General features: G+C 43.0%; 2 protein-coding genes across 2 annotated transcripts; one reads left to right on the top strand and one right to left on the bottom strand.

Annotated features, from left to right (window-relative positions):
- The first annotated feature begins 27,103 nt into the window (after positions 1-27,103).
- LOC134548710 (inositol 1,4,5-trisphosphate receptor-interacting protein-like 1) lies at positions 27,104-29,171 on the top strand. The gene is made up of 2 exons (XM_063393600.1): positions 27,104-27,293; positions 27,487-29,171. The coding sequence occupies exons 1-2, from the start codon at positions 27,104-27,106 to the stop codon at positions 29,169-29,171; spliced, it is 1,875 nt and encodes a 624-aa protein (XP_063249670.1).
- Positions 29,172-46,891: 17,720 nt separating this feature from the next.
- TBX15 (T-box transcription factor 15) lies at positions 46,892-136,268 on the bottom strand. Its single transcript, XM_063394271.1, has 8 exons — positions 135,962-136,268; positions 82,080-82,293; positions 74,269-74,370; positions 72,332-72,503; positions 71,814-71,981; positions 68,281-68,345; positions 61,364-61,461; positions 46,892-47,676 (listed from the first exon to the last, which is right to left on the bottom strand). The coding sequence occupies exons 1-8, from the start codon at positions 136,161-136,163 to the stop codon at positions 46,892-46,894; spliced, it is 1,806 nt and encodes a 601-aa protein (XP_063250341.1). The 5' UTR covers positions 136,164-136,268.
- Between the last annotated feature and the right edge of the window lie 7,911 nt (positions 136,269-144,179).

The raw sequence follows: 144,179 nt of genomic DNA, 5'->3' as shown, positions 1-144,179 counted from the left end.
TGCAAAGGAAGAGGTTTGCTGATCTTGGCAGAAGGCTTTGGATGGTATAAATTTTGAATGTGGACAAGTACGATGCACTCTCTCCCTTTAGTCACAGCGGGTGGGATGCAGTTGACCAGATGTGGACATCTTCCTCTGAGTTGGATGTCTGGATGTGCAGCTTCCCTTTACACAGTGCTAGTTACCTCATGGTTATGTAAATGTCTAAAACAATGAAATGGAGCAGATCCTAAAAGAATTTATTTCCCTTTGTGACTTTCAAGAAGACCCAGAGCAACCTACTGAGTCATAAAACGCTTCCTTGCAGACACCCGAAATTAGACATGTTGAATAATACTCCAACAATTTGATCCAACTGCCTTTGAGGTTATTCTCCGGCAATGTCACTGGGTGTTTTATAGGTCTTTAAAGGGATTTGATGTGGAGGGCAGGGCAGAGGCTGTCAGTCAGATAAGTGCAGGTAAAGGAATATTGTTGAGTTTGACTGATGCCATGAAACATAGTTGCAGCAGGTTAGCAGTGCAGTGCTGTGCACATCTGTGACAGCTGACACAATGAAATGATCTCCCCTAAGCAGGCAGATGGAGGCTGAGACCTAAGTCATGACCATGCTGGGAATAACATGGGTGCTGCTGGAGATGGAGCAAAAACACAAACTGTTTTTATCACCCTGACAGATTGATCCAGTGAGCTTCCTTAAAACCACAGTCTCCTTTCAACAACTCAGCTTTCCAGCTGGGAGTTACAAATGCCTGAGCTTTTGCATCTCTCAGGGATTCTCTTGTGCTGTATTTGGCCTTTCCTTCGCTCTCTTCCCCAAAAGCCATCGCAATGACAGTAGTGGCTATGCATATGACATGTTTTAATTCCATTTGCAACCACTTCATGGTACGGTTAGCACTAATCATGGCTTTGCTGGCCACAACAGAGAGGGTGCTTACAAGTCCTAGCAGCAGCTGGACACCCCTCTGCTATTATGAGCTTGGGCTGTGTCTCCAAAGACAGTTAATAGTTGTCTGATAGCAGAAGTCTGCAGCAGTTTGCTTCTGTTTCCCATAAGTGAATCTCTCCACTGTCCCTCTGTTGGGTCCAATTAAGCAGATGGATTAACCTCCTCTAGCCTGTTGTCCTCCCATCTCTACGTTGCAGGAAACCCCGAAATGCAGTGTGCCTGGCAAAGGTGTTCTGAGGGACCAGCTATGCAAACAGAAATGCCACCTTAGCCACTGATCTCAAATGATCTGCTGCACCCCTCTGTTCCTCCTCACAAGACACCCTGGCCCTTCTGTTTGGCAGGCTCGTTAGCAGGAGGAGAAATGGAGTCTCTGAGGTATGGCATTCTTGCATCTCTTTAAAAGTTTTTATGGCTGTGATGACCAACGCTGCTATTCCCTGCTGTTCACCCCACCACTGAGCCTGAACTGGAGGTGAAAATGAAGAAGCTGCAGCAGCAGTTCAGTTTTACAGAGATAGCCATGAAACTTGGGAGAGGCTGAGAGTCTCTAGGAGGCAGCATTTGCACAGGACTATAAGGAGAGGAAGAGGAGAGGTGCACATATTTTCTTAGGCCTGTTTCAATAGGCCCGGATCTCTGATGACTTCCTTCTACTATCAGTGTGTAGAGCATGAAAGCACACGGAATAAAATTCCTACAGTTGAAAATCTCCAGGAGGAATGACTTTAGAGGCTGTAAAATATTACTCTGATAAAAATTTCTAATAAAGTTGAATATTTTTGACAGCTAAAGTCAAATTTGTCTCCAGAATCCTCCCCTCCCATCTTAGAAATAGACTTGAATAAATGATTCTCATCACACAAGGAAAGTGTCTTGCCCATTGGAATTGTTGACTTCTTCATTATCCTTCCTTCAACAGTGAGTGCCTGACAACGAATGGCAGGTCTTGAAATACAACATGGTCTAGGGGGCCTGGGCGATGGGGGCTTAAAACACAGAAAAGGGACAGATGTACATGGCTTAGAGCAGTGCTTTCTGGGACAGTACAGGACACTGGCATTTATATTTCACTTATGTTCAAAACTTCCCTTTCTTTGGGTATAGCTCGTGTTTCCTTCATTTATCTTTGAAGTTGTAGTGGAAATATGGGAGCTGTTATGATGGAAAGTGTTTGGAGCTACTGAAGTTCCATAAACAGGACCCCCAATGGAGATGTTGGATGCAGGACAGCTTTTCATCGGATTTGCTGAAGTGGTTTTACTGTACAGTTAGGATCCTAGCCCAGATCTCTGGATCTGTGCAGGGTGGACATGAGATGGAGCCTTCTGAAGGTAACAAGAAATCTCTTGCTTGTCTTGTCTATACAGCAGGGACACTGGCTGGCTGCACCTGGGACATTTGCTCAACTCTTCCTAGGGCTGACAATCATCCAGATCACACCAACACCAGCGGCTCTGAAGTCTGACCCTGGGTAGAGAAAAGGACAGATCCTCAAATGCTGGGATGTCACAGGCTGTTTTTCCATGGAGTTATAACACTGCACCCCCTTGTGCAGGGAGGCAGAGCTAAAGCATCACTGAGGGAAGCCTGGACACATCCTTGGTATCTGTCAGGGCTGCAAACAATGCTGGAGAAGCCTTATGTCAGAAGCAATCACAAGCCTTGACTTGATGCATCTAAAGCTCTCTGAATCCTTCACACCTCTTCAAAGCCTTTTCTCTTTCTCAACTGACATTTTTATAAAATTCCCTGCTACTTAATCTCAGATAACGACGTTGCAGTTTAAATCAGTCATCACCAATCTGTTGTGGCCCTCCAGATCAATTACTTCCCTCCCAGCTTAGACCATTCTTGAAAATTATTGCCACCTCCTATAAATATGGCTGTGAGGTTGCAAAGTGTCAGTTCTCCCTAGAAAGATGATTTATTTAAACAAGTAGAGAAAGAAGATTTGGGCTATTTTTAGGTGTCTTTCTTTGATGCTATACAAAGATTTTCTCACCATGTTTCTCTGTTCAGCTGTGCTGTCTCTGACTTTTCACCCAGTGAAAGAGGAATCCACAACAGTGGTCCCATATGGTTCTCAGCAAGTGTCTTTCACTGTTCAGTTTTGTTATTATTGATTTATTCTTGTTTTCTGCGTTAGAAACAAGGGGCATCCCACAAGACTTAGGCTGCCTGAGATAAGTGCAGCACTCAAATGACAGTGACAACAAAAAAATGGTTTACAGTATGTTTCCCATGCACTTCAACTGAAGCAATCATTGAAAAGAAAGCTCAGAGACCAGATGAGAATGGATGAAAGTGAAAGCTGCAAAATGTTGTATGGAATAGGGAAGACTACTTGAATAGAAAACTACTATTTTTGCAGGGCTAGAGTTACTTTTAGTGAAAAATTCTTCATCTGAAAGAAGGGTTTTTCCCCACTAGAATGAGGCTGGACTGACCAAGAATAGGCAAGAGCCTGGCAGCTAAGGTATTAATGTTTACAGGAGGAGAGTTGGGCTCACGTGTCTGAGTTAGAATTTTGATTTAGTTTTCAGCCCCTCCCATGCTGGGGTGAATGACTCTAGCATGTTGTTACCAGGAATTTCATCTACAATCTCTGTCTTTTTGTGGGCAGTTTTAATGGGTTTTAGGCATACCTTAGTGCAAAACCCACAAAATTTGTTAAAAGCAAAAAATATGGACAAGGTGGAAAAGCCATCTGCATCCCAAATGCTCCGACTATTGGCATTTTCCAGGACAGAGGTGAAGTACAAAAAGGTTCAATGATTTTCTCTATATTACTCAAGAAGTCAGCAGCAAACTGATCTGGGACACCTCATTGTTGGGGTTCTTTTCCAGATGTCAGAACTATTTACTTCTTCATTTTAGTTCAGATCCCAGAAATTACAAGCCTGAGTTTTGTCCTTCCTAGAAGTTAGCAAGCATTGTGTACGGACTGAACAACGCTGAGTCACAGGAACCTCTGGGTTGCCTTATTCCCTGTCAAGCCTCTCACCTTCCCATGGAGTCAAGGCATCGTGCTTCTGCACAGGAGGTTATGGACAAGAAGTTCCTGCAGGCTCCTTTCAGAACTCTAAAAATAAGGCTTCTCATAATATATAACAGGACTAATTAAGTTTTTGCTATTCCTCCCACAGAGAGTTATCAACATAGTTTACAAAGTGTCATCTTTTAGCAACTGCTCAAGAGTTGGCTGTTTCCCATCTCATCCCCTCTGACACATTTACATGTTCTCTTTATAAAAACACACAGATAAAAAACCCCTCCCTGTTGTGTCTTGAATATTTTCAACCAAAGAAAAAAAATCTCTTGCCAAGTTGTTCAGTAGCTGGAAATGACTTGTCACGTCCACAGACCAGAAATTCTTTTTATTTTTATATGACTAACCATGCTATGATTAATGGCTCACATAAATAGGCTCAAAATAAGTCTGGCACAAATATAGGGAAGGAGAAGGGTAAATGGGATGAGGACTGGATGGGTCTGTTGCAGGACATCGGTGGCGTGAATGGCATAGCGGGCACAGAGGAAGGAAAAAATGTCTCATGCTATTTGTAGCTCCAAATTACAGCTACAGATGGTGAGGCTGTCATGTAGCAAGGGCTCGAGACAGGGGGAAAAGGCAACCTGCATTGCAAAGGCTTCTCTCTCCCTGAAAGCTGCTCTCTCTCTGAGAGGTACACAGGGCCTCATTGCCCCAGTAGTAGGGCAATACATAAAAGCTTGACTGAGGCTTTATCCATACCTCCTGGAGTGTTTTTGCCCAGTATTTACCATACAACATATTCCGCTATCCCTCTTCCACAGGCAATATTTTCCAGCTTCTTTTGTCAGCTGTTACTCTGTTTACATTCAGTTCACATTGTACAGTGGTAATTTTGAGTGGAAATGCCAGACACACCATCTTAGCAAACGGGGGCAAACGTGTCCCTTCAGTGGGCTCGGAGAAGAACAAACGCACAGCTGGTGAATTTGTAGGGAAGACAAAGCTGGAGGTGTGGTGGAGGATGTGGACGAGGGGACACTCCTTCAGACTCCTTCAGGCTTGATCACCTGAACAGAACACTTTGAGCAAAACTCAGCCTGAATAAATAGAAATGCCAGGACATGCATCTAGCAAGACAGAATGGAAAGCTCTCTCCAGTGTGGAGAGGTGAGCACATGCCCTGGAAAGCAGAGACTCTGGAAAAGTCACGAGGATGGATAACTCCGGGCAGATGGCTGAGGCAGGGAAGCAAATCAGACACCACAGCTCAATGAGGAAGGTGAGGAATGGAAAATGAGCAGTCCAGTTTCCTATCAAGAGGCAGGTCACAGTCACAAGCTGTTACAGCACAGTCATGTGGCCTCCCAAACAGGTGGGATCAGAAAGCAGAGGGGAGCATTGGACAAGGCTCTCCCCGTGTGAGTCTGCAAAGCCTTGAAGCACCTCTGCTGCTGCAGTCCCCGTGGCTCAGCTGCATCACAGAAATATCCCCTCCTACAGGATTCCTGGATGCTGCTGGGAGCAGGATGCAGCTGGCAGAGCTGACGTGGCTGTGGGCTGTCCAGAGTCATGGGCCAGGTTAGCACTGTGTTTCTTACAGAAACCCCACTGCAGCTGTGAGTGACAGACTGTGTCACTGTGGGAATACTTACCAGCAATTTCTAAAGTTGCTTTGCCATTATTTTGTGTCTGGAACAGTCTAGAATGACTCATGTTTCTGAAATAAGAATAACAAGAGTGTAATTTCATACTTTTTGCCATGGTGAAACCTCATTAAAAACGATGAGGTGTTTGGATTTGATGCTGTTTGCACCTTTCCACCTCTGATGGCACAGGTTCCTGGGGATAGGACTCTTCTACTGGGACTAAACAGAACTTTGGTTTCTGGGAAACAAAAAGTCTTTTGACAAAAAATGTGAAATGTTTTTTCTGGGGGCCCAAAATAAGTGAGATCTTTCCCTGTGAGCAGTGGTAATACAGAAGGTGTACATAGGCCTGGAACAGCAATAAATGAACATTAGAGTTCTGTCACAATGCAATAGCAGAGTTCTGTCTCAGGGAAGCAGATTCCCTCTTTTAAAATGGGAAGCCAGAAAACTGTGTGGATGTAATGAGATGTTTCCCAGTTGCTAAACTATTACAGGATTGTCATGAAGCAATAGGAGGCCTGCCAATTCCATGAATTCATCAAGGCTGAGATGAAATGTGTCACCTTTTCCTCTCAGCTCTCTCTCCCCCAAGAAACTAAAAAAAAAGGGCTTCTAGTGAGCTGAGCTTGCAACTTACAAAGTTATCCATAAATGAATGCTCTGTGACTTGCTCTGTCCAATTTGTATTAGATATTATACAACTTACTGTAATTTAAATATCACCAACCATATATTAAGCATATTAAGCTATATTTAACCATCCTGCCTTGTATATCCTTGTTTGTGCTAAGATATTTGTCTATATATTTTTATGAAGATATAAATGTTATATATTTGTATATATATATATATACATATACATTAATATAAATGTTATATATTTTTATGAACATGGATATGGAGTATCATAGAGGGTCAGATTATTATAGAGGGTCAAATATTTCCCATGAATATCTTTTTCTGAATGGAAATTTAGTTTTCAAGAGCTCTGAATTTCCCTATGGCACTTTTGCTGGAGATTTTTACTCCCCACTGGGAAAAATAAAATGCTTTGTTTTGAATTAGCTCAACCTAAATTGAAATACTTTGGTTTGTCAAACTGAATTAAAACATTTCATGAAGGGGCAGTTCAGCTTTAATTTATGTGCACAAGAGTTACTATGTGCCTTGTGGACATTTTAATTTATAGCCATCATACTCCCATAATGCATCATAATCGCCTCTCTCATTAAATTTTTGCAATGTACTCTGAGAGTCAGATGGCCACAAAACATCACAGGAGGCTGGCTGGGAACTTCATTGACTGAGCAAAATGATGTATCACCCTCATGAGGCACCACAGCAGTTCCAAGGGACCCACAGCTATATCAAACCAGGCTGAAGCTAAACTTTTTCTGAGAAAGGACACATTTGCTTTTAGTAAAAACATTACTGTTTCAACATTTCTTCCAGATGTGCATCCAAAATAAATGTTGATATCAGAACTTTCTGTAGAACAAAACATATAAATTTTGACAACTCCTCTGTCTAATAAATAAGTTCTACCTTCAAGGCTTTAAGCGCTTTTCCCTCTCTCTTACACAGGAGCATGCACTGTAGTTTTTGTAGTAGCAAAGCATCAGTGACCTGCCATCTAGGTAGAATTATTTCACTTGGGTCAGGAGTATGAGGGGAATCTGTTGAATTAAAAAAAAAAAAAGCTTGATACTGCTGCATCTCCCCATGAGCATGAGAAATGGTAGATTAGAGGTACCCAGAGCACAGAAAGAGATAAATTGTAAATTGTAAATGTTTCTAACACTAACAAATAGTTATAAACCATGAAAGTTAAGATGTAATTTCAAAATATTGGGAAATTCGGAGTCACAATTGCCTTGGTGAGTCTATGCCTGCTACTTGTATTCTGGTAAGGTCTTTAATTGCATCAGCACACAAGACAGGACATAAAGCTTGGGAAATATTTACATTACAGCTCTGGATTGGATGTATTCAGGCATAGAAATGTGACATATCTTGGGGTGATGCTGAAAGAAGGCAGAGACTGCTGTGGGATGGGTGCTCAGGTGATGATGGATCATACAGTTTGTTATGAGCTGAGTGTCAGGAGTGTGTGGCATAAAACCTGGACACAGCACAAAGGATTTTGACTCTAGTTGACTTTGCATGACATTACAGGAATCCAGTATGCAATTACATAGGTTGACCTTTGGACAGGACACCATATCTAAGACCTTTTCTTTTATCAGAAACGATAAGGCAGATTTCAGGTAAGATTTCCAGGATGGCTTCTGCCAAGGCTGGCACTCCAAGAGGGAAAAGGAAAGAGCAGTCATCCCTGCCAGTATCACTTAGGATAAGAGGTATAGACAGTGTTTGCAGAGGCTGTATTGAATCACAGTGAAAAACCAGAATAGTGTTTTTGTCTGGGTTGAGGATTAAGGGACTTTCCACTTACATGGCTTTTGTTTTTCATTAGGCTGTCAAGGGACAGGATGGTTGTGTCACTGAAAGATGGAGATCCAGGCTTCAGACCACACCAGGTGTAGGATTATACACAACACCTGACTGCCCTTTCCAGAGCAAAGTGTTGACATCCCAGTCTGAGAATACCTTGGTCCAGTGTCTGGTTCTCTCTGTCCTTGAGGGAACTATCCTAGCTGGATAAGTTAATTACATGTAACTGAGAATTGTGTCAGATCTAATGCCCCTTTAAGGTCTCCCTGGGGACTGCTGTGAGGGAGCAGGCCTATGTTTAGAAGACCTCATAGGAGACTTATTTTGCCAGCAAAAGTGATGAGGTTTGCTGTATCAAAATTAGTGTGAGCTCTGGGTGCTGCCTTCCGCTGGCCCAGAGACAGAGTCCAATATACTTGCTGCTTGTGACCTTCACATAAAACACCAGCTGTCTTCCCCATCTCTTTGACTCTTCAAGGTCATGAGAACATGAGATTCAAATCAGTTGAAGCCAATTTGGTGCCATTCCCACTTTCTCTGGTGATGTATCAAGGGCACCCCAGACGAGCATGCCACACAGACCCTCTCACCCAATCCTTTGTCTTCCATCTCAAGGCCTTTGCTGATCTATGTTTGTGTTTACTTAAAATACTGTTCTGGTATTGGCATTGATGCCCAAAGCATGTCAATGAGGAATGTTGGAAAACTACCCTGTACATATACCCAAAACTGTCACTGAAGAAGAGGATCATGGAGCATGCTAGCATGGAGACCTAGTAAGTCAGGTATGTATTCCTAGACTAAGGAGACACCAGTTCTTTCCATTTTGTACCACGTAATTCCAAAACAAACAGGGAAGATCAGCAGTTCTGGAATCAGAAATAAGTAACTCGCTTCTCTTTCTCAGCTTGCTACCAGCCTGTAGTGGTCATGGAATGAAATAGGTCTGGATTTTGCATTTTTAATAGTCATTTTGTGTTTTACAGATTTGGATATGTCAAAAGAAGGGCATCTTCTAGACAGATCCTTTTTTATGTGCCACAGTCTGTTCCTGAACTTGCACCAACTGGCTCCATGTGTTGCTCTGTTTGGCATCTCCCCGGAGGAGGAGGAGGAATCCCTCTGCAGTCCTCTCCCAGGAGGTGACCTCCATTCTTGAGAAAGGCAGGGATTAGCTGAGCCAGCAGAGCATGTCCATAACGCAGCTGGGGAGCACGGGAAGCACAGCATGGCTTCAGCAGAGTCCTGTTACACAGCACTGACCACTGCGGGAAGGAAGGGAGAGGCCTGGAGAGCACAAGAGGGGCTGGAGCACACGAGGCAGTGCCGTGCCTGGTGACCACCACCTTCCTGGTTAAAATAGGTGGTTTAAATTAAAGGAAGACAGTTATCATTATTTTTAGATTTATTGGTGTGAAGAATTGGTATCCTAGGCTTATGAAGAGTGTCTGGAAATAAGACAGGAAGAGGTGAAGGAAAATGAGAAAATTGAGTTGGTCATGATGATAATGCAGGCATAATTTATTGATTTGATATATAGGCACACACACATGCAGCAGCACATACAGAAGATACACATACAGATCCTGGATTTTATGCAAAAATAAGAAATATTTCAGTATGCCAAGTTGTTCTGATGGATCTAAGATAACCAGTGCAGATTGACTTACTCAGTATTTTTGCTCGCTAATGCCAAAAACCCATATGCTGTCACCTGGCTGTAAGCAAAACATTAGCAAAAATAAAGCACAGAAATTAAAATAACCTTTTGTTAGCAAAAGACGAGACATAGGTCACACCCTGATGTTGCTGCTAAAGTTGTGCATCTCAGGATGTGGGATTTTCTTGGAGAATGCTTGAGCTTGTAACTGTGACTTGTGCACAAAACCGGCCATCATGAGAAGAATCTTGACCAAAGTGGTCATAACAATCCTACCAGGCACCATAATGTGAAGACATCCAAAAACTAAAAACAATATCTTCCTCTAAAAGGAAGGCAAGAGCTCGTGCAGTTCCTAGAGAACAAAACTTGGAAAGTAGCCCAAAAAAAGATCTATTGTGTTGGTGTAGTATACTGGTACATGGGGCACAGTCTGATGGTAGCTTAGTCAAAGAGTAACTATGAAAGTCTAAATATCCCAAAATTAAATTACCTGGCCACTTTGCAGTCGAAGTTTTCTTGAAGCGAATCAGGGAGCTTCCTGAATACTGGATTTAATTTCTCAAGTTTTGAAGAATTGGAAGGATTCCAATGAAATATTGAGAAGCTAGTCTGCTGACATTTTAAAGAGATAAATGGCATAACAGGGGAAGTTATAGGTCAATTAGGGTGATATTGATGCTGGGAAAAAATAGCAATGGGACACAATCAAAAAACAGTTAAAGTACAGGAATTCAGTGAGTGTTAGTCAGTGAGGCTGCATGAAAAAGGGATTCTACTAAAATAAATTCACTTTGTTCATTGAAAATATTGTGTTTCTGGCTGACAAAGCTAATTCTGTTAAGGTAGGGTTCAATTCCTTCCAAATGTGACCTTGAAATATTTTGAATTCTGATTAAGAACTAGTAACCTGTCAAAGCACTATTCCACATATTAAGGAAATCAGAAATTAGTGAAGTGACTGAAAACTGTATTTACTAGTGGGGAATCTTCAGTTAAGGTGTGTGTGTTTCTAAAATGGTCCCACAGAGGTCTGGGTTTGGTCTATCACTGTTGAATATTTTCACTGATAGTCTCAAAGTAAGTATAAAAACCATTTCTATTTAAGGTAGCTAATTGCACAAGATTTATGGCATAGTAAATAAGGATGAAAGCTTCTGATGGATGCAAAGAAAACTGGGTAACTTGCTGGGATGAAAACAATTGAGCATACATGAGTATATCCAAATATATATACAGCAACAAAAGAAAAGTGTATATGATGACACAGTTTGGGGTAGTACCACTGTGAATCCCAAGAAGAATATCCATGTGGGGGCTGGGAAGTGCTGTCAGAGCAGCTGTAGTGGGACTATTTCAGGGAGTGCTTTGGAATTACACCTCTGGGGAAACTGCTAAGCTGGGAAAGTTCCTGTGTTGTACAAGGTCACACAGAAATCTCATGTCCCCGAAATCAGCTGTTCAGTTTGCCTACTGAGAGCATCCCGGCAGGCAGGCAAAGGCTCTGCTCAGGTTGGTTGGAGAGAAGCCTGTAAGAAGGAAGATTTGAGAGAGCACATGCAGTGTGATAATGTTGCGAGACAATTTCTACCTTCTTTAGCAGAAAAGGGGCCTTTGGATGTAGCTCATATTTTTAGGGGGAAGGACTGGAAATTCTGGAAGAGGGAAAAGCCAGCATGAGTTGAGCAGGGATAATGGTCAACTTGAAAGACTGAAAAGACTTAATTTGTGCCTCCTAGAGCAGCAGCATGAAAAAGATCTTTGTTGGACCTATACTAAATATATATATATCTATATGTATGTATTATGCTCTCTGGAAAGCTGTGGAGTAGGGAGGTGAAAAGTCATTGTGTCAGCCATCAGCCACCTTTCTCATCCTAGTGATAGCCACTCAAAGACCACAAAGAAACGGGCAGGTAGACTATGGGGAAAGACGTGAGAAATTGTTTTCTTGTGTGTGAAGTTGAGGAATTCTCCTGATCTAGAGGAAATTTGTTGAAGGCCCTTGGACCTGGTGTTAGACTTGTGTCCCACTAGGCACCAGATTCTTGAAAGAGAAAGGTTCTGTGTTGGCAAAGGCAAGGTGATTCCATTTCTGATGGGAGTCTGTGTTTTCACGAGCTCTTTGGAAGAAAAATATTATCTTTGGCTGATAGCCTTACATGAAGGGACACATTTTAAAAGTGATCTTGACCTGCCCTTGAAACTTGCACCTGCTGTTCTGCAAGCACAGAGTTGCTGGGCAGAGATTTACTCTCTTCCATTTCTATAATTTGATTTTGCAGGCAGAGATACAGCCAGGCCCTTAATACAAGCCATTAAAAAGTTCACAAACACACAGACTAATCTGCTTGTCTGAACACGAGCTTACTGTGTTTGAGTTTTAGGGCACTTTGGCTTTTGATTTCAAAATAATGTATACCCCATACTTGCACATGGCTCAGGTTGGCATGTGAAAATTCACAAGCTATTTTTGAAATGTTTTCCAATGTTTGCATTTCAGTCTGTCAAATGAACCATATGAGAATTTGCTGGTAAATCAAAATCTGGTGGGATGCTTTGATTTGCCTACCGTACTGTTAGACTGCTCTGTGACCACATGGGCGGAACTATTCAGGTAAAACAACAACTCTGGTTAACTTCTGGTGAAGGGTTTGTGTCAGATGATAAAAATGGTTGTAAACAAGACAGGCTTCCAGATGAGTGAAGAAACCAAATCTGTTCAGTTTAGAAAGGAGAGATGGAGTAGGTGAAATTATAACAAGAGTAAAAGGCATCCCTGAATTTGAACATCAGCTTCAGATTTGAAGATTAGCCTAAGGAGGTTTTTTTGTCATGTAGTTCTTAATGAATCTGTAGTGGTCACAAAAACCACCTGAGACTGTGTGAATAGTTAAATGAAATCCAAAAGTGGGCGTGCTGAAGGACAATACTCCCAGGCACATATTGTGATTCTTGGGGATGGTTTGATGCAGGGCCAGGAGATGGACTAGAGGGTCCTTGTGGGTCCCTTCCAAATGAGCATATTCTGTGATTCTGTGAAGTTATGGCAGAAAATAATGTTTTTAAATGCAATAGGATGAACTCCTTTTCTACTGGTAGAAACTGGAAAGGAGCTTTTCCCATTATTGAATTTCATAGGCTTATCTACAGAAAGGACACCAGAGAACATGTCATTCCCATTTGGTCAGGAGTGAAAATTGTCATGTGCCTCCAGAAGCAACTAGAAAAGCAAGAATTTTAATACTCAACAGCCAAGCATCATTTTGTGGGTCCTCAAGGCACTTCTATCTGAAATACCCATTTGCAAACAAGCAGAATTCTTGCTGCTTCTCCTCTAGTTGTATTGTCGTATGGCAGTCTTATCCAAAATTTTCAAAACCAAATGTGACCAAAATAACAATTTTTTTGTCTTTCCATATTAAACCCTATAACCTTCTTCCCTTTCAGAGCATTTTTGTGGCATAGCGGCAGATGTTAATATAGTTGCCTAAATTCTTCAGGCCTTCTCTTGGGATGGAGTTCTTGTTTTTCCAAAACAGACACAGTGCACACAACACCTCATTAAATAGTCATCTATCCCTTTGATTTTATAGCAAATAACAAAGCTTTTACTGGAAAACAATCTCATCATATAAACAGTAGCTAAAAACATATGTAACTATCCAAATACTTTAGAATTGTCTATTAAAGTAGACTTCTAGTTGCTGAAAGAGCAATACATAGAAATTCTGAGACCTCTAAACCTCTGGTGTGATTTAAATCCATTGCATGATACATACCAGTGCAATGTCTGCTTAATGCTGTGGCCTTATCAAGTCTGTTGACCATTCACATTCTCTGGAAGCCTGGGATGATAGCAAAACACATGTGGGCATCTTTTCTGAGTAGCCTGCCAGATTAAAATGTTACCAGTACTGATACACACATGTGCTATATGGAAGTTCAGAAAATATCTTTGAGCAAACCATCAGACATGTCACATCAAGCCTGCAATGATGGGTGTCTCTAAAGTAGAAGATCTGAGAGGTTATGGCACAACTTACTGTGGACTCACAGACCCTGCAGAGTGACATGTTTGAAAACGGAGGAACCAACCTCATCAGGACTGCTAACAGAGTGGTGTAACAAAAATTACAAAAACAGCCCAATCATTCATGGGGGGACAAATCAGACTGTTGCACAGCAGGTTTTAGGAAGCAAAGTTATTGTCACAGAGTTGAGCATTTTCCTATTTGGAAAGTTAAAATAAATTGTAACAAATTTATATCTATTATTATAAACAAATGAATAATGTAAATGCAAACATGTAGCAGTAACATTTAGCACAAGGTACTTTATGCAGTACAGTGTATTACTAGATTTACACTACCTTGATATAAAATGGGGTTTAGAGATTTTCTTGTATGTAATGCTATTAGATATCAAAAAGGGGAAGAAAACATGGTAAAGAGTCTTTTACCGTGAGATGGAGTAAGTCAGAAAGCCACCTGAAAATGCTCTTACTTAAAGCAACAGACTGTGGAACAGAGAGGAAAACTAGTGTAAAGCTAGGAAGAAAATGGTTCACTGCAAGGTAGAAAGGAAACAATTTATTGTACGTAATAGCCTAATGTGGAAACAATTTTGAGAGAGTTTCAGAAGAAGAGTGAAAGACATTTATGACAATTGTTTATCTAGAGTGCCTGTTGCTTGTCTTAAGTCTATTTAGGTATCATAGATTGGATGTGACATTCTGTGGATGTTAAAAACTGGAGTAGAAAATACACAGGAAGAACTAGTACCTTCTGATGACCAAGGAAATAGCCATGTAGAATACGTCCACATGAACCGAAAGGCCGGCACGGGCATCTGTTTCTGAGAGGATCTGTACTCTCTGACTGCACAGTTTGTCACAACACACACCATGAGGGACAGAGGAGCTCCTCATGTTCAGTTTCACTCCCGTAAACTTTTGCTCGTGATTGTGTGTGTTGCCACTTGTGTTTGTGTGCATGCCAACCTCTCTAGATGTCTTGTGGAATTGGGTAGCTTTTGCTGTTGTTATTGTTCCTAGTATGGCATCTTGGTGTCACTTGTAGTGTTTGGCCACTTGTACCTGTGGGGTTACTGAAACACATTGTAGCCCTGTTTTTGAAGACTTTTCTAAGCCTTCTGAATTGTCCTTCATATTGGAATCACAATTTTTACTGTATCACACTTTCTACTATAAACGATAGCCATGTTTTGCTAACTGTCCTTCATTGTTTACATATTTTTAGGCAGGAGGAGAAAGTTGATTGACAGTTGGCTTGACCAATGTGGTTTGAGAGGTGGGATCCATCCTCCAATCCACAGGCACTTTAGGAGATGTATAAATTTGAGTTTTGGAAAGAAACTTGGCCCTTTTCCTGCTTTGTTCATTGGTGTGTCTTTGTGCAGTTCTTTCATGTTGACTGTGACAACACATGACTTCTGGAAGAGAGGGGAAGAGGGGTATTCCTTGGTAATTAACCTAGAGCAGGAAAGATATTTCTCCCAAGAAGTGAGAAGGGGTTACATAGCACAGCCACAGAAAACCCTGAGCAATCTGATTTGTTCTCACAGACATCTCTGTTTAAGCACAAGCTTGGGCTGAAACTTTCGAGTTGTCAGGATTCTGTGATTATAGGTCCTGGTCACATATTTGTGGACAAATCAAGGACACTGATTTACAACTTTCCAGGTTCCAGCTCCTGGGCACACTCTGATTATGGCCTAATTGCATGTCTAGGTGATAACTGATATTCACCAACCCCTATCCAAGCCTGATTTCTTTAGAACAAGGGAGATCTGATGTGCCTCAAGAGTTCTCCTGGCCTGCATAATGCAGGGGTTTTAAGGACATAGGAGCCTTTTGCAGGGAGAAGCACCCAGAAGTGCTCAGCACCTCGAAAGCTGTTCAGAAAGGCCTCCTGAACACTGGTACTTCAACACTGACTGAAGTAAGGGTCATTAACATTCACTGAGGCTGAATTTGTCACTCTCTCACTCACCAGGTCTGGTGGCAGTTCTGCCTGCAAAGGCCCCAGAAATAAACCTCTACTGGTTCACCAGAGGCATTGTTACCTCTGAGTGCTGGTGAAGATTAGGAAGCCAAGTGGGAACAGACAATACTCTGTCTTTGGCTCCAAAGGACCCTCTCAAGCATCTGAATCTTATATCTAGCCCATTTTCTTCCATCCCTGAGCTCCCCACCCTGACTACCTCCCATCCTCTGGCTGCTGAGATCCACTGCTCCTGTGCAAAGCTGCAGCCCATTTAAATCAATTCTGACACCTAACACCTCTCTGTTTTCTCAGCCTGCCTGCCCCAAATATTTCCCTCCAGCCTTGACAGAACGGGTATTCACAGGGCAGCTCCAGAATAACAAGTTTCCATTTTTTGAGACGGTTGTATGGGGAGCTTTGTGGTGTGGCACCTGGCCAACGGGTGATCATTTAGCTGGGGTAGCTCACTATTGGGTAGTTAATTTGACATGCTGAACAGAGTGGCTGGGCTCTCTCTGAAGCCTAGTCAGACACTTCTGGTTCCCAGTATTAAATTATGCCTGATGTGCAACGTCAAAATATCTTGCACTTACGTGCAAACCTTGACTTCAGGTATGTTCATCATCCCAGCAGTGGCTCATTTGCTCTGACACAATCAATTTTCTCCAGCAGTTGCTGGGACCATTACCTGCTTTTCAGAGAGATGTGAGTTGCATTAGGCTGTCCACAACCTCTGCATCACTAAGCTGGGAAAAATAAAAAGGTGAAGACATAGTAGCAACAAATAGTGGTGATGAACCCATAAATATAAGGCTGGGAAGAGCAGGTCCTTTCTCAGTGGTAACAGCTCAGGACTCTGGATTGACTCCTTTCCCAGGAAATCTGTCAAGTGTAGAAATGAGAGCATGGTTGCAGAGATGGATTCCCACTTTACGCATGCTTTTTCTCCATCTCGTTTAGGGCTTGGACTGAATAATCGTTATCACCACATGGTAGCTATCAGGGACTAGCTGACACATTATAAAAACCTAATGTAGCCAATGCACGTTGGAGTCTTTGCCAGCACCTGAGTTGTTTGCCAGAACACTTTTGAGATAGACCGTTCTTGTGGTATTTGTATCACTGGCAAGAACCAGAAAGAGAAGAAATCTGGAAAACATTTCTCAGGCAAAGAAAAAAAATCTGTGAAGTGCTGTGGAGTCTAAGATGGTACTGAAACTCTGGTTCCTTATTCAAATGGCTGTAGAGCTTGGGAGTCTTTTGGGGCCTCAGAACAGTATTTCTCACTTTCTGATTTTGTTAGAAATTACAATCGCTTGGTCTTGACAATTTATTTCCCCTGCAATTTTTGGACTACTCCTTTCCCAAAGCCTGTGCTTTGGCATTGGTGTCCTTCTAACTGAGGAAACAGGAGAATTCTGCCTACTAAACTCAGCCGCCTGAAAACCAGGGGAAAAATACTCAGACTATTGATAAAAAATATATTCTTCTATGTCATGTGGCACTGGTCTGTCCTGTCTCAGTGCTGTCCCCAGACTGCATGCAGCATCCTGAGGTCTGCAGGGAGCACTTGCTATCTGATTAGGCAGTTGCATATTAGGATGACAACTGGAACATAAACCAAAATAGCCATAAAGGAAACAGAACCGTCCCTCTGGGACAGATTTCTACTGCCATTCATATCCACCTCTCACACAGAGTGAGTTGTGCAAAGTGCTGTAACAGGACTACTAGAGCCGTGCGCTGGCAAACAGAAAAACTGTCTCTCAATAAACACAGCTGGGGTCTGTAGCACCCATTTTCCAGAAGAGTCTGATATTTCAAAATATTTTTCAGGCTGTTGAATGGATGACAAAATACAGCTTGCCAGTGCACCAGAAGTATTGAGAGATCCTGACTGACTTCTGCCTGACATTTCTTACTGAGATTAATGTTTTTGCTCAAAACTATAGCTGTTTTATTAAAAAAAAAAAAATGGACTGGAAAGTTTCCACAGCAAGGACCAATTCTCTTTTTTTCTTTTTTTTTGCAAGGCCTCGAGAGTTGTGGCAGACCTCTTGGGACCCTCTGTGTCCCCTGCATCATTTGTGGCCGAGGATCTGAGTTGAATTTCCTCTTGCCATTGCTCTACTATGACTATCCCAGGCACTTTCATTTTGGTGAAAAAATAGTTGATTGCTTTGAATTGCTTCTCTTACTTTTGGGAATATTTATATTTTCTCCCCTGCCTGGGCAAAGAAGTACTTGCCAAACATCTCAAGCAAATTTTGTGGGAATGCTAATGTAAACTCCCTTCAATGCGTTGTGTAGAAATGGATGGAGCTACCCTGTAAAACCCTGTGGTCAGATAACTTTCAATGAGAAATTTGAGCCTGGCATTCCTTTGAGTTGTGCTTGATAGAGTTAAATACATAAATTTTGTTTCTTTAGTTTTTACTCATTTCATTAAAAATTTACAGTAGAAAATTACATCTTTCATAATAATCCAGTGGACCACTGGAGAGTTAGTGAGACTCTGCCTTCAAAAACATCCAAAGAACTGGGAATGGAAGGAATGTCTGATCAGACTGCTACTAATGCCATGTGGGAGAATATAAGGAAGAAAGAGGGAGGAAAATGTGCAGGACTCAAGAGCAGGAGGGTTCCAAGCAAGAATAGTAATGTATCCAAATAGAAAAAATATATATTTTGCTAGAAGAGTGTCAAATTCCATTCTGAAAATTCCTGTCTCTTATCCCATGGAGCACACGCATTTTGGCCACAGGGTACTCGGTGCTTCAGAACATTCTGCTGTCATTTCCACAGAAAGTGAACCCTGAAGTTTCCATTCTTGGTCCCAGGGCTATGCAGCCACATTCATAGCAGAGTTCATGAGAATTACTGGAGCAGACCCTCATTCCTTTATGTGGAGATATACCTGTGGCTCCTTGTACCCATTTTAGGACTTTACCATAATTCTGTGTTCACAACTGCATTAGCCTGACCCAGTGTTTCTCACCCTTGCAGGGAGGCTGCTTCACAGCCAGTCCTTTCTTCTTGTTTCAGATATTTGAATAGCCTTCAGCTTCCTCTGTTCACTTCCACAAAGAATATCCCACCCCTTCGGATCTTCCAGCTGCTCAGTGGGACTGGGTTTTCCAGGAGGAAAAAGTCAATGCCTCTGGCCAGCAACAGTGTTGTACCTGTAAGGTAAGCAAAGAGTCAGAAGGTGATGTTTGGAGGAAGCAACCTCCCTTTGGGAGGGAGCTGAGTCATCAGAATTTCTGATGACTCTCAGCTGGGAGATGACTCTCTCATCTGATCAATAGAGGTGACTCTGCCAGGCAGAACTGCCTTGGTCTCCTTTTTCTATAACATCTTCCTTTAAGATGTGAATTAAATGGTGGTGGAGGTAGGAGTTGGGCTCTTGCTGCTGTGTCTTACCAGGCCTGGGGGAAAGCAAAAAAAGTGTTCTGAAAACCCAAGAGGAAAACAGAAACTACCTGTGTCCTTAATGACTGACTGCAATTGCCACGTGGGTCCCCTGCTGGGTGCTAAGTGGCCATGGAAATGCACACCATGGTCGCACTGAGTGGGAGCTGAGAAGCTGAGGAGTGCTGTGCTGACATGGCCCTTCCCCTGTGTGGCTGGAGGCATTTGACACCTAATCGTTTCTGATCCAAGCAGATCACCTTTCTGGGGAGCTGCTTTGTCACTGGCAAACACGAGGCCCTACCATATCAAGGTGTCTGGCAGGCTGGGGACTGTGGAGGGGAATGGAAGAGCTGGTGCTCAGATGGAGGTGGAAGAGCTGCCTCTTTTCAGTTGGAGTGCTCTTAATGTGAGGTTTTTGGAGCTCGCTCTTCAGTGTCTCCTGTCACTTCATGACCTACCACTTCCTTTTTCCTCAGGATTAATTTAACTTGAACATCAGGGTTTGCACCTTAACCTCCCAGTCTGCAGGGAGTGGGGAGAGGACCTGCGCCTCAGTAAAATGCTAGCAGTGGCTGATACTGTAAATCAGAGGGATTTTAGAATCTGATGACAAACCGAATTCTTGTCAGAAAAGAGCAGAGCTGACCCCTCCCAAACTGTCATCGAAGCCGGGTCATAAAAATCACAGCTGTCACCAAAGCATGCCGGGCTTCTGGGGGACATGCCATCCTGGGGACTCATCTGCTGCTTCCATGGCCGAATTCCAAGCCCTCAGGCACATTCCACTTGACATTTTGTCACATCTCTTGCTGGTGCATCTGTTCAGGGGTATTAACTCTTCCTAAATCACTTTATCCCTTTTTTTTTTCTCAGAAAAAACAAGACTGTGGGAGATGCAGAGGTCTGAGCAGTGGTCTGTGGCACAAAACAGAGTCCAAATGTTTAGAACTTGGCAGCATCTGGAGTAACTAATCCTGTAGGCAACATTACTACAGCAACAACATGAGAAATACAACCTGTATTCACATAAACTTCAAAAAACAACTCACATTTGTACATAGAAAGCTATAAGAAATCTTCCCAGTTCTGTTCCTTTGAGCTTTGTCCACAGACATATCTCTGTCTCCAAAGTAGATGGGTGAGCATCAAGTCAGACCGTAGTGACTGTGGACTGGATGCTCTACAGTGGCAAAGTGCAAGAGCAGAGACATTGAGGCACCTTTCCCAAACCATCTGATGGGGTCCAAGCTCTGAGATGCCTCTGTGTGTGTGAATCAAAGTTTCTCTATCCCACATGTTTATGATAACCCAGCACAGTCAGTAAAATTCTCAGCCACAGCTTGTCCAGCAGGGATGGCAGCAGAGAAGCTGTATCTCCAGGCACCAAGAGGGGCTGTACTGTGCTCAAGAGTCACTGTTCCAAAATCACAAAATCTGAATGCGTGTAGGATAAAGGTCAGCTGGTTTCACTAAGGACAGGGAATGACAGCCATCTGGCCTAGGAGAACGTGGAGAGCATTTGCTGGACTTCTCATGTTACTAGTGACAAAACTTCTAAGAGTTTCTAAAAATAATATGTGCTAATTTCTTTACATGCAGTGTCCTGCATCCGCGATGAGATAGTTCAGTACCAGCTCTTGAGCTGGACAAGAGTTAATAAATAACCTAAAGGTCAATGTTAATAAATAAATACAGTAATAATAATAACAGTAATAAAAATAATAGCAATAATATTATTAAGCTAATTAATAAACCAATACCCAATACTCCCCCCACAAAGCCTTGCCTGAATATGGGTCTCTTTAACAGCAAAACTGGAAAGTCCAAAGTGTTCAGTGCACATTGTATTCCTGCTATACAGACAAAATAATGTATGATATTATGGATAGAGTAAAAGCGTTTGCAGTCTGTAGCAAAGGAAGGCATGAGACAGAAGCTACTTAAGTTAAACAACCAGGTTTTTTGAACTTCCTGAATAATACTCTTTTCACGAATTTTGTGAATCTGGGAAAATTGGAAAGTTTTGGAGGATTCATTTACTTGTGGGGTTAGGAAAGGATAGAGCCGTGGGAAAATATTGAAACTTGCAAATGTCCATTTAGTTGCCAGGATGAGAGTCCACAGTTTGTAAATCAAGGGCTCAGAGAAAGTCACTTGAACTTCTCAGTAGAAACCTTACCTCCCTTTGCCCTCAGTATGCTGCAAATGCCCTCAGTTCTGTGTAACTCTCTAAATGAGCAAGAGCTGAAACCAAATTCTGTTCATCTGGATTTTGCCTGGTTCCCTGCAGGTATCAGAAGGGGGCTTCTCTTTGGTGTTCTGATGACCAAACATATTCTAGTGTGCTTTCAGGCTTTTGGGGTAAGAAGTAACATTTGTTTTCTTTGCTTTTTCTTGAGGGCTGAGAAACCACAGAAAATAAAAGGCAGCTCTTTGAGTGGGAGCTGGTCTGTGCTCCAGAGCACTTCTGCTGCAGGTGCCTGGGGGTGATACCCTGTGCCCCTTTGCTCAGGGTCACAGTCCCTGGCTCACTCGAGGTGCAAATGGGGCTTCCCCAATCTCCCCCTGGCACAGGCTCGGAGGCAGTTTCACCTTCTGCAGTTCAGGGCACACTTTGTTTGCAGGGCTGTCACTTGTGCTCAGGGAGGCTTCCCTGCCCCTGTTGGGATGCGGGCGCAGGGCTTGTCAGAGGATTCTGCCGTGCCCTGTCCTTGGCTTTGTTCAGGCTTTGGCCTTGAAACTGAATGTGAAATGATGTACACAACGTGTGTACCACAGGTCAGTGATACACAGGAGGTCTTAGCGGCCAACCTGGTGGGCCCTTCTTCCCTGTCAATATGTGAAAATACTCTCAAGAGTAACTTGAGAAGGTTCTGAACAATTACTAAAATTAAACATTTTAAGGTCCATAGACCAGGTACATTTTACTAAAGAGCTTTAAAAATAGCTGCTGAAGAGGGCTGTGAGCTATTCCTCTTGCTATTCCATGGGTCTTGGAAGAGTGAGACAGTTCCAGATAACTGTGAAAAAAGCTCATTGTTGTTCCTGTGTTCAGGGGGATAAGTGGGATTGCTCAAGCAAACACAGGCACATTAACCTGCCTTCAATCCCAGGGAGAATTACACAAAGACACATAAGAGACAAGGCTGGTAAGGAATTAAAGGATATTGATGCAATTAAATACCACTGGTATCATAATAGGGAGAGCAAATCCTGCTGGAAAAAATTAGTATCACTTTTTAGAGAGTGATTTGAAGGGACTGATAAAAGGCCAAGTGCTAGCTGGCCAGAGCACTTGATTTTGTGTGATAACTTTCTGATGTAAACTCCAACTTGTACAAATTTTTACAATCATTGGTAAAGAATCTTCTTCTGAAACTGAGGGTTTCTCTGTCTCTGTCTTTCTTTAATGGGAGCTTGTTTTGTACAGGATTTTTCCCATTTGGAGACTCAAACCCATATGTTTTAGTTTTGGTGTATATTGAAATATTTCAGTTTGCTAAACATAGGCAAAGCCTAACCATAGCTGTGTCAGAAGTCTCATTCTTTGTGAGGAAATAGTGAGGACTCTGTGCTTACTTGAACAACTGTGAGTTTATCAGTCTGCAACTAAATCATCCAGAGAGTGGATTTACTCAGCAGATCACTGGAGTTAGAACAGCAAATCTAAAGAAGGAATCAATAGCTTTGAAAGCCCCAAGCCTCCGAAGCTGGAGCCTAAACCAATCTATACCAAATGGAAAGGCAAACGACAGAGCTTACCAGGCACTTTCCCCAGCAGCACCTTATCTGCTAAGCCTTCTACTGAAAAACTCTGCTTTGAAAAGGGCTGTTCCAGGCAACCAATGCAAACAGGAGACTAGTTACAGTAGTGCTCTGACTTCTGACAGCAGTATGCAATGCTCTTGAGGATTCATAACACCCTCTTTGCTGGCACCACAGCTCGGCGCTGCCACAGGCTGCCTCCACCCTGCATTGTCACGGAGATCTCACCCCTGGGAGCACATGCTGTGTGGTGGCTGGGTTAGAGTGCTACAGCCCCACACAGCACAGTGGAAGGACATCAGTGCTGTTACCCACCCACATTAGCTTGGAGTTTGGTCTTTAGGTTCTGTAAGTTTTCCATAAGTTGCCTTCAAGGGGGAAAATGAGAACGTAAGGGTCCTTGTTCCTCTTCATCCCCATTCCTTCTCACCTCCTTTGTCTCCTGATCACCTCTGTGGCATTCTCAGTCTTCTCCCTATCCTCAGAAACCCTGAGTGGTTCTTCCCTCCCCATTCCCTAAGGTCCCTCCTTCCCAGACTCTTTAACCGTTTTTTTCTCTTCCTGTGGTCCTTTTCATTTTCCTTCCTGACCACCCACTGTACCCATCCTTTCTACCTCTGAGATTCCCAACAGTGGCAAGTTTCCATGTTCCCCATCCTTGCTTCTGCTAGCTGCTGAGTTTTAACCTCTTGAAAACAACCCCTTACTCTCCCATATCCTTTAACCTGTTGCATCTGGAAGCTGGTGGTGGCACAGCTGCAGTGGCAGAAGGGATCTCTAGGGAACTACCCACTCCAAGGGCTGCCACTGCAGTCTCACAAGCTCTCACTCTGCTCCTCTGCTGCCAGGTCAAAGGGCGAGCTTCTTTTTTTTTCTTTGTTGTGGATAGCTGTGAGGGTATTTTTAATATTGCATCAATTGCCATTCATTGGTTACTCCTGAACTGCTCTGATCCAAAAGGAAAGGAAATCAAATGCAACTGTGTTGATCCTGGGTTTGCTGCTTTTATCCTTTAAAAGGCATTTAAGAAGTCACGCGCATATGGCAGTGAAGAACCATCACAGCAAAGGATCGCATGTTGCATAGTAAATATTGACAGATATGCAACAGATTTTTGTCCCACTCCTTTCTTTTGCTCTCTCTCTCTTCCTCTCTTCATTCTTCTATCTCAACAGCCAGCCCTGTTTCTGCTTTTTTCCATCTGGCAGCTCTCACAATAATCTCACCCACCTGTTAAATGAGAGAACGTCAAGTTAAATTTACAACAGGGCCTGGAAACAGGATGCTACAGAAAAGTATTTTAATTAAAATCCTCTAATTGAATGCATGCTTCCTTGTGAAAAGGGAGCTGCCAAGAAGGGCTTGATGTCACCACCTCTAGCCCCATTTGCCACAAAAGGAGAGCAATTAAAACCAGCTCTAAAGGTGGAAAGAGGAAAGGGCATTTCCAGGGAATTTTCCAAGGTCACCCTTGCAAAACTGTTGGATGGTTCATGGGAGGCTTTTGCCCTTTCACCAGAATCAGAGGTGAAGATGGTACAACAGCTGCACTGCTTCTGTCAGGCACTTTGCAGAGTAAGAAGCTGTCACGTGTGTGTGAAGATGGGGGCAGAATCTGTGTGAAACCTGAACTCTGGATAGAAATATGACAAATATAATTCCTGTCTGATGCAGAGATTGTCATTGCACAAACTCCTGGGAACACTGTGCTCTACTTCGCCAGGCAATCAAGTGGGATTTTAAGACCTGTTTTGCTGCAGTTGCTGGAATAGACACAAAAATGGAGAGCAGAGGGTTGGTATGGAAAGGTAGATGGCAAGACACATCGAGAGACAAATGTCTGGGGTTCTCATCCAGAGAGTAGATGACCACACCTGGTGCAGTTGTTCAGTAACTCCAGACACAGCCCAGAGAGAGAGAAAGAACAGGGTGGCTAGGTCCAAAGAGCCAAAGGTGGGAGGCAGGAGGAAGTATTTAGGGAGAAGAGGGAATTAACAAGTGCTGGAGAGCTGCGTCATTGCCATGTAACTCTAGCTCTTCTAAATACTATGCAAATCCATCAACACCACATACTTCCTGTAAGCATAAAACCTGACTTCTCTTTCCTTGTTAGACAGTGGTTAACTGTTACGAAAAGCGAGTTACAGAGGATAAAATCTACAGCACATGGCTCTACCTAAAGGCACAGTGATACCAATAACAATTAGCGACATTCTGCAATATTTACAGGTTTTTCCATTAAGCTGCCCACAACACGTGGAGGGGAAGTTTGGCACCACCTCATTCCTATGCCTCCAGGCTGGTAAAGGTCATTTCCCGCAGGCCTCAGGTCACAGAGCAGAGAAGTTCCCGGCACCCTCAGGTGTTAGCCAGCCCTCCTTCCTTGACAACAGAGAATCCTTTCATAAAACACATTTATTTTACATTTTGATATTTTAATGCTTCATTGGTCTATTTAGAAATTGGAAAATCTTACATCCCCTCTTGAGAAATCTGGCAGGCACGTTTGGCTCATGCTGGGAAAGCAAAACCACTGGCAAACCCTCCAGCCTTTGCTAAAATTTAAAAAGGACAGTCCAAGTGTTAAAGATATTTTGAAAAGGCATTCCTTTTGGAGTGCTGGGGACTCAAAGAGTGAAGACCTAGAGACGAGTAACTTTTTTTTTTACACATGAAACTCTGAGTTGCAAAGATGACTTCCAAGACAAAAAACACAGCTCCCCAAAATGGTACACAGATCAGGGGTCTAGGGTAATGGAGAATCGAGAAGCCAAGACTTTTGCCCGAAGCTTTTTGAGTCCTTCTTACATACCTAGTGGCAGCTCTGAGAAAGTGTTATTGAGTGCAGTAACAGTTTGCACACCAGGAGCAGCATTTTCCTGTTCTTCATTGACTCAGGTCACCAAATGTGCTCTGGAACATGCTTGAGCATCGCTTTGGTAATGAGGAGAAGGGCTGGTGGAGCAGGAGGGCAGGGCCAGTACTGCAGATGTGGGTAGGCTAAGAGTACGGACAGTGGCTGGAGAGAAGCACTTCAGACAGATTGGAAACAAACTACTGACAATAGAGATGGCTCTGCCAGGCAGAGCTCAAAATGGATATTTTTATACACATAACGTCTTCTGCAACCGAAGATAATGGCAATGTCCCATAGATGCTTAGCATGTCTTTTAAAAAAACACCTAGTGAAAATGTTCACTGGCTGGAGAACAATTCTAGTCTTAAACTAGGGCATGAAAATGGAGAAATGCCAATGAGAACTGAAAAATATTCTTGTAAAAACAACACCTTATATCTATATGAGCCACAATGTGCTACAAAAGGTATGAAATGAGCTTGAAAGTAGGGTTCAGATCCTCAGCTGATGAAACATTTCTGTAGTTTGAAAAACTTACATTTTGTTTCCTAGGAAATCCCAAAAGTTTGCAGGCATACAATGAAATATTAAAATTCTGCCTAAAATCCTTTAAGCAACCTACAGCGTCACGAGTGTTCAGCTGTTCACCTAATTTGGGCCATATGAAACTCGTCCGTAATTTTCAAGCAGTCAGAAGGACACAGCTTGGCAGCAAGAGAAAGCAAAAGAGAGCTGGGGCCGGTCCCTCGCGGGAGTACCTATGGCAGGGCACGCTGCTCTTTCTGGAGCAGTGGCACAGGCCTTGCAGCCCTCCGGCTGCCTGGCCCTATCTCCTGCTTTTGGATCCCTGGGTATGGAAATCACCCTCCTACACCTGCTTATCAGCCCTGGGAAATGTGTGCAGGGAATCAAGGTCCTCTCGCAGAGGCACAGCAGGAACAGAAATCCTGCCCTGGAGAAGCCCCATGTCAGCACCAGGATATTCCCCACTACACACCCACTTAGGCTGTCACTTAGGTCCTGAGAGCACGCCCACAAGCACACAGCTTAGCACCAAGGCAGCCAGTTCCATCCCACAGCAGGAGATTTCCAGGAAGAAAGCATTCATGGGTGATGTCACTGAATTTCAGACTGACAAGGCTTTGGGGGGCTTCTGCCTGTTTTGTCAAAGGGAACCCCCCACCCCAGGGGTGCATGATGACCCGTGGCTCTGCTCTTGGCCTGTGCCAGGTCTTTGGTTGCCCGGGGCCATTAGGAGTCCCAGAGCTGAGGTAAAGATGGAGGGTGGGGCCGGCCTGGCCCGGGCTGTGGCCTGGCACCTGTGACATCACAGCGCCAGTGTCACAATGGCGGCAGCCATCAACAGGAGCAGCGGGCAACAGTGGCCCAGTGCAGCCTGGGCAGCGCCAGCGCGCACGCAGACGGGAGGCTGTGCTGAACGGCGAGCGAGGGCCACGGCAGAGATGCCAGTACCCGGGGAGCCGCTGCTCACCGGGCACCCAGAGGCCGGTCCCTGGCGGGAGCGCCTTCGGCAGGGCACGGGGCTGCTGCTGTGGCAGCGGCACAGGCCTGGCAGCCCGCCGGCTGCCTGGCCCCCTCTCCTGCCTTTGGAGCCCTGGGGCTCCTGTCCCCACTTCCCCTATCAGTACCTCCCTCCCATCCCCGCTCGACCCCTGCTCAACCCCTTAGGCCATGCTTGCCCTAACCTTCCTTCTCCTGCTCGCGCAAGGCCTCATCCAGTACCCGCAGCAGGCCGGCGACGGGCTGGATGAGGCCACGCGGGAGCGCGTGCAGCTGCGGGCCGAGTATCTGGACCAGCAGATGGCTCAGCTGCTTCAGGAGCTGGAGCAGAAGAACCTGCAGCAGAGTGGCGGGGCCTGGGCAGCCCTGCTGCTGTGGCAGTGGTGGGCTCTGACAGCAATCCTGGTGCTTCTCTTGGCAGTGTGGTTTGGACTTGGGAAAACTGGATGCCATCCAGACAGCAGTGGCCACAAGGAGAGGCGCAGCAGCAACTTGGTGGAGGAAGAAGAGGAAGAAGGCCACATGGTTGTTGCCAAGAATGAAATACAAAACAACAATGCAAATGTGGAAGAAGACAACAGAGATGGAAATGAAGAAGGCAGCGATGTTGAGGCAAAGGCAGAAAGCATTCTTGGAAATGAAGCAGAAGAAGGCGATGATGCAGAGGAAGAAGTGAACGGTGATGAGAAGGGAGCGGAAGCCAGTGCTGCTGGAAGTGAAGAAGACAAGCACGATGCAAAGGAAGAAGACAATGAGCCCAATGTCCAGAGGAGCCTGGGAAGCCTTTTAGAGGAGCGCTTACAGTTGCCTGTTCTGGATCTGCACAAAGGCTGCTCACTGATAATGGACCTGATGGACAAACTGACACACGTCTTCCAACAAGGCTTGTCTGACGGCTTCTACCCGGTGCCACAACAAGCCATCGGGGTGGACAGCGCCTTTGAAGGCTGGAGCCCCCATGCTGAAGATGCCGTGTACCGCGTGCTTGTACCCCTGAGTCCTCCTCCAGGACACGCCTTCCACCTGGAGCTGGACACTGCAGGCGTGCTCCAGAGGAACTTCCGCGTCCATGTGGAGCTGCTGTGCACCTGCAGAAGGGAGCAGCTGGGGGAGGAGGACATGCTATGTTTCCTCCACCAGCCCGAGGAGGAGCTGAGAAGCAGACAGGAGCCCAGCCTGCTGGACACCCTCTGCACTGGCTCCTGTCTAGATGTAGAGAAAACTGTCCGCTGGTTCTGTCGATTTGTGAGAGTAGCCTGGCTGCTGTTGCCTGAATCCCGCCACTGGCGTTTAATGTTGCAGCCCTCCAGACGCTCCTGTAAATTTCAGCTCAGCAAAGACGAGGAAAGCTTTGCGGCTGAGATGATCTTTGGAGTGCAGCAAGGAGACTCAGATATCTTTGTGGGCAGCCGGCCTACAGAGGTTGGCGTCCCAAGCACGACGTGGGTTGAGACTTACGCCGTGGCAGAGGCAAAATTCTTCAGGCACGTTTCCAGACAGGCCCCCCAGGACAGCTGCCACTGCAAGTGCCTGCAGCTCCTCACCCACTTGCCCACGGGTGTAGCTTTTCCCAGCTACGCCGTGAAGACTGTGGTGATGCACCTCCTGAACGGCGTACCCCTGACACGGTGGCGCGGGAGGGATTTCCAGCAGCGACTGATGGATATCCTCAAGTACCTGCAGTGCTCGCTGGAGATCACGCATCTTCGCCACTTTGTCATAGGCAACGAGTGCTTTCCTGGGGAGATCCGCTTGCCCTCCGGCTTCCGGGTGGCTGAACCGCCCAACCTCTTTCAGCACCTGGCGAGCAGTGCGGATGCCCACCTGAGAGCCATGCAGGAGTACAATCGCCTGCTACAGGGGCTCAAACAGCTGCTGAGCCACGGCCCTTGAAAGAGATCCTCGTGCACGCAGCTTAAGGCCCTCTTGCCAGACCCTCTCCCGTAGTTAGGGCATTAGCAGAATATAGGAATACCCTGTAGTTAGTGCATTTACTCTACCTGTTAGGACCCTCTAGTTAGTGAATTCACTAGATCTATGGGAACACCCAAGTTAGTGCTTTTAGCAGAGATATTAATACCCTCTAGTTAGTGTGTTCAGTAAGCCTGAACCTTCTTTGTTACTGTTTCCAGAAAGTGGACTATTCCAGTATTACCCTCCCATACTTAGGGCATTTACAGAATATAGGAATACCCTATAGTTAGTGCATTTACTCTACCTATTAGGACCCTCTGGTTAGTGAATTTGCTGGATCTATAGGAACGCCCATGTTAGTGCTTTTAGCAGAGACATTAATACCCTCTAGTTAGTGTGTTCAGCAAGCCTGAACCTTCTTTGTTATTGTTTCAATAAACTGACCTATTCCAGTAGCTGCATTGTACAAGCTCTTCTTGAACTCCACCAGACCTGGAGTATTCATAAATTCCACTCGATGGTCTTCCTGGTGCGGCAGCCACTGAAGACCATGGTGGCTGCAAAGATGATTTTTGCCCTGTGTTCCCCTTGTACTCTCAGGCCATGCTGGCCATTTCACCGGGGCTCTGAAACTGCCCGGCAGTTCTGGCTGGGCAGGGAGCAAGCAGGAGGCACCGCTGCTGGGCCTCCTTGTGTTCACTGGCGAGACAATGAAGAACCTGCTGATCGCAGACACTCTGCAGGGCTTTGGCACCACAGAAATGAACTTGTTGGACATGCAGCACACTGTGCTCTGTCGGCAGTGGGAGCTGGCCACTGGAAATCACCCTCCTACACCTGCTTATCAGCCCTGGGAAATGTGTGCAGGGAATCAAGGTCCTCTTGCAGAGGCACAGCAGGAACAGAAATCCTGCCCTGGAGAAGCCCCATGTCAGCACCAGGATATTCACCACTTCCACCTTACAAACCTTGGATAGTATGCTCAGAGTGCCAGGAATATCCTCTCCTGCCCTGTTGTTATCAGGCTGCTAAGCTGATACATAAAAGAGTGAGTAATGTTGTCACTTTCAGCTGGGATCAACATGTCTGATTGTCGTCCAGAGCAGTGGCTCTAAGTAGGAGAGTTAGTTTCATGGTTAAGGAAGCTTTAAAAGTGGACTGAAGGATTGAACTGAAAGAAATAAACAGAGCTTCGGAGAGATTATGACTGAAAGCATATTCCCTGCACACCCTTAGGCATTCCCATATGCTCGTGATGGAGAAAGGGTAAATGTGAGCACTCTCAGAGACTGTGTAAGATTCTGTTGCTGTTTCAATGAAAGAAACTCTCACCTGGATTCAAGTAGTGCCCAGCCGAGGAACTGTCTGCAAGGGGAGGTGAGATACGTCAACAGGGGTTGTTATGGATCTCCTGGTAAAGCCCAGCCCTGTGCTGCAGCTGACCTAGAGAAGGGGGGGCTTCTCTAGTGCTCATAAGAGGCAACCCTGCCAGCATGCAGGGAGGGCATCTGGCTGCCTTCCTGTGGCTTTTGGCAGCCTCAGTAATTGCAGACAGCATCTGAGAAAGAAGTGGCAACGGAGCTCGCCATTCACTTCTCGATGCTGTCACTCTGAGTTGGATGTGACTTCAAGCTGTGTGGCGAGAGCTCTGTGTGGGTGTGAGAAGCTGGCTCTGTCTTTGTCAGCCTACATCTGCTCCCTGGGGACCCAGCTCCAGTTTCTAATGCTGCCAGGCTGGTGCTCTTGGCTGCTCCATGACTGCTTCTAAGGAAAAAGTTAATCACGGGGATTAGTTACAAAGAAAAGACTGTGAAGCCCAAACCACTCAGGTTTGTAGCATTGCCACTGGCACACTCCCAAGCTTGAAGGATGTCTGAGTCACTACCGTCTGATAAATGAGTGTCATGTTTCTGCTGAGGGAGCACTGAATTTTGCAAATGTTAAGGTTTTAATGGAAGAACTCATCTAGTGTGAGTGCATCTCTGGGGATGCCACATTGTCAAATATGGAGTGGAAGCCAGAGATAAGGGTGCTCTAGAAGACCCTGGTGAGGCCCTAGAAGTCACTTGTGTTGTGACACCATCAAAGGGCTCATTTGAAGATATAAATCTCCGGATTGCACACAGGTGCAGATGGATCTGTGCCCACTGCTAGAATGTATCAAAGTGTTTGAACACTTTGGACTGCTTGAGGTCTGGGGAGAGCACGAGCACTTCCCATTGCTTAGCAGTTGCTTATCCTTCTCCCAGGAAGTGGGTGCAAGCTCCAGAGGAGTGGGCTGGACCCGTCATCCCTAACCTGCAGCTGTAACCACCCATCCCTCTGCCTGCCAAGGATCATATCCTGCAAAGATTAGTTTTGGAAACCTGATAATTTAAGAAAGAATCCCAGGTGTTTTTCAGAGGAAAGGTTTGACTCTTTCCCTAGCAAAAGAGAGACAATGTATTGGAATTTTTGTCACACAGTGTAAGTTCACAGGTTATTTTGCTGACCAGCTGTATAGAGCTAAGATGTGCTGCTGGGTTCTGGGAACATCTTCAATTTTTCTTGTGCTTTTGAAAGGTGGTGGAGAACTGGATTCTCCCAATCCCATCAGTGCCCTCAGTGCCCCTTTTTCTGAGTTGCTTGTGTGCTCTGTCAGGTTCTTTGCTCCTTTACAATGGTGACAAAGAGCAGGGAAGCAGCACCCCTCCAAGGCTCTTCTCTCACCTCTCTCACAATTTTCCTCAATGATGTGTACCCCTCATCTCCTCTGCAGCTCTTTGCCATTCACATCCTCATTCTGGACCATCCTCTTCTTGCATCATGCTTGCATCTATGCTCCATCAAACTCACCCATGTCACTGGACTGGTTTTGGCTTCTTCCCTCCTGCACTCTGGACCCTCTTGTGTGCCTCCAAGCTGTCACCTTAGCTAAATGAAGCCCCCCATGTTGCCCTCTCTCCCTACTCCCCAGGCTCCCTCTAACCCCCTGTCTGGATTTTTAAGAAGCTGCCCCTTCCCTCTGCCTTTTAAGGTTCATTCTCCTCTAGTTCTAAGTGATCTGCTGCCTCTTAGAGATTTTCATTTCCATGAGAATCCAGTCAGTGGAAGACTATTGACATCTTGGCCAAGGACAATCTCAATCCAAAGTTCCTGGGAAAAACTTCTCTGTCTGTCAAGAATTTGATAGCAAATATTGGAAGATAGAGCTGTTTCAGTTACTGTCGGTTTGTGTCAGCCAATCCTGTGGGAAAAACATCAATATTGGATAATCCAAGACTCATCAGACATAGTCCTCTCTCTTGTTCTTTGCTTGGGCTCCATGCTTTCTCCAGAAGGTTGCTCAGCCTTTCCTCTGTCTTCAGTGACTTTTGCTTTTCTTTTTCCTTACCACTATTTTCTCCCTCGTGTTCAGATTATAATGAGGAGTAAATTATCCAGATTGAAAACAAAAGAAAAATAATAAGTCTCAAAAAACACCCTCAAGAAAATGTCCATTTATAATTATAGAAAAAGCTGATCTTGAGCCGTATGAATCTTGGAGAAAGACTCAAAAATAAACTGCATATGAAACTGCAAAGAGGGTGGAGGGGGAAGAAAACGGAAAATGCATGACAAATCCACATGAAGTGTCCCAGACAGCTTTTGTCTGCACAGAAATTGTTTTATGGGATTCTCTGCAGAAAAAGGAACAAAAAAAATTAAGGACTTGGGTTCAAAAGATCAAGTTGCATTTTCATTGATCTCAGACTTGTAAGAGCTGCCTCATCAATCACAGTTGCTTAAAAATTCCTATTAATGGCCTCAAGTGCTGGGGCTGCCCATATGGTTCATCTTTGTTGCATTTGAGCAACTCCCTGGGAGCAGTATGAGATCTGTCAGTGTCAGAGCCAGACACTCTGTACTCATCCCTGCATTCCTGCAATTGGTGTAAGGAGAATAACTATGACTACAAGCCCGAGGAGCTCCATCTGATCCAGGACACAAGTAGCAACAGAGCATGAGAAAAGAATAAACCCCAAATTACTTGGCTTTCAGAGATACTGGAGAACTGTAGACCTGGGTGAAAGTCCCAGTCTATAGTCCAGGGGCTGTACAGGACAGCTTCAAGCCAAGGTGCTGCAGGGAATTGCAAAAGAGTGAACCCTGTTTGCTCTCAAGGAGCTGAGAAGCACATGGTTGGTGGAGGCATTCAGACTGGACAGGAAAATTCAGAGGATGTTCTCCCAACATTATTCTGAATTGTGTGGATTAACTCTGGGATAGGCTGGAAGTCTTGTCAGACACAGCTGGAGCTTTTCTTGTCCTGAGCAGCAAAGCAAGCATGGTGTTCAGACAGAGCTCTGCAGGTGTCCAGGCAGGAGCTGTGCTCCTCCCTGCTGCCTCATGCCCTTGGGCACCTCATGTGCTTTGATGTTGGCTGCTGCCTTTGGCATTGGACATCCATAGTAGTATGGGTAGAATATTAGGAATGTTCTTGATGGGCACATTTCCCCTGTTCCAGAGGACTATCCCATCCATCCAAACTGACTTCATGCCATTAATGCTGTCAGTTTGCCTTGGAGACAATTCAGATCCAAAATTCAACAAATCTGTCTCTCTAATGGGCACATTTTTTTCCTTGTAGTAAGTTCTCCTTCTTTCTTGCATTAGAAGATTGTCATGGGGAAACATTTTTCAGCTGAATCTTCAACTCCAGTCCACATTGGATTTAAGTAACAACAAAATAACTCAGAATGTACACTGAAAATAACTGTGCCTGACTTTGGTAAGAGTTAAAGCATTCACTTTGCCACCGTTGACCCAGAAACTGAGTTGTGTTTTCAGAGGCATGGAACAACTCTCCTGTGAGGAAAGGTTGAGAGAGTTGGAGCTGTTGATCCTAGAGAAGAGAAGGCTTTAGGAAGACCTTATAGCAGCCTTCCAGTACCTAAAGGGGGCCCACAAAAAAGGTGAGGACAGACATTTTAATAGGATCTGTTGTGATACCAAAAGAGGGTTGATGTGGACTAGATAGATGGTAGATGTGTTGTTTGGATTTTTTACAGTGAGAGTGATGAGACACTAGAAGAGGTTGCCCAGAGAAGTGGTGTATGCACCATGCCTGAAAATATTCAAGGTCAGACCTGACAGGTTTCTGAGCACCCTGGTCAAGACGAAGATGTCCCTGCTTATTACAGAGGGTTGGACTAGATGACTTTTAAAGGTCCCTTCCAACTCAAACCACTCCATCATTCTATGATAAGTATAGTTGAACAATTTTTGGAATCTGAGGTAAACACACCAGGGACTAGCAGATTGCTGCTTCCATGGAGAAGTTTTAAAGTGAGCCATAACTGTTGACTTATTTGTTCACCACTCTACTCTTACTGGAATGGGATAAAGGCGCATCAGGTGAAATTCAGGTTGGATGTCAGGAAAAAGTTCTTCGCTGAGAAGGTGGTCAGTCACAAGAAGAGGCTCCCCAGGGAAGGGATCACAGCACCAAGCCTCTAAAAAGAGCACTTGGAGGAAGCTCTCAGTAATATTGTTTCGTTTTAGGCATTTCTGAGAGGAGCCGGGTGTTGGGATTGATGATCTTTATGGGTCTCTTCCAAGTTGAGATGTTCTACAGTTCTGGCTTGTGGCAGAGCAAGTAGGAGCCATCAATACTGCCAGGAGGTCCTTTGAATTTGCAGGGTCTTGCTGCAGAGAAATCTGCAAGGGAGAAGAACATTCGCAATCCCTGCTCTCCTTGTGCTCTTGGTTTACCCCCAAAGGCACCACAGTTTATTAAAAAGGTAAATAGTTGTAGCTGGATGAGGCCAGTAGAGTGTCAGAGAATGATCACTTCTTCTTCATGCAGGCTGAGAGTTACAGGGGATGCAAAGCGTTGCTCCTGCTCACGCCATGCCAGGGCTGAGTGAAGGAGCACCTCCTCAGGTCTGAGCACAGATGCCATGAGAAAAGTCATTTGCCTCAGAAGCAGCAGAGCTGACATGTCAGCAGCATCAATCCCTGCTCTTCAGAGAGCCAGCTTGCCACAAGGAAGTGCTTCCAAGCAGGATTAAACTTGTGGGACTGAGGTCTGCCACATTTCAGAGACATGCACACTTGTTCTTTATATGCCCCTGCAACTCTGGACACAACACAGCTCCTTTACAATCAAGCTGTTTGCAATGCTGAATTTCAGTGCACATCCACTATTTCACACATTTTTACCTAATCTCAAATGCTTAGGCAACAATTTTTTAAAGAATAAAGGGGTTACCTCCCTTTTCTGGGTGTCTTTTTCTTGCTAGTTCTATGAAGTTTCTGTGTTTGTAGCTTCAAATAAGCCATTCTGATTATTTTCCCTTGGCCAGTTTCATCCTGTGCTGTGCTCACAGGAGCAAGAATATTTTTCTGGTGGCTGCCTCAGGATCCCGGCAAGATGCCATAGTCTGTGAGATGAGAAATGGTGACCTCATGGATAGGGGAAGGGAAAAGAGGAGGCAAGACAGAACTTTTGGTTTTCTACATTTAAATCCCATCAGGCTTTGTGTTTTCATTTCAAATTCTTTCCAAAATACTGTATCTATTTTCTTCCAGGATACTATGACTGAATTGACTTTATGCTTTTTCTCCAATGATTATTTTTTTAAACCAAAAGAAATCTTTTGTTTTCTGAAGGATTTAAAACTTATCCAAAGAACCCAGAAATTAGGAAGAAAAAACGGGTAATAATCAAGTGCTTTAGTAATCAGCAAGTCACAAAAGAGTTAAAGTTCCTTACACAGGGCCAAGTTAAATAAGACCTGGAGGGACACATGGTTCTCCCCCCAGCACTCCCTGAACTCCGGAGTGTGGGCTTGTGAAATGCCTGGGAGGCAAAGTTGGCCCCCATTGTGTCTTGTTTAATTTGGCTGCTTGAAATACTCACTTTTTTTTTTTTGTAATTTGGCTCTTCCTGCAGCTCTCACACCTTCCTTTAACATAAGTGGCCTTCACATTTTCAACGTGCTTTTCCTAAGCCCTCCATCCCACACTGTTGGAGCAGCAGCCTCTTTTTCTCTGTGCACCTACACGTGGCTCTGGCACGGGGCTGTGTTTATCCCCACACCGAGGGAGAATCAAAACCAAACTGCAGAGCACCGTCGGCACACGTGCTGTGTTTTCAGGGTGCACAGTGTCATCAGGAGCCAGGAGCTGCGTCCAGGACATTTCTGCTGGCCAGAAGCAGGGCTGCTCTGGAGCAGCATGCAATGAGGAAGTTTTCCTGCCTGTGCCTTGCAGCCTCAGCTGGAAATTCTTCCCCCACCACCTTGCCATGGGTCGGTGATAAAATACTAAGCTTGGTCCCACTCGGCCTGCATGTCTGGGCCGTGTTGCAACAGCGATGGCAGAAACACTGCTCAGAGTTGACACCTGTGCTTGGTGGTGTCAGGCATCACACAGAACGCTCTTCCCCCACCTGACTTAAATATTAAAGCATAAATCTAGCTACATTAGCTTTACACAGTGCCAAATTGGCAAAGAAGGAGACTTTGTCATTGCTTCTGCCAGTGATAACAGTTTTGCAATAATGCAGCAGAGATTGGTACATATGGCCGAGGGCAAGTCCTTTTTTTCAGTTTACCATGTGTAAAATGGGGCTACAATGCATGGACCAGCAAGGGAGCTACAGGGATTTCACAGTTATTCTCTCACTGCTTTGGCCATGGAAAGCTGAAGATAATTTTTGAAGTACTGTCACAAAGAGGAGGTTACAGCTTTTTTTTTTTCCTGCCTATACAGAGAGAAAAAAAAAAAGTGTTTAAAATTTAATCAACATAAAATAGAACTTAATAAAAATCTTGAGATTTTATTTTGTTGTTATATGCAAGTCTGTATTTAGACATATATGCCCAACAAATTTGCTGAAAAGCAGCCTACTTATTCTCACACTGAAGATGAATTTCCACTTCCTGCATTAGAAATGTGTTTACTCTAAAGTATGTGCATGTTTGAAAAGGCAAAGCCCCAAGTGGGTGAAGGAAATGCAGGAAGACATTCCAGGTGCTGAGACCTGATGCCTTTGGGAGCACATCCACTCATGTCACTGCAGACTCTCTGTCGGGAGCTGCTCGGTCAAGGACACCCTATCCATGTCTCAGGACAATGTCAAGAACAGAATTTCCATTTTACTCTGTACACTACCAAAATATTCCTGGGAAAAAGGCTCCATATGCAATGGCTCCTTGGGATTAAACAACAGCAGCCAATAACATTTTTCTTTCCATTATTGCTGTGAAAGTAAATTAAAAAAAACCCACCAAAACAGTCCAGAAGAAAATCTGAAAAAATGCAGTAAGAAACCATTGAAACCAGGAAATGGAAATGGATGGCTGGACACTTTGGGATTGCTACAGGCAGCTCTGGTTCAGTGAGATTTGCTGGGTAGCTGCTTTGCTGGCCTGGGAGATACATTACAAGATGATATTTAGAAATCATAAATAATCTTGTTATATCGCAGCTGCCAGCATTCTGGGAAACATGGGTAAAAGTAGAGGAGAACCGAGTTAAGGAACCCCCCAGTGGCACAATTGTGGCAACAGATGAAAGGAGAAAAAGCCATAGATATTATGGATGGATGAACAGAGAATTTTTAGGTTTGGATTCAAGCTCAATTGAAACTTTTGCCTTGTAAGGGCAACTCATGGATGCTGTCACTCCTTCTGTTGTAGAACTGTTGGGCTTAGAAATGGAAAATAGCATTAGCACTGGGCATCCAGTCCACCCAGGTCCACAGCCCACCCAGGACTCACTGAGCCCATAGACTTCCCCAGGGTTTACAGCTGCAACTCTCTTCCACAGCTAAATTCAGCTTGAAAAGCTATTTTATTTATTATTCCCCTTGCATTTCGCTTCTATTGTTCTATCTTCACAACTTGTATAAGATGAAAAGTAAATCACTGCTGAAACTGAGTGTCCAGGGGTGCCCTGAACGTGGGTCACATGGATTTGTATGAGGCTATGACTGCATTTCCTATAAATATCTCATTGGTGCCAATACAATGAGCATGGAATTGTTGACTGGCTCAGACCTGAAAGAGATGCACATCGAAGGATCCCTTCACATCAGGTATCATGGCACACTCAGATCTCACAGGGTGAATATGGCCAGGATATTAGAAAGGACAAGCCGAAGAACTAAGGCTTTATGATAGCTAAGCCTTGCTCCACCTCTCTGCCTCTTTCACTTTGTACTATTTATAAGCCTGAGTTGACAGCTTGAACTATGGTCATGTTAGGCAGATATTTCCAGCCTTACATTTCTATTATGGCATCACAGGACCTCCCCACCTCGTCCTGTGTGGTGGAAAACACAGGTTCCAGAATTATTTAGTTCCCCAGTTTGGATTTTTGCATGAGTAGACCTGCGACAGGAGTCAGGGTCTTAATTTTTTGACAGAAACCAAGCATGATAAATCGAGAATGACTACGAAATAAATGTTTATCTCCACAAGTTCTTTGGATCAAATTGTTTCCTTCCCAGATCATGTCAGTGATGGAAAAATCTTTCCAAGTTATAGGGGCTGACAGCTGAGATAACTCGTAACGTTTCATGGTGGTTTTGTCACCCTAAATAAAAAAATAACAATTAGGTTTTGCCTAAAATAATTTATGTTGGTGTATAGGCAATGTAACCCATTTTATGTGCTTTCAATTGTGTTTAATGATAAATAGTGCCCGAAAATTGTTGTGTAAACAACAAAATTAATACAGCACATTTCACACTGAAGAAGTAAATTTGTTTTCTTTCAAAGATTCATTTTTCTGTTGATATTATTTTTTTCTGTGTGGTCAGAAGCTAGAGCATCTCAGACTTTGGATAAGTTCAAATTATCCATTCAAGAAGGAAAGCAGCTTATTATTCATTATCTAAAAGTAACTGAGCTATTCACAGAATATCTTTTCAAACTATGCTGTTCCTTTTGCTATGTGACCATAGCCAATTCTCTCTTGTTTTGGATGCATGCACTTTATATTTCTCTTTTTTTATACAAGTTTCTTCATGTTAGATCAACCTTTTTTTACATAATCTTTAGCATTTTTTTCTTTCCTCAGTTCACCAAATTTTTCTGTTGGTTTCCTCTGTTCTTCTGTAAAACTTGACTTTGTAATGTTTACAGAGTTAGGACTTGGAGTATTTTATGGGTAACACTACAGCTGTAGGAACTCACTTTAAAAAGTGCAATACTGTATAGAAGTGGAAGTAATTTTTATTTAGTTTTCTAATAAAACTAAATACAAGATAGCCAACTCACACATGGAACTCACAAGCCCCAAAATGTATGTCTCCAAGTATTCTGGAGTGATTGCCATTGAAACTTTTTCATCTTCTGGCTTTCTTTTCACTGCTGATAATGTATTGATCTTGTATATATTTCAGGAGTCACAGGTATTGAGCTTGAACCTTTGAATTTTGGTTAATTATCCACTGTAAATCTTGGGTGACATTGCTGCACTTGTCTTCTCCTTTCCCATTTGGGGTAGTTTGCTAGCAAACCTAGACTTCTTATTGGAGTTACAGAGAAATGCCACAGCAGTGCACTTCAGTCTTGCTACCACTCCCCTGTTGCTGCTTGCAGGGTTTCTGCTGGTGAGTCCCCCGTGCTGTGATTTTGGTGAAAGCAACACCTTCCTCAGAGCTTACCAGTTTCACTGACATTGATCATATCCCTGTCTATCAGTACAGAGCATGCTTTGCACCCTTGCTCTCTTGTTCCTCTAGTGCTTTTACACACCCGTCTGCATTCATGCTTCTTTCTAACTAATCTTATTTCTGCGTACAGGTTTTTGTGTGGCAACATAATATAAACCATGGAGTACAGTGCTGGCCCTGGCTTGGATGGCTGGCAGGATAAATCCATTTTGTGCAGGGATAATTGTACTGCAGCTTGTTACAGCTTTACTGAGAGAGAGAGATGCAGGTGATGGCATCATGTCTCCAATTACTAAACCACAACACCTAGTTAATATGGTTCAACAACTGCAGTGTTCCTTTGTGCTTGTTCCTGGGTTGGTTACACCAACTCAATGCAACTGTATTCACGTGCGATTGCCTGACTGCACATTAAGGGAAATATTATAAACCAGCTCAGGTAGGAAAAGAGCCCAAGGCCATGTCAACCTCCCTGCAAGTCACTGGGAACCCCTAATTCTTACAGAGGAAACACTGGGAAGACTATGGGTGCTGCAGAATGTCCCCAGGGCTGCCATCAATGTAGTCTGGAGGGAAGAGTTCCAGCCACAGGTCCCTTCACTGAAAATAACTATGTGAGTAAAACTCAGAGTTTATTAACAGCTGAACCAGCTTCTTGGCTGAAGCAGCACCACCCTCTCCATCACCCTAAGAAGGGCAATGGTCTCTGCCAGCAGTGCCACTCGGGCCAGCTCTGTGTCTCTGCAGTACAGGGGCACCCAGTCAGCTGGATAACAGTGCCCTGAGTTGTGCACAGTGCTGGATGCTCAAGGGCAGATCCAGCTAAACAGAGCCTAGGACTGCTCCTGGAAGCATCTGAGGTTAGCCCACAGAAGTCACTCTATCTCAGCAGAGAAGGGCATTATCCAGCTCATTGTCAGAGCTTCCAAAATGCTCAACAAATTCAGAACATTACTGGAATAAGAACAGCATCTGTAGGAACTTCAACCAGTGTAAAATTACATTCTCCTAATCCTTCTCCCCCACAGCACACAGTAAGTTCCACATTGAGTCAGAAAAGAAATGAGCTCAGTGCTCCAGAGATGGGTTATTGCCCAACTACCCCCACTGGGGAGGTTTATCACTCCTCCCAAAATCAGCTGGTGCTGACCACTGTCCAGCACAGAAGCCATGATCACCAACAGTGTGCAGCCATTGGAGCTGCTTTTTTCCAGCCTTGTACTCTGTTCAGACAGGCTGGAATTCTTGGAGGTCTTTATAGCAGAAAGGAGCTGACATTTGAAGAGCTGTACGCTGCGCCTGTAATTTGTGGCCATGTTACACCTCTGGGGTGATAAGCAACAGTGAGTGACATGGCAAGTAACCATTGAAAGGAGTTACATGGATTTTAGTTGTATTCTGTACGGTTTCCTTGATAGCAATTACACACAAACTATAAGAAGCAGCCAGAAAACTGAGTGAGCCACTTTTCCAGCAGAAGTTTTGTGGGTCAGCATCAGGCAACAGAAGCCCCTCCCAGCTGCCCCACAGAGAAACTCTCAGAAATGATCCCATCTATGGATTCAAAATGCTGGGCTACAGACTTGGCCAAAAAGTCTGCTCCTGCAGTCTGCCTCTCTATAGAAGAAAAAGAGCTGAAGGAGTCAGATGTTCCCTGGACAGGAACTGGCTTATTTATAGCAAACTGTCCCTTGGCCACACCACCTCCCTCCTCATGAAGTCCTGTCATTGCTTTTATAGCTGCTTTTCTACTACATCTGTAGATGGGCATGCTCAGGCATTCCTCTGCCCAGCCCTTGGCTGCATTTTCATGTTGTTGCTTCATTTAGAATGAAGCCCAACAAGCAACATCCAGCAAAACCAATCTGCTAGTGCTGATCTCACGTGGGATGTGTGCTCCAGGTCAATGCACCTATTCGAGTTGGGGAAAAAAATAACCTGAAGACTTTTTAATTTTTGTAATGGCAGATCCTATCTGTCAGCCGTCACTCACCTCAGTAAGGCTTCACCTCGTATGCAATAAATGAGGCACTCTAGCAGATCATCTTCTGGAATTTTTGCTGTAGTGTATTGTAAGGCCCCCAAAATATAAAACATTCCCGAAAGCATTAACTTGGCCCATTCAACTCAGCAAACTCTAAGACCATTTGATTGTAAATTACTCAAAATTACCATAAGAGGCAATTAGATGAAGAAAGAGGGAAAGACAGAAAAGGACAAATATAGCCACCACTCCTGGTACCTACAGTGTTTAGCTGATAGAAATTTCAAGAGAACATAGGGTGAAGACATCCTTGCTGCATATCCTGAGTTAAATACCCTTTGGCTTTCCTGGGCCCCTCCCACATGTGGGACTTCTGGTCATTTTAGGATCTGGATTAGTGGCTCCAGAGATGAATGCATTGCCTCTGGTGTGCCAGGGATTGGCAGCCACTGCCAGGCTGGGATACAGGCTCTAGGAGTAGGGTGTGCAGGGCAGGGCATCCCCTTGCCAGGGCAAAGCCAGAACTGCCCTTACCCCTCACACACGCACACAGAATGCTTCATACCAGCAATGCTTCCAGCCTCTCATGTACTTCGGAGAATGTCACAGCCTGTGCAACTTAGTTTGTATTTATGTTTGTGCCCTCAGTATTTTGTTTTAGCACATAGTGCTTACATTACCTCCAGGAACACTCTGTTGCACTGGTGGTGTCCTGGTATTGCTGAGCTGCACTGACTGTGGTAATATTTATGTTCTCTGCCTGTCAGTGTGCTAAGGAATGAAGCCAAATAAATTCTGTACAGCTTGCAAACCCACCCTGATTATTTTTGTGCCATTCTTTTCATTTCTGTAACAAGTTGTCAGGTTTGCACTTGGAGCAGCCTGTACTGGAAGATGAGGGATCTCCTATCATTGGGATTTCCACTACTCTTTCTATGATTTGGATTAGGCTTTTAAAAAGGGACATTTCTACAAAGAGGTACATGACATTTGAGCTTTTAAATTTGCAGCATCGAACTGGGAGATGCTTCCCTTCTTTTCTCCTGGACTGGAAGCCAGAAGCCTGTGTGGCCAGCCCATGAGAGGTGGAGTTGAGACTCCCTGGCTTCTGCAGCTCTGGGTAGATCCTCTGGTGTTTAATAACATCCATATGCCAGATGAAACTTGTGGCTGGGGGCTTGCATGCAGGACACCTCTTCCTCATATGGCTTCTTTGAATGAAATGTTACACTGTGCCCTTCCCTGCACTAGGAAAATTAATAAGGTCCCTGCCCTCCTCCACTGTCTCTTCTAAAGAAACATGTGAGAACTTCCATCCTGAAGCTGCTTAGAGCTGGCCAAAGCACCCAAACATTCGTGGGAAGGTAGGGAAGGAAGGAAGGGGACAGGAACCACAGCCCTGCTGCCTCTGCCACCCACACACACATGCTCTGCAAATGAGCAATCAAAGGGCTCTGGGATCAGAGCAGGACTACGCCAGGAGGGCTCTCAAGCCCTGTGGTTAAGGCAGTCACCCAAGGAAAGGGACTCTGCCGGGGGTGGCTCCTGGGTGTTCCACAACCCAGGCTGCCCACCAGGCCAGCTGGACCCTGGCTGATCTCCTGCTGATCCCAGTGCATCTTTCCTACTGTCCCTTGCTATCACCTCTCTCTAGGAAGCCCCAGTAAAAAGTAGCAAATGGCTCAGGGCCTTGTGTCTGTGTGTGGGTGGCAGGAGGAGAAGAGCCACTGCTGTACAGGAGATTCCTCTCACACCTGGGTCCACTTCAAATGCTCACCTCATCTTTCTGGGGTGATGTCAAAGCTTTAAGCAGGTTAACTGCTCAGGGAAGGGTTACCCTTGTGCACCTAAATGAGCACTAAATAAATAATTTTAACAAGTTTGTCCTGTTATTTCTGATACTGCCCTCCAATCACTGCTCTGCTTTTGCTTTGCAGTGACTGCCAAGGAAAAAGTGTAATATTTTTTGCCCATTTCAGTATTAGCTTGTTTTTAATCCTCATGAACTGTCAGTGTAACTTTAACACCAAGAACTATCTGTGTACTTACAACTTTACATCTTGAAACAGAGAAGCCTCTCTCGGATTTTTTTTCTACTTTTTTTCACTTTTGATGCTGAGTATTCTGACCCTGCAGCAACAAAACACTAAGAAATAACTACTATCTAGCTAACTAAGCTCTCTCATTTTATAGATGTGACCCATAAGAGTTAAATAAATATATCTATAAATATAATCCATGAATGCTCACCCAAGGGTCAATATGCTTCATATCAAAAGCGACTTCAATTCATACTGAGTAAGATGCATGCAGTAAGATTTTCTGAAGAATATGGTTGCAGCAGGGAAAAAGTGCTCAATAGCATGAAGGATCACACTGCTGGAGAGTCTGGGTGACCATTCCAAAGCTCTTACCCAAGGATTCCTACTAAAGTGCATGGAAACCCAGATACCAGTTCTTCACACTGATATTGAAGTTGTTCTAACCAGCATACGTGTTTTGCTTTTTTGAGTTATCATTTCCAGTGATGAATTTTTATTCTTTGTTTGTTTGTTTAATCCAGATTAGACACATGTATTTTGATGCAGACAATGATTTTGATTTTGTTGAGTCTCTTCTTCTAGCTGAAATACAGACCAACTCAGAAAGAATTAAATTGGTTAAATAAGAGCAATCTAATATCTAATCTAATCTAATCTAATATAATCTAATAAAGAGCAATCTAATGCAAAGAGCCAGCAGAAGGAGATACTGGTTCACACGACATACTATTAACTTGTAGAAATTCTTGCCATAAATTAGAGTTAAACCCAAAAGCAATCATCAAAGCACAGGTTGAAGGGCATTTCTAAAAGATTCTGAGAGGATTTTAGAAAGGCTCTAAAACTCCCTGGTCAAGATTAAACCAATAATTCATTATTAAGGGTACACAAAAGACAACGAGGTGAAGGACAGATTGTCTCTATCCATAATCCCCCCTACCCTTTTCAGCAGTATCCAAGGCTAGACACAGTAAAAGCCAGAATAGAGTCAGACAGACTAGGCACAGAACTAGGAATGGCATTGGTATATTTCTCTTCCCTTATAAAAACAAAAATAAAGAAATGCTTGCAGAATTGATCTTTAAAGGTCTTTCTACCTTTCTGGTGTTTTCTCAATTCAGGGGAAAAAGTTTATTGACACAAGAGCAGCTGTAAACTGCAGCCATAATTTACAGCCAGGTTTGAGGAGGCTTCAGCTTCCCCACAGCTTTCAGTGTTAATGTCTCAATCTCATATTAGAAATACAGTGCAAGTAAAAAACTGACACATACCCCCAAATTACATTTTTAAATTATTTTTAAATGATAAGTAAATTACATTGCTATTTTTAAGTCTCATTAACTGTTAAAAATTGTTCTGAAGAGCTTCTTCAATAATCAAAATAACAGCTCTAGCTGTTTTAAGATATACTTCTGTGAAGAAGGCAACTTAAAAATACCAAGGATTCAACTTTTAAAATTTCTTGAGAAGACAGAATTTTTTATTTGTATTGCCATATTGCCTGAACTTCACAATCTAGCACCATAACTTCACCCACTCTGTTGTGCAAACACATGTGACAGTATTTTAAAAATGTCTGTCTCTAGAAAACCACTGAGGAAGCCTCATAGACAGAGAAGAACACAGAGGGAACAATTGCAAAGATTTATTTAGCGCTTTCTGTGCTTGGCACTTAGAAACAGAGTTCCGTGCATAGGGCAAATCTTTATACAGCTTTTTCTTCATACATATTTTACATACCATTTTTATTGCCCTCTTTTATATTCATAATATTGAATACCCCACTAGGCATATAAATACATTTATCTACAACACCTCACAACAACTCTCAATAATATCTGTATTCTGTTACTTGGTATTTGCATTTTCACACAACTTAAATGCATAGCTTGCACCAAGCTACAATTGTTTTCTTATTTTTAAAGGATTTGAAGAGAAAAAAAAGAAAAAAAAAAGAACAAGTCAAAAAAACAGAAAAGAAATATTTCAAAAGGCAATGATCTATTTGGTTAAACAGACACCATGTGGCAGGTGGAAGGTTGGCAAACACTCAACCTCACTGTTTCTGAAATGCTAATGGTTTTCTACGGCAACTCTCGCATGCAAGGTCAGCTGCACTCCTGTAGAGCTCTCTTTTCTCATTGCTCTTCCCCATGGGCTCAGTCTGGGCAGTTTCTTCCCACTGGGATGAGTGCTGTGGGAGAAACACATTCCCCACAAGGGCTGTCATCCATTTGGTTTCGCTGCATTACTTCCAGCCAAGTCCTCAGGAGCTGAGCCCCCTCCCCCCATCCATCTTTCCAAAGTTCCATCTCCACTTCTGTCTGAGGCTCATTTGTGAGCTAAGACATTTCTCTCTCCTCTCTCTCATCTCCGTCTGCAGGTTGGGTGCTGGTGAGCTCGGCCTTCATAAAGAAACAGCTGCTTGGGCAGAGCCACTGTGATGGTGAGAAACCTCTTCAGAAGAAGCTCCAGCCCAGCAGCGCCATTCCTGTGCTGCAGTGGAAGAAGGACCTACAGGCCTTGCTGGTTTCAGAAATGGGCTGAGCCACTCCAGCAGTGAGGAACTGTCTGGGAAGTGGGAGCTCTTTAGAGCCATGGACAGTGCAGCTTCAGAGGATGAAGCCCTGGGAGACTGCCCTTCTTCAACCCTTGGAGGAGATAGCACAGGGAATGGGTTCCTCCATGCTGAAAGCTCACACTGCTTAAAGCTAATGCAGAAACAGTAAATTCAGCTGCTTGTCTCCAGCTTCTCGTTAAAGTCATGCCCTCTTCTCTGCAATGTCCACAAAAAGCAGATGCTCCATGCCAATCTGGAGGCCTTGGGCTACAACAAGCTGTGATGGCTGTCAGTCGAGGCTCATCCAGAAGGTTCTGGGGCGCACACCTAGATGGCTTATGTTCTTGTTTATCATGACAATACTAGTTCCACTATAAGTTTGAAGGCAAAAGAGTACTGGGATGGGATCACCCCAGGAACGATGAAGGTCCGGCTGCCTTCCCTGTCGAGGAGAGGCATGGCTTGTTAGACCATGTGCACAGACATCTGTGAGGAGGAGCCCTGCACCGCTCCGTACTGCCTGTTGTCACAGGCGGCCGCCGTCTGCTGGTTGCTGGAGGGAGGGCTGATCATGTGCATCCCGTGATCCATCCCTGTGGAAAGGTATTGCCTCTCTCCAAAGGCCCCACTGGACGGGGAAGAGCAGAGTAAAGTGCTTTGGGAGGTGGTGAGTTTCTCTGGGCTCGCTGCCAGCCTGGGGGAAGCAGGGAAATTGTATCCATAGAGGTTGTAGGGATTGTGCAGGGAGAAAGCGTTGTAGGAGCTCTGCTGCATGTGGCCACCACCAAACATGTGTGAAGAGGAGGAGGTGGAGGCAGGGTTGCCTGCTTGCATGACATACTGAAACTGGGAGCTGGGGAAAGATCCCAGCTGGCCGCTGTACGCCTCCATCTTGCTGTTGCTGGGCAGGGAGGAAGGAGCCGGCATTCCTGAGATCAAGGAGGGAGTCCTCTGAGGCATGAAGGTGTCGGAGGGCTGCGAGGCAGAAGCGGTGCTGCTCTGCAGCCGGTTGTATCCTCCATCGCTCAGCCCTGGGTAGCTCTGCAGTGCTGCCATGTTGCTTCTGGCACAAGGAGGATAATCAGACAGGTTGAGGTTGCAAAGCTGACTCTCCCGGCAGCCAACATTGAAAGTGTTGGGGGCCAGATGGAAGGCTGGAGGAGAGCAGGATGGAGACAGAAGGTGAGAAGAAGCGGATGGTGATGGGGTCCCCGTGCTGGAGGTGGTTGGGGATGTTCCTGTGCTGCCTCCTGCAAAACAAAACACATGGGAGGATGTTCAGCACCTAGAACCACATCTGCAAAATGGCACAGCCTCATTGAAAAACAGCTTAGTTCAATAAAGAAGCAAGGGTGGTAAAATGGCCACTGGAAAACTCAGCCTTTCTTGGCAAGGGACCTCACTTTATCAGTAGCATCCCTTGGTGTTTCCTTCTGCTTTTTTGTTACGACTGCTTTTCAACAGATGTTTTATTTCCTTTTGAAATGGAAGAGGAAAGCAAGCCTGCCACAGAGTAACCCAAGGCATTGGGAAAAGCTGCGAGGAAAGACGACTCCGTCAGTCAAGAGACCTGCAATTTACAGGCATGTTTATCTAGTTCTTTTAAGGGGAAGGGGGAAAAAAGGGGAAAAAAAGAAAAAAATAATAAAAAAAAGAAAAAAGGTAATTTCTCCTCTCTGCTGGTCTGCAGGAAGACCACCAGCCAGTGAAGTGTATGGTCTCACAGCAAACACGCTTTATAATCTGCTCAGGGGCTTGAGGTGGGAAGTGGCTGAAAGTGTGCTGGACTTCTGCACTATTCAGCATTTTTGTCAGCTGGCTCAGGGTGCAGCAGCACTGATTCAAGCCAGAAGTAACACTAAAATGAAGGGTCACAGTTTCAAGCTACATCCTGCTCCACAGTGCGCAGAAAGGGGATGTGTCAGGATTTTCAATCATGTGCTTAAAATTTAAAAGGGATTCCATATGCTGTACCACTGATGTTAACAAAATATTGATATATATGCATGTCAGTAGTATCAGCACATTATACAATATTTATGCTGTGAATGGTGGAATTGACCATTCTGCACAGCAGGGATGCTCACATGTTCTGACCTGGGAAAATAATACTGTGTAATACTACCAAGAATGGTAGCAAACTGAAAGTAAGTGTTATGAAAAAGATGATGGCACTGAGCTTAACAATTCTGATCTTAACAAGAGATTATTTAAAGGCAACATTCTGAACTGGAGGAAGTTTCCTTGAACAACCAGGAAAATCTGTGCTTAAGAATTCAGTTTTCTGATGAAACCTTTTATTTTCATTTGATTATTCTCTTTGTACAAGACTCCCTTTCTGCATTAGGGCAACCAACACTGGAGACTCTTGTAAAAGGACCAGAGAAGTGCTGGTGAAAAAATTTGACCAGTGAATAAACAGACCCAGAGGACTGGGAGGCAGCATTTCCAACAAGGTTGAAGATTACAGATGAGAGGCAAAGGGACTTGAAAAGACAGTGTTTGAATGGGCAGATGAAATTTCACCAAGGCAGAGATTGCACACTGAGGATCAAAAATAAGGGACCACTTATTCTTGTATCACCTCATGGAAAAAAGTCCAGTAGGATTTTGAGACCAGTCTAGATCTGCAGGAAAAGGAAAAGGAAAAGGAAAAGGAAAAGGAAAAGGAAAAGGAAAAGGAAAAGGAAAAGGAAAAGGAAAAGGAAAAGGAAAAGGAAAAGGAAAAGGAAAAGGAAAAGGAAAAGGAAAAGGAAAAGGAAAAGGAAAAGGAAAAGGAAAAGGAAAAGGAAAAGGAAAAGGAAAAGGAAAAGGAAAAGGAAAAGGAAAAGGAAAAGGAAAAGGAAAAGGAAAAGGAAAAGGAAGAAAAAATTTGATGCAGTGTTGCTTGATGAAAAGAATAGGTGATGCTGGTGGTTAAGAGATGCAGTAGAAAGATGTGTTCTGTGTCAGTATATGATGGTGAGAATGAAAGTGAGATTATATCTGACTCTTTGTGGCACATCTAGGGAAAAACAGAATGGGGAGTGAAAATGTAACCTTGAGACATTCATAATATTTGTTATTTTTAATTTAATTTTTTTAAAATCCATATTCAGAAAAAATGAAGAAAAATAGCACTGGGTAAGCACAGCCCGGAGTGATTGCTGTTGAGCCAGTCAAACTAACAACAGGCAAATTTCTGTGTTGCTAAGTCAAAGCAGTGATTCCCATTACCAGCCTGGGGGAGGAATGCTTACCGGTTATTGCTGAGCCACTGACTCCTTTTGTCATTCATTCAGAAGCATAAAAGAGAGGCATTACATCAAATCCCCATTAAAGTAAATGAGAGAAATTGAATTTTAAAATGCCACCATGGACTCTGCATTCACTTCTTGACAATACTGAGGCCCTGAAACTTCCTCGTTTATTTTAGCTCCAGAGTTCAAAGACTTGTTGTGTAAGTTTCTAATTTAGCATTTATTTTAAGGGCTACACTTCCCTGATTCATTTAATGTCTCTGACAGACAACCTCGGGCTATTTTGGCTGTGGTAAGTAAAGATGGTGCCTCCTCCAGCCTTTCTCCCTGTCTCTGTTACAGGTTGTCAATACTGCAGTAGGGTCAGCAGAAGGGAAGGCTGGCCTCTACACAAGTAGTTCCATTGCACTCTGTTTTAGTTCTAATTGCTGATAAAGGTGAGATTGAAAACAACTACAGACATCATTTTTTTGTTAGCCCTGCTGTAAAGAGCACAATCTCTAACAGGGAGAACGACAGACAGCTGAATTAATGTAGAGTTTTCTAGCTATCCAAGCCCAAAATACGGGGGTCAAATAATCACAAAACAAATACAGCACAAAGTGAGATGTATTTAACCCACAGTAATCCTGCTTTTGACTCTTTACACTATTTATTTCATGAACAAATTGCAGAAAATTACTCCTTGCTGACAGTGTCTAGAGAATAAGTAAAAATGCATATGTATATATGTATGAGTATTTAATGACCTGTTTGAAATAAAATACATAGAATAAATTATTAAAAGCAATGTCTTAATGTCAGTCTTCCTTTGACCCAGAGCTAAACTTTATCAGCTCAGTAGGAGAAAAGTGCACACACCTGTTACCTCAAGCATTAGACTTTATTCATCTGCTGAGAAGCTACAATCCAGTCATACCCATAACTGAGGCTTTGGCTACACAGAGTAAGTTTTGTTTGTTAGCAGTTTCAAGGATTGCTTAATGGTTCCAAAACTGAGAATTGCACGCTTCAGGTCCTCCAAAGAGGGATTGAGTGATTCTGCTTTGAATAATCCCTATTTGCAGGCCAACAGGAAAACCCTGAAGTGACAACACAACAGTTAGGAAACAGAGTAAAAAAGACTTTTCTTTTTCTCTGTAATTTCAAACTGATGAGGAGGTAAGACATCCATCAATGGGAGCAAATACCAAACCTCACAATTCTCTTTCAAGAATGCTTTGCTACCAATTCCAACCACAAGCACAGGACACACCACACTTCTGCTGCAACAGAGCATAATGCAGAAGCAAGAAGTTCCTGATCATGCATAGAATAATCTTTTCACCTTTAAGTGGAACAGGAAATAATACAAAGCAAGGCCTGTCTCAGCTCATTCTCTTCAGACCAGCTCCACTGTGCTCTGAAGGACATTTCCTAGCCATCTTTACTGGCAGCCCTAAGTATAGGCCATACACAACCTGGACTTTTGTGAAGTGGTAACTTGGTCTGTAGTTGTTATAAAGTCAGCCAAATCCCCCTAGAGATGGCAGCAAGCCCAGCAAATATATCCACATCATACCACAGTCTTGGATACACAGATGTGTGTGTCATTTTAATGGAAGGCATGGATACAAACCAATCCAGTTAAACTGACACACAGAACTATGTTAGGTCTGGCTTAAGTCAACTGAAACCACATTTAAGCAAGAATAAAATGAATCCCTTGATAATTATCCTCTGTTCCTTTTCTCTACCCGCCATTTCTCCTGAAAATAGTTGCCAACACCACAATCATTTACCAGCAATGTCACAGTATCTCTCACCTCCACACTTACCATGATTCTGGAGTGATTAATTACTATTTTGAGCGGTCCCCAGAAGATTATTTTTTGGCTCTGCAGACATTGGTCCCACATATGTGTGGTTATTGAGTCACATGTGTATAAAATTGAAGGTTCAGATTTTCAAAGGCCCCTCCTTTGTATCAGAACCCTGCCTCACATGGCAGGTGAAAGTGTCTGTCCTCACAGTGTCCTGCTATTCTGTCTGGGGCTTAGCCAAGCAGTGCTGTCTTTGGGCATACAAGTGATAACTAAGTTGACCTTATCTAAAGGACAGAAGCATTTTCAGTGAGGGGAACTGGAGAAAGATCAAGTGCAAGAGAAGTCAAAATTTGCCAACTGGGACCAAGAAGTAGGGAAAAAGAATAACAAAATCATGGTGGAAGACAGGAAGACCATGTGGAAAGGGTGGGATGTAAAGGCAAACCTTCCTCTTCTTGTCAGCGAAGAGGACACCAAATATAAATGTGTGACACCAAATATAAATGCTATCTGTTCACCAGCGTCAGATACATGCCCACAAGGCTTAGGGAAGAAATTACAGGTTTTTCTTTGGCTATCAACAAGAAGTGTCATTAAAATATCACCTGAAGTAGCTTATGAATGGTATTTCCTTCCTGTCATGTGTGTCCATCTAAGCCTCAGTAATGGTCCTGTCTTCCTGTATGTTCCCAATAAACCCTTGCTTTTGCTTTTACCTAGACTAAGCCTGTGTTAAGGACAATTTCAGGGCAAACTGCAGCCCAAACATACATAGTCCACAGGTATGATGTAGCTTAAAATGAGGGATTGGAGTATTCTGGAAACATTCAGTGTGCCAGGGCATCTGAAATGCTACAGGGACCTCTTCCACAGAAGGCAGGTCACGTAGAGATCTTTTAACACTGCAGTGTAGATGGAAAATGCATCTGCCAGCAGCCAGCATTAGCCAAAGGAGCTTTCTGCCAACAGCAAGATAGCGTGGAGAGCATCAGTGCCAAGGGAGTCTGAAGCAATTGTGCGTGGAAAATTTTCTGGGATCTCTCTTACGAATGACACCATACTATTCACTTGACCCACAGCTTATCCCAACCTCCTTTATCTGAAAGGTGCACATAAATCAAAGTTTGGACTCCACTGCAGCATATTTTCCTTGCTAAAGTTTCCAGGCGTTGGATGCTACCATCACCTGCCGTGCCTCCGTACAAACCTCTTGGTCCTCCAAGTCCTTGCTCAGAGCAGAGCTGCCATCAGCACCACATACCTGAACATGCATGCCAGACCCTGTGCAGTGACAGAGTCTCAACAGACAGACAAGAGCTTTAGAGAAGTTTGGGCAGCTCAGTCACAGCCTGCAGTTCTCAGCATGGCTGGTCTCACACAGGGGTGACCTCATTCACTGTCACATTGCAAACAGATGTGGCTGTGTGTCCTCAGAGCTTGTGCCTCACTTTCTAACAAGAATGGGAACAGCAAAGTGGTTTGTCTTGAGACTTTACGTTTTGATGGGTCAGGCAGCACAAAGTTATTCCCTGAGTGCAAGTGCTTCTCAGAGAGTTTAGCCCACTCCCACCCACCAGCTAGCTTAGCTGGTGGCCAGCCCACGGCCCTCAGGCTGTGCAGAGCACACAGGACAGGGCTCAGCCCACAGCCTCAGCCAGGACATCTCTGTCACCTCCATGTGTGACCAGGACCTGATGTTTGGATTGATAGGTGCCCAACCTCACCTATCCATCTCCTGGAGGAGCCATGGCCCTGCTGACACCTGCCCAAGATGTTGGCATCTTCATCATGTGATAGGCATGTGTCCAAGCACCTGGGGGTACAGGAAAAAGGGACTGTGGCCACTGTTCATTCACCTGGCTCACAAGTCTCCTTCTGGCACCTAAATTGAGTAAATAAGCCCTCCTTAGAGGTAGTTTATATTCTCTTGGGCACAGAGCCATCATAATGCTCTCCAGCTTTCCAAATGGAGCTGGCCAGGAGCTGGCATGTGTCTGGCCAGCAAGGAGCCCAGAGGAGCCTGTCCATGCAGATGTACTCCAAGTCATTTCTGGAAGTTCTGGTTTTTGTGAGGACTCCACAGTCTTGGACACATAGGTACAAGGTCTTTTTAAAGCACAGGAAAGAGCAACTCTTACCAGTGTTTTGCAGTGTTCTGTCCTCAGACACAACAGTAAATGAATGTATGTGGCATGCATGCAGGAAAACAAATTAGAACAAAAAGGCAAATCCTACTCCCATTCTGTGCACTTGTACATACATGCACATTAAGTATGGCATATGAAATTTACTCTCTGCCTTCCAAGTTACTTCATTCTTGGTCACAGAACAAAAATTAAACTTGTTAATTGCCCAAGGATGGGAATCTGAGGGAGGAATGAGGACAGGAGGGAGGGTTTGTGCAGATTGCCAGGTGGTCTGACTGATAGATTACGAGGGCAGAGTGTGCCACTGTAACTATCTGATCTCGTGTCCTTTTGGAGCCAGGCATAGCACAAACCTGGATCCATTTCTGCTTCAAGCAGCACATGCCTCAGTTCTGCTTGATGTCTTCAGACATCTGAATGCCACAATATCAGCTGTCACTCCTGCTCTCACCTATCATGGCAACTTTTCCTTGCAAGTGTAACTGGCAACCTAACGTCTCTGCTCCCATTCCTAGCTTTCCAAAATTCAAACCTAAAACATTCAGAAGGACTGGAAGATTCTTCATCGCCATCACTACCCCTCTGAGTTCCCTCTTCACCATCTTGGAAAACTAAATGGCTTTGATGACTGTTCCTTGTCTTCTCACTAGGAAAGGGCAGGGTCACCTGGTCAGTGACATGCTGGACACTCTTCTAACTCCTTCCCTATTTTTAGAAATGAAAACTTCCCGCGTTCATGGGAATGAGAGCCATTTCTCTCTTCACAAAGTGTAGCTGCCTTTTTTCTCTCTAGAGCCCTTGGCCAATTATCAAATTATGAATCTGCTGGTAAAACCTTTAAAAGGCCCAAATGAGACTCAAAACCTATTGAGTGCCAAGTTGCTGGTTTGTAGAGGAAACATAAAGAGTGCTTTGTAGTTCTTTGGGATACAGCTCACAGAGCACATTAAAAAAAAAAAAAGATAATTACAGCAATAGATTTAAGGGGAAGAGTATATACTGTATGGCACAAAAGTGAGGAATGAAAGGAAATTTTGGCTAAGGTTAGCAAATTATAGAGAAGGACTTTTTAAATAAGTTTGCCTCAAATTACAAGAATCATTGGAATTAATAGTAGATCTAGAACAACTCAGAATAATACTTTACTTCCCTTTACATCTTACGAATTTCTGCAAGGCAAACTGAGCAGTCAGCAAGTTAGAGATAAAACTTGCCTCGGTCATCCTCCAAGATAAAATATTTTCAAGATTTAATGGTAAAAACTAACATTTTTTTCTAATGTGAACAAGAAGTGTGATTCAGAACATGTGATTTCCATTCCCATCCATACCTAGAGCACCAAGACAGCTGAGGAAAAACATTGAAGTACTGTGGCAAATTAAAGGAATATGTAATTTTCTATTCATAAGAAAATTATGTTCTACTCTTAGGAAACTGAATTTTCAAAGTGCCATTACCTACCTTTAGTAATTCATGTAAAATCTGATCACCACTCATCAGATAACAGAGACTTAGGCTTCAGTCACTGGAACTCAAGGTAAACACCTCTCTGGAGTAACAGAGCACTTCAGGCTCCTTTCAGGACATCAGGAAGTGGCACAGACTTTGACTTCCAGCTTCTCATGTCACATCTGGGAGGGTGTTTTAATTTTCCAGTGAAGCACCAAAAATGTCCCTTCTCTAAAGGAAAACTGTCTGCAGCTCAGCCTAGAAGAAGCTGGAACAGTTTGTTCCCTGGTGCTTTGTTTAAATGAGGCAATCTACGAGCCATTTGAAGCATGTAGCAGAAACCAGCACTTGATCCCAATAATTCTGGCAACAACCGCTCTGTTTCCAATCTACTCTTCAAGGTCAAAAGAATCAAGCAGATAATTGAGTCCACACCCAGCTATCTGACCTCTGCCAATAGCCTAGACTGTTTACAATTGATTTCGAAAGGGAAGCAGCATTCAGATTATCCTGGTGGCATTGCTGACTGAACTGATGGCTGCCTTTGGGAGGCAAGGGGCCAATCAGATGAATTTGTAGGTGGTTCAACCTCCCTTGGCGTGAACAGCTCCACTCTTTTGGGAGACACTATTTTTGGGATGTAGAATCTCAGATAAAGCCAAAAGGATCTTAACAGTTATTTACTTCTTTCTGCCTCCAGGTGCCTGTGATGCCTTCAGATGAAGTTCTGGAGGGCTCAGTCTTCCTTCCACTTGACACCAGTGCACATTTGTGTATTCAGGATTTTGTTTTCATCTGGGTGCAATCAGGGCAGCTCCCTGAGCACCACCCCCATGGGGGAGGAGTATTATACTGACTAAGTCACAGGCAGTACAGACAAACTTTGGCAAGACAAAGGTAGTGCCTGCCCAGAAAGGGTAATGTTTACAGACAGAGAAGCTGGAAAAGCAGCAACACCTCAGCTCAGGGTATCTGTCTCACTTCTGCTGATAGCCCCTGCAAACTAGGGGTCTGTCTGGAAACATCGTTATTACAAGAAAACATTGTTCCTTTCCAGCAGTAAATGAGACCTTTGAATCTCTTCCACATGGAGGAGTGGGAGCCTTTTGTGTATATCCCTGTTGACACAAGACTGCAGGTATTCCCCTCTCGGAAGGAGACAGAAGGATCTGTACTCAATCAGTTTGTACATGCATGCTGCTCTAGATAGCACCAGCTGTCTTACCAGCAAGGAAAACACCCCTCTTTCCCTCCAGTACCCTTGCAGACAATTTTCAATGCTAATTTCAAGAACCATTAAGGCAAATTTTGCAGACCCTCCAAGAGAAGGACTCTCTGCTCTCTAGCTCCAGTCCAAGATCAATGCAGATGCTCAAGTTGATGGAGAAGGGGTTGAATCTATGGCATCCAGCCTTTGGTGGAATTCCTGGCAAAAGCACTTATTCAAGAAAAAAGCCCATTTGAAGGGAAAGCTGTCTTGAGAGCTGACCAGTTTAAGATGTTTGACTCTTGTGGATTTGGTATGCATGTGTCAGAACAGCAATTTAATAACAAAGTGAATTTTTATGTGTTGCAAGCCTAGTGATAGATGACATCATGTGACTCTCATATTGGTCTTGAAATTCTGCTTAGGAGGTATTTCTTCCTACCAGCTGCCAGGGTACCTTTGATTTCTTAATAAGTCATCAGTTTTCGTAGGAAGCACTAGATACTGATCACTCTTCTAATGTTGCCCCAGTGCCTTTTTAGTCTCTATGTCCTTGCAAAACTTAGAGTTAGTGACAGTGATCTGCTCATCACAATATCCTGTGGGAAACTGGATATCACAAATGAGCCAGCAATAGCTCTTTTTACTCTTAGTGACATAACGCAGAGTTACTGGAACTCTGATTTTCTTTTTTCCTCTCCCTCTTTTTTTTTTTTTTTTTATGTTCCATTTTAAAATCAAGAAACTGAGCCACAAATTTTTAATAATGAGAATCTGGATGAGGTTCAGTCTAAATTTTGAGAATATATTCCAGTTAAAGGCTTTATTAGATTCTTGGCTTTCCTCACATCTCACTGCCATATGCATTCAATAACGCCAAGCTCCCTTTCTCACTGGCAGTAAGTAGACTGCAGTGTGGGTGATACTATTCCCCAGAAGGTCAGCTGCTCCTGGACTGCCATTTTCAGAGTATTTTGTGCAAAGGTTTTCTCAGGGGGGACTTCTTTCTTTCAAAACTGGCTGCAGATCTGCTCTGCTTGTGTCCAACGTGGTGCTCACTCTTGCAAAGCTGCGGATACTTTTGGATTATGCGCTCCAAAAGAGAGGTTTTGTTCTCAAGCCAGGGGATTTCACTAACAGAAGCATCATGTTCTTTCCCTTGGTAGGACAACGTGGTGACCACTCAGGTCACAGACCTGCAGGGACTTGCTGATGTGCTGTCCTCCAATGGCAACACGTGCAACTAAAGCTCATGGACCACGAGATTCAGCTGCACAAGGCATCTGCAACTGGGTGCGACATCAAACTCTCCAGTTTGCACGGCAGCTGAAACCTATCATTGTGCAGATTAGAAAGTTATTCAATCCCTGCATGAAACAGCTGCATCCAGCACACCAAGTATCAATTTGGGTGAGGCAGTGTAGCCCTTGCTCCACATAAAGCTTGGGCCAAACAAATGAGCAAAGCACTAGGATGCAGGTCGAATGGCAGAAAGGATAATGTGGAAAAAATTGTAATATCTTTAGATAATTGTATCACATGGATGCGTCTGGACTACTCAGTGCAGACTTGTGTTTAAAGAAACGATTAAGAACCTGGAAAAGTTCCCACTGAAAGAGAAATTAAACAATTGGTGCTATTCACTTTGAGAAGCACAGAAGGGGGAGATAAAAATCTGCAAAACAAATAAATGTATGGATAAGGTGGATGAGGGGAAATATGTCCTTAGCTCTTAACACCCCACAAAAAGGGATAAACATTTAATTAGAGCAGAAAACTTAACATGTCTTGAATGAAGCATGTTTGCATGCTTGCAGGTTACCAAGCAATCTCTACTGCCCTTGCTACCCTTTGTTCACACTGCTACTGACCACTTTGCAGTATTTTTGGGATTTGTACCTCTTAGGAACTGTACTAATTCATTTAGCTCTGGATAAGTTAGTGCTGGAACCAGACTCTACAGAGTAATTCTGGGAATGTCCTTACTGGAGGGCAGATTTGTACTTATCAGGTTTGAGGTCAGTCAGCTCCTCGTTTCAGAATACACATTAACTTTTCCAAACTGGCATGTGTGGCTGTAAATTAAACACTGTCCAAAAAAAATCATCACATCTATACAGTTATTTTTATCAGTCAAATCCGTAACCTGGCCAAATAATTCAGTTGGATTTGTTAGAAAAAATGATCTTAGAAAAGTCAGGTAGAAGTTTTATTTCATGAAAAAATTACCAAGTGACAAAAGAAAAGCTAAAAATCTGTAGAAATCCATAGCACAGAAAAATGTAGCTTGAAAGCAGGGAAGACACCATATTTATGCTGTTGACGCCCCAAGCTTTTGCTCCAGAAAATGTAATTTTTCCTATTACAGTAGGATGGATCTGTCTCCAGAAAACCAAAACTGAATTCCACAGTTCCTACAGAGAAACTGTTACAGCACATCCTTAAACTTGATGTATTTATGGAACCTACTGTATTTTTTCCTATCACCACAGACATATCTGATCTTATTCATTACTATTATTTATTCTTTCTCTTCTCACAGGCTGGACAACCATGGCTTGCTCCTCATCAGTCCTAGGCATGTGGCCACTCTTACTGCCCTCATCTTGTCTCTCTGCTGTAAGAACTCACTCCTCTTCAGCTGCAGTGGACACATCTACTCCCAAAAGTTTCCTGTAGCCCCCATGCAATTTCCCAACAAACATTTCAGTGGATAAAAGGAAAGGTTGCATTTCCTCAAATGTTTATTCAGAAATGTCACCTATTCACCCAGCTGTGATGAAAGCAGCAGGATCTAGAATTAAAGTATCAGTTTATTAAAAAAAAACAAAACCAAAAGTTTCTAATTCATAAATACACAAGGGTATGAGATGACACCATGCAGCTCAGAGCACTGAAGCTCCAGATGGGGCATAGGAGGAAACTCTGGGGCAAGTCACATCCGTGTAAAGTCTCGGAGGATCTGAGGCTCAATAGCTCAAGCTGATGTCAGCTCAAGAACAGCAGTGATTTACTCACCTGTCACCCAGCTCATGTGCTTGAAAGCAAGGAGACAAGGAAGTCTGGGCATGATATATCCTGGTTGTCTTATTAGAGGGAGGAATCACATGTGGCTTAAAGCCACCTCAGCATTTTTTTCTCTTTCTGCCAGCATTTCCAAGGACTCCATACTAGCATGTTTGCACTTACCTTTGGGGGCTGTCCCAGCAGCCAGAAATTAAAATAGAGCATGTTTGTACCTTAGCTTTGCCCCTATTTTTGAGACCAGAGTTCTCAAAAATAGGTCTCAGCTTGTTACAGCAATTACTGGAGGGATGAGCACTACGAGGGTCGGAATATTTCTGATTTATTATTTCAGATGGCTAAATGCAGAGCTCAAAAACCCTTTTGCAATGAGTTGTTACATTTTGAGATCAACCTGTGGACACAGTTTCAGTTAAGGGCTGCCCTAGGCTTTGTTGTCTCTGGTGCAGTGGTGGTGGTCTGCACAGGGCCTGCTGGTTACAGGGTACTGGCTTGCTTCCTGGTTTTTCAGCTGCCAAACTATATTATAACAAGCTAAAAATACATTAAATATTTTCCTTTCCTAATATTACCTTACCACGTAAGCAATAGTTGGACTTGCCACTAGGATGTTATCTGATAACTGAAGGGAGGGAGGCAGGGGAGCCTGAATAGGGGGCGAGACATTGGAGAGAGGCTGCTTCAGTGACTGTGACCAGGAGGAGAGGCTGTTATGTTTCTATTTAGGTGGGTGATGAAAACATTTCTAAATCCCTGCTTTAACCCATCTCTGACCGCATGCCCCACTGCAAGTGCTCCTCAACACAAGCCCCTGAGCTTGTGCAAAATCTCTCCTGCCCCATGCTGTGCTATTCAAGAAGAGTTGGGTGGTGAGGTGAAGACCATGCATGGGGAGTCTAACAGAGTTCACTGGAGTGTGCTCTGTCCTACTCCTGTGTTGTGCCATCAGAAAAATTATTTAGCAGATGACCTGGGCCCTGGGGTGTTGCATGTGGAACTGGCATGGGGACAGTCAGCAAGCAAGGAGAGATTCCTCTGCTGAACAGCCTTTTGGTTCTGCCTCGGTGATGGGCAGCCCTGACAGCCAGCACTGCTTCCCTACATCTGGAGGAGAACACATCATCCCCAGGTGAATTCAAGATCTGGAGGGAAGTTTTGGGGTATCATCAAGCTTGAATGTGAGAGACTGGAGAATCAGCTACACAGGGCAGGCATTTGGTTTTGATTGTTTAACTTTGCTGGTGACATATTTGCACACCATTTTGAATGGTTTCTCTTCTTGCATCTACATTGGAATAAAAGAAAACATATCAGGCTGCTGCCTTGATACCTCTTTCTCAGTGATCACTGTTTTTAACTAGAAATAGCTGCACTAAAGTCAATGGGAAAGACTTACACTGCAAAAAGCAAAATAGCAACATGGCCTGAAACTAGAGATGAAAGCCCTACTTAACAAATGAGATATGTAAAGGGCAGAAGCTATGAAAAGACACAGCATAAACACTTGGCCTATCCAATAATTCCTCCCAGATTCTTACTAGCAGAAAGTGTCTCCAGCAAGGCCACTGTGTTTTGAAATCAAGGTAGCATGACCCCAAAGGGAGACACATCCTTGGTCTCCTAAAGCGTCCTGAGGGCAAACACCCCCCCCTTCCCCTTGTGTTTGCACACAAATGGCAAATGTAAACTGTAAATGGAGAACAAAGTGTCTGACATGGTTGAGCATTTCCTCAGTCTTTCTCTGCTGTCTTCACATTTAACTCATGCTGTGTTCTTGGGCTGGTTTGCCCAACCCCAAAATCCTTCCTGCTCCTCCTTCTAGCTCTTAGGACTGTAACTCTAGTGAGACCAGCGAACCCAAGCGGTTCCATTGCACTCATAAGGCATGGCCTGTCCACTGTTTCCATCCCCGCTCTGCTCTGTGTCCTCTCACTTCAGCCAAGAGCTCAACAATGTGTGTGACATCCCCATTCCAGTTGCTGGACACACATCAAAGTGCATTGCTGCTTTTATGTTCCCTTCTCCTGCTCTTTCTATGGGTCTTTGCAATCTCTTTGTTAGCTCACCTTGCTGCTTCTGCATGGTGGTGAAATCTTCAAAGGTGAGAGTGCGCACAGGGGGCCTCCAGAAGGCGTAGGTCTCCATGATGGCCTCCAGCCCCGTCCTGTGCAAAGGAAAGAAAACAAGGAGTGACCAAGAAAGTCAATCAGCTGGGGATACAGGCACTGAGGAAAGAAGGCTCTGACCCTGCTTGGCAGGCTGCAAGAGGCCACTGAAAGGTCACCTTGGCATCTGTGAATTCCTCAAGTGAGTCTTCCCGCACAGGTGCTGACCACGAGAGTAAAATCAAATTTCCCCAGCCCAGGATTTCAAAAGCTCCTAACAGTCTTTCAATGTCTTTTCCTTTCTAGCAAGAATCTCAAGCCTTCTGTCTGCTTTCCAGGGGACACATGACTGTCAGCTCATCAAGGCATACTGAATTTATCACGGAGTGGCCCTCCACACTTTTTGGACGTAAGCTGTCATGCAAATAAAGGAGGCCTGGGATTCAGACTATGGAATCAGAGAGAATTTGTGAATTGCCTTTCCCTGCCACTTCACAGCTCTGGACACTGTTCTGAAGTGCTACAATAATCTATCAAAAATGGAGTATTCTTGGTTTTGTACCTTGACTAGAAATGCAGAAGATGCTCTTTCTAAAAGTTCAGTGCTATATCTGCTTTGGGTCCCTAACTCACCACAAAGACATCTCAAAGAGAAAAAGCCAAAAACTGAGTGAAAATTTTTCTTCTTGAAGGGCTGGGATGTCAGATTTTTTCTTGTTGTCACCACAAACTTCTAGCCCTGTTGAAGTCTCTTAGTGCCACGGGCTCAGTAAGGACATAGGTGTATTATCAAACCCAGGAAAAGTTCTCCTCAGTGGAAGCTGCACACCACTCTGTTCCCCATTCCTCACCTTCCCCTGCCTGTTTTCCCACAGTAGGTTACAGCCCTTGCACTGATGAATACCAGTAGAGATTCTTCATCAAATGTGAGAACATATCCCCTTTCAATGCAAAAGGCACAACATCCCCAGAGCCTCTCATCAGATGTTGAGCTGACACTGGAGCTGCCTTTTGCTTCTGAAAATGTCTTTCCGCACGTGCCTCCACTCACTCAGTTAACTTTCCAAAGTCTCCCCGGAAGCTTGGATGCTTTAAATACATTGGAGTTGGCAAACCAAACTCTGTATTTTAAGAGGAGGTTTAGAAGAGAGGTTGTTGCATGGTGTTTATTAGCTGCTAAGCTGTTAGAAGTAGAAACAGAAGACATCTCTGCATAGCAGTCTCACACTAGTGCTGAGCACATTACAACAAAACTATTTGGTTAATACAGTGGCCTCTGCCAGCTCATGGAGCTCAGAGGCAACAAGGCAGGGCAGAATTTGAACCCATCAGCTAAGCTGGGCTCTGTGTGCAAAAGCTGCCCTTTGACCACCAGTACCACCCCCAGGATTTCCTCTGCTCCCTGTGTGTGAAAATCACAGATGTTCATACTCCATCTGGTTCTCAACACACACAGCCAGGAAGAGAAAGGTACCTTTATTGCAGCCTCATGAAATGGTCCCCTGCCCAAACACCGAGGGAAGACCTTCTGGTACTGTATATCCAGGGGGCATTAAATGCCCTGAGCAAGTTGCAATGCAACCAGACCTGTTGTTGAAAGGACCTGCCTTGATGATTAGAACCACGTAATACATCAGAAATGCAGACCGAAAGTTCCAGCTGTGCTACTCCAGCTGCTCTGTGTCTGCCTCAGGACTGTGTGGGGAAGCAGGGAGGCCAACTTACTGAAAACAGTGGACACACAGTCTGGCTCACTCATTAGATCCCCAGTACACAACCCCACTCTGCACCAGAATCAGGCCTCTAGCTCTGGTCTCACAACTCCCTTCCAATAGAATCCAGTCCCTAATGGGAAGTGGCTCATGGAGACACTAAAAGCAGATCAGAGCTATTAGCCCTGCCTCTCCCTGGAGCCTACATCATTATCAGCTCAGCAACTGACTCACTATTCAGAGTTTCTACCTCTCCATCTAACACCTTCCCCTGCATCAATACAGTTCTCAGAGGCACTACTTAATTTCTACTTCTAAAAGAAAAGGAAAAAAGGAGACTAGGCAGGACATAAGAAAAAGAGGAAATAAAACAGTAAATTGGGAATAATATACTCCTTTCAAGGGTTGGACTAGACTGTGTCTGTGAGCTGGTAGAAGGTAAATGGCAGCACTGAGAGTGCCGGAGCAGCTTGGAAAGCTGCTCTATTCCTGCCCTGTGTGTCAGGGAAAGGAAAGATGCCAACACCAACAGGGACCTACCTCCTCCTGCTCCAGGGGAAGAGTTCTACAACAGCCCCCTTGCTGTGAACACAGCTCCTGTCACCCTTCCCTTTCCACACTGAGACTGCTGGCAGCAACAGTGAGGCCTTGCTCTGCAGTGCTGAGGGCAGTGTGGTGTCACAGGTACCTGAGGAATGGATGTCAAACTCCACAGCTGGCTTTTCCTGCCCCAAATGCAACTCCTTTACTCCCAGTTTGCATGTGTTGAACATGTGCATAAAACATCCTCTCTGAGCATGTGGGTGACAGAGCTCAAACTTATGTCCACTTCTCCTATGCACAAATGTAAGCATCTATATACTAGACCAATCTTTTTTCCCCATTAGTTTGTGGGTTTCTTTTTTTCTTTTTTATCTTTTGTTTCTGGTTTTGGGGCTCTTTTTCCCCGTGCAGAAAAAATGTTGTGGGTGTTTTTGAAATAGCTTCTAAGCAGAACACATCCTTCCTGAATTTTCACATCCTTCCAGGCATCAGACAAGATCCATGAGAGAGCAATTTTGTGTTCTAACCTGCTAGAGACCTATCACACTATGTATGGAGCCTTGCAGGGGAAAAATATCCAGTCGTGCTAAAAACATCTCTTGATGAGAAGGCACACATCACCTTTGTGTACTGATTTAACAACCCTATCCCTAGCCTTTCTTCTGTCTGCAATGTATTCCTGTTTTTGAAAGAAAATGTTGAGGTGATGAGGTGGAAATCAGAAAACTTAATCCCTGTCAACTCTGACAACTCTCTCTCTACAGCAGTTTGACATTGGTGTGCTCTCTTAGCAGAAATACTGGAGTACTGTTCTGTGTGTTCCACCCCCTAACAAGGAAAAGAATCCCCAGCTGGCCCATGAAGAGACATTTTGGGACAATAATAAATACTGACAAAAAAATAATTGTTTTCAGCATTTCTGAAGTGTCAGGAAATTTGGAGGGCTTTTGCTTAGGGTTGCTGATACCAAGTGTACTGAACATCATCCATGTGGCATCTACTTTCTCTTCCAAAGAACTGCAATGAAAAATTAACTTCAAACTACCTATCAGGCCATAAACCCTTCCCTCTCACACCATCTTTATGAAGGAAGTAAAAAAAAAAAAAAAGTAACAGAAGAGGTCTCACTGCCAGCATTTTTTAATAAGGTCAGTCCTTTAAAAGGTATCCAAAATTTGCTCTCTCTTTTTCATTCATTCTTTTATTTTTAGTGCTATAAAATTTTAATAATAGGCAATAAATGAAACAGTTCCATTGTCTGAAAAATGAAACGAGCTATCTGTGCACCTCCATAATCCATCCCATATGGCTGATCCTGCCATTCCCACTGCACGTAGGATTCAGGACATCATTTCATTGTTTGCTGAGGAAGCCAAACTGTTGGCTCCAAGTGCCCTCCTGGCTCTCTTACTCCAGACAAAGCTCAAAGAGCATTTCCAACACAAACAACGTTTATTCACCTCAGCTGCCCACATCTAAAAGAACAGTGCTGGTTTTCCTTCAACCCAGGGTTTTTTTCTTCCATCACCCTGTTGAGTTTCCTGACTGTTTTCCCTTCTGGCTTCCTCCTGGATAAGGAGCTCCTGCAAGCATCTCACTATCAGATGAACCTTACCCAGTCTCTAAAAATAACTTCTGTGGCATTAAACCTGCACCCTCACTACCCAAACATTTGGCTAGCTCATGGCAACAGAGTTCCATATGTCAAAAACTGGTTTCTCATTCTCTTGAAGTTCAGGAAAGCAACCAAGTAATAACCTGCCTCATTCATACCTCATTATGTGGGTATCCTTTCACCACCAGGAAACTTCTCTTTCAAACTCAGGAACTTCTCTTGTTGCATTTCTACAGATACTTTAAGTGCTTTTTCAAAAAGTGAAGAAGGCTGAAAAGTCAGGTAGAGGGAATGTCTAATAAACAGGAACTAAGTCTTGGCCTTCAAACACAGGCTACTTCTGCAATCTAGCAAGGCTGATGGTTAGACTGCTGAACACCCTTACTTAACATGGTTTGAGTGCTCAAAGACTGCAAAACATTGTCCAGCTGCTGACCTGCTTCCATCCTTCCCTCTGAACCACCTCATGCTCCTTCTCCCAGCTCAGAGACTAAGGCAGTAAGGCCTGGAGAGAGACACTCATGAAAATAACTGAAAGATATCCAAGAAAGGATCTGGGAAAAGATTACTCCCCCATATGGATACAGTCAGTGACATCACGATGGGGTGTCCCCAGAGCAGCAGGGCTTTAGCAGTCTCTTGCACTGATGAAGGGAGACCACAGTCCTAAGGAAATAAAGGGGGAGGCTGCAAGCTGATGGAAGTGAAAAATCCAAAATGGAAGCTAGTTTTAAAAACAAGTTCACCTCCATAATTTCTGCAGCAGGAGACAACAGTGAAACAATAACAATAAATAAGTGGAGAAGAAATATCCATCTCCATTTAATGGAAGACCCTCAACATAAAGCAGAAAGGCAATGTCCTAGGAAATAAGTGGCTTAAGAGTTCCTTTTCTTCCACCATGCTCTGCTTTTTCACTGGAGTTCTTTCCTCCATGATTTTCTGGCAACCTCTATCCATGGCTCTGACTCAGTATCCAATGTCACTGGAATAGGATGTCCTGGAGCTGCTTCAGAATTCTGTGTCTCTTGCTGCTGCATCTTTTTTTTTTTTTTTTTTTTTTTTTTTAAGATCTTATACATAAAACCTCTTGAGCATATACTGCTTACTTGCCTGATTCACAAATGGCCCTTCTTCAAATTGCCCTATTTCTTTTGCAAGGAGGTCTCCATTTTCAGTGGGACCTTCTCCAGCCACAGTCTGTACAGTTGACTGTAGCTGTGGGAAGGACTTGGGAAGTTGCAGAGTACCACAGCTTTTTGACCAGTGATCCTAATGAGATTACAAACTCACTGGGGAGAGAAAAGCCATCCAGCACAGGAGAGCCCTTTCCACACACAGCCTGGACTTTAATGCTTTCCTCCCTCCTATGGGAATATCTGTGTATGTGTCCTCTGGGAAGGAGGCAGCTGAGCATTCGTGTCCTCCCCTAGCTGACAACAGCAGCGCAACTGCAGCCAGACCCCTGCTTGTGAGGCAGGCGCCTGACTGCTATATATGCTTGCAAATACCTTCGCCTGTTTTTTCTTCCTAAAGCCTCAGGCTGCTCCCTTTGATGTGTAATACCTTAAAGATTTTAATTCCTCTTTACATCAGCAGAGAGCCTTACTGAGCCCTCCCCACAGCTGCAGCCGTGTAGCAATTTCCTGCCCTTTCTTAAATCAATGAGCTACAAAGATCAGTAATTCCCAACCTTTTCAGGAAACTGTCCAAATTCACTGAGCTAGGACCTTATTAATGCCTTCCACATTAATGTAGCCCACCATGTACCTGGAACTGCATCAATCCCTCTCCCAAACCCAGCCCCCAGTGCAGCTGTATCTGGGTGCACGGGAAGATCCCATACCCAGGACACACACTGCTTTCCCCACACAGAGAGGAGAGCAGGATAAAAATCATACACACCCCTGGAGAACTGATGATCACAGCAGGGATTAAATGAGAGTGGCAACATCTTTATGCATAACTTCAGTAAGGTGAGAGCAGAGGAGCTGAGCTAGGAAGTCTCCAGGTCAGTTAAATGTCTTCTTTAAATGTCTGATCCTGGAGAGCGCAGCACTGAACTGAGTGGTGGAAAACAAAGGGCACTTGCCCATTCATGAGCACTGACCCTACCAAACCTCCTTGGGAAGGAGACAGCAGTGCTGGTAAACACACACAACAGGAGCATGCAAGTAAAACTGAATTACAGTGCCCATGGGGACAGCAAATGAGAGCTATGCACACAACTTTTTACTCTGGTCTGCATACTCAGAGCTTTGCTTTACAAACCTAGGCTTCTTGTAATGTAGTCAGATATGTCTAATTATATAATTAAAGTTTAAAGCCTTTGTTACACTGATTTAAAGGATACCTACATCCTATAAATCTGTAATATTTAGATCTGCTGCACATTCTGCTGCAGGATTTATGAATGGCAGAAAAAGTTGAAATATATTTTGGATTTTCTTACTCTTTTTTGATAACTCTGTAATGCCTATTACTAATACAGTGGTGGCATTGATTAAAGCTCCATTTTAACTACTGTGATGTTAAAATATAATTTCTTCTAAATAATATTTAAGGTGTTCTACTTAATTTTTCCATAAAAATCATGACAAAATTAAGCAACACGGTCAAAGTGAAACAATTGGACATTGCTGGAGAAAATTTGAAATTGTTTGAAACTAGAAAATTTTTTCACTTTTATCCTGCACACCTATGAGAAACTAATTTTTTCTTTTAACATAAAGCAAGCATTTGCATTCCAAATTTTGGCATTCTCTGTGAAAATTAAAATTCAAAAATGCCCTGCAGCCAACCGTACATGTAGTAAAGAATAATTATTTTGCACAGTGTTAGACTGTGACCTATTTGTCTGTTCTACAATCTGCAATCTCCCATTTTTCTATCTCTGTTCTTTGTTTTAATTTAAAAAAATAAAATTGCCTTTCTCAACCTTAGACCTGCGCATCACCAGGGAAAGGAGGAAAGAGATCAGTGAGGAAACACAAACAAGCTTCTGTTACCTGTTTCTCCCAGAATCTCTGAAACCTTTGGCAAAGGGGTTTCTGTCAATTTTTAATCTGGTGATCTAAAAGGAAAAAAAAGAGAATTAGTTGGTATCTTCAATTTTTTTTCTTTCAACAGATGAAAGTTATAGATGATTACCATTATTACCCAAGCTGCCTGTACAATGATCTTTCATACTTATTTCCCCAGACCTCTGTTAAATTTGCCCTTCTATCATCCATGAACAGATAATCTGCTTATCAAAAAATGGCACCAGAGACAGAAATCATGGTAGCATCAGGAAACCTGGCACAGTGCTGGGCCTGAGAAGTCGTTCCTGAAGTAGAAGTGCAGCAGATGCAAAACCCCAGGAGCTGTAATTTATCAATGGCCTTGTGGTTTGGGAAGCAGGCACACTGCTCAAGTTTGGCTGCTATCTGAGTTATCTCAGCCTCAACACTCCAGATATCCAGCAGCTGGATGAAACTCATGGACCTTCAATCAATGCTGAAGAGTAAAGGCCAAGCAAAGCATAGGCTGCAGCCCCAAAAAGGTCAGGTGGCCACGCAGTCACATGTACAAGTTGCTGTTGTTCTGGTCAGTGTCTGGGTGGCCCTCAAGAGTTTTCTGGTCTGGAGTTAATTTTTTTTTTTCCTTTTTGTTTTTTTTTTTTTTTTCCCTCCTCTAAATAAAGGAGGTAGCATCCAGACTAAGTGACTAAGTGCTTTGGGGGGATCTTCCTTCCTGCTTTATTTTTAAGCTTGAATTCCATGTTGGTAAATATGGAATATAACACTGGGATTTTGACCTCGCAGCCTGTGGTATTATACTCCCTGTTGGCTATTCTACAACCTGGTGTAGCACAAGAGCTTCCCTCTGCCAGGCTCAGCTTGTCCTAGAGATTCTATCTTTGGAATGAAAGGAGAGTGAGATCTCCAGATCGTACCAAATTTGAGGTGGTTTTGCTGAAACTGCTCAAAAGGGACTAGTTTAATACAGTCTGATCTGAGGGGGATTTGCAGGTGTTTTACTTCTGTCAGAACCAAGCCCTTACTCTGGATATTAACCTCAGATCTGGAATGCAGCTCCTATTTTTGCAGAAGCTTAATTTGTGAACTTAATTTCCGCTAGCCTGACTTTGCAGCTGTCCTGGGACTTGTGTGTACAGAGACAGATATGTTCTGTGGAGGATGGAATTACAGCAGAGGGAATCCCTGTGGTGGATTTGCTAACATTTTACAATTGTTTCCAGAGACGCTTTCCCCAGTAAGGCAAAGCTCTGCAGCCACTGGAGGGCATGCAGGCAGATTCAGGGGATTTAAATTTGGTTTTAATGAAATGTTTCTCCAGCCCACCAGAATCTCCTTACTGGTATTATAAAAATGTGATTGTGTCCCCCAATTTTTTTAACCAAAATCTCCAAACATTTGGAATTCAGAGACGCAGAAATGTCAGTGTTTCTTTACAGTGAGGCAGCTTATGGTGCCAGTCCCTAACAGGGATCCCTCCCTTAGCGTCTCCCTCCCTGTGTAATTATAAGTCTGGTCATTAAGGAAGAATGACAAGCCTATTTCCTGTCATTTCTTTTCCTTTCCCTATCCTCTTTCCTTGTCTGATCTCCAGTTAAGATTTGTGGAGTATCTGCATTTGGGCAAGGGGGACAGGAAGCTTCCCATACTGCAATGATAGCAAACCCACCAGTGTGTTACAATATTTTTGATCCATTTTGGACCCTTATTTATGTCAGTTAAAGAGGACCAGACTGAGAAAAAAAAAGTTGAGAGTCGTGGGAAGAAAAAGAAGCAGTCATGGGAGCACTGTCTGCACATGTGCTCTCTTATGCATTGCAAAATAAAAAGCTCTCTTAACATTTCATTACATTGTTAGAATTCCCAATTGTTAAAAATGGATTAAATAATGTAATCTGCCATAAGCTGATTTAGTATGGGTCTGTCTCTCAGTCCATAAATGCTAAATAAAGTCTAGTTTAAGTGTAGATCACTAACAAAGTCAATGTCCCTAGAGAAAGAATCCTGCTGCAGCAAAATCTTTTCCTTATGATATCTAAAATCAATACTAAGTCTTATCACTGGGAACTATGCAAGACCCAAATCAAACATAAATTACCATAAAATCACAGAATAGTTTGGGTTGGAAGGGATCAAAAAGATCATCCCCTTCAAACCCATCTGCCATGAGCAGGGACACCTTCTACTAGACCATGTTGCTCAAAGTCCCATCCAACTTGGCCTTGAACACTTCCAGGGATGGAGCATCCACAGCTTCTCTGGGCAACCTGTGCCAGTGCCCCACCATTGTCACAGTAAAGAATTCCTTCATAATATCTAGTCTAAACTACTTTATTCCAGTTTGAAGCCATTCCTCCTTATCCTGTCCCTGCCCTAGTAAAAAGTCTCTCTGTCTCTCTTGTAGGCTCCCTTCTGGTACTGAAAGGCTGCAATTAGGTCACCTCAAAGTCTTCTCTTCTGATCCTTACTTACAGTGGGAAGCATTTTGCTTACCCAGTCCCCATCCTGCTGTCCATCCTCTGAAGAGGTATGAGAAGAGATGACTCATTCATTTGAAGACTAAGACAAAGAGTTGTTAAGTATCTCAGCCTTGTCAGTTGTTACCATTTTCCAGTGTTGTTTATCATGGGGAAGTACACCTTCTTCAACCTTCCTTTCCTAGTTAACCTGTCTGTAGAAGCCCTTCTTGTTATTCTTTGCATCCCTCACCAGGTCTACTTCCAGCTTTGTCATGGCCTTCTTCACCCAATCCCTGCACAGGTTAGCTGTCTTTGTCTCCACTGCCTGTGCATTTGTTTCCTTCCTTCTGGTTTGCTGAGCAGGTCCCTACTCAGCCATGCTGGTCTCTTGACATCCTTGTCTGATTTCTGGCTGTTGGCCCATAGGGAAGACTTCCTTAAAGATCTGCCAGCTCTGTTCCATGCCTTGTTCCTAATGGCAGGCTCCCAGAAGATCCTGTTGACCACCTCCTTGCAGAGCTGGAAGTTTACTTTCCTAAATTTCAGGTGCATAAGTTGACTCCTTACCTGACTTCTATTTCTCAGGACATTCATGCATGAGAATTTCAGTTTATATGCAATACATGCATTCAAAGGCTTATTTTGTCAACAAACTGATAGGATTTGGCTTATTCAAACATCTTCCTTCACTGGTATAAAAAACCCAACTGCTTTGTCTCTGAGATAACTGATGTGGAATAGCTGTACTGCCTTAAAATTATAGTGAGGACAGAATACTCCAGTTTTGTACCATGTTGTAACAAGGAAAATTGAACACAGCATACCTCTTTACAGTTGATCTTAGTTACTTATTTTACAGTAAAAACTACAGCCATCTTATCTTCAAGGTGGTTTCCTGGCTAGATACTTCATGTCTACACAAGACCCCAGAGCAATCATTTTCCTTTCCAGCCTGTAAAGTGTAACTTTTCTATGTTTCTCAGAGAAGTTAGTGTCTCAGTCACAAAGAGCACGCTGATATTTTTATGAACGCACAACATAAAAGAGGCATGAAGGATTTACCTGCTGATTTTGGTAGGCTGTCACTGTGGTGAAAACAGTCTCAGGGAAGTTGAAGGTTTTCACCCCATCTCCTGAAGGAACTGGCTTTGTAGGAGAAAGATCACTGCTGAAATCCTTGCGGATGACATGCACACGAGGCTGATACTTGTGCATTGAATGTAAGATTATCTGAAGGGAAAACAAAAGGAAAAGGACTTTTTTTCCCAAAAATTATTTTACACAACATCCAGATGTACAAGAAAGCAGGGATGGAGGAAGAGCCAATATGGAGAAAATGATCCTTTTCTTACAATCATGTATGAGACAAAGTTTGTGCTGTGAGCAAAGAGAAAGGTGCTTTATCAGCAACATTTTGAGGAAAAGCACTGGAATAGCAAAAAAAGCTCCATAAATCTGGAAGCAGCCACAGACATGTGTGCCCAATGGGACACAGGAGCATCAAAGCAGCAGCAACACTCTTTCAAGTCTGAGAGGAGCAGGGCTAGGACAACAGGCACCAGGATTAACTTCTAACTTACATGGCCTTGATCATCAAGCTCGTTGTTGGTCAGCTTGAGCTTGTCAAAACTGACCACCTGCCTCATCCAGGTGTCTCCAGAAGCCAGGGAGTCAGGGTGGATGTAAACCCTCGGGGGCACTGGGGAGTCAGCATTGCCAGCCACCATCCACTTGGAGCTGTGATACACATACCTGGAAGAGGAAGGGTAGGTGGCTAAGGGAGATTGTTACTCACTCACTGCAGCAACAAGTCCAGGGCTCCCCCTCCCCTGCCACCCTCGTGCACCCCAAGCTCTCATTTGCAGTCGCGGGAGAATGTGCTTTATTGCAACCTCCTACCTTCTAAATGAAAGCCAGATTACCCCTGAGCCACTTGTTCAGACTTGATTCCTTATTAAAACCACCTTGCAGTTATTTTCCCTGTAAAACTCTGCCACATGTGCCTTCTCAACTCCTTAACCCTCTCTGAGCCAGAGTAAGAGGCTGGAAAATATGGGTAAACAAAGTCTTCTCTGAAAATATTAATAAATACCCTGCAATTTCTGGAAATCTGCATTTTATCTCATACCAGACTTTGGAAAACACATGTGGCTTCATCCAGAAAGGGCAATATCCAATGGATACCAGTAAAACAATTGATAAAACAGAATTTCTGGTTTGAAATGTTGCAAAACAGGAAATTCCATATAGTATTACATACATTGTGATTAGAGGAAAAATATTTTTGTGTTTCTGGTCTTTTGTAATCTTTTGTGTTCCTGATCTAGCCATCCTATATATGCCATAAATTTCTCTACCACAGCTCTGCCTAGACCCTGTTTTTCCCTGCCCTGCAGCTCCTTCCCTCTGAGACATTTCACAAACCGTTCCACTGACACCTCTGAGTTTTGTCCTGTGCTCCCCCTCACTGCATCTCTACTCAGCTCTGCTAAGATGTTCCAGTTTTTACCTACAATCAGTGACTCATTTCCTGTATTTTCACAAGAAATAGGAAAAAAATAAGAAAAAAAGATGAGTCTTTTCCTTTCCTGCTAGTTTGCTCTATGTGGCTGCACAAGCTAACAAGGACAGAAACAAAGGATAACTAAATAAATGTATTTTCAATGTTAGTGTTATTGGAACCACACTCTTCAAAAGAGGAAAAACATCCAGCTGAGTATCAAACACTATCTTGCTGCTTCCCAGGTAAAGCATTTTCCTGATCAAACTCTGTACAAATTGGGAGCAAAAATTAAGTATTTAGCATTTGAAGCAGAGGTTCAATTCTGAACCCTTGAAATGTGGTTCAGTCCATACTATCTGGAGAAAAGAGTTGCTCTCAGGGGTCTTTTAATAAGAACACATAAATCACATCAGTCTGGGATGCAGAGGATCATGAGTTTTCCAGAGTATTTTTTAACATCAGAAGCCCATTAATATCAGAGAAATCTCTTCTTCCTGTCTTTAGCTCAGCAGTGGAAACTTTCTCAGTGACTCCATACTGTTGGTCAGGGACCAATATTCACTGAGGCTGCTGTGCTGGACAGTGAGCTGTCTTGAAACAGAAATCCAGTTCAGGCCAGACTTGAGGGGCCTGGCTTAATTCAGCTTCTCCTTGCTCATTCCTTTCTTGCAGAAGAAGTTTTAGGGGCTGCAGACCCCCTTATTGATAACTCCAGTTATCAGTTCCCTTGGACAGTCATTGCTAATCAAGTCATTCGGGAAATGCATGACAGAGATCTCCTCAATTAAAAACTGCTACTTGAAAAGAGAAAGATTTCATTCCAAAATTGAAAGGGACTGTATTAAAACTCTGGATTTGTGTCTAAAGATTCTGGTCAAATCAACTATGTTGGTGCAAATCAGCAGGGTCTCCTCCAGCACACCTTTGCAATGGTGTTTAATGGTAGGTGTTTTTCCTAAGCTGTCTGACAGTGAGCTCTTACCAGATTCCGACCTCTGCCCCTGAAAAGCTTACCTGTATCTCTTGTTATCCACAGGGACAATGTCCATGGCAATGTAATACTGCTGGTGGGGATCCAAGCCTGTAATTTTCACCCTCATGGCTGGAAACATTCTCCTAGGAAAATAAGAGCAGAAATAAGGAAGAAAATGGTGAATAAGGAAACTGAGGCTCCTTGTACCTCTCTCTGGCACAAGAAGCAGGCTACTTTACACAGCCCAGTCCTTGGCATGACTCCTCTGGGCTTGGTGTGGGTAGAAAAGACTGTGCTGGCAATGGTTTGAATCTTCAATTCTTTCCCACTTAGAAAATGGGGTAACAGGATAACAACCTGTAAGTAATGATAAAATACTCACAGACAGTTCTGCTGTGCTTCACACAAATAGTTCTCTCTAAGGCATTTCTAGGATGGGCAGTGTGCCTTTAACCTTGTGTTTTTCCCACTGGCCATCTACCTGTAATTCTCTCATATTCCATTAAATGCAGGATCACTTTAGTCTTTTTTTTTTTTTTTTTTTTTTTTTTAATATTACATTTCAGTAAAGCGTTTGACAGTACTGAGGTAACATTTAAACCAAATACATCATCCTGAAAGATCCTCTCACTCTCATGTTTATAGTTATTTAAGAAAAATAATCTGCTTATTAGGAATGTATTTCAAATTTCAAAGAGAAACACTGGCATTATTGTCATGGTTTCCTTGAAGTCCTGGTAATGTTTTGTGAAAAGTTTTTGAGAGGTGTTGTCTTTTGTATGCCATATGATTCAGATCTACCTGAAGCATTTTCTCCTGATAGACAAGGTATGGAACTCTACACCAACAAGAAACAATTCCCAGCCTTTTTCTTCTTGTCCGAGCACAACTTAAGCTCTGCTAAACACAGTCACTCTTGTGGAAGAGTTTGTAGCTAGGGAATTATTTCAGAAGAGAACAGATCAGAACAATTTTAACCTTGAAGCATGTTAGTGTTAGTGTTAGTGTGGCTATGGCACAATTTCTTCTTCTTAAAAATTTTATGGTGGCCAGTAGACCAATTTCTATTCTACACCTCCCTCAAAGAGCATGCTGAGGGAATTACTTATGCTACATTATATTTGCAACTAATGTGGTATTTTTACACCTTCATAAACTCTGAGGAGCTGAACTGAATGAGGTGCAGAAGGAATTGAGTAACACTGAAATCAGAGCAGAGGCACTGAAAGAAATCTTGCATTGTTTCACTGACTGTTAACTCAGACCTGAGCTCTACCTGAGTGGCTTCTCAGCCTTTACCAGAGAAAAACTTAAGCTGAGGTCCTATGGGATGGTGTTACTCAACTGAATGACTTCTGCCTAGAAAATACAGAGTTTTGGTAGGAGAAAACCCCAAAGTGCTGGATGCTTATACAAAATCATATTCTGCTTCTCTGATAAGTACACATATCCTTGCAGGATGGAAGTATGTGGATGGAGGGAAGATATTAAAGGGCAATTTAAAATCACAATGCCAAAATAGTAGGAAAGCGTACAAGAAATGTTTCTAGGAGCCATCCCTACAAAGCGTCATGACACCTTCCCTTCTATTTAGTGAGAAGTAGTGAAATGTCAGAGAAAAAGTTTTAGTTCTCCTTTCAACATTTCTATTTCTCACAGTATTGCTAGTTAACACAGCCTGGAGGAGGAAGAAAACAGGAAAGGTCGTGTCAACAACTCCAAACGTGTCTCTCAAACCTTGCACAACAGGGATGTGATAGTGAGAATCTATTTCATTCTTTCCCAGCCAAGCCACATACAGCCACTTGCAGAGGAGGGTGGGAAGGAGGAGGTTGATGCTCAACCTTTGCACAGCTCTTTCATTTCAGGCCACACTGAGATGATAAGATCTGACCTATTAGTAACTGCATCTGCTTTGGAAAAGGGCATATTTATCGTGGGGGTGGGGAGAGCACCACCCCACAGCTGCCACAGAACAGCTAACCCGAGTTATGAGAGACATAAAACTGTCAGAAAAATCGTCTGCAGAAACCCTTCAAGGACAGCAATTTGTGCAACTGATGGTGTGAGTTTGCTGGTAGAATGACTGGAGGGGAGGTGGGGAAGGAATAATGGATTAGTCTTCAGTGGCTTGAGGGCTTTACCTTGTTTCTGCCACAATGGCTCATTAAATCTGCCAAGCCAAATGGGTACAGGATGTGGCATTTTACAGTCCAGCTCTCTTTAATTAGAGAGAGGTGGCTTGGGAGCAGCTAAAGAAGTAGGTCATGTTTCAGAGGGTTGATGAGAAACCCAGCATTAAATCAAAGTCTCTTTGGGTCTAAGTCTTTCCCACAAGTTGGGAAAATTAAATGCACTGTGTGTCCCAAGAAGCTCTCTCCAAATCTGCAGCCCCGTGTAAAGTTGCAGTATAGCCTGTGGGGTTGTTTGTTTATGAAATACCTTGTAAAAGATTACCACAGACCATTCAGCAGGCTTAGAGGCTAATCTCTAAAATGACTGGAGAGAGCTCAGCTGATCTCACTACTTTCTCTAAGGTTTAAGTGTACTTTTAAAGTTTTGGAAATTATTACTGTTTTTCTGTGGGTGTAAAAGTAACTTAGGGTCCTTTGCCATAAAGAAGTGGCCTGGAACTATCACAGCAGGTCTCCAGTAGCACTGCTGTGTGGAAAGAGGGAAATGAAAAAGGCAGAGGCTAACAGCGGAGACTTAGTGATGTGCTCGTGTATAATCCTGGTAAAGTCCATGTACTCTACATTTCCTCTTGGCTGGATCTTGATTGCCCAGAGGCACCAACCTTACAGAAAACAAGAGGCTCAAAGGTTTGGAAGGAATTCAGGCCATTTGGATATGGCTGTATTAATAAACAGTCAAGAATCTTTCATCTGGGAAGGCATTAGCTTCATAGCCAACAGCTACGGACATGAAGGCTGTCTGTTTTCGTAGGGAACATGTGATGACATCTGATATATTTTAGGAGGAGGTTTTATATCAGCAGCAGTTTGAGATGATCAGGTTATTTATGTGTTAGCTTTACCACTCAGCAGGAAAACAGTCTTCCTAAACTTAGACTGTGAACTTACACACAGTACCCTTTCAGGGGAAATATGATGTGATATGAAATAAGTTATTACAACTGCTTTAGAACCACTTAGGAGCGTTTATAAAAGCATTTTAGTAACAACTATGTGCCTCAGTCTACTCAATTGCTGCTTTTCTCCATAATGAGATCGAAGTTTATGAACACTGAATGTGAAGAAAATGAATGATAAATAAAAATATCTATAACTTGATTAAAATAGTATTTGCCAGCACAGGAGTGTACTCATATTAAGAACCGTGTTTGGGAACTTTCAACAAAAAAAAGAAGTTGTTGGGTTGTGGCAGCTAGCAGTATATTTTTTAGTGGTGCTGGTAGTTAAGATTTTCCTTTAAAATATAGTTTAATTTTATTTTGTGAAAACTGGTCAAAAGAGGACGATCACAGGTATATCCCCAAACTGGATTTTTTTCCCAATAGAATAAAACTTCAGTTTCTTTCCCTTAAGTTAGGAACTTAGATAAGAGCAGACTTGCGTAAGGGTGACATCTAATAAATGCAAAGCTTAAAATGAAAAGATGTACTCTTCAACTGTAACAAAAACAAACAAAAAAAAAAAAAAAAAAACCCAAAAAAAAAAAAAAAGGTCATTTCCAAGGCATAAAAATAATCCAATTGAGAAACTCTGCAAAATAATCTGATTTAGATCTGCAGATTAAGTGTGCACAGTGTTCACAATGTGTGTGAGTTAACAGGCAACCTGAAGTTATCCTTTTTAATTCATATCTCATATTTTCTTGCATTTAAGAGTGATGCCAAATGTATATTTCTTTAGAGAAACAAATGTGTAAGGAGGCACAGGAAAGGAAAGCAAGGCAAGGCAAGGAAAGGTAAGGAAAAGCAATGGACGAATGCCCTTCTGTTTCCCTCTGCAGTATGGGAACATGTAGAGATGTGTGTTTTGAGAGGAAAAGCTGAGGGCAGGGCTTGGTAGCAAATGGATTTATTGTTTATGAAGGAGAGGGAGACCAAAAGATCTTCTCTTTGCTCCCAAAGGGAACATTCTTCTGAAAGCTGGAGCAAGTTTATCTGGCCCATGGGGTCAGAAACTCTAAAATTCAGTTTGGTAGCTGTGGCTTGCCAGCCCTTGCTCTAAGAAGTCCTCTCCATGGGCCCCTTCAGCATCAACAGAGCTTGATTACAAAATCTCTGCTGCCCTCTCTAACTGAGGAGAACCCTTCTTTCCACTGGAAAGAAAAACTAACGCTTGGTCATGTCAACAGCACCGAGTACATGCTACAAACAACTCAGACTTATGATTTCAGAGAGACAAAGAAGCTGAAGGCAAAGTACCACTTTAACCTATCAGGAGGCACAGAGAAGTCAGGAGAGGACAAGGTCACCTGTTTCACTCACTGATGGCTTTTTCCAGTCTTAATACTGATCCTGGCCATCAGCATTTTGGTTTGAGCCATCCTGCAGCACAGATTCAATAACTGTGATATGACAGATGAGATCATTTCCCCATTGTTGAGATGAGATTAACCAGGCTCTGTTACAGGTAGAACCTGTGTTCTCAGCACAATACCTCTTGGATGTGCTGCTATGCATGGCAGCACTCATAAAACCACCTCTATAAACAGTAGACAGCTGTTCCCTTCCAGAGGAGGATTCCAAGCACTCCCTGTGGTGTATTCCCCAGGAATAAGTGCACATTTTTTCCCACTTGGGGCAACACTTCTATGCATCAATTAATGAACTCTTATCCCTACAGCTCTGGTGATCATGGACATTAGAATGGGATTGTAGGGATGTGGGAAAGGTTTCAAATTCCTCCACTGATGCTGCCAGTGTGATCACTGTTAATAAAGGAGAGTAGAGAAAAAGAGTTAAAAAATTATTTTAGGACTAGTTGTCAAATCAGCATGACCTGGGGCTGAAGACAAACTTATTTTATTTTGTACAGAGTCCAAGGTTGCCTTTCAAACAAAAAGAAGATAAAGGTAAATTGCAGATTTGAATGACTGCAGCTGACAGCCATTTGCATCTTTTACACAAGGAACAAAGAAGTTTTTTTATAAGCATCTGATTAAAATCTAAATTACAGTGTTTTGATGGAAAGGAAAAGGAAGAGTTATAAGAGGACTGGAGTAAGTTAATGGAAACAGACAAAAAAAGAAGACATCTATAAATACAGCATCAAGAAAAGAAAAACAACAAAGCAGAATTAGAAGTGAGTGAGAGTAGGAGTCTGAAAGTCAAAAAGTGCAGTGTGCCTAACATAGGCAGGATATAGCCCCAGAAATATGTTTGAAATGAGAGCGTAGGTTAGAAATTAGCATTACACAGCAAGAGCAGAGAGACATTGTGGGGACAGGCAGGAACCAGGAAGTTCTTTACAGGTCATAGAAAATTAAGGAGCAGCTGTAGTTATAGGCAACTGAGACTGTAATTATAATGGCTTTCAAAACAAGAAGGCCTTTTGGGACTCAAGATTTCCAAAGACAAAGCAACAAGAGCAAAATTTTCTGTGGGAAAGGAAGAAGATGCAAATTACACTGTCTGTCTCTAACAATTTGAATGAGTAGTAGGAAATCTTCAGGTAATAATCAGTTCTGTATTTATCCCAGAAATAATAAAATCTAACCTCTAGAATGCATCATATATCATGCATCTCATATGGAGAATCAGGACTGCTAGACCCAGCTCTCACCCATCATAGACACATCTTCTCTGAGAGGAAACTGTTTAACCTGTTGAACTATTTAACCACTTAATTTGGAAATTCTATCACACCTGTAAGGACCGTCCTTAATAAACAGGTGTATTACCTAAAGAAACTGCCCAGCTCTTTGTTCTGCTTTGCAATGCTTAACCTACAAATTTAGTCAACAGAAAAATAAAAAACAGCAGCCCTCCAATACTGTTCACATCACTTCTGGAGAAGAACTTCATCAAGCAGAAAAACCTACATCTATTTAGTAGTTACATCAATTTTCTGTGGGCAATAATGTGACAGTTGGCCATGAGTACTCAAATAATTACAAGCATTTCACTGTTTCTGATTACAATGAAGATATGATTTGTATGGGAAGCTATGACTCTGTTGTGATACATAGTCTTCTGTAAGTGAAAGAATTATCCACACTGGAGCTTGTAAGATGTCAGAAGGATCAGCTATTTTATTTGGAAATATGTGAGCTGCCAAGATCCTCTTCATACCACTAAGTTCTGGCCATTTTCATTTGAACTGGTGAGCATAGAGATATTTGAGTTGCTTTTAGGTCTATCTACTCCATGTATCATTAGAGAATTCATTATAGCTAATCTAACAGGTTTATGTAATGTATTCGTTTAAGTTTCTGAAGCAGCATGGTCCAGGCACCAGGACAATAAACCCAGAAAGAAGGAATTTGGTTCTTTGAGTGCCATATTTAATAATGCTGAACAGATCACTTAATCTGTTTAGGTCTCAATGTCACCACCTATGAAAAGAGGATAATAATAATTTTCTCTGTGTCTGCTTTAACGTCGCCAGAGAAGAGGTGTTGCACAATAGCAAGTGGTATCATTCCTGTTACTTTGCCTCTTCCATTTGAGGCAGAAGGTCAAAACCAGCAGCCCACTCTGTAGAGATGAAAAATGCATCCTTTGACACTGAAATCTGAAACCGGGAGCTACTCTGGTTCTGGTAATCTTTTTAGGGATCATCTGGGCTATTTGTCTAATGTAACTTTCCTTGAATTATTTGGGAGAGCAATAGCTCTCACTTCACAAGAATGTAAAACAACAAGTCGAGCTGTTCTGGCAAATTTTAGGAGCACAGATATGAAACAACACAGTAAACAACAGAGCACCGTTGGTTTTCCCTAAAACCTGGGTAAAATTTCCCTGCTGCATCTCTGCGGCACTGCCGGGACAGCTCCCGGGTCACTCCCGGTGTTTGCTCGCCTTGGAGGGCTCTGTCCGTGGTGCTGACGCCCTCCTTCTCTGCATCAATCGGAATTAAAACCTCAATTATGTGGAGGTAAGAAAAGGCCTGCAAATGCAAACGTGCCTAAAAATCCTAGTTTGGGACATCTAGAAATGTACAACTACCTCTTGGCTGTGTTCTGGCAACCGTTTGCCAACTGTTTTGGCAACTCCTAGCCATTTTTAAATAGTAGCAGTGAAGATCTTCCCTTTGGCTAACCTGTCATGGTGAAGTTTTCCTTTTTAAAAAATCTGGCTAAGTGGTGGCTCTTTCTAGCCTCAGCTGTCGTGGTATCACTGCAATAGCAAAGGAGAACATTAGGCTTGCACAGTTTTTATACTAGAAGTTGTTAACACTGCACCTGTTTAGAGCTTCAGGAAGACATTCTTTTGGTGCAAAGGTGAGTTTGAATTTCACTACATTTGAGATGAAATCTATAAGCTCATGAAGTGCTATGGAAACTTGAAAGGAAACTTAAATGGCTCACCCTCAAATTCATAGCTCATCTTAAATTCAGTACAGCCAACAGTACAATGATTGTTTCCTGATTTATTTGTTCACAGGAACAACTATCCTCAATGGTTTCCTGCAGATGCCGGTTCTCCTTTGGAGCCATTTATTCAAACAGTCACATGAAACAACTTTGTCTTAAGAAAGCTAATAGGAGATACAGCTGAGAACCTCAGACAGCCGTTCAATTTTTAATGCATATTTATCCCTTTGGATTACCAAGAAGGAAAAAAAGTTTCTTTCTTAAAAAAAAAAAAGAAATAAAAATTGGGGTGTTTTTTTTGTTATGCTTTCTTTTTTAACTAGACAGAAAGCCAGAGATGTCTTACCTGCCTGCTTTCGTGATGATCATCTCTGTCCCAATGTCATGAAATCTTTTCCAGAGGTCCGCACACTGCAGCTCTACCTGGATCTCTTCCATGGATGAAGGTGGAGGAGGCTGAGGGCCTGAGCCACCAGATGTAAGGTCAGAATGGGAGCCAAATGAGCAGGATGTCCTTTCCGCCAGCACCTCTGTGTCTGACCCAGTGCTCTGTTCTGAGTCTGCAAAGTAAAGAAGCCAGGTAAGACCCTTCAGTTCTACCTGCTGTGAGGGGGAAGGTGAGGGAAGAGGAGGAAAGTCGACACAGGAAGTGCTAAAGAACTGTACAGTGGGGTTTTATATGGCATATGTATGTATGGGGTCTTGTGATTTATAGCCTGATTTGGGGCTTTGAGTTTCCAACATGACATCTGTCTTCTTTTGTAAAATTTTAGAAACTGCTGAAAAAAAGACCCTCAACTTAAAATATAAATAGTAGCAAGCAATGGCAGGAGTACAAAATATAGATGAAAAACAGAAAAGAAAAAAAATTAATTCAACCTGTCATTTCAAGCTAAGATGGGCTTACTGGAAAACTACATTCCATTGAATTAAATATTCTCCTGCAGTACTATTAAAGAGTTGGTTGTTTTTAAACAACACAGTTTTTTATTCTTTTAATATCTTTGTCATCAAAAACAATGAACATTTTTTTTATTTTGCTATTTGGCAGCACTGTTCTGGAAACGTGTTTTATTTGCTCCTATGAAACTTTTTTTGAACAATGATATTTCCTGGAAAGATAACCATGAAGCTTTCGGTGAGGAAAGTGCTCTAGGCTACTAAAGGACAAAAAAGGTGATAGTAAACATATGGAATATGCTACCAAGGAAACAAGTAAAGGAAACTTCAGAAAAGACCCCATGACACAACCACCTGTTTCGGGGAGAAGAAGGAGGTTTGCTCTAAAAATAAATAAATAAATAAATAAATAAATAAATAAATAAACAAACAAATAAATAAATAAATAAATAAATAAATAAAATGTGAGATTCAACTAGTTTAAAAGTCCAGGCTGGCATATTGAGTCAGGTGGTAATTTCTTTGCAAAATATTTCATGTATTTACTAGGTAGATATGCTGTATATATTCAGTCCTCATTTTCATACAGAGGGCTAAGATGAAATTTTGCAAATAGCAGCATTGCACACCCACATTGCATCAAAATAATTCACAATATATTCTGCAATGTGCTTATGTTTTGAACATTATTTTTAATAAATTTGCACAAGTATTATATCGATGATTAGAAAAACAGAACATTACATGAAACACTCCATCAAATGGCTCAGGAAGAGCTCTGTGAATTTCAAAGAACAGTGAATGCACAAAACAGCTATTTACATGTGTTCTTTGCACTTGAAGAAAGAAAGAGGTGTCTCTGTCTGCAAAGGAAACCTAAGGAGATGAAAAGTAACAATCTGTCCTAAAAATGTGATTAAATCATGGCATGTAAAATTCCTTCCACGCCAAGAAAATGCCAGAAACTCTTTAACAACCCTGAGGTCATGGAGGCTGAGTCTGAGGTTTACAGTTTGCACATCAGTGCAGAAGGCTACGGATAAGAAGGAGGCAGTGAAGATACCACCCACAGAACCACCTTCTTCACCTCCTGCCCCATGGGAACATTTCTGGAAAATCCATTTTGCTGTGGTATGGACATAAACTGTGTGACTGATGGTTTATGAGAAACTTCCAGCCCCAAGTGTCATCAAGAAGCATTTCTCTTTTATGAGAGCCCTAGGTGATGTCACTGGACAGTGGACATTTTTCTTGAGGGATGTTTTAAGTAAGCTTTGTCAGTTATTTAGACAATCTGCCAGCACAATGTAGAAATTCTGCAGGACATAAGAAAGTTTCAGTACTTAGTGCTCCCAGTCCATTTTGAAAAGGGAGGGTTTTTTATGTCTCCCATGGATTCCCAAGTTAGGCGGAAGCAATAATAGGTCCATCTCTCTAAAGGAATGGCACAAACGTATGCACTGTTACATGGAGACCAGTCCTACATCCAAAACTAATATCCTACACACAAGGTGTAGGGATAATATGGGGTAATCCTCTGGGGTTCTCTGGCCACAGGACAGATAATCAATCTGAGAGTACAGAGGAGTTGAGACATTGCTCCCTGCTTCACTACCCCAGTGACACAGGAGCAAATCTGCTTCCTGCAGCTCAAATACTCCACCTCAAAGCATTGGAGAAGTAAGTATGAGTAGGGGTCACTATGCTTAGGTCTCCCTAGGAATGGTTAATAAATTTGTCCTTCAACAAAAAGAGAGAGGATACTTCACAAATCACATTAAGATCTGTTTGAATACTTGCTCATGTCCTAAACCATTAACGAGGTGTCTTACATCTTCTCTGAGGTCACAGAATCAATTAGGCTGGGAAAGACCTCTGACATCATTAAGTCGAATCGATCACTGAACACCACCATGGCAACCAGACCATGGCACCAAGTGCCACATCCAGCCTTTCCTTAAACAGGAACAGTGACTCCATCACCTCCCTGGGCAGCTCATTCCAATGTCTCATCCCCTTTTCTGTGAAGAAATTCTTCCTAATGTCCAACTTAAGCTACCTTGGGAATCTGAAGGGACTGGATCTAGGGGAAATCAGAGCTGTCCTTCTGAAATGAGGTACTAAACTATAGGTCTGAATCCAAAGAGACAGGTTTAGACCACATCATCTGCTTGGCTCAGGCACTCAGAAACTGTCCTCTGAGGCAGTGTGGTAAATGGCCAACAGATGGCACTTGGCAAGGTGCTGTCCCCCCCACTTCATTCCAGCATTTCCTGGACAGACTTTCAAACTGGGCATGTGGCTGCAGCTTTGGGAATCCCTGAGAATTAACTGGAATGGCATGCTGCAAAAAAATTAACTATCAGAGGCTTAAGGCCCCTCTCACTGATTCATACTGATATCATCCCACAGACTTTACAGACTTCTGGAGGGGCCTTTCTTTAATTATGGTAGTTGAAGGAGAGCCATCATTTTGGACATAATTTTCCATGCTGGCACAAATTAAAAATTGCAAAAGGAGTTCACTAATTACTGGTAAGCCAATACCTACCCAAATGTAGTACCACACAAAGGAGAATAAAACTCTTTTTTTTTCCAAGGATACAACCTTGTGCCCTGAGTTATGAACCATTATTAACCCAAGTTAGTGCACAGAACAGTAATACCCTCTCCTTCTTCTAATTTTGGAAATGAAGAGTCACTAGTGTTCAGACTCAATAGGCACTGAGATGTGTTTTGTGTTTTCTTCAGCCTTTCCTGAGCGAAGCTCTCCTGAATGTTGTCATCCAGTTGGAGACACTTAGTCCAGACCCAGGAAATTCAGGAGAAATTAAATGCATCTGACATATGAAATTCAACCCTAGTGACAGCCAGGTCTATAGGACTCTGTGACTTTTAACTAGAGTTCTCTCCATGTGCTAGGATTTTGAATGAATCAAGACACAGGTGTGAACATCTGTAAGTGAGCAATCTTTAGAGGGATGCATGGTGAGGCAGTTTCCATCTGCAGTAATGAATTGTGCCAGCTGGCAGCTGGTACGGCTCAAGCCATTCTGTGCACATACTTGCTCACAATGAAACAATCAGGAAGAAGAGCTGAATATTCTTCTGGCATTCAAACTGGGAACTTGATTTCTTCACACACCAGCTTCAGTGGGGTGTGGCTTTGCTAAACTCAAAGAAATTACTTTTACTTTACATTGGTGCGAGCAGAGGGAAAGCAGGCAATAGCTTCTGAAGCACCAACATGATTTATAAGACTCTGAGCACCCAGAGATGGGGTTGGGACTACATACTGTGCATGACTGAAGGACAAACAGAAGGATTTCTGAGGAAGATGAGCTACCTCTAGTTTCTTCTGGCTCCAAAGTGACAAGACAAGAGTATTTGTCTCTCCTTTAAGAGGTGCCTTATACAAAAGCCCATATTCTGAACTCAAGTTCCAGTCAAAGGGAAATGCAGATCCCCCATGGCATGGCTTTCTTTCAGAGTTAGGAGACCTTCTCAGAATACTGCCCCAGGAATACTGACTCTTGTACTATGTTAGGCTGCAATGCTACTGTGTTTGGATGTGGCACTTAGGGATGTAGTTCAGGGGTGATTTGGGTGGTGCTAGTTTGACTGCTGTAGATGATTTTGAAGGTCTCTTTCAACCTGATGAAGCTGTAATTTGTGCCACTTTAGCCATAAGTTAAACAAGCAGCAATTAAAGTAGTTTTATGATTTTCTCTTGCCAGGTTCCAGTCCTTGAGAAATAATACTTCACAACCAGCTCATCCATCACTGACCACTAACAAAAGTGGGAGTAGATGCAACTGAGATTTCTAAACCTATAGTATTTCGCTGGAGTTTCAGTTGGGACTGTCTCAGGTCAAAATGTTCCTTATTGATTTTACAGGAACCCATGAACTTGCACTTTCTGATCTTAACTGCTTTTCCTACAAGGTCATTCCTCTCACTTGTCTGCCTGAAGCAGGGCCCTTCCTGCTGCACCACAGCTATGGAGGTGAACACCTCCAAAGCTACTGCTGACTGCACAGTTAGTATCAATCTGCCTCCTTCATTTCCCCATTCTTTCAAATCTCTTCTAAAACCATCCATTTCCACTCTTGCTCATTCTTTATGTTCTTTTTTTCTGATGTTTCCACCAATTATTTCTGCTGTTCTATGGAGTGATGTGTAGCCAGAAGAAAACACAAACATTTTGGTCTTTGTGGAGACAGACATGGTGACCACAGGGAAATACCAATGCTTAACTCTTCCAGAATAACAGATTTTCCCCTACAGATAATACAGAGGAAATGCTAAAGCACTGTCCCTTGTTATAGGCAACTTGCTGGACAAACAGATTGGCCAAGTGTTTTTGACCATGGGACCTGGACCGATCTTCAAAGCCAGACAGGCTGTTGCAAGAACTGCATTTCAAGGAGGTTGAAACTATCTAATGGGAAAATATTGTCAATGTCACAGAAAAGACCTCTGGGTTCAATGTGCAAAAAAAAAAACCCTCTAAGGCCTGAAGCATAAATCTCTTTCACTGTCACTGTGCAAAAAGACAGTTCCTTTCTCTACTGCCCTGTTGGGTGGCTTCCAGCCATCCCTTCTTACCACACTGACCACACATCCAGCTACTTACTGCAGTTTAACAGAGTTGGAAGAGAGGAAATTTCTCAGCATCTTAGCAGCCTTTGAGTCTAATCAGACCAGAGGATCACTTTCAAAGCTTCCAAGGATACTTTTGTCCATTTCTGAGCTTATAGAAGACAATTAAAGTAGTTCAGATTTTTTTTCTTTCTTAATCCCTTTCACATTTCTACTATCTCTGTACCACCCTGAAAATCCTCAGCTTGTAATTTTTTTCCGATCCACAAATCCCTAGGCTTCTTGTTGGTAGATAGGAAGGAAAACACCATTCTGACAAGCATGGTGACTGAGGTCAGCATTTGCACTGAGTGCCCCAAGATGACAGACAATAACCCCAACCAGTTTCCAGCACCAGTGTCCTGGGATCAGAGCTGTCCCACACAAATCAGCAAGGTGCTACTGCCTGACCTCTTTCAATGACTCAACTGTCTGGTGTTCCTCATGTAAATTTCCCAGGTTTTCATCAATTTAGTACAAGAGGTAAACTGGTATGTGAGATATTAAAGGACTATTTTCTATGCATCTTCATAGATGAATCTTCAGCAGAATTTTTGCTGCAGCTGGGGCACAGCAGGGATACTGCTCCCCTTACTTAACCAATAAAAGAAATAGAGCTCAGTTTAGTCCTTGGCCACATCATGCAGCTCATGCACTCAACAAATGTTTTACTTCATACTATCAGAAATGTAAACTACAGGAGTGGGAACAATGACAAAAGACTTACATATATAAAACATCATCTACTCAGAGGAGCCCAACAGACTTATTCTTTTTCTCTTGTGACTTTTCTTTTCCTTTTTTTTAGTTTTTTTCCCCATATGTTTAGATACCTAATGTAGATCCTGTCAGATTCCATTAGCATAAAGATTTCTCTTGGGTGGAATGTGCCAGCTGTTACAAGCTGTTAAGGGTTTGGTCTTTTACTGTTTATTTTTGTTTGCAGGGTTTGTGAATATTTAGTGCAACAGGTGGTCTTTCCTCTCCCCTGCAGTTGATTTGCTGGCATTAGGACCTGCAGACTACAAAGAAGGTATAAAATCTGTGACATGCACGGACAAAGAAAATTTGGGGAATTTTATTTTGGGGGGTTTTATTTTTTTCCTATGAACTCAGCTGAAATTAGCAGAGTGGACACCTTGCTTTTGCTCTTGGTTGCAGACAAATCTCATGGTTCTTTTTAGATTTATGATTTTCAAACTGGCTACTGCCACCCCACAAAATCAGCAGCCTAAGAACCATGCATAAAGCAGTGTGACATCACTGGAATTTAGAAAAAAAATGTCACAACCCCATAAAAGTGAAAGAACAGAAACTCACTAAGTGCAAACAGTTTGTAAGAGCAGAAATTTATCTGGCTGTGGTGCTGCTGGTGCAACTACTTCAGGTACACAACTGTTTTCCCTTATAAAAAATACTTGGAGAGAAGCTAAACCAAGGACCTCAGTAAGTTCAAAAACACATGAGAAGTCTGGCTGTGGCAAAGGCAGCAGGAGCAGCAGAGGTGAAGCAGTCTGGAGTTCAACAGAGCTGTTCAAATTAGCACAGTGTATTTTGCACAGCTGATCCAGCAATTGCTCTTGCTGTAGGCAAAGGTTTCTAAACACTTGGTGATTGTAACCATATGGACACACTGCACACAACAAATAACACAAAGATAGTTCTGCAGGTGTTCTTATAGATTATCTTATCCCCCTGAACTTTTCCATTCACTCACAGGCTCTACTACATTAATCATCCCTTCTTCCACCATTAGCCCTTTATTGACTACCCACAGCTAGAATTTATAACCTGTTTATTACTGATAATAGAGTCATAGAACACTTTCTTGCTCAAAGGAACTTTTTAAGGTTCATCTAGTGTATCCCTCAGTAATACTTATTATTATTTCATTTGTGACTGCAAGTTGCAACCAACCACAGGATTTACTGATCTGGAGGCAGCACGAACCTGTCTAAACCAAGAATTTCATCTATTCTCATGCTGCACTGCAGTCTCAGGCAGCCAAAAGATGCATTTGAGTTAATTCATTTCTAGCCTAAGACCATGAAACCATTGCAGGACAAAATGGCATTCATATCAGTGAAACAAAAGTGGAAGATGTTGTAGAGATGGAGAAATACGGCACAGAAAAATGGAATTACTTGATACCATCACAAGTGGTACCAATAGAGACAAGCTGACTCTGAAGTGAAGAATTCTGCTGACACTTTAACCTCAAAATCTTCTTCATCCTCCTAATGTATAGTCCTATAAGGTGTTTTTGTAGGATGACTTGAGCCAACAAAACATGCAAAACCCACTCAAAAAATGCTGCACTTACCAAAGCTGAGTTTAAGGCCAGTATAGTTATCACACATCTATATCCCCATGGCAAACATAACTAGTAGGAGAATATACAAACAAACAGAAAGATACAAAAACCCCCACAGTGGCTTTGGCTCTAAATGCAAGTCTTGCATCAGTTTGACTGTGCCCTGCCAAGAGCTGACTGCCTCTGCCTTGTCTTACCCATGTAAGACTGAACAAAGAGACACAAAACTCAGCAAAGAAAAAATCACCCTGATTCAGGGGTATGCTCCAGCTGTTCTGCTCCACTCCAGCAATGCAAAACAGCTGTAAACCTGGTTTAACCAGAAAGTTAAATTGGGTTTATGAGTTCTCAGTATTGGCAAAGAAGTACAAAGCAGCTGGAGTTTACTAGTATACTCAGCCCGGGGGTTTTCCCTTAAAAATTAACTTTTGCTCCAGCCAGAAGAAAGAATATCAGCCACAGTTAAACTTTAAAGTGGGTTTCTATCTCACAATCTATTGTAATTTTTCCAAGAATGCTGACAAAAAGAATATTTATACACCACACCAACATTCAGTTTAGGACCAGGCATCCAAGACACCAGCTCCAGTTTTGAACTGCATCAGCTGAAGATGGAGATGCTGACTGCTGGGCTCTGAACTCATCCTTGGCAAGTACAAATTCTCATTACAGAAGTGTAAGCAAGATGACCAAGATTGTTCTGAGTAGTATCACAGCTTAGGCTTTCTTTGTAGACTTCATACCAAATCCCACTCTATTCTTTGAGTAAAACTGCCTGCCATTCATCAATCCATGTTTTAGACTACCTACCACAACAAAAAATATCTTATCAAATAGATGTCAACCAGAAACCTGTTCTATAAACTCTCCCACCTGTGGATGGCAGTATCTTGTTTGTTTAAAAGAATCTTATAAGCCAAATTTTTCCCAGCAGAGGCTTCTGGCAATCATATTTCAAAACAAAATCCTCTGAAGCAGCAAAAGTTGGACTCAGGGTTTGATGCTGTATTGTTGTCTTCTGGAAAGCAAAAATAACTTGGGCCTTCAGTATATCAGGCTAGCTTTGAGGAAAATGCTATTTGAAATTTCAGTATAGAAGAAACCAAGAGAATCCTGAAATTCCCTCAGGAGACCCTCTGCAGCTGTCATTCAGATTGGACTTAGGACAAGGAATCACCAGTGCAGCCTCACAAAAAGACTGCTGAGTAGTGAATATTTATAAAGATCATATTTAAAATAGTACCAAACTCAAAAAAAGCATGCAGAAAAATAAGATTCATTTAAATCAGAAGAAAAAATAGAAGAGTGTAATATTGAAGAAAATACAGAATAATGCTGAGAATGGCAACCTTTAAAAACACGAGAGGGACAAGGGAGAAAAGTGGGATGTTATTAAAAGAAGAAGGAGGTGAAATTGATGACAACCGTAATCTGGCCAAGATCCTGAACTGTACAGACTACAAAGCATTTGTCTGGCCTATGTCCAAGAGTTTGTGTAAAATTAAAGAGTGGAAATGCACTTGAAAGTTAGAGCAAGCTAAAAAAAATAAGAGACCAGGCATTAGATACATTATATGCTGCAGTCTGTAAACATGGAGTCATTATTCTTATAAATAAAACCATACAACAAATATTTAGAGATCAACTCAAACCAAAATTTTGGCTCTAAATAAACACAAATTGTGCAGGAGTTTGAAACTAGATCCCAGCTCTGTGGCTGGGCCTTCCCTGGTGGAAAGGGGCACCAACTCTGGACAGTCTGTTTCTGTGTTCTGTGGCTTGGACTACTCTCTGCCAGACAGGAAAAGAAAAATTCTTCATAATAGAAGCAAAACATGACACAAGATTAAGGCTGCAGAGGTATCCATTCTCCTTGAGACCAATGTGAAATTGCTGGGAAATTTGAAATGACTGGGAAGTCCAGAAAACATTAACTGTTTTTGTAGGCATAAACACAGCTCAAACAGAAGAAGCTTAACATTTTAAATGTTTGCAAGCTGGTGGCCTACAAACCACGGGGAAAGAGACATTCTATACGTTTCCCTATAGAATGGTGGTTATCATGACAGTAGTATCAGGGAGCCAGATGGTATCTTAATAACAAGAAAGGTCCTATATTTCCCTTAGTCCTTTTGAACTCTTGGCACTGCTGTCACACAGCAGTGAGTCCCACTATGTAACTGCACACTCAAGAGAAAGAAGACTTTTTATTTGCCTTTATAATATGACTGCCCATTTTCTACAGTGTTGTAACAAGATATATGCCACTTCATGTATTTCCTTTCTAAATGTGACTCTTTCAAAAGGAAATCATTAAGAAATTTCCATGGGAATGGTTTCACAAGAAAAATGCAGCTCCATTAGGCTGAAGTTTCAAGTTTGAATTGTTCATTTCATTCACAATCTACAATTTTCTTTTGGGAAAACAGTAATTATCAGGCTAGTCCTGTTGAACTGATGTTTGGGTTTGTAATAGTTCAACAAATCATTAAAGTGCATTTTTTTCATCCACATGCTACATTAGCCAAGCTGTCTTTCAGACCTCCCACATCCCTTTCTGAGCCAGACTGTTGAAGACTATCTGCCCTTGTACAATTTAGATTGCCCTCTATCTAAACTTCTTGACTGTAATCCAAATCCTTTCAGATTTCATTCATGACAAAGCTTCTCCTTGACTCTAAACACTCCAATTGTTTGCTTGCTCAATCTATAGCTATAAAAATCTCCCTATTCTTATCACATACATGGGTACACACACACACAAAGACACATAAATATATGTATGGGATTGAGTTCCTAAAAATGTACTTGGGGTTTTAATCTGCCAGTGGCTCACACAGCAGAAATTACAGTATTTCCAATGGTACTTTCCATTGGGAAGTTTCTTGCAATCTAATGTTCTGTTTGCTGTTTTGATCACCTCTGCAGAGTCACCAGATGTTTTTCCTAAGCAGTGATTCTGGGGAATTTTCACAAATTATAAACATATTCTTCCTTTTATTTCCTTCACATACAACTGACTTCCAGCCAATTTTCCGCCTCTGATTATGCAACCACACAGGTAGGATTGAGAGAAAAGAAGAACCTGAGCACAGGTCAGATTTTATTAGCTTCTAGTATTCCAAGGCCAAGCTAGGAACAAAACAAATTATTTTTAGAAGTAACAACATGGGGGATGGAGTTGGTATGAGTTCATGGGGGACAGAACCACGAGCGACTGAATAGGTCACAGGGCTGTATTACAACAGTATGGTGCATGGACCTGCAAAAGATGTGTTAAGAACTTCAATCAAGCCTGTGCTATGAAAAGCAACTGTGTCATATAAACACAACTTAATTTGAAATCTGAAATATCACATACAGATGCCAAGGCATAAATTCAATTTCCCCTCGGAATTTTTCTAAAATCCCACAGCTCCCATGTACTTCCATGGAGGAAAAGCAGCACAAAACTGGTGACGTAGCCCGAGAGATCAGCCTCAGTGAATGCATTCTCTCCTTTTCCCTTAACACTCGTGCTCCTTAGATGTGTATTTGTGGCTTGGCTTTTTCTCTTCTTTTTCAGCAACCGTGCTCAGCTGAAGCTCCCCAAGTCACATCCTGACACACTCTGCCAGCCACAACCCCACAAGTCCAAGTCCCCACATGCCACCTCTCACGCTGACTGCAGGAAGCGCACGCTGCTGGACTTTGTTCCTTCCACTGAGCCACCCTGATTCACGCCTGCTCGAGCCATGGCCCCAAGTGTCATAACACCTACACTGCACAATTGTCCCACATGTGTATATCCTATTATCCAAACAACAGATGCACCAGCGTGCGTTCACACACATACCCCAGCATCTGGTGATCACAAGCTCACTGTAAAAACTCCATGGACTTCATTCATCTTTGCAGAACTCACAAACACTTCATCTGTACAACTGAAGAGGTGCATAACCTTTTTCACTTCACTGAAAGAAGTATGGGCTTTTAACATGGCATTTACAGGCACACACAAGGAAATACAACCAATCACTCACACTTACTCTAAAAGCACTTACTTAGTCCTTCTGAAAACAGGACATGAATGGCTCTGACATAAACACTTCACAGGTGTTGCACACAACAACTTTATACGTACACCTTTCTATTTCTTAGTCATACCTGTACCTGTGCCTACTTGCCTTACTTACTGTGAGGCTCACTTTTCCACTTTCTGGCTAGAAGCTGTGCCAGAATAAAAGTGATTAAAGGAAATGGAGAATCATGTCCAGATAGCTATTAAATTAAAAACATCCCACTGCTTAAGAATAAAACGGATGATTGCATAATTCAGCATTTCTGAATGTTGGAAATTTCCAGTCTGTTTTCCTTTGTTTCTCTCATCCACGTCTAATATAAAAGATATATTCAATGAGAATGTTGGCAAAACCTTCTGATAGTTTGGTATTTTATGAAAAATACTTTAATTCAGAATGCTCATGCCTGCCTGACTCGCAGTTCAGCACACTGGAAACAATAGGATGCCCCACTGTGATGTCCTCTGGGAAGTGCACGGTCTGGAAGCACTGAAGTCACAAAGATCTCAGGTTTGCCTGATTCCCCCACCAGCAGCGTCAAATCCTCAGTGGTGACCTCAGAAAGCAGTTGGTTTCTGTGACCTCAGACAGCACCCTTTAGGAATGTCAAAAACAGGGCTAGTAATTTTCTGTGTATGAATACCCACACATTTTCAACCATGCAGAACTAAACTATTTCATAACCCATTCTTTTAAAACCTTTAAAAGCATGTACTACACTTGGAAAATTATATGCATATTTTGAGCTTGCTTAGGGCTCTTTCCAACCATCTTTTCTCCAAAAAAGTTGGCCTTTTGGCAGGGGAGAGAAAGGCTTGCAGTATCTTACTGCAGATGGGAAGAAAAAATATGAAGCACTCTAATTAATTACTTCATTTAGAAAACAAGGATGAACATTTTCATGTGGAAAGGGAGTATACAACATTCTCAAAATTTTCATTTTTCACTGATGCTATGGGCCGGGGACCACCACATTCCACTACAACTAAAATTGCAAATATTCCATATATTTCTGAAGTAGAAAATGAGAATTTACAACACCATTCACTTCTACTTTAGCCTTCACGATGTAAGTTTAAAATAACATCAACAGATGTGCAGATAGCACATTGAATTTGCAGTCCCCATGTCTCCCAAAGAGCCCTGTGCAACCTCTCTCTGCCATCCATCTTTAGAGCTTGCACACTGAGACACTCCTCTCTCACTTAGGGATTTCTATCACAAACAACTGTGGCACAGAGAAAGCTGAAGATGTGCTTCTGCAGAAAATGCTGAGACTGGAAAGTCAAAATCACTCAAACAAAAGCCCAGAGATGGAAAGACCCCCATGGACACCAACACACCAAGAATTCAGTGCCTGTCAGTCCTACTCGTTACCATTTAGCATATTCCCCAGGAAAGGTCTTAATGCAAAAGTGCTTTACTTTTCTGACATACAGATGATTCTTCACATCCTTCCCAGACACTTTATCATATTGCTCAGTTCAAGAAGAGCACAGAGAAAACACAGAGTTTAATTTGTCACTGGGGTTTCATTGGGAGTGGGGCATAATTGCACAACAGCCAGATAGCACTTTCCTTATTGGGTTTCTAAACAAGTTATTTCATCACTCAGTTTATTATCTCGGGTGCTCTTGTGCATCCTCCCATGCCCTCCTTATTGCTGAAATGCTGCCATCTGTGGCTCAAAGCTTCCTTTCAGCCCTTCCCATACTACAGCATGAAGTTATTGGAGAGAAGCACTGAACTAGTAAAGGATCCACCAGTTCTTGTGGAAAAAGAGGAGAAGAAAAAGGTATTCTCAGAAGAACATACTTTCCTCCCTCTCCCTCCACCTTCCCTTCAATCATACTTGTCTCAGCTGCTTCTTGTGTGGTAAAATTTGATGTGAAAAGCAGCCTGGGCTTGTCTCTGATGCTGCTGAGTTTGACCATGTGGCTACGGGAGGAGGCAGCAATTTCCTCTCCCGATACAGTTTGGAAGCCCCCCAGTGACGCTTCAAAGTGAAACTCTGACCCACCCCTTCCAGCCTGGAGCCCAGCAGGGTCTGAGATGCAGCTGGGCTGCTCTTCAGTGAGATGTGCCGTGGAAGACGGAGAGGGAGAGGGAGGGAAAGGACAAGGCGGAAACAGAAGTACAACAAATGTACAGGGTAGGAAAGGAGAAGGAAGAGGCTGGGGATTAGGACAGTTTATTGGGTGGAATTGGCTTCTTGGCACCAAATGCTACAAAGAGAGGACAGTCCAGGAGGCATTACAAGCTTCTCACAAAACTCCCCAGCAGAAGGAATGACAGTGAGCCGGGCTAATGTTCTCAATGCCACACCATTGTTTCCCTCCCTTTCCACAGCTTTGTACTGCTGGCTGCAGATCTGACCTGCTTGAGCAGATCAGCTCATTTCCTCCTGAGTGCCTCAGCTAAGGAGGGACCTCTTAACCCATCTCAGCAGCTTTCTTGCCCACATCCATTTCATGATGGAGAAAAACACGAACGCAATAGGGAAATGTGGGGTTGCTTCAACAGAACACTCTTTGTTGCATAAAGCACTCAGAATCCTGACTGGCATTTTGTTTTTGACTCCTGAGAGTCTGGTTTTTACATAAATTTTATGGCCTTTAGGGGCAAAGAAACTAGTACTAAAATGCTTTCACACATTTGCACAGAGCAGTTGCAGGCAAGTTCCACTGAGGAATACAGATTAAAAAAAAAAAAAAAAAAGAAAAAAAAGAAAACAAAACAAGTAAAGTAAAAGAAAAGAAAATAGAAGTGTCTGGCTGAAATTAAATTACTATTTCTATTGCTGAATTTCAAGATGGCTTTGCAAAATGCCAGTTTTGCAGCCACAGTTACATTTCTGCTGCTAAAACAAGTCAGGATATTTACAGAAAAGTAAACTAATGAAATTTGTTGGCCTCACTTGAAAATAGGAGCAATGGGTTTTCCCCAGAAGGCAGCAAAGCAAATCTAACATTGCATCTATTACATCCCCTGCCCCTCCATACCTTTCTCTGCAAACAGGGCAAGACCCTCACAAGCTCATTATATTAAATACCTCACAGAAAACCAGCAAACTTGTGAATTTTACTCTAAAAAGTGTGCCTTTCTTGAAAGGAAGACACAGCTAGAGAACAGCCAATTCCTCTGTTTACTGAGTGGGAGGAACGGAGAAGGTCACATCCATGGGACATGCTTTGTGTAAGAACTGTGGTGTTTCTAAATCCAGGAAGGCATCTCCCTGTCAGCTTATAGGGTTACTGAGCAAGCTCAACTTTGTGTTTTTTCTTGAATAAAGAATTCCTTACACCCATTGCCAATTAAAAAAAAAAAAAAAACAGTAAGAACCTCCTGTGCAGAGAAGCCCTCAGAGCAGAGGGCAAGTGTCCTGTGCTGGATATTGCAGTGATAACCCTACAGTACCCCACTGCCTTCACCACACTCACTCAGCCTCACACCCCCAGAACTTGTTCCTCTCGGGTCCCTTGTGTTTCAAGTAGCAAGAGGCCACGCAGCCCTCCCTGGAGGGACAGGTGGCAGAGCGTGTCCCATCCCACAGCACAACCAGGAGGCACTGCTGTCCCCCTCACTGAAACCTGAGCCACAGCAACCCCCTCATCCTGGAAAGGCTGTGACAAAGAGCTTCCCTCATCCCAGAAAGATGACGGTTCTCTCCTGCTTGTGGCACAGGGTAAATGCACCAGTGCATTCCTCCTGCAACCGGCTGGTTTGGCTGCATCGTTGCTGTGGTCCTGGTACCCTGCACACAACAGCAGGAGTTCCCTTCCAGACAGAGGCACAGGGAGATGGAGGTGGGGGTTACGGCCAGTTCATCACGTGTTGTTTCTGCATCTCCTCAGGGATGAAGCTCTTTCCCTGCTCTAACATGAAGTTTGTCCCACAGGAGACAGTTCCCCACAGACTTCTCCAACATGACTCCTTCCCACAGGCTGCAGTCCTTCACAAACTGTTCCAGTGTGGGTCCTTTCCCACAGGTACAGACCCATGCTCCTGCATGGGTCCCTTGCAGGGTGACAAGTCCTGCCAGTAAACCTGCTCCAGCATAGGCTCCACTCTCCATGGGTCCACAGGTCCTGCCAGGACTTCCTACAGCATCACAGCCTTCTTCCAGGTATCCACTTGCTCTGACATGGGGTTCTGCATTTGCTGTAAGTGGCTCTCTGCTCCCCTGTGTACCTCCAAATCTCCAGCACCTCTAGCCTCTCTTCCCATTCTTCTTCACCACCCTAGTGTCTGCATAATTGTTTCTCTCACATAATCTCACCCCTCTCTTCTCTGGCCATGGTTACTTCTGCACAATATTTTTTTTCCCATCTTAAATATGTCACACACAGTAGTAATGGCTATTAGGCAAGAAAATAATTAAACAATTTCATGCAATGTGAACAAATCCTGTGACTTTTTTTTATGAAGGGCTGTAAGATTCATCACCACCAGTAATTATAAGATTTTTCAATATTGCTATGTTGTTCACTGCAAATTTTTTTTTCTAGAATCCAGCACAATCTTGCCACAGCTACATTTGTGAACATTTGCAAGGATAAACTTGGGGTTCCCCCAATCTTGCTGTAAGCAGGACTGGGCAAAGAAGCTTGGGAGCTAGCAGGGAACTAAGCAGGAATTCCAACTGCAGAAATCTACATGCAGTGAGTACTGTTTCTGGCCCATCCCCACACACTGACCCACTAAACGAGTTCTGCAGACTGTCAGTGTAAGGGCTGTGTGCTGTTCTTTCACCCAGAGAAAGAGGAGCACAGCACCCAAGCTTCACAGGAGCTGGAGTGTGTCTACTTCCAGGTATAAAATGTTTGCCTAACTGCTATACTGAGCTGCTGGACCAGAGCAAAGCAGCCTTCATGCTGCTTAGCACCTGACCCACTGTTTTTTCTGATTTTATTGTATCTCTTTTACAGTATCATTGCTATTTCACTGTATTTCTTTTACAATCCTGAGACGCTCTTGGTGATTTACTGCATGTGATTTCCTCCCTTTTATTTGCTCCTCAGCTTTTTATTTCAAAGGTTTGAAAAGCGCTCAAAAGAATCTGCCAGAAATGTACAGCTTTTGAGTAAAAAGTGTATTACAGTTCATACAAATCATTCACACAGGCCAGCACAGTCTGTCTAAGAAAGTTTTTAAGAAAGGGCTTTTAAACCTTATAAGGCAGCATGGTTGCCTTGAAAGTACAAAACATCAGAACGCAAAAACCTCTGTGGCAGCAGATTATTTTAGTACAGATCCCAGCATCCCAATAAATGCTTTGTTTTCCACATACAATTTAAAGCAATTTTATGCAGAATTTCTTACAGAAAACTGTTATATTCCAGCTTCTTCAATGAGCTCAAGTAATTTCCTACTTATTTCAGACCAAGGTTGTTTTGAGGGGGTTTATATAAGGGTCACACATGTGCAAGAGCAAAGACACACAGATCTACTTACATACAATGTCCTCAACATCCTGCCAGGAATATTTCCGTGTGCCTGTGCTCAGATGTGTTAAATGCATCCTGGGGAGGACCAAGCTGAATCACACTTATGACAATTGCTCAAACCGGAGCCATTCCCTCATAGAGGCCATGATTAATTCATGGTTGCTATCTCAAAGCAGCAGTGATGTATTAGCATTCACCACGGGGCAGGCTGCCTTCCTGCACAAACACAAAACCCTCACCCAGAAGCTGGGCTCACTGACGGTGTCTGAGGACTGGCAGCTACACACAGGAGGAGCTGGTCAGCAAATCCTTTCTCCCAGCCTGTATCCCTTCACAGCCTTCCATTTTTCCTTGCCACGGGCAATGGCAAGTGGCAGCCACTGGTGCTCTCTAAGGCTGCACTCTACCTGAGTGCTTAGCAAAGAAAAGACACGCCAGGCAGTTTCCTTTCCCTGTTCCCAAAGTCAGGGCATCCAGCAGAGGACATTACAGGAGAAACACACATGAATTTTGGGTTCAATTCAGTTACTGTCTTGGGAAAGGCAATCTTCTGACCTCCTAAGCCAAACACTCCAAGTTTTAATTTCTAATATCATAAAAACCTGTTTCTTTAAAGGCATAGTGCTGTCTGCTCTCAGCAGATTAAGATAGAGCAGATAAAATCTGTTAGGGACAACAAGAGCAAGAAGAATGCAAGGAGAAAAAAAGTACAAGAAGCAAGATGAAAAGGACCTGGAAGACACAGAAATGGAAAAAGATGATGTGGTGAAGTTATGGAGAGAAAAATGATTTATGGAAGAGGAAAAGAAAATAAAAACAATAGGCCAAAGACTTGATGAAATAAAGGAATAGTGGAAAAATAAAGCAAAAATAAAATCTGCCCACGCATTCTCAAAATAATTCACTGTCTGCTACACTTAGTACTGCAGTCTGTTACACTTAGTAACCAAGAAATTAAATCACTGAAAACATTCTCAAGAATTTCCTATGTGGCTGGGTAGCTAATGCAAACATTCAGGAGCCACCTCTCCAGTCACAGGAAAGGCTACAATACTTTTTATTTACTAAAATTAAAGCTTCAACTGTAACTTTCCCTAGAAGATCTGTTGACTCATATCCACCCATGAAACTCTTCTGACCATCCTGAGTTCAAATGTCTTCAGAGTAAATGGGTAGAAGATCTGTAGTAAGACAGGGGAGAAAGCACAGAAGAAGGAGATTGGGAAAAGCTAAAGAAATCAGTGGGAGAAAAGATTAGGAGATGAAAAGACAGTAAATCTGTGTAACAGCACAGCTTTAAAAAAGCACAGTGCAAGTAATAAAGCAAAATAAACATAAAGACATTAAAAGGACATTAGAAAGGCATAAAAACTTGAAAGAAAAATACGAAGAGGAAAGAGAATACGGAAAATGCAAGTCAAGCTGAAATTTAGACATTATTCATACATGCTAAAGAGTTTGAACACCTCACCAGAGCTCCCCAGGTATAACTTGTATTCCTCTGTGAGATGCCCCCATTGCATGAAACACATGACCACATGCAGGTGGGCACAAAGCCACATAAACTGGATTACAGAGATCTATGGAACTCCCCTAATACTGAATCTTAACCCACTGCTGTATTTCTCTGTGTGTCTTTAATTCAGTACAAACAAATCCCAGTTCTCACCTCAATCACAACAGTTACATCATCTACTTCACTGGCATCTTTCCTCATTCCCAGTTACACTAGAGATTTTTAATTGTTCTCTATTGTGCTCTTTTTCTGCACAAGTACAGCTCAGACAGCAAAATGAAGGAGAACAAGCTCTGCAGTGTAACATACTAGAGAAAATACTCCGTCACCTCCATCTCAAATTAGAATGCTCTTGCTGAGGACCTTGGAAAGGACTTACAGCCAGCCAAAGTCAGGACTTTCCACACCGCCCTGTGGAAGTTCAGATAGAAGCAATTATGGATTGACTGGGAAAACATGCAAAGATTATGTGCAAGACAACAGATGACATCCTATAACCACTATTATATCATTTGGCCCCAAACTGAGGCATGAATTCTCTTTTCTCTACCAACAGAGGCCTCTGAAATCAGAAAGTACACAGAGGAACCCAGGGATTAAAACTGCTGAGCTGGTCCAGCTTTTGCAGCTGTTAATCCAGCAGAGGAACAGGAGAAAACATTTTGCACAACCTTCAAAATTCCCCTGATAGTAGAGAGAGGGCAGGTCCAGATGCCTCACACAAAATGAGTATTAACAATAGAATTTACTGCATTTATATCTGTGTTGTTTTTTCCATTTCCTCCTCCACCAATACCTCTTGATCAAAGGAGGTTGAATGGCCGCCAGGAGAAGGCTTGGCTGGGTCCTATAGTTCTGTAACATCAGTTTCTTGAGGAGAAGTTTATAATCATGGTGTCTTACCAGGATACAGAGCAACCATGACCCCTCCAAAAATGCCTTTTTCTTGCACCATAAGGGGACTCTCAGCAGCAGAAATATTTAGGAGCCTTTGTAAAGCACAGATTGTGACTGGAACATCCAGGAGGCCTGAAATGATCTTAATGTATCCATGCACGTTCAGCACGGTGCTGAACCATAGACCTGAGGAGCACAACGACTCCGTTCACCCCACACAGCCACCATAATCACAGTACCAAAGTAACCCTGGCAGTTCTGCTCTGGCCCCAAAAGGAAAACGTGATGAATGCCTGACATGCAATTTCTACTCTGGCTCTTTGCTCAGCCTGGGGAAGAACTCTGCAGGGGCCAAGCAGCGTTCCTCCTGCACTGCTCTTCCGCTGCCTGGGAGTGCACAGAGTGGAAGGTGGATGTGAGAGCACATGGACCAAGCTCTTGTCATCAAGCAAGACCTAGAGCAGACTGGCTTCAGCCTCAGGGTTGAGTGTGTGGGTATGTGTGCATTTGTATCTGCAGCTTAAGGACCCCCCAAGAGGAGAAGGGTAGCAAGGAGTCTGGACATTCATAAACAATAATTAAGCAACACCAATAAGATACCAGCATTTTTTTGACTCTGTTGTTCTACTCTGCCTGAGAAAATGATGGAAAAATGAAACTATGAAGCTGGTCAAAACCTGCTGATGAAATAGTTTTTCTTTAGAAAATGCTATTTTGTGAAAGTAGAAGTGTATCCAAGAGGTATTCATATTGTTTCATTTCTGAAACTACGCCTAATTCTATTTCATTTTGATTAGAATCCTCTTTATACATTTCCAAAAACTGACATTTGCAAAAATGTCAATATTAAAATGTTCACATATAATTTTCTGAAATGTCTTGCATATTCCCACTTACTAAAATATTTTACCCTCTAGTATGTGCAGTGATGAAGGAAACAGAAAAAGCACACAGATACCAGGCATCTGTGAGAACAGATGGTGGAATGATCCAGCCGATGGAAGGAAAGGTGAGCAGCTCTTGTTCCCTTTCCACAACTCAGTTCTGCAGGTGCTCTGCTCTGCTGCAGGCCCCATGTGGTGTGGGAAGACTGTACAACCCCACGCCTGTTACAGTGTAAAATGTCCAGACAAAGCACAACTGCTCTGAAAAACTAAAGGGTCAGCAAGGACACCTTGTGTTGCCCACTCTTCAATCATGCCTAAGTCAAATCCATTCAATGTCTCAAAGGTTTTGGGAGAAGTCTAACCATGTAAGCTGGCCTGGCATGTGAAACCTAAGCTGAGTACTTCCAAGACGTTCCCTTCCACTCAAAAAGACATTATTCTTTCAATTCCAGCAACACCTTTCTTAATGGAAAGTAATCTCACTTCCCTGTAAGAGCAGCCCTCCATAAAATAGAGGTATTTGCACACAGTGGTTCAAAGATTACAAGAGAGTTTTAATTTTAGCACAGGTTTTTATTTGTTTGTTTATTTGTGGAGGTGGATTTTATAAGTAGCAGTTTTGCTTTTTGACTAAGATTCACTCTTAAATGTCAGGACATAATCACAGAAGAAAAAAATGTTTTAGAAAGGACTAACTCAATTCTTCTAAAAACCTGTGCAGCAGGTCTCTGTCTTAAGACAGAGAGTCAGTATACCCTAATGTAATCCAGAGTCTAAACAAGGCACTTTCTTTGCCATTAAGGGTGGAAAACAACATATTAGTGTCGTTCATGGTTGTTTTTTCAAGATTCCCTAAGTGTTGAATCCAACTCCTTAAAACTCCTCCTATGGAGCAGGCAGGCATGAGCCAGCTGAAAGTCATCTGCAGCAATCTTCTGTCCTGCTGCCTTATTTTTGTTCAAGTTTCGTGAGGCTGGTTTTTTTTAGCATGAGATTTCAACGGAACTGAAAATATCTCGTAGCACAAACTCTGCAGCATGCTGTGAGTAATTTACAGCTGCCAAAACCATCTAAATCAAATCCCATGAGGGATTCTTCTTTCTTCAACTCATGCACGTTAGAAAACAAAAATGGCCAGCAGCCATTCTCCTCCTCCTCCTCTTTCACTGAGCAGATTCCTGCAGCTGGAGCAGTGTCATTAGAAGCTGCATTTATGGACTCCAGGACAGAACAGAAACATGGTGCAGTTTACAGCAAACACTCCAATTAATAACAACAGCTTCACAGCTTCACCTTTTTTTCCTTCTTTTTCTTTTTCTTTTTCTTTTTCTTTTTCTTTTTCTTTTTCTTTTTCTTTTTCTTTTTCTTTTTCTTTTTCTTTTTCTTTTTTTTCTTTTTTGTAAACTGAGAGAATTTCAGAGGCAAACACTCTGGTCTCAGTTCTGAGCACTGTACAGTGTGCTGACCATACAATTATTTGTAATTACAGTTCATCTAGTTGCATCCAAAGGCAGTCAGACATAAATGAGGATTTAATATCTAACCACTGTTCTGCCTGTACAGCATTTGAGATTGCATTTTTTAAGGCAAACATTGAGAATTCTATAAAACACCATGCAAAGCAAATACACACGCAGAGCAATTCAGGTTTTCCTCCAAAAACACCACAGACAATTTTGGAAAATGTGTGCCATGATTTATTCATTGAGGAAGTCGGTTTTGAAGAAGTTTTTTTCCCTCATTTTTAGATTTTCAACCTCTGAAGAGAAGCTTCAGAGCTATGCATGAGGGCTAAAGCATAAAAGGTGGGAAGCTCAACTTTCATAAAGCGCTGGAGAGCACCTGGATGAAAACCAGCAAAAGACACAAAGTATTGGATTAAGTCCTTGGACATACAGAAGACAGAGAAAGCCACTGTTAGCCAGCCTGACAAAACACTGCTTGAGATATGCTACCAAATAGAAAGAGCAAGTCAGAATGGAAATTAACAAAAAGAAACAATACCATGAGAGGTATTCAGAAAGAAAAATCTGATTGAAAAGGGACTTGGTGAATTGTAAATGTCATGCTTCATTACTGGTGGCCAAAGATCCCCACCCAGTATCATCACTGGCCTGGCTCGGTGCAAAGGAGCCAAAGGGAGGCGTGCACAACCCAGAACTGTGTGGGGCCCTGTGGAAATGCAGATGGAGGTGGCAAGAAGGATAAACAGAGACACTGCTGCCCACAGGGCCTGCTCAGATGCTGTTTGGTACAAAAGAGACTGTGGGGCCTGTGTGGAGAAGATTCAAAGTAGTTCCCAGGGTCTCCTTCCCTTCACTCCTCCCAGCCCTCTTCCCCACCTACTGCTTGACCTGACTGCTCAGACCAGGAACTGAAGTCTGGATTTAACTGCTCATTTAGTTACTATACAGTAGTTATTCCAGATAGCTTTTGCTCCTGTTGAATGCCAATTATAGCTCTTCTGTGAACACTGGCAAAAAGTGCTGTGTTCTGAAAATCTACATGGGCAATATACTGCACAGCCTGGCTACAGACTCCTAGTTTCCTGGATTTTCCAGCATCACAGTGTTTTCTCTAGCTCTAATGCAGCAGGCAGGCTCTCCTTTGGTTTTTTTTCCCCTCTTCTAGAAGACAGAAGCATCCTAGTGTTTTACTTTGTCTTGGAAAGCTAAAGGAGTGAAGCTGTCCTCCTCTTGTGGAGCAGTCTGTGATAGTCCATCTGCACAATGCAAATCTGTTAACTGCACAATGCAAATCTGTTAACATGAGATGCTGGCTGGGTTTCTGTGTGGGATGATTCCCATAACCAGGTCCTATGGTCTGCTCCACAACAAAATGCAAACTAGATTGGTTTGGGTGTTTTTTAAAGAAACTCCTCATTGTCTTCTGTGTCCCACAGGCCAAAAGCAATTTTCTCCAACATTCTTTGTACCACTGCCTGCACAGTTTGTGGTAGAAGTTCATATATTTGTAAGGTCCTATTCAGAGATATTTTCAGCACACCAGAAAATGAAAAACATTTTAACAGATGAGGAAAAAATTAGCAACATATTAGCTAAAACTGACTTCCAATTTAGAGCCATCAGAATCCACTGCTGTAGTTAGTACAGAAAACTAGTTTCTAATTCAGGTTTGGGTTTGCTCAGTAATTCATTTCTACAAAGTCACTGTGACCTGAACTATGGCTTCCTGACACTTCCCGTATGCAGAAGTAGTTTTGCTCTTCGATCTTCCCAGCCCCTATGTTTCCACTATTTTTATGATGACATCATTTTTCTTTCCCTGATGACCTTCTCTTTTCATTGTGAAAACTTCTGTACAGTGGTTTTCATGCCTCCTTTATCAGGACAGTTAATTGCCAAGTGCATTCTGCAGAATGTCTCATTTAACCTCCTCCCTCCAGCTCCAAGCGCTCTGAGTAGATTCCCATCTTGTTTATATTAGCCCCTATTTTATCACCAGAAGCTTGCCTGGGTGTTGCCTGTGCTTGAAGAACTCCTTCCTTGGCTTTAGATAGATTCCATTAGAAAGAATTATTTAAGCAGTGTTACTAAGCAAGCCAGCACTAAAACTTATTGTGACTTCTTCAAGCCAGGTAAAGAATAAATTATTTCATTTTACCTTAAGTAATCTTATTTTTTAAGACAATCTTCAGAAAACTGAAAAAAAATCCATGCTGCTTTAAAATTGCTACCTCTACAGGAATTCTTCAAGCCACTATCTACACAGAGATATTCGGGAAAACCATACTAAACCAATAAAGCTGGTAATTTTAAGTGGATTTTCTAAAATGTTATAAGGTACTTAAGAGGAAATCCCTACCGAGAATTAAGATGATGCTGACCTGATCTCATTTACTTCATTCCTAAAAAAAAGATACCCAGGATCTGCATGTAAATTAGCTAATGCTTTTTCAGGAAACAATCTCAGAAAACCCACTTGTTTCCCTATATTTCACTGTTATGTGCAAATGCAAATGTATGTATATTCATATGCCCTGACACATATCCAGTTCAAACCAAAAAATGCAAGAGCAGCTCTGGTACCACCCATTTTCTCCTTCTCCAGTTCTTGCCTTCTCCTAGAAAAGGGAAATGCTGCTGCATCTTCCCAAGTACCTTTCCATGCCTCAGTAAAGGAATTATAGGGCTGGAGTCTGCCCATCAAAGCAGTGAGTTCATGGGACAAGCCTAGAGAAACCTTAAAAGAACACGACTTGGTGGTAACTTGTACCGAATGTGAGTGGAATGGAAATATCTCTCTGCAAAATGTCCAGGTCTTGTTCTAACCTACAGACTTGTAGGAAAAGAAGATTTTGTTTTAGGATTAGAGATAACGGTGCTACCTATTTATTCATACAGTATGATATTTCACACAGTCACGTGCCAACATTTTGAACCATAACTCTATTCTGTGTTTTATGCATGTTTTCATGTTTTGATCTTTTTACAGCAGACAGACCTGGAACTCTCACTTCACTTGTGATCTCTGCTACATGCACCAGGCATTTTGCTCTTAAATTTGTCTCCTTGGTATTGTATTGCAAGAACAAAATTCACCTTCCATCTCCTATTCATTTGCTGGTATTTATCTTTTCTCTCTACACTGAGTAGTTGTAATTTTTCAGTCTCCCAGCCTCTGGAACGTTATATGTCAAAAATAATTTAGGATGACCAATTTTTTTTCTGGAGAGGGGACTGAGCAGAAATTTACATGCATCCCTCAGGTGGTTGATGGTTGCAAGTGAATGTTCCCCCTATTTCTTCCTTTCCTCTGTTATTTTCGTCTTACATTGACCTGAAGAAAAATTATTCCCTCCCATAAAAGTTTAAGTGTATGCAATTGTAGCAGTGCCCTGATTCCCAGTTGTGAGTGGGAAAAGCAGGCTGAGGAAGAATTCAAACACATGGAAATGATGTTTTGCTCACCAAAACATCAGGATCTCCTCCAGAGACTGAAGATGGAGGCAGCACCCTGAAATGTGACAGCAGTGGCCTGGTAGCCACCAAGCCAGGAGCAAATATTGAAAGCCCTGTGTCTGCGTGAATGACAGCAGGGCCGAGAACGCCCCATCCTGAAGCAGCTGCAATTCTAATATTACAGCAAACTATTAGCACGCACCAAGGCTTCCTGAGAGCAGGTGGGAGTGCTTCCATCCAGATAATCGCTTTCATAAAAATAGTTTGCTTGGTGGGAGCAGAAGATTAACACTTTTTGTGGTTCACAGTTTAAGGGTCAAATTGTATTCTCCAGCCTGACCTGAAAAAGCTGATTAAAAGTCCACGGGTATTTGTATTCCGAAACAACTCATTTCAATGTCCCAACACAATTTTGGAGTAAGGGTCCATAGGAACACAAAATATGCAGGAAGCAATGGGCAAACGAGACAATTTTGACAGAGTTTTAAATTATCTGAGTGAGTCAAGCCAAAACCAGCAAGAAAGCCTACATTAGGAAGTGTTGTAAGTATCAGGGATTTACAGGCATAACACTCTACATCAGAAAAGAGCAATAAATATTTGCTTGTAGCCTATAAAACCGAGAATGCTGAATTATTAAGATCAATGCACTCAGATACATTAATATAAATACAAAATAACAATTACTCATGTCTAGGTCTCAGAAGTAAGACAGCAACATGTAAGAAAGTTGAAGAACATTTATATTTATTAGTAACAGAGGAGGATGCTACATAAATTGAGATCAGCCCCCTAGGAGTAAGCATATTCAACTTGGCAGGCCAAGGCCACTTGTGCATAACAATTCTGAGAGACTTGGCTGAAGACATCTCTGACCTGCTGTGATGGTCTTGAAAGTTTGCTGGAAGTGCAGAGGAACACTGAAAGACTAGAACAGTGTCAGTGTTAAGTGAATGGGACGAACAGAGGAGCTCTGCTGACAAGTCTTGATATTTCTTCTGGGCAAGAAAAACGCAAAAGTCGGGAAGGGATCCCATTCATTAAAAAAAAAAAAAAGGCAAAGAATAAAGACATAAATAAAGCCATACCCTATATTTCAATGGAACATAAATCTTGTTAAACAAGGCATACTAAAGCAGGCAAATGCAAAGTTGTGTATTTAGGAAAAAAGACTGGGAGCCAAACCAACAAACTGAGGCTTGTGTTTTGAACAGTGGTGTGCCTGAAAAGGGATGAAGTGTCACAGTGACAAGAACACCATGTGAACTTCCAGTGTGATGCTCTGGAAAAAACAAGTAACTGTGTTTAAACTGGGGAGTATGGAGGGGGACTTGAGGTAGTTTAAATCTAGATTTTCAAAGCTTTTAAAGAAGCGCTACTACTGGATTACTGTATATAGCCCTGTGAATGTATTTTTCCATAGGATAGTTAAAAGTTCCATAGGACAGAAAAAAGAAACAACAAAATTACTTCTGATTTTGAGAAAAATGTGTTTCAGAGGAAGATGCAAGGAGCTGTGCCTGCTTCGTATACCAAAGGAAGATAGAGTGAGTTTATTACAATGCAGGAATATGCTTACAGTATAAAACATAAAATATAAGACAATTCTTCAATTTCCTGGAGGAAGGCTTGACAAGAACCAATACAGGAAGCTGAAGCTCCTTTTTGAGGGGAAGAAGACACATGTACCTAGCAGTGGGATATCTCCTGCTGCAGGTGGTGCTGAATTCTGCTTCTGAACCTTTCACAGGACGCCAATGTGCTTTTCTAGAAAATATTCTCTAGCCAAATAATAAGTTGACTGAAGAAGATGCTGTAGTCTCTGGCAGTTGGAAAGATAATGAAGCAATCTAAGAATCTCTTTGGTCCTTAAACTCCATATATCTAAACTGCTCTTCCTTATCACAATTAGAAGATTGGCATGTCTCCATGGATTTTAATCAAAGTAAGCAAAAATATTGTTAGACCAAAGACAATTCCTTACCCCACACCAGGATACATAAACCTACAGGTATCTCAGGTGATCTCACCAAGAAATAACTCTTTTAGTCCTTGTGTTGATTGAACTTTGTATTAAAGCACTGAATAAGGAAAAAGCTTTGTCTTTGGATAATGATCATGCTGATGATGACTTCAAAGAGGTCTCACAGCCCCTTTTCTGTGTGACCCTCCTAATATCTAAATAAATAAATAGAAGCTCAATGTGTGTCTTTTCCCCATTATATGATAGCAAATATAAAAACCATGAATACCACTTTACATTGTAAAGCAAAATACAAGCTGCTAATGTTATTTATTGGTAGAAAACTGTAAAACACTACAGTTAATCAGTGTAACGTGAAGAAAATCCTACAAAGGCTAATAGGACCCATCAGAAGGATATTCAGTCTATGCTCCTTGTGGTTTACAGCAAATGCCTACTGCTAGTGGAAAAGGTCTGCAGTGTTAGTGTAGGTGATCTGTAGTGTTAAAGTACAAATGCTTTTAATACTTTGATACTTCTGAACTTTTATAAGTACAAATATTTGTGCTTATAAAAAAGTCACTATTGGGAAAAAATGTTATCAAAGCTAGAAAGCCAAAAGCACTCCCTAAGTTTCACTACAAAGAGGATGCAGACATCACAGGAGGGATCAGTTAGTTGCCCTACTCAGCTCCTCTGAGCTTCAAAAGCAGAGGCAACTTGAATCAGAAGTAAAGCTAAAAAAAAAAAAAGAGATGTAAAGCAACTTCCTTTTTCTCCAGCGCAGATGAGCCAAATTCCATAATGCCGAATTCCATAATTCCCCTTGCTTTCCCTGCCAGTGGCAGGAATGCAGAGGATCTCTGTTGAGGGGAGAGCATATCAGGAGTACATCTGCACCCACTTCCACACTGAACAGCTCTCAAATAGATACATATGACAGTAAATTTGCAGCAAACCCTGTGAGAGTAATCTAATGTTTGCATTAGGTTCTGAACTAGGTTTCTTTGCTATTTCCTTTTGCATCCTGGATTGTTAACTGTTCTAGCCTATCCTGTGCTCTCCTCTGTAGGCTCAACAGGAAAGAACAGGCAGAGGTATTTCTGTTTGCACATTTGTCATGCTTTACATCTTGCAATGTTTATGCCTTTGATGTGACTTTTTAAGGAAAAGCTTATACTGGGATTTGTGGGGGCAAATTTGCCACGTTCTCCCACTTCATGATTTCAACCAAACTTACTCCAGAAGTTCTGGTTTTAATATCCTTGTGCATTTTTTCAGTTCAGAATCACAGAAAAATCAATACACAGGAAAGCAAAACACCCTCAGACTATACAGAGTTCCCCTGTTAAATTACCATTTTCAAGCTCTCTTGATCAGATCTGATTTCCTCTTTAAAGCCCTTTAAAATCTCTTATGAGCCCTGGATATCACTGTAGAGCATATCCTGCTTTCAAACATGCTTTCACAAGTGCTCCCAGTTTCAAGAGACTTAATAACAAGCAGCACTTCCCCCGTCTGGGCAGCAGAAATCTCTCCAGCGAGGCAGGGTGCCTTCCTTGCCTTGACTTTCAAAGAGAGCAAAAGCTTTGGGGACACCCAAAGACTTTTGTGCTGCCAAGTTACCGTGGATGGTGAGGCCTCCTCCATATGTAAGAAATAAAACTCCTGGTGGACACCATTGTCTCGGCAGTGGGTGCACAACATGCGCAACACCGTCTTGAATAGAACCATCTTGAGCATTGACACTCGGGTCCAGGCAGTGTTTTAAACCTTGTCCTTCGTTTGATTTGAATGGCTTGCACGGATTGGAGGCAAACAGCTGCTTTTTGTGTAGGCTGTCAGGGATTATAGTAATTAACCCTCCTGGCCAGGCCAGCATAGTTGTTAAAATAATGATGTCCTCCCTTCCTTGCTCTCCCAGCATCTCTCTGATGCAAATGCCTCCCACTTTAGTGGTCAGTACCTTCTGTTAACGAGAAATTTCTGGCCACTTGAAGTTGCATTTGTGCTCCAAAGGGCACAGGACACAGCAGTCCTTGGAGACCCAGAAGGCTAGCAGTAAGTTATTTAAGACAGGAGAAATTCAGAATGGCTAAAGTTAATGAATATTAGGGCAGTGGTATAGTATAAAGCACATAGCAACAAAGTAAAGTGAGGATATAATGAAGCCTGAAAAGTTATCTGAAATTTTGTCATCTCCTCTAATCTAAATTTTGTCTATCCCCTCTAAAGGGGATACTGGGTATTGCAACAGGCAGCACTGAACTGTTTATAAAACTATCACCTAAAAGGACTAGAATAAAATCTTGTAAGTTTTACTGCTGGAAAAGCAACAGCTGGAAAGCCAACAGAACAGAAGAACAAATTCAAATGATGTCTTTAACTGCTAAATGATTGACCAGCTTAGGTCAACAGGTTTTACAAGCAATTAAAAAAATTAAAAATTAATAACGCACCTTGCAATTATAAGAAGCTCCTTTGCAGACCAACAATGAAAGCTTTTTGCGTTGCAGTTTGAGAATATACACCATACTGCTTGTCAGGCCACTAGGAGAAGGGGTGGCACTTTTATTAGTCAAATACCTCCTTTTTATCCTAAAAGCTTGGTGTTTGAAGATGGCAGACATATTTTGATCAAAGACTTCTAAAATGGTAACTTGAAAGAATACATACTCCATACTGTTCTATACAGAAACAAGCTTCTTTCATATCACTTCCCTTAAAAAAAAAAAAAAAAAAATTAGGACAGAAGAGAAAATTGTATTCAGTTCACGAATCCAGTCCTTGGTAGAGGAAAATGATCAGGATTTGCAGATCAGTAGGTAATTTGAAGCTAATCACCTTGTTAGATGCTGGTAAAGTTCAAGAGGGGGTAAGGTCTTAACTTGGGAGATGCTCTCACTGTTGTCAACCATGTGATGCAAATTCAGGCACTGATGTGTCTTCTATCAGAGTTATCTAAAAAACCTCCAGTAAACCCATTGGGATGAGAAACCTCTGCAGGTTGCTTAAAAGGTGAAGATAAATGGTGAAGGTAGTGGTAAAGCTTTCCATCTTAAAAAAACAAGAATCACTGAAGAAAAGGCTTGGTGAATCCCTTTCAGTCTGAGGTAAACAGAAAGTTACTTAAAGGTTTTGTTAAAATATGCTTAAATCCACAGGGATTGGAGAACTGAATTTCCTGCAAGTCTGTTAAACAGAACCAACCCAAAAATGCACAAAGCAAAGCATTATGTAAGGGAAAGATGGTAGGCAGGCTTTTGAAGAAGTAGATAATATGGTAGTTTCTTCAAAAGGGACAGCAAAAAACATATGGTAACATGCTGAGAAGAGATGTTGGGTGATTTGAGACCAAAAGGTTTTATTTATTGCTCAACTCTACAAAAGCCAACAACTTTTAAAATCCTTTAGGGGTTTCTTTCCCACAGAACCACAAAATTAAAAATCATATATATATATATATATATATGTACACACTGAGAATTCTTGGATAACACACTTCAAAGGACGAAGTGAGTACTATCATAGAAAGTCTGAATGCAAATAAAGCAGCAGGAGCAGATGGGTTTATGACCAAATATGGTGTCCTTAGACTTATTTATCAAGATCACGCTCAATAAAATGGTATTTTCTCTTTAAGAAGTAAAATAAGTAAAATTTTAAGACACAGAAAATTTCAGATCTTGCAAATTGTATGAGTTGGACTTCTTGTCTCTGGATGTACAAATAATTAAGCAACAGGACTTCATAGTCATGGAAGAAACAATATGATTTTGAAGAAATGTTGAGGACTGGCACTTATGCTCTATAAAGGTCCTACAGCTCATCTGTCCATGGATTGTTGGATTGAATGTCTTCAAGGGGAAGACAGTTGATGAGGCCCTGCTGACAGCTGACAGCTGTTCATTTTGGCCATGAGAAATTAAGAAGAATTCTCAAAATTGAGCAAGTGAGGGACAGATCAGAGGCAAGATTTGCAATAACTCTCTGGGAAACACTAAGGACAGGATGCCTCATATTTCTCAGCTTCCACACCAAAAATTGTTAAATAAGAGAAAAGGAAGGTGTTGGTTTTATGCATTTAAAAACAAACAAACAAACAAACTCAGAAACTACTGTGGATTAAAGATCAAATGAAATACCTGCGTGTCTCAAGCCCTCAGACACTTCAAGAAATTAAGTAAGAACTGAGGTTTCTCAGATGGGCTAAAAAAAATTGTGAAAAAGAAAATACTCCCTCACATTCTTTTCCCGTTTCACCACGTACTTGTGTGTGTACCAGGCAGCACTTTAAAGACTTGAAAAGCTGTTGTCATTAATTTCATCTGGCAATAGACAGAGCCAAAACCAAACAGTTCCATACTATTAAGGCCTCCCACAATGGGAAATCTTACAGGGTTGAAAGGGTAGCACATTGTTACAGAGCTCAGCTGAAACAAAAAACTCAGCTGAAGGATGCTTTATACTTGAAGACAAAGCCATATTTGTAGACTAGAGAATGAGAATGGTGTGAGAAAATTTCTGAGATGAGTACTGCATAAGAAAGGGATTAAGGAAGAAAAAAAAATTAAAGCCACTTCTTTATTTGGTCTTCCTTGAGTAAATAGGAAAATACTCCTTTCTCTTCATCTTTCTCTCTTTACCATCTGGGTTAAAAATAAAAAATTCTTCACTCAATCCAATGAATATTCTATTTGCATTATGACAGCTGTCATCCATTTAGATTAACCCTTTCGAAGGTAGATGTCAAATATTATTTAAAATTTTGTGATAATAAATCAAGAAGTCCTCTCTTCTATCAGCAATAGCAATCAGCAGTAATCATATCCAAGCTCTCATCTGACGTTTTTACACTTTGCAGCCACTGATGTGGATGAACTCAAGGAAAAATGGAATAATTCCTAAACCACATGTAATTTTAAAGAGAAATAGGTACCTCAGCATAGGGAATGAGAGAACACATATGCTACTCATCCTCCAGGTGTGATTTGGTCAAAACCAACTTCAATAAAATAATATTTCTACCTATGTATCTGCCTCTGTAGCAATTCAGTGTATATTCTGTGTGGTGACTTTTCTTCCAGGAGAACCTCTTGAGATGCAAGCTGCTTTCCTGTCATCCTGGTTGCACCAGGGACCTGGGATGACAGAAATGTTCTGAGTAGACTTCACCATAGATCCTCTTGGATCTGAAGGGCTGCCCACTGCCCGCCCCTCTCCTGGAGTTCACTTGGGGCAGAAGGAAGAGAGGATATCCCTCTTGCTGTGAGACCCTACATGTGGAATGATCAAACCTGGAAGATATCAAGTCTCATCCTTGAACTGCCCTCTCGTTTTCTCCTTAAAGCTTGCTAATTCTGGGACACCTTGGCACCAGATGGACAACAACAGTTCACATTTCTAGAAATTAGTGAGAAGATGAGAGAGTGTCTCTAAGTCCAAATTCTATTCTTTACTCACAAGGAAGGCAGAAATGCAGCAGGGACTAAGCCCAAATTCCTAGTCATGATATTTTTTATCAGTAATATTGATTATTTACATATTGCACATACACTATTCACAAACTTCTTTTCTTTAAATTTGTTTACAGGCATCATACTTCCATTAATTCAAATGTATCATGTTAATGCTCTTGTGAATCTTGAATATTTTGTTTTGCAATTTCTACATGTTCTAGCTTTGTTTGGACTGGAGGTTTTTAGTTGTCTAACCAGAAAATCGTCTTTCATTTTGCTTAGGGTTTTTTTCCTTATTTATTTAATGGAAGGTAAATATCTTAGGAAGTGCATGGCCTCATGATCATGTGCCAGACAACATCTGGAGAGAATTATCAGCAGCAATGTTCCTGTAGACAAGATAGTCTAAAAGAAGGAGCATGGTGAGTTTTCTAGGGAAAAGCAAAGAATTCTCAAACAAAAGGGAGAAGCTGGAAACTTGGAGAAAAGATAATAAAATATCAACTGAATGGAAAGTAGTTGAAAGCAGCCAGGAATAAGCAAGAAGGAGCAGGGTTGATGTACCTAAATAAACTGTTATTTCTTCCTACTCAGGCAGATACATCCCTGACAGAAAAGGTGTCTCTAGCCAGAGACTTTCCTCTATGCTTTCCATCCCAGTTTGCTTCTCTGCAAAACCTGGAGTGACCAGGAGAGATCCTACAGTGTCTTAAAAGACCAAGGAAGTAAAAAGCTATAGATCAAATTCAAGCCTTGAGCCCATGCCTCAAACTCTTGTAGATTACTGACAGGCAGTCACTGGCACACAGCAAAGGTGCAGACCAGCCTGACCTCTGTATGAGTTCTTACCTTTACTGAACAAAAATAAAATGAGTTTCTCTCAGATTGCATGGATAATGCTTATCTCACTGGAGTTCTCCCCAGTTAGCTACTGTATTCATACTTCTGTCTTGCTGGGTCAGCCTCACATAGTATCCACAAGGGAAAATTCACTCACGCCACTGGAACTGATTTATATCCACAAGAATGTGGATTTTGACTTTTTTTTCCCCTTTATGCTACTTCCCCTTTACAGTAATTTTTAAAAATTTTGTCCTGTAATGTTCCAGGGCGTCATGTGCCTGATACTGCAAAGGCAGATACAGCTGACTTCAAAGGCCAGTCCAACAGCACTCGTGGCTTTCATGGTGTGGATTTGGCCTGCTGAGCTCATGAAAGCAAAGTTTCATCTGTTTTGTGGATTGGGCTCTCGACCTGCCATAAAAATAAATGCTATCTTCTCCTGTTATTAAATGGTAGGCTGTTTCTTGTTACTACTGTGGTATACGCTTTTCTTCCATGTGCCTGTCATTAAAAATAATAAATTGGGTTCCCTTATCTCATGGAGATCTCTTATTTTGCCCTCCTGTTTTGGTCTCCTGTTCATTTCCACACAGTCTTGCCGACAGACTCACACAGTTTGGATTAAAACAAAATGCAGCAGCCTTTCCCCCCGACAGCAGAGACACGGGCAGTTTGCACCTTCATCTGAGGTCCCACTTAACCAACAGCACTCTCTGAATGCACAAGGGAAGCAAGACAAAAAATCCAACACAGCACAAGAGGAAATTAATTTGTGTAAGAGATTGTATTCCCACTACATTTCAACATAGTTGAAACATTAACTGATTGTTTGTTGTGCTGCCATTTCGTGTTAGCCTTTGTTAATTAATTCTGTGTGTATTTTTCCTGTGCCGTGAAACTGCGAGTGTCTACTTGCACCCTGCAATAACTGACCAAGATCTTGAGCATTTTAGAGATCAAACACTTTACTTTTAACAATATTGCTGTTCTGAGGAGTTACCACTTATCACTAATATACTCAGCACAGTCACTTCATTGACATTCTGTTGATACTTAATAACAGCACCATCCTCCAGACTGCATCCCTCATGATTCCTCCAGTGACTGATACACTTCTCAGTGACTGCACCACGAAACACAGAATTATTTTTCTGTCTAGCTCTTCAGCAGGCAATTGCATCAAAATCAACAAACCTCCTTCTGTATGTAGATTAACTACTGTAATTTTGTTCAGTGAAGGATGAGAATTCATAGGTTTTGTTGCATTAGAGATGCACTTTGTCCTATCCCACTCCAAGCACCTAAAACACCCCACTGATTTTACACTGTTAACATCCATTGCAAATGGTACTCACATACTTTTTTCTGGATAAGAAATCATCCAAAGGCATTTTCTGTCTTGAGGATTTGTCCTTTTTTATCCTTTTGATATGGTTAGCTTTATTCATTACTGCTAAATTATTCTTCTGTTGAAAAAGGTAATTTTGAAAGCCCTTAGTTTCTCTCTGTTAGAAAAAGTTCATTATGTTACATTTCAGGCTACATTTTTTTATCAAAGCAGCATCAAAATATGAAAAGTAAAGCCTCTCAAGATATACTACTGATCACTGTGACCATTTTTTCTTTCATACTAGCCACCACAACATTATTTTGTCAGGAATTACATTGTATCTGAAGTTCTGCTAGTATAAAACATGAAGATGGGCTGAGAAGTTGTGCTGATGAACATGATGTGAATTCATTAGACACGTGTCTGAGATGCTCTTCAGGAATGTCTCAACCATATCATGGCCACTTGGACTCTTTGAAAAAAAAGAATAACTCATGGGCCAAACCAGATGATGCTGCTCAGTGGTTTTCCCTTACAATCAACTAAAAATTTGCCAGACAGCAAAGCTAACATTTATTCACTACTTTCATTTTCACACATTGTTTTCTTGCTCACAGCTCTACTTGTATGTGTTTTCAGGGTGTTTCATACATGACTCCTAAGTTCAGTTCCACTACAATCCAGTACAAGCACTGCCCCTATTTAATTCTAATCCTGCTGCCATTAACTGCAATATGCATAGAAGCTGGCCTAGTCACAATTACATGGAGAGTCATTTGGAAAATGTATAAATTAGCTTTATCAGTGGTTTTAGCTATGTTTATATTGAATTCATCTGCTGAACATCTCTTTACATTCCCTCCATGGCATTTCCACGCATTGTTCCAATCTCTCCCCAGTGTTCAGCTGGAAGGACAATGGTAGAAAGTAGTTCCACATTTCCATCTATCTGTACACAAATGGGCTCAGCCTGTGCATTCTTTCTTTTCTTATTTTTACCCCCCAAAAGAGCTCCCAGGGCAGGAAAGGAATGCTGGATCAGGCCTGTCCATAGTTGTGTGTTCCCCAGCATCCCACAGAGGGATGTTGTTGCTATTATTTTAACAGCAGATCTCTGCTGTTGTTTCTATTTTAATGGCAGATTTTAAAGCTTCCGCTGACATTGGTACAGACCCTGAAGCTCAGCTAGAGAATCAGAGGTGGTGAGCAGATGGTGATACAAAGGAGGAATGTTGTATCTATAAATATTCTGATGAAATTCATATCCAGTGTTCTACACAAGAGCCAACCAACTATACTGAACCCTTAATATGGGGTTTTAATTAGTCTTATGTGGTAAATAGGTTCTTAATCTGGGTTCCCTAACAGGCAAATCTTTACTCAGAGGGTGTAACTATTTATGTCAAACCACTGAAAAAATTAGGAAAGGTTAATTGTGTATTAATTATCATTTTAAAATGTTAGCATTTACCAAATAAGGGGTAACATTTCATTCTGAGTTGTCAGGCCTTCTAAAACAGCCCAAGAAAATGGACAGTAGCTGAGGCATAGCAATGAAATGCTCCTGGATAGTTTGCCATAGTCAGAATTAAAGCAATGTCACAGTACATGAGTTGAATGTGCAGCAACTCAAACCTCCTTCTGGAAAAATGAAGCGCAACATCCTTTAAACCAAGGTGCCAAACACTACAAACCACCCTCTGGATGTCTGTGTGAATCTGCAGTCTCTAAACCAGCAGGTTTTGATGTTCTGTTTATATTTTCAGGTTGCAATTTGTTTGCTAATGGTGATATAATGACTTTTATTAGCTACCTCCTTATGTGAATTTTGGGAAAGGAGAGGAAATGTTGTTTAAAAGACCTATGTCAGGTACAAAGGGCACAGAGAATCAGCACCTCTTAGCATGTGCTTTATGCAGTTGGGTTTGTTTCCTGAATTGGCAGTCAGATCTGAAAGTTGAAGAATGAAGCTATACAAATGACAAAAAATGTGTGAAAGTGTGGAAAGTTATTTTTTCATCATCTTTTCATAAGCACATAAGACAACTCTAGCCTAAAGCATCTCTTTTGAACACTGGGTTGTAAAATAAGCACACAAATCGCCTATATATCAAACATTTTAGCTGTATTTCTTAGGAATTTAAGCTCACAGAAGGCCATCAGTTGTTAAATTTTCCTTTTCCCCTTAATATTCTCACCCACTGCTCCAAACTGACTCACTGATCAGCTTCTAACAACCTTGACAGAAGGATAGCAGAGTCAAATGAATTACAATTCTACACATTTTGTGAAAATCAAAAACAAATCAGCACCTTCACTGAAGAGGCTCCCTTGAACACATGCTGTATGTGCTGAGCCCGGAGAACATCCTCAGACAGGAGACAGATGGAGAAAACATTCACCTGCACCTGGGATGCTGTGAGACATTCAGGGAAATGTATAGGGAGCTGAAAATGTTGGTAAATAACAGGATACAGTCATGGGGGAAGGGGCAGGAAGAACTAACATTTCTGGTGACATCAGAACATGATGCAAATCATCTGTCCAGCTGCTTGCAAGAGGCTCATTTCTTTCACAGAAATACCCTTTAAAAGTCTTAAAGAGTTCAGGGCCCAGAGGAAGAGCAAAACTAGGCTTTGGGGTGGAAAATGCTTATAAAATCTTCCTGAAGTGCTGGTATGTGCTTGTTCGTATTTTATTTTACAAGGTCTAAGTAATGCCATCTCCCCTGTGCTCTGCAAACAACTTTCAGTAAAAGAGCTGCACTGTGTGCAAGAAGACAGAAGGAGAAACACAGATTACCTCTCTTCTACATAACTTTCCTGCAACTGAAGCCCAAACAACTGAGTAATAGCTAAATGGAAGGAAGGCGCAGAAGGAAGGAAAGAAAGAAGGAAAGAAGGAAAGAAAGAAGGAAAGAAAGAAGGAAAGAAGGAAAGAAGGATAGAAAGAAGGAAAGAAAGAAGGAAAGAAGGAAAGAAGGAAAGAAGGAAAGAAAGAAAAAGAAAGAAAGAAAGAAAGAAAGAAAGAAAGAAAGAAAGAAAGAAAGAAAGAAAGAAAGAAAGAAAGAAAGAAAGAAAGAAAGAAAAGAAAGAAAGAAAGAAAGAAAGAAAGAAAGAAAGAAAGAAAGAAAAGAAAGAAAGAAAAAGAAAGAAAGAAAGAAAGAAAGAAAGAAAGAAAGAAAGAAAGAAAGAAAGAAAGAAAAGAAAGAAAGAAAGAAAGAAAGAAGAAAGAAAGAAAGAAAGAAAAGAAAGAAAGAAAGAAAGAAAGAAAGAAAGAAAGAAAGAAGAGAAAGAAAGAAAGAAAGAAAGAAAGAAAGAAAGAAAGAAAGAAAGAAGAAGAAAGAAAGAAAGAGAAAAGAAAGAAAGAAAGAAAGAAAGAAAGAAAGAAAGAAAGAAAGAAAGAAAGAAAGAAAGAAAGAAAGAAAGAAAGAAAGAAAATAAATTTCTAACCTAGCAGCTCATTCCCATTCTTCATGTTGGGTCTAACAGCTGTTTGTGCAGCAAACCAAGCTCTGTAGGAGCCCAGCAGGTTTGCAGCCTATCTCAGCCACCTCTAGCACAAGGTAAAGGTCACTTGCTATGGCTAGGCTAGATTTTTCAATTATGGTCATGCGTGCCAATACTGTACTTTAAAACTTGATATACCTCTGAAGGCATGTAAATAATTTAAGCACACTTTTTTATTTATCCCCCCACGCATTTTCAAATGCAGTTTAGGTTCTTAGGTTCAAGTAAATGCCTAAATTGCATCTGATGTATTTTGCAGCTCCCAGTGACTTCAGTGAGACTATTTTTCTGAAAAAGGGCAGATAAGGGGTCACAATTTAATTTTGTTCAACATTCTTGTCTTCTGTTGACACCATACAAGGTGGTTTAATAAATACTGCAATTTCTGAATGGACTTGCCTAAAGTTCCAACATCAGAAATGCTAAATGTGCAAAACAAGATCATGCATGAGGGAAATAAAATCAAAGTCCCACTGGAGCTCCATGGCAAGCAACAAAAGGACTTGACAGTTTTACATTGACATGAAAACATAGGATGAAAATAAAGAACCTGATTCCTCACCTCACAACTGAAATAATTTCACTATATACTATTTTAATAGATATTTCTGCTTAAAACTATATACTTATAGGATGACATATTACATTCCTCTGTGAAGGGACTGTCCCTTACTAATGTTACACATAACATCTAGCACTTCTATAACTGAAGTCTTAAAGAAATATAGTTTACTCCATATTCTCTACGGTTTCTTTTGTGCCACAGACAAAACTCTGTGCTGTTTCTATTTCCCCTACAATTAGGCAATGCTCCTACAAACACATAAATGTGACCTCACCTTTCCTGCTGGGAGGGATTTGGATGGGAGACCCACTGCAATAAAGGACATGAATACATTTTGGCAGGATCAGGGCCTCAGATAGCAAGGAGGAAATGGGCTAACAGAAACCACCTTTGCAAACATAAAAAAGGGAAAGATCACATGAACAGAAATTAAAGTTGTATACACTTTTAAGTGGCAGACAGAGTATTTAAAAGGAGAAGAAACTGGAGGACATCAGAACTGATCTCTTTTCTGAAATCCAAGTAGAGTGTCCCTTTAAGGATTTATGGCATGGCACAGCCCAGGGTTTGCTTCATTTGGCATTGACTAAACTAATGTTTTCTTTTGCCAAAACATTCAATGACTGCGAGTGCAGCCTTTTCTTCCTCACAGCTGTTTGTTCACCCATTATCAAATATTCTCCCTCCAGCTTTTGCCTTTGCCTCGCTCAGGGGATGTAAATGATGCAGGAATTTCGGCTGCTCTGCTTCAGTTTAGCAGAGTGATAATCTTAGGCAAACGCTTGCAATCTGTCTTTCATTAGAAAAGTTTTTTGCACTTCTGTTTAACACAGGGAATTTTTTGAATTGCCCTTTAAAAGAAGATTTCACATCCACATTTCCTGGAGGGAAACCCATGCTGCCACAAGTATATCTGCTGGAAAAAGGGGAAGCTCTTGTTGAGTGATTATCACCAAAGACAGCAGACAGTTCTACCTTCTAGTCCCAAATGTTACCTACATGCTGCAAACTTAATTGGACAAATCTATACGTAAAACAATGCTTCTCCCATGGAAAAGCAAGGCATTTTTTGCTGCTCTATGCAAAAATGTGTGAAAATTGCACTGCAAAATTAAAGTAGCTTTCACTACCAAATGCATGAAACCTCTCTTGCAAAGCACAATTCTCTGATTTTTAGCCACCAAATGTAACTAGTATCTGACACTTGTTTAAAAAAAAATGTGCAAATTGGGAATGGAGAAGAATGGTAATTCTAAAATACCTAAGATGTGTTAAATGTTTAAATATAGTATTCTAGTATCCCTAGAAAAAGATTATACTACATTCCTATACAAAAAACACATCAAAAATACTAGCATTATATGGAATATATTACATATATAAAACAATAATTTAAATTATATATAATGTGTACATGTACATATTACAGATTTATCTGGAGAGGGAGAGACTTATACATGTACATGATGTGGAGAAAGTATATAGCAAGTAAAATGGGATTCAAACTCTGTCCAGTATTAAACAGTCACTTTTTCTGAGTTGGTAAGAGTAGCAGGAATGCCTCCAGTGAAAAAAAAAAATCCTTAGTTCTTAAAAAATAATCCTAGAACAAAAGCAAAAAGAAGCAGAACTACATTCACTAAAAACGAAGAATAGTAAAATATAAGTCATCATCACTGTTATGCTTTTGTTTAAATGCAGGAAATGGACAGGCTAGAGTTCTCAGTTGCTTGCAGAATTTTGCCCCAAATAAGCATCTAAAGACTCTTCTGAAGAAAAACAAACAAATATTTTATAATAACTTTTGAAATTCGTATCCTCATAAAAAAACCTGACCTTTTTTTCAGGGTAGCCAAAATGTAATTGAAGAAAATGAAAATGTTATATCTCCAGTTTGGCAAATCCCTTGTGCAAGGAACTTATTCCTCTTCTTTCCTTGTTAAATCAGGATCCATTCTGAGCCAACAATTTGAACTGGGAATCCTGATACGTTCGATTGCTCTACAAACTCTGCAAACTAAGTCTCCAGCTTCAGATTCCTCTACCCTCAAAAGGGAGAAATTAATGTTTTTTATTTCCTTGCTTGTTGTTAAGATGTTCAAGAATAAAGGGGTTTTTTCACAATATCTTAGGCAAAGAAGAAATATAGTTCAGGAACTTCTGAGGTTTTTTCCACAAAACACCCCTTTATAAATGGATATCTCACCTGTAATTCATTGTGCATTGAAAAAAACCCCTCAAAACCTCAAGACCACTCTATTTCAAAATAGTTTACTTTTATTGTTTCTTCATTCTTCATTTAGGGTTTCCTTTGCACTGAGATTTGATTTCCTATTCAAATATCATTGACCCTTCTTTCAAATTTATTATTAAATTATATCAAAATCAGACCACAAGAAAAATAATGCTAAATCCTGGTTGAAATCCCCTTATGACAGAGATATCAGGGAAGAGTTAAGAGCATTTGACCTGCCGTGCTCAAAGAGGCAATTCTGGCATATGCAATGAAGATTGCAGCTTAGTGAGTACAGGGGAAAAATTTGAGCCAACCACAGTGTAAAGAGTTGGTGTGAATGTTGTCTTATTAAAGGAGGGTGACTGACCAGCAACACCTTCAAAATATTACTCTATGTACAGCTGCAGTGGCCTGAGGCCCTGGATGTGGATTGCTGCTCTGCTGTGCTGTTAAATGTGAGCAAAGGACAGGGCTGGGCTGTCACCAGGAGTCTCCAGTCAAAGTACGTGCAACAGCCCAAGTGCTAACAATGAATCACCTCCTGCTTTAGAAACAGAGTTGGGCAAACACCCTGACTTACAGGAGAAAAGTCACGACTCAGACAGGGCAAAAATAATACAACGGTGAATGTGGAATAAAGAAAAAGGAAGCAGAAATTGGGAGGGGGGAGGAAAGAAGAGTAAAAAATGAAATGCTTAATTTTCAGGAAAAAATGCAAAAATAAATATTATATGTTTCATTAGATGACCATAATAATAAGCTTTTTCTTCCCATTTTTCTGCACAGCAAACATCATTGTAAATGGTACAGCAAATAGCAACTACCTGAGACGTAATTATTTATATTTTAATTTATGACTGTCAAGCATCCTCATGAATACTCAGTAATTCTTTCAATAGTCACAAATAAAATGATTGAGGGTCAGTTCACAAACACATATTCTCATTAAACTGCAAATAATTGCAACAAGAAACCATTGCAACTATTTATAACTCTTCATTTAAGTTTGGGGTCCTGGCCAGAATGGCATTTCAGAAAACTTCTGTTGCTGTGCAGAAAAGCTGGTCCTGCTCCCTTCCAGCCATGCCCCCAGGAGAAACACGCAAATAAACAATATAGCAAGTACAAATTTTGAGTAGAGGGGTAAGACTAAATTAACTGAAGTATTTGATTATTATAAATTGAGTTTAATTATCACCTTAACAATTAGAAATGTGCTATGAGTAACTTAATTAGCAATTAGAAATTGCCTCTAGGTATACCTGCAGAATAAATAACTACACTCACTGCAATGCTATCGAACAAAGTCTCTCTGGCACATAAAAAACTTCTGTATGCTGATAGTTTAAATATTAATGCTATAAAGCACTGAAATATATCATGCTTATATCCAATGAAAATCCATAATGTTCAGCCAATGCAACTGCACAATAAAATAGACTGAACTCCATGTATAACATCTCTTGATTATAAAAAAGGCCAAAGACCTTGAATAAACTAGCAAAAGTTTTAAACAGGATTTTAAATATTATTCTAAAAAATCCTGTGGAGCTGACTATAAGAGAAAATATTTCCTCTAGAAGAGTCTTTATAATTTTCCCTGAAATTCCTAATTTTTTTTGCTTTAAACCATGGAGAACGAAGTCTATAGGAAGAAACCCTGCTCTTTTTCATGAAAACTTCTGCTTAATTGAGAGGTCTTCCCATTCCTCTCTCTTACATATCTAAATTACACCAAAATGTTACATTTACTCATATAATGTCCTAGGTTGACTCAGAAACCATTTTGAATAGTTTATTTCATGTATAGGAACCATGCTATTGATTATTCTGGAAAAAGAATAAAAACAACACAGGAAGGTACCCAGATGCAGGGAGAAAGTCTGAAAATAGTTTCTAATTTCTTCTCATGCTGAGAGCAGCTGGTGGGTAGGAAATGAAGCCCTGAGCTGCTCCCTTTCCCACCTCATTCTCCTCTTCCTTCCCAACAGTGATCCCTCTCTCTGGTTTTCTATCAGTTTTCTGGTTTTCTACTCCTTTGCCACTATTAACTCATCTCTTCCTGCTATCCCCATCGTTTCATTCCCAGGAGGATAACGTACACCTGTCACCCAACATGAGCGCAGTGGTGACGCGGTCCATCCCCCAGTGCATTGCATCCCTTGTCCCTGTCAAGTGAGCCCCTAGAAGGATTCAGGACACCCAGTCCTCATCCAGCTAAGCTACAGCATTGTTATTCTTGATTTGCTGTATTTCTATCATTTCTCAGCCCAAGGACAAGGCAGCACCTACAGAAGCCTAAGGATTCTCCAATCCTGCGGGTGTCTGAGAGCACAGCCAGGAGCAGGGCATCCGACACTGCAACAAAACAGAGGCAAAAAATGCCCCAGACATTTTCCATTCCCCTTGGGGCTGAAACCCAAAGGCTGTAGCCATACTGGATTACTTTCTTATGTGCCCTGTGAGTGTACTCAACCCGGCCTCTTTTCATTTTTTTCTAAATCAATTACTCCAGCATTACCCTGGATAAATGATGCTCAGCACCTTAATGTAACTTGAGCAAACAGTTTGGAAATGCTCTTAATAAGACAATTCACAATCGAATCTTTCATTCTGAGAAGCAGACTGAGGTGGCTTTTTTTTATTCCTGAAGTTGCATTATAGGGCTATATTTTCACAAAACTATTAATTATCGTCCATTGCTGTAAGGGCACGCTGCTAGGCACTTCCACAGCTGCCCTCCCTTTCCCCAGCTCAGGCACAATTTCCTGAGTTATGGAGTAAACAGAATTACAGGGTACAGAGTAATCCAAGGAGTCTCTAATGGGGCAGTGTGTGCTCCCTGCCGCTCCCTCAGCACTGCAGGGACCTGCACAGCAGCGCTGTGATGTTACAGCTCATGTGGCTAACACCCCCAAGCACTGAGGTGAATAATGTGCCTGCCTTGCCACTAGGCATATGGAGACTTTGCTAGGCTTGTTTGGTGGTAAATGAAGACTTTTTCTTTTTATTTGCTCCAAAGAGCTTGGCGCAGGAAACCCCTAAATCCTACGATAATAAATCTTCTATTTATCTTTTAAAATCCAGAGCAAAATAAAAACCATTAGGCACCCAGAGTCATGGGCTGAATTCTGTATTTTCATAGCTTGCTACAATCTTCTGGCATAAAAAGATTAATCTTTATGAAGCAAAAAAATAACTTCTCAGTGTAAAAATAACAGCCTCGTTGCCTTCTATGGAGAACTGTATTTTTGTATGACACAATTAAATGGCAGGGGCACTTAGAAATTGCAAAGACAGGCACAATCCAGAAACCTGCATCTGATCCAGCCTGATTGTTTTCACACTATCAGGCATTTTCACTAAACCTGAAGAGGAAATATGGTCCAGCTATAGCATAAAATGATCATTCAGGTATTAACCTCACTGTCACAATTATTTAACTCCAACAGACTGATAGAATATTGAAGCAGAAGAAAAAGGAATCCCCCAGAATATCCCAATCCCGACTGTTATGCTGAGGAGGAGCCTACTTTCTGGCTGTTTAGGGTATCTCAGAGCAGAAATCAAGGGAGAGGTCAAGATCTCCATGGTAATTACACATTCTTAACACCACTGAAAATAAGGTCACAGAAGTTGCACCCTTGAAAATCAGCACCATATAGTCCTTTGAAGTGCAGATACTTGGCATGTCAAAGAACCAGGCCCTCCTTTAGCACTGCTTTAGCACAGCCTTCATGCTAGGATACGTTAATTAAAAATTTAGCATTGCCAGTCCTAATTCTTGCATGGTATTTAATTACAAGTTAAGGCGGCAGCAGAGTCCAGCACAACCTGGAGGTTGAAGTTTGCTTTTAAAAAAGCCAGTGGGAGTGTTTCTATTAAGTCTGAGGGGGTATCAGGAAATACTCAACATGTCTTCTTCCACGATTTTTTCACCCTGGTGAGAAAGGCTGCTTAACGCACAATTAAAATTCATTTGCATTTTTTCTGTGACAAGTGAAAAGCTGACAGAGGGTGCTGACAGGGCAGAACTGGGATAATTACTTCATCAAAGAAAATGATTCTTGTAAAAGTCATTAAATGTGTTTACAATAACACCTATGAACATTTAATAACTGACCTTTCAACAGAATCCTCAGAGCAGGATTGAGGAAAATCCAGTATAGTGATTAGGTACAAAATAAAAAAATCTATCCATGAATCTCCGTCTATTCCCAAGCGTCCTTCTTCCTCACTAAACTCAGACTTGCAGAACTGATCTACAGGCATTTCAAGGGTAAACCAAGAAGAACCTATTTTTAAAGCCTCCCTAACCCTACACATCATATGCACCATACATTTCGAAATGTTATAACATGCTCTCATTGGAATTATTTTCTCTGCATAGGCATCCACACAGACGCTGGTATCATAAGAAAGCAGCACTTCTGATATCTTACTAAGGGATATTGCTATTACCAGTGCAGCTTCTTAAGAAGGCTGTGATGCACGGTTCTTCCCTCTTACTAAAAGCAAAGACACTTCAATGTCTTCAATTTTCTCCTTGGTTTGGGGGGAAATTTCTGATTCAGGGAGTTCTCTATTTCCTGCAGCTCCTAAAAGCTGAAGCTCGGGTTTGTTAATTCATTGGTCATGGAAAAATGTCAGCGTTAGCCAAGAGTGCATCCAGCCCCTGAGTGAAGTCAAAGAACTGTAAGTCATTCATAACTATTCTGTGTGCCCTGGCCCACTGATTTTAAAACAATTTTTGCTGTGGCTGCATTCATATAAATGTGCTGATTATTAATATGATTTGTGTCAGCTTTTAACCAGTTGGTTAAGTACTCTTTAGAAACTCTAAATTGGTTCTTTCAAAGATGGTTTGCAATAATTTCTTCCCAAGCTCCTTTCCAAGAGCTACACATATGAACATAGTTGGAAATGTCCATTTAACAATACTGGAAGATTTCTTTCCCAAAAAGCAAAAGCCTTGAGAAGAATGAACAGGTGCAGTGACGTGAAGCCATCCACTATGACAGGAACTGAGCTCTATCACACAAGAGTTTAGCTGAACTTCTTTTTAATATATATATATATATATATATAATTAAACAAAAAAATCCAGCTTAGAGGAAATGAAAACTTCATTAAATCATGCAGAATTTGCCAAAGAGTTTTGACTTTTAGAAAAAGAAAAAATGGGAAGCAGTTTTGAGTGTCCAAATTCTTGATTTGAGTATTATATAAATAAAAATGCCTTGTTCTTTATTTGCTAGTTCCTTCTATGATCTATTTTACAACCACTTTTTAATTAATTGAAACAAGGAGGCTTGGGATCTATTTCTAAAATGGTTGCACAACTTAAAAACATTAGGTAGTTTGATGATACAAAAATAAATACTTAAAGACTGGCCAAACCCTAAGTTTTCTTGATTCTCCATAAAATAAATTTTTTAAAAAAACTTTTACTAAGTTAAATCTAAGAAAATCCTCACTGTCTTCACTTTTATTTCTGCTGAGTCCCAAAATGAAAATCCTCCTCTGACTTCCTCCATTGCTGTGAATCAGTATGTGCTGGCCTAAGCCCCTCGCTAGGTGAATCCTTCCCTGGAGCAGCTGAGAGGCTGCATTTGCAAACACACAGCAAACAGTGGCCAGCCCACTGTCACAGGGCTCTGACTCAGACAGTCCTTTCACCATCTTCATAATACTCTCACATCAATAGCCCACTTAAGCAAAGGGTATATGAAAATATTACTGTAAATATTATTGTAACAAGTGCTTTTATCACTTCTGGGATTGATTTACTGATTCATTGTTTTCTGACCTTGAAGAATATGCAATTAAAAAATGCCCTCAGGATGCAAATTGCTACTAGAATTTCAATTGGCTCTCATTTCTTCTCAGTTTCAAAAATCCTCAATCTCCTTTCAAAGATATTTCAATTTAATTTTACCATACCACTACGTTATCTCTCCCCAGAACTTCTCACCAGAGCACACTACAGCTTTTAACAAAGGAAATGCAATGGGGTTGCATTTTGAGACAGCAGATGTTTCACAGTTGTAAAGGTTGCAACTGTAACCTATTTTCAATGATATCAGAAATAAGCAGCAGAAAGCTAAACCTTTGGGGGTTTTTTCCCCCTCTGTAAAAAATAACGTTTCAGCATTGCTGCACGGCACTCTCTATCCTAGGAAACTGTAATTAGAGTAAAAAGCTAAAGAAGCAAAATCTTTCACTGTCCTGCTACGCAGAGCTGCTCTGGACAGGATTAGGAACTGGAGAACTGGGAAGATCTCACTTGCCTGCATTTTCCTTACACCCAGGTGCCCACTGCTGCTCTTCCCAAAGGAGCCACACAGCTCCCAGGCTGACAGACACAGCCCATACCTGTGTATACCCACAGTGCCTTTTCTATCAGGATTTAAACAGAAGGTAACATGCCATTACTGCCAAGTAATTGCACTATTTAAGAAGAAGTCAGACAACTAAGGGTTAGCACAAAATCCTGTAACTCCATCAACAGATACTAGCACACTCAAGCTCTCTGGGAAACTCTGTCGATCTCTGAACATTGCCAGGTTTAGAAAATTTAAGTTCCTTTCACTGAATTTGATTTTACGTCACCAGTGTAAGCTACATATCTCAATATGGACACTTGGGGGGATTTAAATCACACCTGAACAGATTTTACTGATTTTACAAAAAGGACAATGTAAATGCCATCTGATTCTGTCTCAATATATTCAGGATTTTTTCAATACTCTCAGACTGGTTTTAATGCATTATTTAACTATTGTAACTTTATTAATCTAGCTCAGAAGGCAAGCAAAAGAAACGTTGGGAAAAAAAATAAATTTTGGTCTTTGAAAACCTAAGACTGCAAGCAAAGACTCATTCTGGAATCCAACGGATTACAATAGGAACAGTGATCTGTGTGAAGTGACTCAAATGGCACCGACTGTTATAAAACAATGTAAATGCTCTTTTCTCAATGCAGCGCTCTTGGAAGGCATCTTTAAACTTTTCCATCTGAAAAAAGCATCAGTTTTCCTTAAAGAGAGATACGGATAAAGCAGGACACTTCTGCCTGGAGGAGAGGCTAGCTGGGCTGATATTTGATATAAGTGCTTAGTCCCAAATGGGAGGAGGGAGAAGTGATTGATGGTTCGTAAGGAATTACTTGACTTTTGCTTGTAACAGAAGCTTTTTGGATTCTCCCAAAGTTCTTGTCGAAAACAAGGAACATCTTTTGAAACAGCAGCTTTCCCCTTACCAGCAGATGGAATAAACCTGTGTAAAAAATGCTGCATATTTAAAATATAAAAGAAAGGAAGATATTGATTGACACACTGCCCTTTTTCTAATGCTCTGCTGTTCTTTAAGGTTCGCCTCTATTTTTCTGTTACTTGCCCTCTTAATACAGTGTGAGTAATTCACCTCTCTGCAGGAGGAGTTTCACAAACCCAGCATCAGGAGTTCCCCAATTCAGTAAGATGCATATTACCACAGGAACAACACCTTCTCGCTCTGTGTCTCCTGGGGCTGCAAGGTCAGAGTTGTATGAACTTGACTAAGACAACCCCTTCCCGAGCCCCCACAGGGCTCGACTCTCCTGGCTCTCGTCTGGACAACTCCATCTGCCTCCTGCAATTGTCTCCTCTGGGAAAGAAGAGAGCATTAGTTCTGCTGCTGGGGTATGGGGGGAACAGAGGTATTAGGAGGGGCAGATTTTCGCGTTTCCTTCCATCATGTACACAAGGGAGCAACGGATCTGAGCTCCGTATCCCGTCTTACAGAGACAAACTGATGGTCCAACAGGTGGAATGAATTCATACAATCCCAGTCACACACAAATTCATTAGAAAGACTTCTCATCAATAAAGCCCAGTCCCAAGGCAAAGGCAAAGCTGACACTCTCTCTTACATCTCGTTGTCACAGAGCACTGCTCATCTACGAGCCTCATGCAAAGGACGACAAAAAGGACAAGATATGCCAATGTGCTCTACCTCGGGAAAGAGACGAAAAAAATTGCCCTGCCAGCTCTTGAAATCCTAGCCCCATCCACCGAGCACTCAAACAAAAGCTGAAATCAGAAATCGAATTGAGTGGTTCCCTCTTCACGGGTTTAACAGCCACTGCTCAAAGAACGGACTCCATCAATATAAGCATTCAGAAGCAAGGGTATTAAAAAAAATAATAATAAAAAAAAGAAGTAGAAGGGTCAATCGCATTTTCTCCTGCTCTTAAAATCTCTTTACCTCTCCGGAGGGTGGGCGGGCTGCGTGGCTCCCGCACACCCGCCGGCGGAAGGGTTTGCTCGTGGGCAAGGAGGAGCAGGAACCCCACGGCGGGGCAAGGTTGGGATGGACATGGCTGCAGCCTCCCGGGAGACACAGGAGAACAACGCCGCGCTAAAAGAACTGAAGGGTTTACTCTCGTCAGCCACTGAAGGCTTTGTCAGACTCCTGGGTCTGAATCTTACAGATAAGCATACGTAATAAACACATTGTGGGTCTTAAAATATGTGCCGTGTTTTTTCTGTTTTTTCTCTCTTTGCAGATGCTCGCAGTAGTTCGTCAGCGTAGACTCAGATAAACACAAGGAAACGAATAATTAAACTCTGAAAAATGTCTTGTGGGGTTTTTGTTGTTGTTGTTGTTGTTTGTTTGTTTAATTTGATTTTTTGGGGATTGGTTTTTTGTTTTGTATGGTTTCGGGGTTTTTTTAATTGGTAGGTGCACTTTTAATATATGCGAAAAATACCAATGGGATGGATGTGTGATACAAAGACTGCACTGGCAGTAAAATTGACAAAATCGCTTGTGTGTTTCTTTGCGAGGAAAAGAACGGTCCCGAAGCCGAAAAAGTCCATCTATTTAGCGGCCGCACCGTTTTATTCTGCCTCTGAAGCGCCTGCGTTCGTTTCGCCTGTAAGAGACCCCGACCGCCTGAAGGAGCAGCCGTACTTTTGTGAAAGCAAACGCGTCCACGGAGACACGTTCCACCCACCCTCTCCAAAAATTCAAATAAGCCTTAAACTTTCGACGAGGAAAGGAGCGCGCTCGGCTCTGTCTCGGTGTGTCCCTGTGCCCTCGGGGTGGCGAAGGGACGGGCGGGCGAATGCCACCGCCGCAAACGACGGTCAACAATGTGCACGTCGAGGGAGGCGACGCCTGGGGCCCCCGTGACCTTTCCGCTGCTCAGGTTAAATCTATAAATACCCAGAAGACATCCGAGCCCATTGTTTTGCTGCCCTCTGAAACCGAACCTGCCGAGGGGACGGAGGGGTGTCCCGCCACCCTCTTCCTCCTCCTTTGGCCTGTCGGCGGCCAGACCTGAGTGCCGGGGGAGGATGCGGGCGGCGGAGCAGCGGCGGAGGCTTCCCGGAGCCCCGGGCGAGCTCTGCCCGCCCCGGCCCGGCCGCGGCCCCACGGGCGGGGTGGGGGAGAGAAGGTGAGAGCCGCTGTAATCCGGAATTCCTTCTCACAACTTCGTGGTTGAACCCGCACATGATTAAAATCCAGATTTATCCCCCTTTTAAATGAGTCTCGTAAAAAAAAAAGGCACATTAACTCTGGCGACAAAATTCGTGGCTGAGACATAAATAACTCAGATGCTTGGAAGATGTTTTTTACAAACCTGGGGGATTTATCCGCTTGCTTTTCTCACCTTTGCCCACGCCACAGCCCGACCCGGCACCTCCCAGCCTGCCACCTCGCTTCTCCCAGGAGGATGCGGCCCCGGAGGGAGGGGAGGGCTCTCGGGGAGACTCCGTCTCGCCAATATCGTCACCGAAGGGTTTGGGCACGGCTGTAAGATGGCACGTAAGGCGTCAGAGATTCCGCCAAAATGGGGAGAAAGGTATCGCTGCCTCCCAGGCACTTCCGAGGGCTGCACGTCCAGCAGAGATCCGCACGGACGCGCGGAGGGAAGCGGGGCCGCCCCGCCGCCTCCTCCCCTCACCCCTGCCGGAGGACGCGCCCCGAGCTTGGGAGAGAAATCCTCATACCCTCCTGCCCGCAAAAGCTCTGGGAAAAGGGGAGCGAAGCCTTATTCTACTCGTGGCCGCGTTTAGCTCCCCCGCTGAACGGTTCTCAGACCCTCCCGCGCTGAAATGCAGGCAATTTAGGCGAAAAAAAATCGATAAATGGGGCTAGACCGATTTAAGTTATCCCACGAAAATCAAGATACAATTTCCCAGCACGTACTGAACGATTTGCGGCCACTCCGCAAGCACCCCGTACCGCCAGCAGAAAGAACAGCCCGTCGCTACTCGGGGGCAGCGGCTTTGAGTGTTGAACCTTTGGGACGCTATAAAAATTCCCTTTTCTAATTTTTTTTTCTATATCGCTGGAGATTTGGCAAGTCTAAAATACGTTAGGTGTAAAGTTTGTTCTTAATTAGGTCTTGTAAAGATGGAATTTGGTGGTCATTATAGAGCCGCTAATCAATTTTCACCCAGCAGCAAAAGCACACCGCGGAGGAATTAGGTTTAATGAAGTGACTGTGCAAATTACAGTCGCGGACTTTATTTAAAGTCTATCAACCTCCTAAAAATGATTTCTCAAACTGTTCTTGATTTCCTTTGCTTTATGAAAAACATCACGTTTACTTTCTGAGGTTTCAGACATTAGCAGCCATTCTCTCCCGCTCTCTAATCTGGCGCACGGAGAGTTTTCCAATTTTCCAATTGGAATTCACGGAGAAATGGGCAAATTAAACTTTTAGACCGTGCAAAAATATATCCCATTGCGGCTAAAAATTTATAAGACACGGTTCTTTAAAAAAAAAGAAAAAAAAAGAAAAAGAAAAAGTTTTTTTTAAAAAGAAAACTGATGCACATATACGCTCTGTTATTAGCAAGCGGATTTTTGTCTTCGTTTGTGTATTCATTCTTTTGAACAGAGAAGCCTCTGAAATCGTAGGCTATTTTTTGACTGGTTGATCGCTGCTGTCCCCTCACCTTTACGTCCGTCCCTCCGCTGTGAGAGACGACCCTGGCAGCAGATTTTACCTACTTCTCCTTAGGATCCGCACCGGGAAAGGCTGCTGCTGTTAAAAGCAAATTGAAATGCGGTTCCTTGAGGGCGTAGAGGGGCGAGGTCTTCATGGTCTTTAGCTCCCTTCAAAAACACTTTAAATATCTTTTTCTTTACAGCAAATATTTTTGATACTTCGAGCTAATTTTTTTTCTCGTCCCCCCCTCCCCCTTTTTTTATTTTTGTTTTGTTATGTTGGTTTTTTTGTTTTTTTGGTTTTTTTTTTTTTTTTTTTTTTTTACTCTGAGTTTTGGGCAGCTTACGATTTATTGATAGCTCCGGGAACGTCACGCAAAATAAATAAAAACAAATTTTAAAAGGTTTTTGCTGTTCCAAGTGCAGCGGAACGGACTTGGCAGGAGCGGAGGATATTTCTGCCCTTTTTCTTACGGGCTGCGCAAAGAAATCGTTTGACCTTTTTGCCCCATCCGAACATTAAAAGCAAAGAGAAATCACCTAAAATTCGCTTTCTCCCCACACTATAGCTGTGAGAGCGGGGCCGCTCCCTCCGTCCCTTGCAGAGGTCCTGGGGAGGGGCCGTGGGGACGGAGAAGGGCCTGGGACAGCTCGGGGAGCGAGGCCCGGCGCGTTTTCCCCTCGGGATGGCCGCGGATCCGCGGCTGCGCTTGCGGAACCGTCGCTTTAGGCCGGAGAGAAACGGCCGGGGGACAAGAGGAGACCGAGGCTTGAGCCAAAGGGTAGCTGCGAGCTACTGGATCCCACTTAAATAAAAATGAAAGGACGAGAGTTTAAAATTAAAAGTACGGACACCAGGAGGGAAGTGTTGTGCTCCCTGTCCCCTAACCCCGTCCCGCCGGCCTTGGGGCCGCGGGCCCGGCGCTGCTCCTTACGCCGCGGCTCCCGGGAGGAGCCAGGCTCGGGAGCGGGGCTGGGCTGCTCGCAGTGCCCCTTTCCCGCTGAGGTCCTTTTCCCTGCCCGGAGTGTTTTCCCTCCGCAGAGGGTGGGTTCCTCTCCGCGTCCCCCCGCGCCTCCACCGCGGCTTGTGCGCTCCGTGCCGGGTCCGATCCCGGGAGAAGGATCCCGAGCTGAGGGGTATACAGCGGATTCCCACCGCCCCGAGGAGCCGACGACCCTCGCCCCGGAGCAGCGGTGCTCCCGGATGCCCATATCCTCCTCCTACACCGAAACCTCCGCTTAGGAGGCACTGTCTCCGCGGGGAGGACACGGGCGGTGGCCAGTGACTCGGAAAAGAGAAGAGGGGCACATCTCGCACCCCGCTCCTTTGCCCCCGACCCACCCGGCAACTCCACGATCGGGGCTTGGGAAACTCTGGGGCAAAACGAAACGCGTGTCCCGAGACACCCGGGAAGGACTATCGCGACCGACAGGCACGGAGGGAGTGGAAGGAGGGAGGAATAAAAAGGAAGCAGAGGGGACACGCCGTCCCTCGCGGGAGACCATGAAGTTATGTGGGGCGGGGGGGGGAAAGAGACACAGACACAGAGTAAGAGAAAGTCCCCGTAAAATGAAAGAAAAAGAAAAAGGGAAAAAAACAAAACAAAACCCCACACGCAGAAACAACAACAACAAAGAAATCTCCGCGAAATTCCCGCTTCTTTTTTTCTGTACTCCCAGTCTCGTATGCTTTCCGGGAAGCGCTGCCAGGCAAGCAGCTCCCGGCAGGACTCAGGGCGAGAGGCTGGGAGGGAGCGGGCGGGGGGGTCCCGAAGAGAAAGGAGTCGCACTAACCGGGATTGAGGTCCAGGCACTGAGTCGGGTCTTCATTGTCCCCCAGCTGGCCATTGGGGCTGAGGCTTTCCATGGACAAATCCAGCCCCTTGTCCTCCCAGTCTCGCAGTTTCCTCTTTTTATTTGTCCCGATCAAGGCTTCTACTGAGAAAGCGTGTGCTCGGGAGCTGAGGGCCACCGCCGATCTTCGCCTCTCACTCATCTTATCCCCCAGCCCAGACCCTTGGGCAGAGGAGCGACCAGTGGCTGGGAGCACAGCTCGGGGACCAGAGGCAGAGCCTCTTGCTTCTTTCTCCCCCCCCCCACCCCTCCCCAGCTGCACCCCCAGAAGAACCAGCCCTCAGTCTCCTAAAGGCTCTACATGAGGCTGCAGATACTCCGCAGGCAGAGCCAGGAGGGTGTGCTCAGCTCAGGTCCCAGCACTTGCTCAGAGGGGCTGCAGGCTGGATTTCTTTTTTTTTTTTTTTTTTTCTTCTCCCCTTTCCTTCTGTCTCTCTCTGATTGATCCAAACTTCTGGGATTCTTTTTTTTTTTTTTTTTTTCGCCAAGAGTTAGGCAGGCTGCGTGCGCCTGTCAAGGAAAAAAAAAAAAAAAAAAAAAAAAAAGGAGGGGGGGAGGAAAATGTCCCCGGCCAATAGGAGGGAGAGCTCGGGAGAGACCCAAAAGCTGCGACCCAATAGGGAGGAGAGGGAGACTCGGGCTTGAGGGAGAGGAATTTTGGCCATCTGAGTCCTGGAACACCGGCCGGGAGAATTAACTGTTTGAAGAACGGGGAGCCAGTAGGAAACCCATAACTCTGAACACAGAGAGGTAACAAGTCCCGCACTTCTCTCCGCCGCACCCGGGTTTCCCAAACGCTGCTGCTGGCTAATCCCCACGCAGAGTACCCGAGAGGTGCTTTGCCACCCAGCGGTGCCGGATGACGGGCTGTTTTTAAAACTTCATCTATGCCATGTATTACTTGCCCTTGCCGGCGGAATCGGTGTTTGGCAGAAGCAGAAGCAACGTCTCGAGGGGGTTGAAATTTCACTTCAAAACGATGCGTGTCCGTGGAGCGGCGGGGCTGTGCGGGCGGCGCGGGCTGGCTGGGAGACCCAGATACCCCCGGGCATGGGCAGCGCCTTCTCTTTGGAAAGGGTTTTTTATCTAAATAAAAATTTATTCCCCCCCTCCCGCTTCTTTCTGTCACTCTAGCTACAGCGAAAACAAAGCCGCTAGGTATACATCCCGGCTGGTTGCCTGGATGATATTCAGCATTTTATTTCTGCTCTCTTGTTCATTCTGACCTGACATCCTCCGGCTGAGGCGGGCCCGCAGCTGCTCCCACGCCCCTCGGTCACGCGTGGCGCGGGGGGGGGTTGGGGCTCGCAATGAAAAGCAGCAAGGGCTGCTTTTCAAAAGGTGACAGAATCGTGTGTTTTCATCAGCTGCTGGGACCCCGGAAAAATAGGTGAAGTCAAGCGAAGCACCATACACGGAAAATACAGCGGGGAAAGCCGCGGGGGGTTAGTTCGATACAAGTTCATAATAAAATATAAATAATTATAAAGTACGAGAGGGGATTAGCCTGGACCGAGCCCCGGTGGAAAAGCGGTGGAAGAGGAGACAGACAATTTTTTAGGAAGGGATTATTTTTTTTGTCCGCTGTTTCTCAGCTGCTCCCCGAAGGTGCAGAGCTGCTTAGGGCAGGGTTTTCATATACGATTTTTTTCTGTGGGGCTGGAAAGTGAAAGGGGGTGTGGGAGTGTGGGGGGAAGAGACACTTCCTTTTGCTCCCAGAGCGAAGCCATGGTGCCCATGTCAGCGTGGTACGGCGGAGCCCTTCAGCCCTCTCTCCCTGGCCTAAAGCACAGACTGACAACAACCCGAGGTTCACACGCACGGAAACGGAATTCAGATGAAAAATGGGAACGAACCCATTTCTTCGGCAAATCCCGGAAAAGCTAAACCCTGTTATCTGGGCCAAGGAGCAGGTTTTGTAGGTCTCCATCACCCGCCCTACACCCCTCATCCTCCTCCCCGTCGCTTCTTTCCCCTCCCCTCCAGTACACCTCCTTGACAGGTCACTCTCTGGGGCCCAGCCACAGGCACAGCGGCGCTGCCACACGGGAGGTCGCGTATTCCCCATGCGGGCACTGCCCGCTCCCCGGCTCCGGGAAAGCCGTGCCGGGCAGGGGGAGCAACAAGAAGGGAGCGACCGAGGCAGGGGCTTGGAGGAAGCCGACAGCGGGAGCGGGGACTCGGAGGAGGGCACATGTGTTTCCAGCGGGTCCCCCGGCTGTGTGTCTTTTCCCAGGCGAAGGAATGTTAAAAAAAAAAAGAAAGAAAGAAAGAAAGAAAGAAAGAAAGAAAGAAAGAAAGAAAGAAAGAAAGAAAGAAAGAAAGAAAGAAAGAAAGAAAGAAAGAAAGAAAGAAAGAAAGAAAGAAAGAAAGAAAGAAAGAAAGAAAGAAAGAAAGAAAGAAAGAAAGAAAGAAAGAAAGAAAGAAAGAAAGAAAGAAAGAAAGAAAGAAAGAAAGAAAGAAAGAAAGAAAGAAAGAAAGAAAGAAAGAAAGAAAGAAAGAAAGAAAGAAAGAAAGAAAATCAAACCCAAAACCCCCACAAAAATCAACTTCCAAAAAATCCCCTCAAAAACCTCACCAAAATAATTCTTTTCCCTCTTTCCGAAAGCCTCGGAAACACTTGTCTGGGAGGCAGACACCGAGGAAAGCTTCTAAAGAAGCTGGAGAGAGATTTTAGCAAAAGAGCCCAAGAAAACAGTAGATTATTTATGGCTTTTTTTTTTTTTTTTTTTTTTTTTTTTTTTTTTTTTGAAAAGAAATGGTGCTGGAAAGGCAGGGAGATTTAAGCGAATTTTGGGAACTGATGTAAGAACTCAGAAACCCGTTTTTCAGAGCACTAGGTGTGATTTTACTGGTGGACAGGGTGACGCAGCCCCGACCCGACCCCTTTTGGGTCTCTTACCTTGGGGCTCTCTCCTGTACCACCCGAGGTCTGCGAGCTGCGTCCGAGCACTCCGCGCCCGGCTCTGGCAGCCGAGCACAGCCTCTGCAGCAGCGACAAGAAACACAACGCAGTTTCTAAGCCAATACGTCCCCTAAGTGTCAGACCCCAGAGAGCAGACCCTTTTGCCAGGGGCGGGAGAGCAGCTCCCCGCGGTCCCGGACACCGCTCGCGGGACGGCGGGGATTCACGGCCCCGACGAGTGCTCCTCTCCCTCCGTTCCGGCCCTTCCCTGGTGCCCGGGAGGTTTGGGACAGCTGGCCCTGCCCGTGCCCGTCCGCGCCGGGCGGTGCAGAAGCGGTAACACAAAGGCACCGCTGCTCCGCCGTGAGAGCGGAGAGGGAGAGAGGGCAGACCCTGCAGCGACCTTGCGGCCCCACTGGATGTGCCGGGGAAAGGGGAGGGATGAGGGGAGCGGGGGAGGGCGACAGAGAGCCAACGCTGCCCCCTCGCAAGGTTCGCTGCCCCCTGGGCTGAGAAAGCTCACACGGAGAAAATCCCCTCTCCCCGAGCCGGGGGATGAGAATTCGGTTGAGCCTTTGCACCAAAATCTGACAGCAAAACGCATCCGCGCTGCGCCGCCGGCTCCCGCAGCCCGGGGCTCCTCTCAGCCGCAGCGGGGCCAGGGTGCCCTCTCCCCGCGGCGAGCGGTGCGAACCTCGAGCGTACCACAGGCCTGGCCTTAAAATGGATTCAGATCCGACTCCGACCCCCGGCCGCCAGAGATGAATGCGTCCCTTTGCCTGGTCTTTATTCCAGACTCTTACTCGCAGGGGTAGCTCCCATTAAATCCAGGAAACTGCTCCCTGGAATAAAGTGGCAGGAGCAAGGGTCGCAGGGCCAGGCCTCGGGGTTTATAAAGAAATCATTCACTTCTGCTTTCCAGTTGTCGCAGGGCGAGCCTGAAAAATATTTGTTTATATATGGAAATATTTGGGGGAAAAAAGAGAAATAAGGGGAGCCGGCTGCTGGGCGGGAGTGCTGTCCAGATGTGCTGTTTGCAGGGGCTGGGCCAGTTTCAAATCCTGCTCCACCGCAAGAAAAACCTTTCCGAAGGTCCTTCATCCAGATCTAGCCCGTGGATTTATTATTATTTCTCGTCTTTTAAAAGTTAATAATTGAAAACAACGTTAAAACCAGTCAGCGGGTGCGGGCTGAAGGCTGTCTGATAACGTGAGCGAGTGATTCACTGGGCTTCAATACAGCGCCGATTATCTTTGAACGGAGCCGAGGATTTCGAGGCTGGCTCTCTGGTAAGAAGCAAGTTTAAAGCAAGCACAAGTCGCCGCTTGGAAACACGAGAGAGGTGATGTTCCCGTGCTGCGCGGGATCAGTAATTGTGACTGGGGGGAAAAATACGCCTGCAATTTATTTTTATGGTCTGCACAAACGGTATTGTTGCGTATATTAACTAATTCATAATTATACCCCTATTATGCTGTCGATTCGTTCCCCCTCCCCTTCCCCCGGTTTTCTCAGGCTTTGAGAATTGAACCACCGCAAAATATTTACAGTCTCAAGTGTTTTTAAATGGGCTTTGTTTGTGTTTTACAGAATAAAAATCTCTATTAGTGTTTAAACAAACACCATGCCAGTCTCTTAAGCCTTCCAGATGTTTGCAATAAAATGTCAGGTTTTGCCTTTGGGACTCGAAATAAAATTTAACTACCTTCACCCTGTAATTATTCTCTTAGCTCTCCCTTCCTAAATTTATCTGCTTTCTATCAGGACAGAAAAAAAAATCCGATTATACACTTGGACTATAAAAAACAGCCACTACTTTCCCTCCATTTTACCAGGACTTCTCCCCTGTTTGTTTCGGCACGTATATTATTTTTGTCTCTCCTGTTTTCGAGGCTGCAGAAGGAGGGGAGACAGAGTAGAAACGCATCGGCACCTTTCCTGGGCGTAAGGCAACAAAATGCCCCTTTTCCCCGGCAGCCTCTACCCCATTCAGCCCCATCCCGACTCCAGTGTTCCCGGTGGGGAGGAGAATCGGGAACTTAAAATTGTCCCTGAACTTCCACCAGCTCCGGGCGTCACTTTTCTCCAGGCACGAGTCAGACCTGACTGCATTTCGGAGCCTCCCCGCGGAGCTGCTTGGAAATAGGCAATTATGGTGAATAATTCACACAAAGCAGGTTCCCCTCGCAAACAAAGACCAAAGTCCCGGCTAGAGACCCTTCTGCCTTCTCAGCTACTGACTTGGAACAACACAGGCAGGATTAAAAGCCATGCATTTTGTATTTACCACGCCAAACTTCAGAACAACCCGGAACGACAAGCAGGGGGCTAGATGATCTCTCTCTTCATTTGCAGACTACAGACCCGCTTTGCCTGTTTGTCAGCAGGCTCGCGGAGCTTCTGCAGCTTTCGGGTCCCGCTGCTTGCGTGAAGCCCGCAAACACACACGGGTGGGCCGGTCCGCTCCCCGCTCCCTGTGCGCTGCAGCCTCGGGCACAGCCTGGGGGCGCGCCCGCCCGGGACGCTCGGCTTCACACCCACAGGCGCCCCGAACCCAATCCCGCCTGCTCCTGCCGCCCGTTCTTTTATAAGATATTTATTTTTCCTCCCTCTTCTGCAGATTTTCTCCCTGCCTTGTGTGACCAGAGGTCTCTGCTGACAGGTGAATCCTCGTGGCTGCAGCCCTCGGATGGCGAGAGGCAGGAGGCAGCTCCAAAGAGGGCAGAGGCTGGCGAGACCACCAGAAAGCAGAGCTCAGGCACCCCCGGTCCCCTCCCCTCCCCCAAAAAAGCCCCAAAACTCTGCACTGCTCGGCTCCGAGAGTAAGGGACAAAGGTGTCCGATCAGCCATGGAACCCGCCACATTGCCCTCCTGACAACCTTATTTGCACACACACACTCTGAGCCCTGAGAAGGGGTGGCAAAGCAAGCCGAAGTCGCTCCCGCAGGGTGGTGGTGCGGAGGAGAAGGTGCAGCTGGGCTCCGCTGCCCTATGCGCGCTCGCCCGGCCTCATCTGCACTGGGTCGCTGAGGTTTCCTCCTTCCTGCCCCTGCCCCTGTTTGCAGGTGGAATCTGGAGTGGTGTTAGCGAGACGGGACCGAGAGAGACTTCAAAGCGGTTCATAGGTCTGGGTTGGGGTTTTTGTTTGTTTGTTGGCTGCTTTGGGGTTTTTTTTCCCAATACATAAACCACCCTTAAGGAATTTCAGAATTCTAGAGGGTTAGGAGACCTCTGGAGGAGCCGGGGAAAGCCGGCAGCGAGGCTATATCTAGACAAACTCCAGGACAAGAACTTTAACCAGATCCACTGCCAGAGTCAGGGCACAAGAGCTGGTCCCGAGAGGGTCGCCCACCAAGCGTGTCCTGGAGGCCGAGGGGCTCAGCTCTGCCGTGGCTCAGCACTCCTAAGGTTCCGAGCCCGGACCGGGAGGTGTACACCTCCCTCGCCGCCACACGAGCAGCACCGGGAAAGCGTGCTAGGATCAGGCGTGGGGCTGCCCACGCGCGAGTCCCAGCAGGGCGATTTTAGTCTGAAAGGTGACTGTTCTCTGCAGGGAGACTGACTACTTTTCCATCGGGAAAGTAAAAGAAAACAGTTTAAGGTTGGTGGCTAACAGCATCTACAGAGCAGCGCGTTGAAGAGCTGCTTCTTTGCAGATAATTGTTGCTATTATAATTTGGGATCGTTTGAGGGAGATGACGTTTGGGGACTTGTTTCCTTTTTTGTTGGATTGTTTTTCCAGCCCAAATGCAACCCTCGGCTCCCACACCCACAGCACTGAGTGCTGTCAGTGGAGATCTGGAGAGACGGGGCCTGTGGTACCTCGCAGCGGTCTCAGCTCGAGCTGCCGCCGGGGAGGAGGAGAGGCAGAAGCCAAGCGTGCTTTAACCTCCCCCGGGTCTGGTCAGGACACACCCGGCAGCCACGCTGCCCCTCGTCCCGCTCTTGTCCCCAAGCCTCACACATGTCGAAAAAGCGGCGCTCCCCAGAAAACGCTGTGGGTCTTGCGCACAATGGTTCTCATACGGGGCGCTGCAGGCGGACAACCGGTCCCTTGTTACCGAGACGGGATCCAAAGCCCGCTTTTCCAGGGAGAAAAGCAGGAATGCGCACAGCATTTCAATGTGTGTTCGGTCAAAAAAATAAATATAAGGGGAGGGTTTTTTTCTCTTCAAGGCACGGCTCTTTGAACCAAGAGACGTCTCTGTGCTCCCCTACCTCATACATGATGTGTTATACTGTAAACAATCCCGTTTAGGGCCGAATCTAAAACGAAGCAGACTTTAATGGGACTATTCAAAAGGTCTGTGGCCGCCGGATGTAATCCTCCCACTATGTAAAACAGAAGTTTATCCCCCCGCTCTATCAACGCTGGGCACAACTACAGAAGCAGGAGAGCGGTCCCCGGCCTCCTCATGAGATATGTTCGTGGCACAACCTGGGAACTCCAAACACGGCTTACTTTCACCCACGTGAATCGCGACTGCGGTGGAAGGCAGGCACACCAGGCACGCGGCTCCAAGCCCCTCGAAAATGGTCATGAACCACTGGACCCTCTCTTTCTGCATCTCAAACCTCGCCCGCTCTTGCTTTGCACCCAGAATTTACCCAGATTTATTATTAAGCAAACTTTTATTAGCTTCTAATACCGTTTTTATTAGTTTATAGTAACCAGAAAGTTGCCGGGGACCGGGCTCTCTCAGGACGAAATTCTGGGCTCGCTGGAGGAATTTCTCCTGATATCTGTGGTCCCTTTCTTTGCCGTGCGACCTGCACCCCTCTGAGGGATTTCTCCTGCCTGGAAGATAGAACCCTAGAATCGAACGGAGGGCGACGAGCGATTGCGCCGTGGGATACCCCCTGATCCAGCTGAACCTTTATCCCTCCCTCAAGGCAGCTTTCTCAGCTCCCCACAACCCATCCCGCTAATTCCCCGTAAAGCCGCAGAAACCTATAGATATCCCCCCACTCCCGAACGGTGCGGCCGCATTCCTGTAGGGGTCACGTTCTACCGTGATTCTATAAGTGAAATTATCTCCTCTCTCCATCCCCTGGGGAGATGGCCCCAAGCAGCAGAGCCCAGCGGCGTGTGCGGTGCTTTCCCCGCCGCACGGCCTCTCTCCCTGCCCTGCGCCCGGCCCCGGCTCGCTCCTGTCAGGGGGCACGGAGTCGCCCCAGGTCAAGGAGCGGCGTGTGGCACGCTCGGATGAGGAGCCCGAGGGCCGCAATGCCGCCCTTCAGGCTCCCGCAGA

Source organism: Prinia subflava, chromosome 3, assembly GCF_021018805.1.
Source record: "Prinia subflava isolate CZ2003 ecotype Zambia chromosome 3, Cam_Psub_1.2, whole genome shotgun sequence".
Lineage (NCBI taxonomy): Eukaryota > Metazoa > Chordata > Aves > Passeriformes > Cisticolidae > Prinia > Prinia subflava.
The sequence above is the reverse complement of the archived record's forward strand: the minus strand, read 5'-3'. Positions and strand labels throughout refer to the sequence as shown.

What these genes read in the sequence shown, in the direction of transcription:
- TBX15 (XM_063394271.1), bottom strand. Translation starts at nt 136,163, where the DNA reads ATGAGTGAGAGGCGAAGATCGGCGGTGGCCCTCAGCTCCCGAGCACAC. An exon ending in AGCTTGATGATCAAGGCCAT is followed by an intron (nt 71,982 to 72,331) that starts GTAAGTTAGAAG and finishes TTTTCCCTTCAG; the next exon opens with ATAATCTTACATTCAATGCA. An exon ending in CAGCCTACCAAAATCAGCAG is followed by an intron (nt 68,346 to 71,813) that starts GTAAATCCTTCA and finishes TTTTCCTTTTAG; the next exon opens with ATCACCAGATTAAAAATTGA.
- LOC134548710 (XM_063393600.1), top strand. Translation starts at nt 27,104, where the DNA reads ATGGCGGCAGCCATCAACAGGAGCAGCGGGCAACAGTGGCCCAGTGCA. An exon ending in GCGGGAGCGCCTTCGGCAGG is followed by an intron (nt 27,294 to 27,486) that starts GCACGGGGCTGC and finishes TGCTCGCGCAAG; the next exon opens with GCCTCATCCAGTACCCGCAG.